Raw genomic sequence first — 144,179 nt, 5'->3', positions numbered from 1 at the left:
CTTACATGCTGTCCCTGAGGTTCTTTTCTCAAAATAGTCATCTACCACTTTAGTCACAGCTCTACTTCCAGGTGTTTTGCTAGTTTGTTGGAGATAAGAGTCTCATGAACTTTCCTGTCCCGACTGGCTTTGAACCATATCCTCAGATCTCAATCATAGAATTATTGAAAGAGCTTAGAATCTCTGGCTTAGATAACTGCAACAAATACCATAGGGTAAATACCTATAGGCTTAGAAATCGAAACTGAAAGATACCAAACACATTCTTGTTTTCATCATTTATAAGTACCTAGTGTACTTCATATGTTGCTGCTACTCTTATTTTGTATCATAAAGAAATGTTTTATTTTTTCATATATTTTTATTGTAATTAATAGAAGGGTTGCATTATATTCACCAGATAGAAGGTGCATTACTTCACAAACATTGATACCCTTTCTCATGTCTTGGTCCCCATTTCCCTCCCCCCACCCCCGCCCCTCATCTTATTTTCCCCCTTCCCTATCCGATTTCAAATAACCAAATAAACACACACACACACATATATATATATATATATAATATATCAGATAACAAAGTGAGATACTGTAACAATATGAGATAACCAAGGGACAGCGAAAGAGATGAGAGATAACATAGTACATTAAGGACAATAATCACTCATTATATGGCTTTCGTTCTATATACTGGAGGTCCTCTCATTTAGCATCATACTATATGGCCTTATGTATCTAGGTTTTGCTCTATTGTAAATCTCTGCCATGACCCAGAAATTCCACTACTTGGCATTTACCCACTCATCCAGAAACGCAGCATACTAAATCCACTAGCACAACGATGTTCATTGCAGCACTATTTACCATAGCAAAGATATGGAACCAACCCAGATGCCCCTCAGTTGATGAGTGGATCAACAATATGTGGTATTTATACACAATGGAATTCTATGCTGCTGTCAGAAAGAATGACATCACCCCAGTTGTAAGGAAATGGAAAGACTTAGAAAAAAATCATACTAAGTGAAGAAAGCTTTTTAAAATAGTAATTTCGCTGGCACTTTTTAAACCAAGGGACTTCACATTTTTATTTTACACTGGGCCCTGCAAATTACACAGCTGGCATTCATGATGGTCATTAGAAACTCACCTATGTGAATGTGGACATTAACATCTTTTTACCAGGGAGGGAACAAAAACATGTTGAGATGTTAAAAGAAATCAGTACCTGGCAGCAGTCCTTTCTGCTTGATTTACAGGAAAGAGGAGGGACAGGTTGGGGGTGTGGCTCCAGTGGAATGAAATACCTAGCTAACAAGTAGGAGATTCTGAGTTCAAACACCAGCACCCTTCTGCAATTTAAAAGAGGGTGGAAGGTGGGTACCAGTGGCTTCCACCTGAAATCCTAGCTCCTTAGAGGGTTGTAATCTGAGAGGATTGAGGTTTGAAGCCAACTGGAACATGGAAATCTGAGAGATTCTTACCTTCAGTTAACCAAAGAAGAATATAAAAGGGGTATGGTTCAAGTAGTAGAACATAACCTTGATTGGAAAAAGTAATTGTGAGAGTGAAAAGTCCTAAGTTCAATCACATTCACATACATACACACACACACACACACACCTTACAAAATCAAAATTGAGAAACCTTATGAATAATAATAAATTAAGTAGTTGAATTGCACATGGAAGAATCTGGCATTACCCTAGCTCCCAAAATTTCATTATAGCTGGGCACTGGTAGCTGGTGCCTGTAACTCTACCTACTCAGGAGGCTGAGAACTGAAGTTTGAGCAGGAAAGTTTGTAAAACTCTTGTCTTTCAATTAACGATCAGAAAACAGGAAGTGGCACTATGGCTCAAAGTGGTAGAGCGCTAGCCTTGAGCATAAACATTTGGGGCAGTGTTTAGTCCCTGAGTTCAAACCCCACAATCAATAACAACAACAACAAAAAGTCTTCAGTGTTTCAGTGTAGGCAATACTAGGGTTAAATACAGAAGGAACTTTTAAAATCAGATTACATAGCATACTAGAGAGGTACATTCTCAAAACAAATGATTGAATACACATTGCACCTAATGCGTGCTCTGAGAAGCAAATGGCCAAGATTTTAAATCAAAAAGGGTTTGTAGAGATGCAATGTGCCCCAGAAGTATTATAGTTAATAACATGATATTGTTAATAATGTTATATTGATTTTTAGATGCTCCTATCACAAAGAAAAAGGTGATTATATGATATGATGGTTATAATAATTTGATTTACTATAATCATTTCACCATGAGTGTACTAAAATATCACATTAATCATCTTAAATATATATAATTACTTTTTTAAAATGAGTTCATAGCCTGGATCTGGTGGCTCATGCCTATAATTCTGAATACTCAGGAGTTTGAGATCTGCTAATCACTGTTCAAAGCCAGCTTGGGCAGGAAAGTCTGAGGGATTCAGGGATTCTTATCTCCAATAAGCTACCAAAAAAGCTTAAAATGGGGCCGGGAGTTTGGCCTAGTGGTAGAGTGCTTGCCTAGCATGCACGAAGACCCAGGTTCAATTCCTTGGTACCACATACTTAGAAAAAGCTGGAAGTGGTGCTGAGGCTCAAGTGGTAGAGCTCTAGCCTTGAGAAAATCGAAGGATAGTGCTCAGGCCCTGAGCTTAAGCCCAGGACTGGCAAAAAAAAAAAAAAAAAAAAAAAAAAAAAAAAAAAAAGCTTAAAGTGGAGGTATGGCTTTAATGGTAGAACATCAGTACTGAGCAAAAGAGCTAAGGGACAATGCCTAGGCTATTGAGCTCAAGCCTCAGGACCAACACACACACACACACACACACACACACACACCCCTCATAAGATCTAAGAATGAGACTGCTTTTTCTAAATGTGGACAAAAAAGAAAGAGAGGAACTAGTAACTCTAGCCTGGCACGGAGAGAAGGAATATAAGCTGGTGTTTTTCTCATATATTAAAATGTTAGGCCACAGTCACTGCTCTCTTGTCATGCCAACATGCAGAACATGTGGTCAGAAGGCAAAGTGGGAGTTATCTTATACTACCCATGATATGGTTTGCCATAGTTCATATGTTGTGAACAACCCAGTGTTTTGGGTGGGAGGGGGGGGAAGGAGTGGGCTTTATCAGCTGATTAGGTCATGGGACTGTGCTCACAGAAAAGAATTAAGTATCACCAGAGTGGGCTCATTATAAAAGTCCTACTCTTAATCATCAAATATAGCACAAAGGCATCCACAGAGGCAGCTCCTCCAGCTTGAACTTCCTAACCCCTAGAGCCACCGGCTTATACATTTCTGTTCTTCAAACCACCCAGGCTCTAGTGTTCTGTTGTAGTAGCACAAATGAAAGAACACAACTACTAATGATGTATATTACACTAGATCAATGTAACCTTGCTAAATCCTAACCCCAAACCAAAGGAACTTACATCACTTTCCTATTTATAAATGTTGGTGGAGGTGGCATGTATAGAATCTCTGAAAAGATACAGAAGTACTAATCAGCCTCTTAAGTTATACATTCCAGTGCTTAGAAGGGCTGTTTTATGGGGAGGGAGGGAGGGAGAGAGGGGGGGAGGGGGAGAGGGGGGAGGGGGAGAGGGAGGGAGGGAGGGAGAGAGGGAGGGAGGGGGAGAGAGAAAGGGAGAGAGAGAGGGAGGGAGGGGGCAGAGAGGGGAAAGAGAGAGAGAAAGAGAGAAAGAGAGAGAGAGAGAGAGAGAGAGAGAGAGAGAGAGAGAGAGAGAGAGAGAGAGAGAGAGAGAGAGGGGGGGAATGGTTTACTTTCAATTGACGGAAGATGGTAATTCATCTCCATAAATATTCCTGAAAATTCACCCATTAAATAATGAGAAGTAAAAAGACAACCATTACTGAGCTGTCCTCCCCAGATCTCTCCCAAGTGCTCATGATAAAGCGCAACAGCACAATTGCAGTTGACCAACAGAAAAGCTCAGTAGTGAACAGAATCTGGTTTCGAGTCCAAAATAAATACCAACGAATTTCCAAATAGCTCCATGATTTTGTAAACAGTAAGATACAAACACGCAAAACTCTCAAAGTTAGTTGTATAAATGCAGATGAACATAGCAAAAAAGGAAACTGAATTTTAAAATTAAAAGTTCCCTTTTCTGTACGTTTGGAATGGTCATATTATGTAACTATATATATATATATATATATTTCTTCAGGAAATCCAATCTCATCATTTGTAAGTCAGACAATAATTTCTTCCCTGCTTTTTATATTGTACTTTAAAAAGATCAAGTCTGAATGCAGCAGGAATCTACACAATGAGATATATTTCTGCTTGTCTTCCCTATATCCACAGGATCAGCAGTTTGTTCTGGAACATGCCAGCAATGGTGACCAGAAAGGAATTTAAAGAATTCTTTATCTAAAGCCACCACTAATTGTTTTTTTTTTAAAAGACTGAATCCCTTTAATGGACTTTGCTAGATAGAAAGCAAAAAATGAACTAAAAATAACAAACCATTGTTGTCTAAACAACTAAATTCTGTTCTCTATAAATCCTTATCTGTCTAGCCAAAAATTAAGAAGTATTACTTTGTATAAATGAAACAGACTTTTAGCAAATACTTGTGAATTGATATATTCTTAAATGCTGCTTTCTTCAACATAATCCCATGTCTTTTTCAAAAAGAACACATTCAGCTCAACATCACGCTGTCCTCTCTTCTTTCTCCTAAATTAAGGACACTTTTAGGTTGGCTTTATGCTTTGTAAACCAGAAAGACATCTTACAGAACTAAGTCTAATCATTAGATCTGAAATGTCTCCCAAATGTCCACGTACTAAAACCTTGGTCCTGAGCCTCCAGCACTATTGGGAGATGGTGGAAACTCAATATATGGAGCCTGGTGGGAAGCTTCCTGTCTTCATAAGTCATTGGGGACATTAGTTAAAAAGAGAATTTGGAAGCTAGGTACTGGTGGCTCACACCTGTAGTCTTAGCTACTCAGGAGTCTGAGATTTGAGGATCACTGTTCAAAGCCAGACTGGGCAGGAAAACGTCTGTAAGATTCTTATCTTTAGAAAACCCAAAGTAGAGCTGTGGCTCAAAATGGTAGGGCACCAGCCTTGACCAAAAAGGGGATAGCACGCAGGTCCTAAGGTATGGCACTACCCACACACACACACTCAGTCCCACAATGTTTCCCTCACTTCCAACACTAATAATAATAAAAAAAAAGTCCCTAGGATGGGAGCATGGCCTAGTGGTAGAGTGATTGCCTAGCATGCAGGATGCTCTGGGTTCTCTTCCTCAGTACCGCATACCGTGAAAAAAGTCAGAAGTAGTGCGGTGGTGCAAGTGGTAGAGTACTGGCCTTGATGAAAGCCCAAGGACAGTGCTCAGGCCCTGAGTTCAAGCCCCAGGATTGGTTTTTAAAAAATCCCAATAAAAGCCACTTAAACATTTAAATAGTAGAGTTCCCATAATCCTCTCTTCAAGTTCAGTAAATTGCTAGAATAGCTAGCAACTCAGGAAAATCCTTTGCATATATTTATTTTAAAGAATACAACTCAGGGACAGCCAAGGAGAAGAAAAGCAGAAGACAAGTCTTGGGAAAGGCCCCGAGCTCCCATGCCCTTTCAGGACTGTCCTCTGTTGTTTAGGAAGGTTCATGGAGCACATATGATTAAAAAATCAATGACCATTGATAACCCAACTAAATCTCTCACCTCAACATGTCTTGGTCATTTTGATAAGTGGCATCTATCATCTACCCATCCATCCATCCATCCATCCATCCATCCATCCATCCATCCAGCTATCTAGTAACTCCAAGCTACCAGCCATCTCACTAGCAAATAAGACAGTACTCAAGAAATTTCAAGGACTTTACATATCACATACTACACAACTACTAAGACAACTTCCAAGTGCCTATTTCTATTTTTCCAGACCTCTTTGATCACACTCTATGATCTCTGGCATCTACATCTTCATTCTCTAATATGTTTTTAACTTTAAATTAGCCTGTATAAAGTAGGGTTAAAAATATTTACCAGGGTCAGGAGTTTGATCTAGTGGTAGAGTGCTTGCCTAGCATGCACAAAGACCAGGTTTGATTCCCTGGTACCACATATATAAAGAAAAAGCCAGAAGTGGTGCTGTGGCTCAAGTGATAGAGCTCTCTAGCCTTGAAAAAGCCCAAGGACAGTGCTCAGGCCCTGAGTTCAACCCCAAGACTGGCAAAAAAAATATTCTAGCCATTGTTTCCCTTCTGCATAGGAATTATGGAACTACCTAAGATATTGAAAGTCCTGTTTTATTTTTAGCTTGTGCCATGTCATCAGACAAAAATGCTGTGGTCTTGTAGTGTCTCTATCAATGTGTGTATGTGAGTGTGTGCGTGTGTGTGTGTGTATGTGTGTGTGTGTCTTTCCTTCCATCACCAAAGATTAAGACCCACCCCATTATCCACTAAGATCAGAAGTTGTTAACAAATAGAATTTTGCGTAGGCTTTACGTCAGTGTGTTAAGTATAAACATTTAAAATAAATGTGGTACTGTTCTGACAGTTCTTCATATTCAAAAACACCAAGTCTTAAAGAAACCAAATTGGCTTGGGCTTTCTCAATCTTTAGCAGGCCCTGATACGATGGAGAACTTTAATTTTCCATTATTTAACCCTGAGTATATTTACTGGAAGCCTAGTTTAATAATGCTTAAGATGGGATAATAATTCCTACACTGCCTATTGTATGACATGGCAAGAAGGACCAAATATAGGAAACTGTTTGGTGTTTTTACAGTAAGATGAAACATGTGGGTCAGACAGAGACCAAGTGCATAGCCGCTGGTCTGATGTATTCAACTCTACAAACAGGATTCACCCAGATGTATTGTTAATCCCTGCCAGCTGTCAGAGTCTGTGATGTGAGAAAACAAGGGATTACTGTCACCACTTCCTTTCAGCTTTGGTAGCTTCTGCCCTGTTTACAGAGAAAATACAAGGCGAATTTGTTTTGTGTGTATGAGTGTGTTTCTCCCAGTCCTGGGGCTTGAACTCGGGGGCTGGGCTCTGTCCTTGAGTTTTCTCAAAGCCAGTGCTCTACCATTTGAGCCATAGCACCACTTCCGGCTTTTTCTGTGTGTGTGTAGTACAGAGGAATCAAACCCAGGGCTTCATGCATGCCAGGTGAGCACTCTACTACTAGACCACACTCCCGGCTGGCAAACTTACTTTAAAGTATTACTTTATTACTGTATTTTAAGAAATTAATAGTTTATAATGACCAGGCATTGGCGTGTCAAGCCTATAAACCTAGCTACTGCCTGAGGATCTGAGGTTCAAAACTAGCCTGGGCAGAAAAGTCTTTGGGAGACTCTTATCTGCAATTAATTATCAAAAATCTGTAAGTAAGGGGCCGGGAGTTTGGCCTAGTGGTAGAGTGCTTGCCTAGCACGCAGGAAGACCCGGGTTCGATTCCTCGGTACCACATACTTAGAAAAAGCCAGAAGTGGTGCTGAGGCTCAAGTGGTAGAACTCTAGCCTTGAGAAAAATCCAAGGACAGTGCTCAGGCCCTGAGCTTAAGCCCAGGACTGGCAAAAAAAAAAAAATCTGTAAGTAAGCAAAACAGAATCCGTCAGTCTTATGATATCTCTACTTACAAAGTCAAACAATTGTTTCAGAAAAAATATATATTATTTCATAATGCAAATTAAAAATTGGTAATTTTTACTTTACAGATGATGTCAAGAACTCCATCATTTTATGTCTCAGGGAAAACAATGAGAATTCTGCCATGTGTTGTTTTAAACATGCCTACACTCCAGAGATATTGATACATGTATATCCACTCTTGTCTGTGCTTCAGACTTTGCAAACAGGTTAGTGAATGAAGCCTCAAGCTCTATTTTAAGTTTCTGAGAAGATATTAAAAATAAACAAACATTTAACCAGGTTTTCTTTAAAAAAATAAAAAAGAAGAAGATTCAGCAACAATGAACATTACTAGTTCTTTCTCCTCTCTTTTTCTCTTTCTCTCCTTAAATACACTGGTCCAATTCATTTATTTCTATTTTCTGCTTGGCCCTGGAGATAGGAGTTTTCCACTCCTTATAAAAGAATTCAGATCCCAAGAATGGAAATGCCTTTTTTTGGACTTCCTTTATTTACAGTAGTGTTTGAAAGGCTTTCCTGTTTCTGAGTTGTCTTGGTTTCAATAGATATGACTAACGTAACACTCATAAAACAGAAGCACAGAGAATCTTTACACATACAAAAGGTAGCATAAATAAAGAGCAGGAAGGCCATAAAGATTTGTAATGGGAAAAAAGAGTATAAATTAACAAAAAAGACAGAAAATACCATCATTAGATTCAAGAAAAGCAGCATCCATTAAAAGTGACTACAGTTTAAGAAAATCTGAATGGGGGCCGGGAGTTTGGCCTAGTGGTTAAAGTGCTTGCCTAGCATGCATGAAGACCCGGGTTCAATTCCTCGGTACCACATACATAGAAAAAAGCCAGAAGTGGTGCTGAGGCTCAAGTGGTAGAGCTCTAGCCTTGAGAAAGTCCAAGGACAGTGCTCAGGCCCTGAGCTCAAGCTCAGGACTGGCAAAAAAAAAAAAAAAAAAGAAAATCTGAATGTCCTTAAGCTTCCAATGTTAAAGAACTATTTTATGGTAATACCTCAAAATACAGTAATTTATATCCATGTGTGCACTCACAAAATTGAATTTCTCCCCAATTAATAAGCAAGCTAAATGCCTGGAAGGTATCTACAAATGCAGACCCTAGCTACAGATCAGGAGTTTCCAAATGTGAGACCACCTAAAGAGTTTTCCAAAATTTATATTATATAAATTCATTCCAAAGATTTAAATCTAGTTGGTATAACATGTAGCCTGGACATTATGATTTTTTTCACAGGTTTAACAGGTGCATCTATAAGATGACAACATTTGGCTTGCTTTCGATGTTGCTCAGGCTATTATGTTTATTAATCATTATTATGGCATTTGTCTCTTTAAAAATTCTATCATCTACATATTCCCATCTCTCTAAAATGTGTCATGTCTTCCCAGATTTAAATGACTAAGGAGGGCAAAGGGCAAACCTTTATCCCAAATTTTGTGTGTATGTATGTATGTGTACTGGTCTAAGGCTTGAACTCAGGGACTGGACACTGTGCCTGAGCTTTTTTGCTCAGGGCTAGCACTCTACCATTTGATCCATAGCTCTACTTTGGGCTTTTTTGGTAGAAAATTCATGTGTCTCACGGGCTTTCCTGCCTAAGCTGGCTTTAGATCCAGATCCTTAGGTTTCAGCCTCCTGAGTACCTTGAATTACAGGTGTGCGTTCCTAGTGTCCAGTGCAATAGTTGTTTCTCGTTTTTTTTTTGTTTGCTGGACCTGGGGCTTGAACTCTGGGCCTGAGTGCTCTCCTTGGGCTTTCTCAAGGCTAGAGCTCTACCACTTGAGCCTCAGCACCACTTACGGCTTTTTTCTATGTATGTGGTACTGAGGAATTGAACCCAGGTCTTCATGCATGGTAGGCAAGCACTCTACCACTAGGCCAAACTCCTGGTCCTGTTTCTTAACTTTTTATAACTCTTTTTTTTTTTTTTTTGGCCCCCTTCTCTTTCTGGCCCCGCTCGCTCCGGCCCCCTCTCGCTCTGGCCCGCTCGCTCCGGCCACCACTCGGTTGGGCTCTGCTCGCTTGCTTTCGCTCTCTGTCGCTCGTTGCAGTCTCATCTCTGCCACTTCCGGCTTGGTTGTGTCTCGTCTCTGCCACTTCCGGCTTGGTTGTGTATGTGGGATACCGAGGAATCGAACCCGGGTCTTTGTGCATGCTAGGCAAGCACTTTAACCGCTAGGCCAAACTCCCGGGCCCCACTTTTTATAACTCTTACTTCAGTATTTTTTACTCAAAACCAAACCAATACTTCTAATATGCACCCCTCTCTTCCCTCACATTAGCCAACACTCTAATTTCTAGATTTTTTTTTTGCCACTCCTGGGCTTGAGCTCAGGGCCTGCCCTGAGGCCAAACTCCCAGCCCTCTAGATTGTTTTATACTGCCTGTGCCAAACCTTTTGATTGGAACCATATCCACTGGTGGTCCCATAAGATTTTGTTTTAACATGTGAATTTGTGTGAATACACTCTGAGGTTCACACGATGATAAAATGAACTGATGTCTCATTTTCAGAGCTCCAACATTAAGTAACTTATTGCTGTAATTTTTCAGTGAATTGTGGTCTTTCTAAATAGACAGGATTATTTGAAAGGAAGATTAAACATGTCATTTATCAACAGTGTTAAAAAGCTTCTTGTTTCTCATACAGTTGAACCTAAAACTATTAACTAGTCATGAATTTTAAACTGATCTCTAGAAAAAGCAGTTGGTTAACAATTGGGGTTGGTTTGTAGATGTAGCATTTTCTACCTTTGAAATGTAAAATAAGCTAGATTTTCTATCTTACTCTTCCATTGCAACTCTAGCAAATTACCAGAAACTTGATGACTCAAACACAAATTTATTGTCTTACAACTTGGTGTGTTAGTAGTCTGAGATGGATCCCAGAGGGTTAGGGTAAGGTGTCAGCAGGCTACATTTCTTCCTAAGGGACTGAGGAAGAATGTATTGCCTTGTCTTTTCCAGATTCTAAACTCTTGGCTCCCTTCATTGGTCTTCAAAGCTAACAAGGTCAAATGGAGTCCAAGCTGCCAACAATCTTGTTCTCTTTTCCATCACAAAAGAAATTGAGTCTCTCTAACTCCTTATTCCATTTTTTTAAAACTTTTGTGATTGCAGTGGACTCACTTTCTCTACTTTCAGGTTAACCATCCACACCCTTAATTCCACCTAGCCCTGTGACCTAACATATACACAGCACTCACAATGTAAAGAGCAGCCAAACTGGACTACTGATTACAGAACAATCGATGAGCATCTTACCTCTAAGTTTAGTCAGGACTGATGCCATCTGAATTCCTGCGATTAAAATGTACACATCCTCCAGGGCCATTATTCTGCCTCCTGAATTGTGAACTCACCTTGAAAAGCTCAGGGTGAATTCATAATGAAGATCATTAACTTGTAAAGCAGTAAAATCAATACAAATACCTCACCAAGTCAGGCACTCAACAGACAGCCACAGTTCCTTTCCTTTGTCCCTGACCCATGTCAGAGATTACTAATCAACCATGCAAAACTGCAGTCTTAAAATCGTCCATAAAGCATATTAGGTTATCACCAGCAAGTACAATCAGTCAAAATTGACATATGATCATTGTAGTATTAAGAAATTTTCTCTTGGGAACATTGTTTTGGAATAAGATAATGAGCTAATATTCTTAAATTGGCATCTAAAGGGACTCTGGAGGATCGTTATTATGCCTAAAATGTTTTATAGCTCATGCCAAAACAGTGGGCTAAAAAGATCATGATGAGACAATAAACAAAATAATTACTTCAGTCCTTGACAGAAATTCGTATTTCCAAATACTTTGTCAATAATAATGTGGCTATGAGAATATTAATTTATTGTTAGCCCAGATATCACAAAGCCTTCTATCAAGTTGTATTATCATTTTTTCTAATACATACCTTTATTTGGATATATGTGTGTGTGCCTTTATTATTCTAAAATAAAATACTTTGGCCTTGTATAAGTACTTTATGAAAGCAATCTATAGTAAAGCTTTTATCCAAAAAAAAAAAACAAAACTTTTAGGGCCGGGAGTTTGGCCTAGTGGTAGAGTGCTTGCCTAGCATGCATGAAGACCCGGGTTGGATTCCTTGGTACCACATGCATAGAAAAAAGCTGGAAGTGGTGATGAGGGTCAAGTGGTAGAGCTCTAACCTTGAGAAAGTCCAAGGACGTTACACAGGCCCTGAGCTCAAGCCCAGGACTGGCAAAAAAAAAAAAAAAAAAAAAACTTTTATGCTAAAATAAAATATTCTGTACAACTACTTTAGGAAAGCAATCCATGATTATGTTGGAGAAATTAGAAAAAACAAAGAAGAAAAACCACACATATTTCTATGTGTTGGAAATAATTTTGGTGCTTTTGTAGCCAGATGTATTAACATTCACTGTATCCATTCAACTTTATCTAATCTCTGTACTAAACATTATTCTAGGCTTTGTAACATGAATAAAATAGACAAAAATCTATGCAAATAGTAAGTTGTTATGCACAAAAATACATTTAAAAAAGTCAAACAAGATAGAATAATTTGCAGATAGTCTGTAGACAGCTATTTCCATGTCTCAGTTTTTTTTTAGTATACACTTAATTTTGTCAAGATTTTGTTTTATTTTTCCTAGTACTTTTGACTATGAGATAAGATGCACATGAGTTGCTATGTAACTGATAGTTCAAAGTGACTTCTCTTTCCCCTCCTTATTGTTTTGTGATCAAAAGAATGTTATATAATCAAAAGATAAAACTCCTTCCCCAAAACTCAGCTTTTAGCTAGTGTGGACACAAAGTTCTACTTAGAAAATTAAAGGGAATTTCATTCTATCTTGTTGCAATTATCTAGTGCTGCATGAAGCACAGTAAAAAAAAAAAGTTAGGAGCTTAAAACCACAATAACCATATTGTTACTTTCAGCATTTTGAAGGTTTTACCTGGCTCAGACGGGCAAAATTTCTTGGAGTTTGATTTTTTTCTTGTGCACTTTGACAATTTTTGGTGCTAGAGGCATCTTGAAGGCTGCCTCATTCACACGTTCCCTTGGTTCTGGCTGTTGACTGGGAAATCAGCCAGTGCTACATTCTAGAACTCCCTACACAGCCTCCATGGGTGGGCTACCTCACAGTGTGGTGGCTGAGTTCCATGACTGGGTATCTGAAAGCACTAAGACAGCTATAGCACCTTTTGATTGACCCTGGAATGCCACATGGGATCACTTTTTACCATAGTTCTACACCTGTCATATTCAAGAGAAAGAATATAATACATTTCACATTTGATAGGGTGAGTATCAGCATTACAGTAAGACTATGCATCGTGGCACCTAATGTGGTAACTGCCTTTGGGCAATACAATCCACCCACATCTCAATTTTCTTACACCTTTAATCTGTGTGGCTAATGTTAGGACTCACAGTTTGTTTCTTTTGTGGTCCTATGGCTTGAACTCAGGGCATGAGCACTGTCTTTGAGTGTCTTTTGCTCAGGGCTAGCTCTCAACCACCTGAGCCATGGCACCAATTCTGGCTTTTTTTGAGTAGTCTGTTGGAGATAAGAGTCTTATAGGCCTTCCTTCCTGGGCTGGTTTAGAACCACAATCCTTGAATTTCAGCCTCCTGAGTAACTAGGATTATAGGCATGAGCCACTGGTGCCCAGAGGAATCTCAATATTTTAAGCCACTGTCAATAAGAGAAAAAAAAATGTCTATTGTTATCAACCCTCAAAGAGAATATTCAGTTTAGTAAATTATAAATAAGGAAAATGAAGCAAAAAGAAAGCCTGATAACCAACCATTTTAATTCATCTAAATTTACCTATGAATTAATACTTACAAGTAATATTTTATGATGATACAACCTGATCAAGCTTTTTTCTCCTTGCTAATTTGCAAAATTCACCTTGAGAAACAATCTCTCCTACATATGAGGAACCATTAGCCAATGTTGGCAATTCAAGGCTATAAAAAATCGCAAGTTAAATAATGTTTCCATGTAATGTTTAAAAAGTGGTCAAATGGTCAAACTGGCCTTGAGATACATGTGGACATTCTAGGTACATAGTTAGGAAGGGTTATACATATTAACTCTTACTAGTTAATCTTACCCCAACCCCCCCCCCCAAAAAAACCCAGACAATAGTATAGAAGATACTGGATACTGGTGGTTTCTTTCTCTAGTCTTAGCTATGTTTCTATATAGCTCTATTACAGGCATAGCTGTGATTAGGATGATAACAGTATGAGGCCAGCCTGAGCAAAAATATTCTGTGAGATTCCCATCTCAATGGAAAAGGCTAGGTATGGCGACACATGTCTGTCATCCAGGTATGAAGAAAAGTCTGTGGTATACTGCGGTTTAGGCATGCTCCTAGGTAGGAAGCAAAGTCTAAGCTCAAAAAATAACCAGTTCTAAACAAAGCCAGAGGTGTGGCTCAGAGGCAGAGGCCTGCCTAGCAAACATGAAACCTTGGGTTCAAAGTATAGCACCATAAAAAAAAGACAGAAACTATTAACAAATACTTGAAAAAATAAATGGATATTTACTATATCCTTTTATTTTGTATTTAATAAGCACTTGGAATATATCTAATTATACTGTATACTACTTAGAATATATATAAAGGATACTTGTACATATAAAAATGTTTATATACATACACATTTGACAATATATGTCTATATCTTCTTTTTCCCAGTTCTGTGGCTTGAATTCAGTGCTTCATGCTCTTGCTTGTCTTACTTGTTCAGCTGGTATTCCACCACTTAAGCCACACTTCCAGCCTGCTAGTTTATTAGAGATTCAATCTCTGTTTAGATTTGCTTTGAACCTCAATCCCCCAGAACTCAGCCTCGTGAGGAGATGATTGTAGGCGTGAGCCACTAACACCCAGGCACACTATGTATGTCCTTTTATTAGCACAAATAAAATACCCTTATAGTTAAAAATATGAAGGATTCAATATAGAAGACATATAAATATCAGTGTCACTGCTCTTATTGATCCAATGGGAGCAACCTTTTCTGTTACGTAGCAAGTACTTTCTCATACCTCTCTTTAAGAAGGGATTATTCTATAGATCCTTACCATTGCTTCCTGTAGAGAGGAAAGTTAAGCAATACAGTAGCAGGGAGTGAGTCACATTTCTTTTGTCCTGATGTGAAAGAACACCTCTTCCAATGATATATAAACTGTAAAAAGAAGGAAACTTTTCCCTCTTTCAGCTTTCAATTTCCTTTTTTCACCACAAAGGGAAAAAATGCCAATTGTCTCAGAACTGTTACTAATCATGCTCCTCCATTAAAATGACATTTCTTCATTTTCTCTTTATATCCATATCCCAAATCTCTCAACTCTTTAGAGAATGTGCTACCACAGTTTCCAACAACATCATGCATTCATTAATTGATAAAAATCAGCCCAAGAAATCTGAGACATCTGTGCTTGACAGTCTCAACTTCGTGAACTTAGTGGGTCATTTCACTGTAACAGGCAAAGAAAGGTAGAACAGATGGGAGAAGACAAACTGACAAAGGGAAGTCCTCTTTCATATGCTATTTGCTTCTTGTTTCTCAGGGTTTGATGAAGCTTGTTGGAGAAGAGAACTGCTTTGCCTTGTATCAGGGACCTGCGTACCCAGGCCGTGAGCCTCTAACAAAAATCCCCTACCCTCCAACATACTTTTCATGCTGGCACCTCCTCAGGAAATTCTGTTTTCTTCATTCAATATTTGACCATGGAGAGAAATGGGTTTTTTTTAAGTTTTCTTCTGAAAACAGACTCATTTCAGAATAGGTCAATATCTAGAGAAATAGATTGATGAACAGGCTTGTGAAGGTCTTCCTTTTTAATACTTTCAACTACTCAAAATATCAAATATCTAGAAAGATAACTCTGATAGCTTGACTTTCAGTCTCATACATAGAGAGTTGTAGGCCTTCTTAGATCAAAGAATTAGAAGCCACTAGCAAAAAGTTAGCTTCTCCTTTCGTTAATATAGAACAATGGAAAAAGGAAAAGTAGTTTATAAATATCTGGTTTATTTCTAGTTTTCCAAATCTGTCCTAACAACTAAGGTTTTATATCATACTCATTAAATACATGGATTTGGCATATCAATGTAAAAAAAAAAGCAAGTTAACCGACATTTTCATATGGACATTATAATCTGTTGCTGAGGCTTGATTTTAGGTTTTCCCTGCTTCCTTCATTCTTCCAATATTTATGAAGTAACTAATACACTTTAAGCTTTCTATATATAGTAAAAACAAGCAAGATAAAGAGTCCTAGTTCTCAAAGAACAAAGTCTAGCTGGGAAACGCAAGCACCATACAATGTATTGGTAAGGATGCATGTAATCACATATTCAAAGAATATTCTAGACATTAAATGAGGTGATGGAGAGGTAGTAAAGAGACTTACTTGTTCCTGTCCCCAGGAAGTTTAATCATTTAATCATGGAAACAGGCATTCACCATGTGACAAAAGATGTAAGTGAATAATTATAATTATTCTAGTAAGTGAATAATTATAATTATAATTAGAACTTTTTCCAAGTAGCCCAAATCACTGCTCCCACTGGAATGAGCCAAAGGAGGGAGGTAAATTTATTGCCTGATGTGGTGAAAAGGCGATGGCAGCATGACTTAACTGTACTGCTCAAATAATGTCACCAGACCTCATGCCTCTCCTTATAGCTCAACTCATCTGTCTTTAGGTGTCATTCCTAAAGGAATGGTCAAAGACAAACAGTACTTCTTTCTTCCTAACTATTCTGGATGTGACATTCATTTAAAATAGGCACATTTCAAAAGAACTACTGGCTGATACCCTGAGGGCCTGGGAGCTGTCCCTCTGGGCTTCTTTTGCTCATGGCTAGTACTACCATTTGAGTCACAACTCCACATCTGACCTTTTGGTACTTTATTGGAGAGCAGAGTCAGGGACTTTCCTACCTGGGCTGGCTTTGAACTATGACCCTCAGATCTCAGCCTCCTGCATAGCTAAGAGTATAGGTGTGAGCCACTGGTACCTGGATTTTGATTATCCAGCTTTACTCTTCACTGGAGTTGGAGTTCAAATCTGTTGGGGGCCGAGTAATGCCATTCTAATAACTTTCTGCTGAGACTTGTAGTAGGGTAAACAAGTGGACCTCTTTATCCTGCCCACCTGTTGTGCTGATAGGCTCCCGCACCCAATATAAGGAGGGGAGTTTTAGAGAGAGAAAGATTCCTGCCTTGATGAAGCTGCGTGGTGTTTCTGTTCGTGCTCTGGAGAAGCAAGGCTGAGTGCTGGAGGATCGTGGGCCCGCTCCTCTCGTGGCTTGGACTGGTTGGGGTGTGTTTTTCCCATCCCTCCTCAAGAGGGACTGGGGATGAAGGACCCCGACATATTGGCGCCCAACGTGGGGCACGAAAGAGGCACGAAATGGGGCATGAAAGGGGCACGACTGTGAGTTGAGCCAAGTGAGAGATACATGGAGGAAAGACTGAAAAACCAGAGAAAACCGGAAAGGCACAAAAAGACTGAACAACCAGGGAAACCTGAAGGGAAAATGCAGGCTGAAATTGCTCACAGGGAAAGAGAAAAAAGACAAAGAAAAAAGACAAAGACAAAACTCCTCAAAGACTAAACCAGCGAATGTGTGTGTGTGTGAAAGGGATTTTAATCAGAAGAGTAAAGGATCCTGCTTAAGCTAGCATTGTGTTGCGTGTCTTCCTTGCGGGACAGGGATAGCGCGTGATACAAATCAATTCCAGGAAAAACAAAAGCAAGAAGGACAGTTCCCAGAAGAAATTTGGAGGCCTTAAAAAATGAAGGGGAATGGACAATGTCTACCAAATACGGCAACTCTCTTTTACAATGCCCTTAGGAATGTTCTCATTCATGGAGCCAAATCCAGCAACCAAAATCCCACTAAAGAAATTACCACCCTTGAGCTGGGCTCGGTGAAGAGATTTTTGTCTTTCATGGTTCCTCTCAAGGACTCTATGACCTATAGATACACATTGATACTCTTTCCCTTTTCTCTTACTCTGATAAGGTCTATAGGTCCTACAATTGTCCAGTATCTTCTTGCATACACCATTACCCAAACCCTCCCCAAATCCCAATCCTAGCTCACATCCCTGCTGCTTTTTTTCTCCCTCTTGTATTGTGTCTCAACTCCTTCTGTCGGAATCCATTTTTCTCTCACCTCTAATAATATGTTATCTTTCCCCAGTTTCTTGAATTACATGTTCCACAAGTTTCCCCTTTATGCTTTCTCCAAATTCGAGAATGCTAAGGCATTTTTTAAAAATGGTAGAAGTGGGAGCAGCCCACAGGCAGAAGACCGGACTATTAAACTAAGATAAAATGCACTTAGAATGTCTTACTTCCATCTCTATTATTCTATTGCACAGTCTGAGTTCAAAAAGAGAATAAGAATCTGAGGTAAGGATGAATGAGGGATCAGAGAACAGGCAATGTTTTAGATTTTTGAATTAAGATATTCAAATGAACGGAAACTAGGTGAGCCAGAAGTGGGAGAAAGAAGAAAAGGCATCCTCAGACAAGATCCTGAGTCTGAGAACAACGGGATCTGAAAAGAAGCAAGTGCACTCTAAGTGAGGGCCCATGCCATGTATACTGCTGTTTAAGGTAACCCTCAAACAGTAGGCACCAAAACAGCAAACACCATCCCACGACGATGACTCTGGCCCCAGTTTGCTTCCTCTCAGGAGGACAAAGAAAAGTTCTTGTCATACTGATTCTGTGTCTTGGTCTTGTACAAGTTCCTTTTTAACACTGCTTTGGTTGGTATATTATAGCAATTGAAATTATGTAAGTACTCTGCAAAAGCAGCAATGGAAAATGCCTTGAGCAGAATGTCTCTTGGCTGAACTTCTTAGACATCTCTCTATGATATGATTAAGTCAGAACAGGAACCACTGCCAAGATTGCTTTACTGTTGTAACCATGATTAGTTCAAATTTCTAACCTTCAGCTGTACAACTTTGTGAGAGAAATTCAATGCAGATAGGAGATCAAAGTTAACTTGTTTACTTGCTTAAGAGTTCAGGCTGTGTTTCTCAGTGTGGTCTAAATCCCCTCCTTGCAGCTTTTTAGTTGACTCATTTGTTTCTGCTGTTGTGACTCATGTTTTTCATATTTTCTGCTTTCTCTTGGATTACTTTTATGATTTGGTTTTCTTCTTTTGATAGCCTTTTAGCTATAATTGTTTTGTCTTAGTGGTTGTTTGATAGCTTATGATATACATCCTTAATTTAGTACAACCTAATGTATAGGGTTTTTTCTGATAGAAGGATTTGAACTCTGATTCTGAGAATTGTCCCTTAGCCTTTTTGTTCAAGGCTAGCTTTCTATCACCTGAGTCACCCCACCATCTCTGGCTTTAGGTTTTTCTTTTTTTGAATACATAGTCTCATGGACTCCCTGTGCTTGTTTCAAACTACAACCCCAGATCTCACCCTTCTGAATAGATAGGATTAAAGGCATAAACCACCAGTGCCTGGCTTATAGCTTCTTGTGCAATTGAAACTTTATAACAGAGGTTTTTTTCTACTTCCAAGCTTTTATGCTACTATAATCATATATCTTACTTTATAAATACCATAAACATTCTATATATATTATAAAAAAGGGATTTCTTGTTAATGACAAATATTACAAATATTTTTAAGTAAGAAAAAAACATTTTATGTTTATCTGTATTTTTATTATGGATTCTGTATCCTTACCATGAACTATGCCCTTCAATCTTTCTTTCTCCTTTTTTTTTGTGATGCCACTATTGTGGCTTGAATTCAGGGATTGGGTGTTGTCCTAAAATATGGTGCTCAAAGCTAGTGATCTACAATTTGAGCCACACTTCTGGCATTTCAGTGGTTAACTGAAAATGTGTCTCATGGACTTTCTTGCCCAGGTTGGCTTTGAACCGCTATCCTCAGATCTCAACCGTCCTGAGTGACTATGATTACAAGTACAAGCCACCAGTGCCCTGTCCAGTTTTCTTTTTATATAATTTTCCATTTGTCTGAAGAACTTATTTTTAACAAGACATCTTTGTTTAAGTCTGCTGAAATGAATTGTTTCAGCTTTTATATACATAAAGAAACTTCACTTTCCTTTTGTGTGTAAGCTATTTTTGCTTGGTTTTTCAATTCAAAGTTGACCAATTTTTTTTTTCTTTCAGGACTTTAAAGACATTCCATTGTCTAGTGGTTTCCATTGTTTCTAACAAGAAGTCTGCCACCATTCTTTTCACCCATTTCTCTGTATAGATTGAAAGATTCTTAAAAGCAACACCACAAAGCCCAACAAAATCAACACCTAGACATGGGTACATGAAAAAAGGGAGCAGGGCCAAGGGGAGAGGAAGAGATGAAAGAATGGGGGGAAAGGGAGAGAATGCAGCCAAGAATTCACTGCATATTACAAGATTAGAAAAATAAGAGAAGGGTTGAAAGGGGGTGAGAACGTTGTAGGGCTGACACTTGCCAAGTTCACTGTATTCATAAACTGCTTTGTTAAATGGCACTTCCTTTGTACAATTACTTGACATTCATAAAAAATGCTAAAGATCTTTCATTAGCACTAATCTTAAATAATTTAACTATGATATGCTTTGGCATAGCTTTCCCATTTCTTGTTCTTGGAGCTTGTTGGTTACAGTTTACATGCCATTTGGAGACTATCTGATCATTATTTCTTTCAATAGTCTTTCTACCTCTATTTTCTTTGGACTTTAAATACCTACATGAGGTTGAACTTTGGGCCTGGGCACTCAGCTCAAGGCTATTGCTCTTCCACCTGAGCCACAGCACCACTTCTGCTTTTCTGGTGGTTAATTGGATATAAGTCTCATGGACTTTAATGGCTTTGAACAATGATCCTCAGATCGCAGCCTCCTGAGTAGCTAGGATTACAGGCATGAACCACTGGCACCAGGTAACATGAGGTATTTTAAGAGCATTTCATAACTCACTAATGCCCTCTTCATTGTTCTACTTTTTGTCATCTGAGTTTTATTTTTCATAGTGTTTGTTGCTATGTCTTTGTTATTTAATATTTTACCCATACATCTTTGTAAATTTTCTTTTGCACTGAAGACACTGCATTTTCATTTCTAGAGCTCAGTTTGGATGTCTTTTATATTTCTCATATGTCTATTTAATGTGCTTAATAATTTCTGTGCTTTACTATACAAACTTGTAGAAAACGGCTATAACTATCTTAATGTCCTTGCTTACAGGTCTACTATATACAATTTTAAGTCTGTTTCTACCTATTCCATTTCCACATTATTATACATTTCATTTCTCTGGTTTTTGTATGTCTAGTGAATTTCTATTCAATGTTAGTCATTATGAACTTTCCTATTCTTGACCTTCATCCTGGGACAGACTTATGACATTTGGAAAAGATTTGACCCTTTCAAGAGTTGCTTCTGCCGGGAGTTTGGCCTAGTGGTAAAGTGCTTGCCTAACATGCATGAAGACCCAGGTTTGATTCCTCTGTACCTGCCGGGGCCAGCCAGCAGCAAACCAGGGTTCGCAGATTGGGGTTCCTGAAATAGGGGGCAAGGACTAGGAAAAAATAGAAGAGAGATAGACACACCGGGTCCGGGATGTCTGCAGCCCAAGTAAAGACTGCCTCGTTTATTGTCAACTCCAGCTTATATCCCTTCTTGAAACCAGGGAACTTCCAACTGTTACATTCATATGGTAAATCTCAGGTAATTTAAACAGAATAAGGCCATAAAATAATAAGACAATAAAGCCATGGTCTGATGCAAATCAAGGTACAATTTGATTCTACTCTGGCTCCCAACATGTACCACATACATAGAAAAAAAAAAGCCAGAAGTGGTGCTGAGGCTCAAGTGGTAGAGTGCTAACCTTGAGAAAGTCCAAGGACAGTGCTCAGGTGCTGAGCCCAAGCCCAGGACTGGCCAAAAAAAAAAAAAAAGAGTTGCTTCTGACCCTTATTAGGATTAAACAACCCTTCAGTCAAAAGATCACTTTATCTTAATATTGAGACAATATCTAGTGAGTACCTTTGCCTCTTGAATCAGAAGATTCATCTGCTCTAGTTGGTAGGAAGAGAAACTATTCCACCATCTTAAGACAATGCCCCCAGTCTCATTTATACTTTCAATACAGTATACAAATAAGTAAACAGTTGTAATATGCTATTATGCCTTATAAATTTTCCAAAAGATAGCTAGACTATGAAGGGTGTTTCAAGCTAATTTAACCAGAGACTAATTTTCTTTTGCAAAAATACCTCAGCAATCTAATGCCACTCTGAAAGCAATTTGGGAAGTACTGGAGTAGATCCTTGGCTTACAAGCTTACTGTTTTCAGGGTTAACTATCAGAAGTTCCATTGCAGAAGAAATTTGTGGTTCTGCTGAGCAAGGCAGTATTAAGGTATGATTCACTCATACCTTAATACTAATGAATAAGCTAATGAATAAGCTCAGTCTTCAGCCCACAATGCATACCCCAGTGTAGCTTTCTAATTTGTTGCGCATCCTACAATCTTTGTAGTGATAAAAATATTTGATTTGAGAAAATAATGTCAGTTATTGATTTTGAGGATGAAAAGGAAGGAGGAGAGGGAGGAGGAGGAGAAGGAAGAGGAGGAGAAGGAAGAGGAGGAGGAGGAAGAGGGGGAGGGGGAGGAGGAAGACAGGAAGGAGGAGGAGGAAGACAGGAAGGAGGAGGAGGAAGAAAAGGAGGAGGAGGAGAAGGAGGAGGAAGAGGAGAGTAGCATTGGGAAGAGGATGAAAAGGAGGAGTGGAGGAAGAGAAGAGGAATAATTAGAGGTTGAGATAAAGAAGCAAGTTATCTGAAAAAATGAGTTCTAATAAGGAAAACAGAAGTTCCAGGGGGGACTCATAAAGGTGTACTTTTAAATTCAGCAGGAGATTAGATCTCTTTGTGAATAATGATACCTTATAGCTTACATGGAAAATAATATGATTCCTGAACGATTTCAGAGAGAGATAAAATTAAACAAAACAGTACATGTGGACTGATAACTGAAATATAATCAAGAGAAAGCCAGGAGCCTGAACAGGTGTTTCTATGTTACAGATGTTTATTTATGTTCATGCTGTGAGTAAAGTTTGTAAATAGAAATAAAGAAAGGCTTTCTTTACATATTCTTATGTTAGTCATGGAAGTGTGCTTTAGGAAATTGGCTCAAGGAAGATTTCCTCCTGAGCTCAGTGCTCCCTGAAGGAAATATCTAAGAAATACATCTGTTTCAGGACATATAGACAGTCCATGTAGAGGGAGAAAGAGTGCAGTGAACCATAATAATTCTTTTACACAAATATAAACCAAGTTCTTTTATTCCATCTTTCATACTCTACCTAAGGATTTCCCTCCTTAAGTGACAAATTTCACTCAACATCTCCTGTGCACCAGATGGTATGACAGTTGCAAGAGCTTAAAGAGGCCAGTGCCCTGCCTGTGAGGGGGCCTTACCAACTCTTGTGCATCAGCCTGTTCTTCCCAGGGGAATGACTGAGAACCACTGTTATCCCTTTAATCTGTCATAGCTGTGATCAAAATGTGCTAAAACATGTATTCAACAAGATGTTGGCTTTGTCTTGCCCACCTTTGTGTTATGAAAACATATACACACTGGTTATGAACATTCTTTTTTTCATATATTTTTATTATAATTAATAGAAAGGTTACATGATATTTGCCAGATAGGAGGCACATTAATTCACATACATTGATACCCTTTCACATGTCTTGATCCCCATTTCCCTCCCCCCACCCTCACCGTATCCCACTTTGTTACCTGATATATCGGATATATTTGTATTTGGTTATTTGAAATTGGATAGGGAAGGGGGGAAAACAACATGAATATTCTTTATAATCTTTGAATGCAGTTTAGACATTGAAATACCAAAGAATGAGTTAACATAATGAAACACCAAGCAGCAATAAAAACAAAAACAAAATAATTGAGGAGAAAAAAAAGGGTATAGCAATTATGCTAGTTATCTAAATTACCCTGAACTTTCACTTCTGTTGGTCTCTGTTCCAACTATTCTCCATACTAAAAAAATGACTTTTCCTTTCCCATATCTACTAATGTCCTCATTCTTTTCTTTCTTTTTTTCCTTTCTTTTTTTTTGGGGGGGGGTGGGTTTAATTACATATAAAAGGTACATATTGAGTATAATTACATATAAAAGATCTTCAAAGTGTATATCATGATTCAGCACTCAAACAGAAAGTGTGGGCCAGGAGTTGGGCCTAGTGGTAGAGTGCTTACCTAGCGTACACAAAGACAGGGGTTCAATTCCTCAGTACCACATGTATAGAAAAGGCTGGAAGTGGTGCTGTGACTCAAGTGGTAGAGCTCTAACCTTGAGAAAGCTCAAGGATAGTGCTTGGGCCCCAAGTTCAAACCCCAGAGCTGGCAAAAAGAAAAAAAAAACAGAAATTGTATATACACATACATGTAGTGGTAGAAATTGAATGATAATGTATTTTTGGTACTAGTGAGACAAAATTTTTAAAGGAATGAATTCAATTGTTTTATTTTGTTTTTATCAAGAAACAACCAAGAACTTTGAGGGACTGAGAGAGAAAAAAGATAGGTGGACATGTGTTACATCGTTACTGCAAGAAGGGTTAACTTCCAAATTACGAAACTGAAAGAAGCAGAAATTGATAGATCCATTTAGGGAGATGAAAGATATTCCAAAGCAGTAATAGGTTGGTGTGTCTAAATTCTAAGTTGCAGTAGTGATGTCCCCACTTTTTAAGGCTCTGTTTACATTCTAAACTCTCCCTGAGGAAGCAAAGCCTCCACACCCCTCTGGCCTTAGAATCAATCTTCTTTAGTTATGTGGCAACTTGCCATCACACAAGCATCAAATTTGGCCTTCAGGATCACAGCAACTGCCAGCAGCAGTTTGTGTTTGACCAAGCATTTCCTCCACACCTAAGCAGAACACTTTGCCCACTTGCTTCAGCAGAACAGAGGTACTGAAAAGTAATTCCCTCCCAAGAGTCCCGGATCCAAAACTGATGAAGGCTGTGAATAAATACTTTACCATTTGAATAGAATAATTCTCATTGAGAGGGGGATTAGACTCAATCAATGAGGCAACTGGTCTACCTTCACTTAACTTCTACTTTTCCCACATCTCTTCCTTCCTACACCTTCCAGAATAATCTGCCTGCTCCATCTGTGTGTCAAAGTTTTCTTCCATTTGAGCACTTGTTCCAGTATTACAGGAATTCTTATGATATATTTACAAGGTTTTATAACTATCCTGGCTCTCCTAAACTGTAAATTCTTTCAGAATAGAAGCCTTCCTAATTCTATCTTTCAAAGACTAACAATGACCTTAGTGCATAGCAGGTACTTAAAAATAAATTTTAGCCAACTAGTCAGTCTATGTCATTTGAGAGTTAAGTCCATTGATGTTAAGGATTAGGATTGAAAAATGCTTGTTAATTCCTGCCATTTATTCTATTTCATTAGGGCCTGTGACTTTGCTATAGTTATTTGGTATACTTTTTAGGTGCCATTTCTCTGTCAATATCATGTTTGTGTTGATTTTCAATAGTGTTGATTTTCAATAGACACATGAAGAAATACTCAATATTTCTGGCCATAAAAGAAATGCAAATCAACTATTCACAATAGCCAAGCAATGAAAACAACCCAAATGCCCCACTGCAGATGAATGTGGTATATATACAATGGAATTCTACATAGCCAACAGATAAGATAAAAAAAATGGCATTCACTGGGAAGTGGATGAAATTAGAGCGAATCATGATGAGTGAGATAAGACCAAAGGAACAAAAGCTGCATGTATGCTTAATATGTGGGTATTAGATCCAAACAGTATAACAGTGATGACTCAATATTTGGGTACCCAAGGTTATGGACATAGTCTTGGATATATAAACATAACTAAATAGACATAAAAATCTATGATGGGCTATATACTCTATGGACATAATGTTTTATTACATATATTAATATGTATCTATGACATATAAACCCTCAGCTTAATTTTAATTATGTTCTAAAATCTATGTCCCAGTAATCGTATATACAGATTTCCTTCTTGACTACTTGTTTGTTAAACATGACATTTGAAATGTGATGTAAAAATCAATGTTAAAAATCTTAAAAAAAAAAAAAAAAAAGAGTCACAGTGTCAGCTCCCGAGTCTGCACTGTGTCCCTGGCCAGTCAGTTCACCATCTACTTCCCCAGTAAATCCACCTTTTTATATGAGACTGTCTCTGTGTGGTGGACTCCGGTGGGACATGGAATCCCCTCCTCCCGACCCCATAACATTTTTGGTGCATGGGCCGGGAATGAGTCCTTAACCACGGGGTGACATGTGGGTTCAAGTCCCACCGGTGGATGTGGAATCTCATCAACAGCGTCAGACCTAAGGGAGTGTCTGATTATCCTTGAGGAAGTCTTACCCATCTTTTGGGGGGAAGTCACCCAGGTGAAAAGTAAAGGCCTCTGGAGATAAGTAGAAGACCGTCGACCGCTCTGGACGTATATCTGGAAAGTGCACTGTGGCCTAAAACAGAGAGGAAAAAGCTGGATGCAGCAAGCTCTCTAAGGCCAGGGTAGTCAAGGGATGCCTTGACCCCCTTGTGAATGTTTCTATTGGGAGGGACATGGAATCCCTTTCCTGGGACCATCAGGTCCTTGGCGGGAGGGATGTGGAATCCCCTTCCTAGGACTGAGATGATACTGAGTCTTGTCAGAAATGAAAAACTGTTGCCTCCCTGATAGCAGTTTTTGCAGGTAGGATGGCCTCGCCAGCCGGCTGCCAAAGAACAGAAGTCTCCACAGGGGAGGCGCCCCCTGAGAATTTTCAGGGCCCCAAGGTGTCTTCCTCACTCTGACTGCTGCCAGGCTTGCCATCAAAATTTGGGGGTACTTAAAGGTCTCTGCTTCTCTGTCTTGTTTTGTTAGGTGTTTTTTTTTGTCTTGTCTGGTTTTGTTTTCGAAACTGGTACCAGTCCTAAATATGAATCCTTGTGATTTTTGTGTGTATGTCATATGTGTATATATATATATATATATATATATATATATACATAAAATGTTTGAACATTTCTGGGTCTCAGGCCTGGTATGGCCATTCCAGCTTGCTGCAGTTGTAACAAGCCCTGGAAAAAGAAATTCCAGCTAAGTTGCCTTGTAAAGCAGTTTTGCTGTAAATATGGTTCTCACCTGCAAGAGTAAAATTGGCAAAACTCTCTTGACACAAACTTCCAGAAAATGTATAGCCAAAATTAATGTTGCGCGCTTTAAGATCTTTGAGTATGAATGTGTGTGTGAATGGGTGTGAGTGAACATGTTCAAGGTTAAATTGTCAGCATGCTGTGTAAAACAATGGATGAATTGGGCAATTGGGTAAATCTAAGTCTAAACTTCAAGAAAATCATTAGGTTTGATTGTTTCTAATGTCTCAAAGGATCATTGCATTGTTTTAAAAAGGGATTTTTCTAAAGATTCTGAAATCTGCATTTAAAAAATATGGTACTGTACTGCATAGAGCTGTTTACATTGTAAACACTGTATCCTGTTTAGCACAGAGGCATTAGGGAATTTGGAATTTATTTCCTTGAGTTAAAATTTGGAGATAAGTATCAGAAATTTAAATGTGAATTTTTTTTTATCAATGTCAGAAACTTTGCCTATCTTTTAAAACTGCTTAGATAATCAAATGACAAGAGAAAGGACAGGAAAATCTTAGAATAGTCCTGTGTGACCATCTTTGGGGGTGAGAGGTGAACTGACAAACGTGCAGCTTTGGGTTCCCATGGTGGAAAAGGCCCTAAGGGAGTCCACGTATGGTGAAAGAAGATAAGCGGGCACAAAGGCTGTTCATCTAAACCTGGTCAGATGGACTGAGTGGACCATCTTTGTCCTTTTTCCTTGCAGACTGACACTGGAAATCTGATGGTAAAATGTGGGTGGTGTGATTAGTATTTCTTAAACTGCTCCCTAAACTGTAGTAAATTGGGAAAAAGGGTTTTAAAAGAAATGTTTAAAGGTTTGTAACAGCAGAAAAAAAAATGATGACTCTTCTAAAAGGAGGCCTGGAGGCAAAAGGGAGTGCCTTGAGCCCTTAAGGGTTCTTCAAATGCAAATAAAGGCTAAAGTGTTAAGTGTTTAAGCAAATATCAGTAAAAGTTTTAAAGAAAATTAGAAATGGGTTTCTGAACAAAATTTGGAAGTGAAGTTGTCCTAAATGTTTGTTTCAAGAAAGAGAACAAAAGGAAAATTAGGTCTACCAAAATGATTGCTTAATTGCTATTTCAGTTTGCTCTTGTAAGTTTCTTTATAGCAATCTCCAGCAGGCCCATGGAGAAGGACAGCTGATCCTTATTCAGATGTAATTTTGGCCCTTACCAAGTTCCAGGTAAGATTCTGCTTAGAGACTATTTCTGTGTTGACCACCTTGTTGCTTTAATTGGAGTAAAGTAGCCTTTTGTAGGACTCATTGATCTGAAAACTGCAGTTCTGAGCCAGCCCGGGCAAAGCAAAGTCCCTGTGAGACTGTGGTGTCTAATCGAGCAGCAGAATACTAGTGAGGCAGAGTTGCTTTAGAGCTCAAAGTGGCAGAGTGCTAGTCTTGACCTGGAGAGCTGAGGGACAGTACACAGGCCCTGCGTTCGAGTCCAGCAACCAATCAAGTGAAAAGCCAATCCCTGTGTGAAGAGACTCTCCTGGGACAAAAGCAATGAAACATCCAGATGAAGTAAGCCACTGCTTGGATGGCAGAGATGGTGTCAGGTCCTAGAGTCACTTGTGCTTGGCCATTCAAAATTAATCAGAGCCAGGAAGTCATAGAATAGTTTGTAAACATGTCTTACTAATGTCCATGTCTACTGGGCAGGAACTTGTCAATCATCTGTAATAGTGGGTAGTTTACAATCCTGACCCCCCGTGTTTGCTCGAAGCCCTAACTGAGTGAATTTTGGGTTGACACCAGCCACAAATTAAGGAGAGAAGTCTGTGGACCTAAGGCTGTGTCCCTATTGATCTGTATATAGGCCTACATAGGTAACTGAGGCATTGTTAGGGTCACAGAGATTAAGTTCCCCAATCAAGAAAATGCCTTTGTAAGTGGGTGCTAAGTAAGCTACACTGTTGTAGCCAAAGAAAAGGTTTGTGCAGTTGTTAAATGTTGCATATGATCTCTAGTTCGGAGCAAAATACTGTTCCTGATATCTAATCCTGGCAACTCCTTGATAGAATAGGCTAAGCTTTTTAGGGTCTCTGGCCAAGTATGGAGACAACGCCCCTGAGTCAGCTTGAAGAAGTTACAGAAGATGGATCTTTGCCCATAAACTCCCCTTAAGATGAAGGGACCAGAGTAATTTTTGGAAAATGAGACTGGAAAATGAGGCAGGAAAATTAAGAGACATGGGAAACAGTAGTAATAAATGTGCAAGAGTGGAGACTGCACTTGTGGAGAATGGTTATAGGTTCAAGTCTTCTATGCCTGCCTAGAAAATCCTAGCTTCATTTAAAGGAAAAGTTGTCACCCTGGTAAATTATTTTGGGGTCTCGCCTTATACTATCCTGAAAACCAATGGGGTGCCAGCCTGCAAAAATGAATGTGCTCAGGTAAAGCAACCAGGAAATCATTGGGAGACTTCATCAAAGTCAGGCCTTAGGGTAAGCTTCTCTAATCAGTCTGTGCAGAAATTTGCAGGTGACCCAGCAGGAGGTATGCCATTCCATTAGAGCTGCTGAGAGACTAGGCTGCTTCTACTCATCCTGTCCTGCCTGATTCCACCACCCTGTAGCTGCTTCATGCATTGCTTTGAAAACTTTGGTGGTGGGGCACTCTATCTGTGCTAAGTTCAAAGACCCCTAAAGAAGTCATGGGAGAGAAAAGCTCAGGTAGAAATTCAGCTCTCTTACAAAGAAATCAATAGTATGATTTCACATGAGTAGCAAATGAAAGAGGCTGCACCTAAGTAACCTTTTGCAGCCATCTTGGTGCCTCTGGCTGGGTGAAGGGAATTTTCCATCCAGTGCTGAACAGCCTAAAGGTCAGAGGTGCTACATATGAATGAGGGCTATGGTCAAATTAAAAATAGAGAAAGGTTAGTAAGGGTTTTGGGAGAGGAGTTAAGAAAAAAAAATGGTTTCTTATGGATAAGAAAGGATCTGAAAAGACAAAAAGGGAGAAAGACAAATCCTAGAGTTCCTGTATCTTAAGAATGGAGCTTACAAGTAGAATTGGTATGTAATTGAATTAGCCATGATACAGGCTGGGTCAAGATTGCTACACTGATGTGGAACTATTCTTTGTGCCCACCTGAGGGATTGTTAAGTTTTGATGCATGCTTCCCAGTTGTGAGGGCTTTCTTGGGTGCAGAACAGGGAGGGCATGCTGTATGCCCCTCCAAACCAAAGAATGCTGTCTTCCTGAGTCTGATAACAATCGTTGGCCCCCCAAGCCATGTGTTATCTCAGCTGGCACTGTTAACCATGATTCAATCCAGTCTTTACAGGCCTTACAAGTTGATCTGGGGACATGTTCATCGTCTGGTTTCCAGTACCCTGGCACTCAAGTGAACCTGCACTGTGATTCCCAGCACTCTAACCTCTGAGAAAGTAGCAGGAAAGAGCTACTGGGTTCATCACTCCTAGGTGAAGACAGTGGGTGAGGATCCTGGACTTTCAGACTCCCAGAGAGATGGATTTTGACATTCTTGGATCCCAAACAGATGCTGACCTAAGACATATATGTAAGTCAATCAACAAGCTCACTGACTTACTGGGGTTCCTAGCTGAAGTTGTCCTCCAGAACAGAAGAGGACTAGATATATTGTTCCTAGAGGCTTGAGAATGTTGCTTTTGGGCAAACCACACTGGAGTAATAAAAGATAGCCCGGCAGCTGTAAAGAGGAGACTAGATGAGAGAGAACAGGAGAGACAGGGGTCCCAAGGATGATATGAGAGGTTGTACAACTGGTCCCCCTGGGCAACTTCCCCAATCCTCAGCCATGATTGGCCCACTGGTGATTATTTTAATGCTACTGATTATTGACCCATGTGTAATTAATGCAATGATGTCCTTAGTAAAAAAGAGGATTAGAGTTATAAAACTGATGATCCTACATACCCGGTATAACCCCATTTGTACTGAGGTAAATGAGTCAAGGATTTAACTAGGCTAAAAGAAAAGGGGGGAGTGTTAATGGGAGCAGGGAGTGTTAAGGGGAGCCTAAGAGTTCCTGCCCCATTGTGGAATGTCAACAATGGTAAAGCAGCCCAGCCACCTTTGCTCTTCTAGGGAAGGGCAACCATATTCCCACCCCCATAAGGAGGGATATCTGTTGGGTGGGGGTGGACCTACTTTGTGTGGAGACCTGCCCAATTTGCACGCCAACTCCAACTAAGGTGCTAGGTAAATTCAAACACTGGGCTGTACCCCTATTGGCTACCTGTGTGTGGCTGGAGCTGGCTATGGTTCTTCTGTGTATGTAACTATCCCATTGGCCACCTGTGTGGCCAGGTTGGACCGCAGGGTTTTTGCCCTTAAAAACCCAGCATGAGAGCTGCTCGGGGTCACAGTGTCAGCTCCCGAGTCTGCACTGTGTCCCTGGCTGGTCAGTTCACCATCTACTTCTCCAATAAATTCACCGTTTTATATGAAAAAAAAAAAAGAAATGCAAGTCAAAACAACTTTGAGATTTCACCTCACTTCAGTTAGAATGGCCATTATCAAGAAATCTAATAACAACAGATGCTGGTGGGGATGTGGCCAGGAGGGATGGTGGGAGTGTAAACTCGTTCCACCACTCTAGAAAGCAGTATGGTGATTCCTCAAAAGACTAAACATAGAGCTCTCCTATGACCCAGCAATCCCACTCCTTGGTATTTACTTAAATGTCCAAAAACAAGGGCATACTAAAGCTACTAGCACAATGATGATCATTGCATCATTATTTACCATTGCTAAGCTATGGAACCAACCCAGATGCCTCTCAGTAGACGAATGGATCAGGAAGATAAGGTACTAATATACAATGGAATTCTATGCTGCCATCAGAAAGAATGATATCACCTTATTCATAAGGAAATGCAAAGTCTTGGAAAAATCATATTAAATGAAGTAAGCCAGGCCCAAAGGAGCATAGTACACACCTAGGAGTCTCCTAGTAGAGGATCACAATGCTCAAAAGCTATGTTCATATGGCAATACAGGATGAGACTAAATGAAATGAACTCTAAGATATGGAAACAAGAGGTTTATCTTTGTGATGGTTGTTTTTAATGTATTAAGTGAAGTTATTTCTTTTCTCTTTTTTTTTCCCACTTATGGTTACTCTCGTGTGGCTACTGTATCTGACTTTGTTTCCTGAAATATTTGTTTATTTGAAATAAGGAAGTGAAGGGGGAAACAAAATGATTGGGAACAGGGAGGGAAAGGGGGACAAAAACATGAGAAGGGGTATCAATGTTCAAAAAGTAATGTACCCATTACCTGACAAATATAACTGTAACCCCTTTATACATTATCTTGACAATAAAATACAATTAAAAATAGATTTATCCAAATTGACAATTTTTAATTGACCATTTTAAAGACAGACTTCCAAGTCTAATATACGATTAATTAACCCATTGCATTTTCTATGGCACTAAGTAAATTGATTTAAGTTAGATTTAAGAGTAACATATATTGATTTAGCAATATGGTGAGCTACTATTCCAACTACAGAATTAAGCAACAGGTAAAATATATTTTAGACTTTTTAGTTGGAATAAAACCCATTTGGGAAATAAGAGGGGACAAAATTGAGTTTGTGTCTCTATTCCTTCTCTTTTCTCTTCCCAGGACTGAACCTAGAACCTTGAACATGTTAGACAAGTGCTCTGTCACTGCCCTATATCCACTACTCTCTGTCTTGTATGCACACAGTCTTGTGCTTCATAGTGACATTTTATACAACAATGGTCAATACATACAATGATACATAACATCATATCATTTAGTGACATTGTAGCCTATTTCAATTCTGTACCACTCAGATGTCCATACAATGAAATTCCCCAGGGACATATTTCTTGTATACTACCCCAGTCACTAAGTGACACATGGTTTATATGTAAAAAAATACTTACAATATGCCTGTCTTTTCTTTTTTTTTTTGCACAGCAATGGAACATGACAGAGCAGACATTACCTACTACTACTAGACATGCTTCCTGAACATGTACTCACTCTTTGAATGCAGATTTCTGCCCTCCAATGACAAAGAAAGCTAAGCCCTTCCAAGATCTCCTGAAAGCTTGAGTTCTATGTGAAATCTAGTTTTGTTTAGAACTGTGTCATCCTCACACTGAGCCCTAGCCTGCCTCCTTAGCTTTGTCACCCTTGTCAAACATTCTAGTATCTACAATGAACAACACTGGTAGATAGCTGTGAATAGTTTCACTGTCCATTAAACACTTAAACATAGTATCATAGAAGTTCTACTTCTAGTGGACTCTGAATTCTAGAACAAAGTAGAACTTTAAGGATACCATCATACTTTGGAAAATTATGCTCAATAAAATTATTCAAGTTTTCCATAGATAGGTAAGGGCAGAAACAAGACCACGTGTGGTCTTCTAATTCTTATTCTATATAAGGAATTCATATAACCCTTATGTCCAAAGAAGAGGTGAGACAAATAGCTGCCTGGATATGCTTCCAAGTTATGCTTTGGTATTTCTGTATTAACATAACATGCTCATCTATCATCACGCAGGAAGGGAAATGTTTTAACAAGTTCACTTCCATTGTGTCAGCCACCTCTCCTCAGCAGGGACCCCATTTCCACACTTTTCCTGTTTGTAGATAAGAGAAATCATTCCATGGTTCCAATGCTCACCTTTGCCTGCCTTAGCATCAGCCTATGACCCAGTGGTCTACTCAGATTACAAAGGCTTATGTTTGATTTTGTTGAAGCTTTCCTCGCCTAAAGCTAGCAACAACTAAGGTCTTCAAGCAATGCTACATTTTGTTTTGTTTTGTTTTGTTTTACTGGTGTGACAGAATCATTGTTCAAAGTAATCACTGGGCCTAACATTTAGATCCAAGACTAAATTTGAGTTCTGATCCTGCCACTTAACTAACTTGGTAGTCTTGAACACGCCACTCAATTTCCATGAATCACTTCTTGGGAGATAAAATAAAGATAATAAGCTTACAAGTCTGCAGTGCAGAGTGGAAAAAAATATATTCCTATAACATTTGGCATGCAAAGCACATCTAATAGTTGTAGTTATTTGGCAAAATATATGTTGTTGATTTAAAGGACAGCCAATGGTCTGTCATTCAGTCTTTCCTTCTATATGACTTTATAGCTATATTTAAATAGAGGATAGACCTAGAGGAGAGTCCAAAACAGAGGACCTAAATGATTTCACAAGTTAATTTTCCAAAAGCTGAACATGTTCTACCAACGTTTTTATGTTAGAATGATAATTCCCAATGAGGTCATGTTGAGAAGTGGGCTTTGCTTTCAAGAACAGTTATACTTCTATCCACAGCAGTAGGTTAGTTGTTAGAATGGGTTCCTGATAAGTTCAAGTTAGGCCACCTTCTGGTCTTTTTCTATCCCCCACGCCCATGTTAACTTGCCTTTCTTTACCAAGAAGGTGTAAGCTCTTTGACTTTCCCAGACTCAAGAACTATGAGAAATAAACCTTAGCTCTTTACAAATTATCCAGTATCAGATTCTTCGATAGTGTCACAAAATAGACAGAGCCAACCCATAATAATACCCACTCACTGAGAGATCAGTGGAACTGGTTCTGCTCAGAGCTCCAGGCTGAGGTGAACACAGGGACAAGTAAATCAAAAGCTGAGTCTTTTAACACAAGGTATTTTTTTTTTCAGTACTGGGTATGGGAACCAAATATTCCCATTATCCTTTTGGAACCCTGTAGGTCAATAATGTTTAAAGTAAAATCCAAGCCTGCAGTCTTTATAAGCATTTAATTATAGAATTTATAGATTTTTTTTTTACAAAAGCATTAACTTTTAAAAATAGTTCAATAGCTTTCTTATGAGGTGAGATCTCTAGCAACATGACAGGTTTTACAAGGAAAGGTTTATTTTACAAATGACTTGTAACCCCATATGTGAGGATTACACACAAAAAAATCTTTGCGGGCATGTGCCATAAGCAATTAAGTACCTATCAATTATAGTACTGTGCATTGTTTCCAAATCTAGTTGATTTTCCTTACATCATTTCCCAGAGAAACACAGACTCACACTCACACATACTGTTTTAAGTGGAAATTTTTATGAGGTTTTCTCTAGAGTTTTGTTCCAAAGATGAAGATCTGGACATATGGAAACCATTAACTACATTTAAAATGAAATGTACACCAAAATGTAATTTTCAAATCCTGAATTCAGAGTGATTTTCTAGCTAGTCTTTTCCTAAAAGGGAGGGGGAAAAAACCAAACTGTTTTAATATTGCATAATCAGAAATATACAAATTCTAAATTTTAAATGTGATAGACAATCTATACTTAACAAAATCTTTTGCAAGAATTTTTTAAACTTTAAAAGAAAGTAGGGCTGGGAATTTGGCCTAGTGGTAGAGTGCTTGTTTAGCATGCACCAAGAACCGGGTTCGATTCCTTGGTACCCTACCCAATGTACTGTTCAAGTACCAGCCAGGGCTAAACAGTGTAGCTTTTGCTCTAACTTCTCTGTGCTCTTTGGCCAGAAGCCATGTGGTCCTTCTTAGGCAGCTTGAGTGCCCTTCTGACACTGAAGCTAGCTTCCCCAAGAGCAAGGGCTGGGGAAGAGAGTAGGAGCAGGGAAGTGAAGAGGTAAAGATGAGGGTAGAGAGAAAGAGGAAGAAGTCACCAAAGCCCTTTTTGACTTTCTTCAATACCATATAAAAGCAAGTTACAAGAGAAAGGGACTGGTTCAATCTAACAGTACAGGAATATGAAAACAGTGTCTGTAGAAACAGTTTTTTTTTATAATTTTATTTTATTTTATTTTTATTTATTGCCAGTTCTGGGCTTGAGCTCAGGGCCTGAGCACTGTCCTTGGACTTTCTCAAGGCTAGAGCTCTACCACTTGCGCCTCGGCACCATTTCCAGCTTTTTTCTATGTATGTGGTACCGAGGGATTGAACCTGGGTCTTTGTGCATGCTAGGCAAGCACTCTACCACTAGGCCAAACTCCCGGCCCCTGTAGATACAGTTTTAAACTACTCCAATCAGTCGAAGAGTCCAAGTTGCAGTATCAGAAAATCCATTACAAGATGAACTCAACTTTCGAAAGTCATTTGTTCCATTAATAAAGATCCTGCAGGGAGCCTTCCTGAGGAGTTTATTCGCAGCTCTGCTTCCATTTCTCTGTGTTCCTTTCCATGTAGAATATCTTTAGTGTGGCTTTGTACTAGTAAAACAGGAACCCTTAAAAGCCTTCCATGGGCACCCTGCATCTTCCAGAACAAATAAACACCTGAATACCACCCTCAGCACTTCACCAGAGCTCACCCCCCTCACCACCCCTGACCCCCAATTCTTCCACCCTAAGCCAGTGGCTGGAATGCCTTGATTGGTTCCAGTGCTCTTCTGCCTCAGACTGAAGCTGTAGAGTCACTTTCCTGAAGCCACAGGGATCTCCAAACAGGAACCCAGACCTCTGGAAAGCCAAGAGGAATGGATGCAGGCCCACAACCACAAATGCCCACTACAGGAATCAGGACATTTTTACCTGCTTTTCAGAACACATGTAGATAGCTTGCTCATTTATTGATTTATTTCAAAAAGAACCATGGCTACAGAATGCCAAAGTAGGATGAGGCACACCTGTAGTCCCATCATTTGAGAAGCTGAAGCAGAAGGCCCATTTATGGATAGGAATTTGAAAATTGCTGGTTTATTTTTGTTTTAAGACAGGGGCTGGAGGCCTATTCCTGCAATTTTAGCTTCTCAGGAGGCTAAGATTGGGGTTCAAAGTCAGCTTTGGCATGAAAACCGGTAATACTCTTATCTATAATTAATCACCAAAAAGCTGGCAATGGAACTGTGGCTCAATGGTCGAGGACTAGCTTTGAGTGAAAAAAAAAAAAAAAGCCCAGAAGACAGTACGTAGGCTCTGAGTTCAAGTCCCAGTACTAGTACAAAAAAATGGTTCCCAAACCCAACAAGAAGAGGTGCTGTGGTGTAGAAAAACCTTGGAGGTAAGAGACAACAGATAGAATCTCCGGATGAAGTGGAAGAGCGACAAGAAAACACTGCCTGGTGCTATAAACATCACTGAAAATGAAGGGCATGTTACCAGTGGAAAATAAGGGAGAAAGCTGAAACCAGATATTGCAGGGGTTAAGATCACTTAGATGCATGAGCTGTCTCAGAGTTTAAAAGTTCATAATATATTTTTATACTGGTAGAGCTGGGGCAAAAAGCACTACAACAAAGAAAGCATAAGCAGAGATAGAAAGTTCTGATCGAAAGCATAAATAACCATGTTATGTATTAAAACGATAATAAGTAGTGAAGTTGCCTACCGAAGAAAAAGGGTTAAGAAACTGAGCCAAGTATGAAGTCAGAGTCTATGCAGAAAAACAAGTATGACAAAAAAACAAAACAAAACAAAAAAAACTTGCTGGGTGCCAGAGGCTCACACTTGTAATCCTAATTAGAAGGCCTAGAAAGACCAAACAGAAAAGTTGGGAAGACTCCATCTCTAATTAATCTGCAAAAAGCCAGCTGGAGATATGGCTCAAGTGGTAAAGAGCGAACTGAGTAAGCCAAGGAAGGCTTGAGGTCCTAAGAAAAAAAAGAAAAACTATAATCTATAAACTATTTTTCAGAATTTAAGCACATGTAACTTACATTGTTTTACTATATCAGAAAAATTCATTACACATTGGGGTTGGGTATAAACAACATTTTTCCCCCTTTTTCTTTCCCTTTTTGGGAGATTGAACTCAGATCCTTGCTCAAGCTTGCTAACATTTCTGCCACAAACTACCCAGCCCTATTTTGCTTTAGTTGTGGTTTTTGTTGTTGTTGTTTCATGTAGGATCATGTAGTTTTTGCCTGGGGCTGACTTTGGGCTTTGATCTTACTATTTCTTCCTTGAAAGTAGCTGAAATTGAGATTACAGAAGTGAACTACCAGGTCGAGCAACAGTATGCAATTTTCATCCCCTGTTACGCTGCTAACTCTTGTGTTGTAGATTAGTAAAGCAGGAATTTCCCTTCTTCCTCTCCACGACTGTTTAAGATGGCCTGTGTTTATATGCATAGTCTGCTGATTCAGAGTATAATAAAGAAACAGTAGCATGACAAAAAGATAACAATTGTATAAATCTAAGATTGGAACATAAATGTATAAATCTAAGCTTGGAACACAAGTCATGTAGAAAAAATAATCATGGTTCAATGTGCCTTTGGACAATAAACTTATCGAGAGGACTATGCTTTAAAAAGTTGGTTAATTGGCTCCAGAAAATGAACTATTAGAAGAATAATGTATATCTTGAGTGGAAGAAGGAAATGTCCTGCAAAACATCTCTAATGTCAGTTTGGCTTCTGACAGGACTGAAGGGGTCAAACAGACAAGAGCCATATGGGGTGAGGAAGGGCTTATTTTTCTCTAGGAGGGAAATTTCTCCCACTAAGAAGGCATACAGATTGCTTTCTCCTTACACACTCGTGATTGTTTTAGAACACTTAATACCTCCTTACTATTACCGCCTTAGCAACATAAATGAGTGATTAACAAAAGTACAATTTCAACTGTTTCTCAAGAGGCAGAAAAGAACATCAAGATATCCTTGTCCAACATAACAACCATCACTGATAATTTGCAGTGTGCTAGGTGCTGTGTTTGACATTTCACAGACATCACATGATTTGAGTTTCCTCACAAGGCAACAAAGGTGCTTCGTTCCCTTGTGCTACCAGATAAGAAACAGGTGCAAAGACATTAGATACTTAGCTCAAAGCTCACAGACCCAAAAGGCGATTGTTCCCTTTCCTTACTGTAATGCTGAGATAAAGCAACTTACATATTGGAAAGGTTTCCTTTGGCATACAGTTTTGGAGGTTTCAGTTCATGACATTGGCTGGGTTGTGTTGTTTCCCGGATGACTCAGCATAGTACTTTGTGTCAGGAACAAGTGATGGAGAAACTTTTTTTTTTCTTTTTCTTTTTGGTCAGTCCTGGGCTTGAGCTCAGGGCCTGAGCACTGTCTTTGAACTTTCTCAAGGCTAGAGCTCTACCACTTGAGCCTCAACACCACTTCCAGCATTTTTCTGTGTATGTGGAATCAAATCCTGGTCTTTGTGCATGCTAGGCAAGCACTCTACCACTAGGCCAAACTCCCGGCCCCATGGAGAAAGTTCTTTTACCTCAAGGTGGCTGGGGTGAAGAAATGAAAGAGACCTAGGTCTGACCACCCCCTCTGAGGATGGGCCTGCTCATAATGGCCTTAGACGGTTCACTTAGATGGCACCTCTTAAATGTTCCCCTCTTTCCCATTACTGCTAGTGGCTGGGGGCCAGACCTTTAGTACATGGGCCTTTTGGAGTGAACTTTCAGATCTAAAGCACAATGGTTACAGGGCTAGATTTTGTAAGCACGTTTGATTCCAAAGCCAGTCTTTCTTAACATCACTGTTTTCAAAAACTTAGAGCAAGTCAGCCAAGAGAGAGAATCCTAAGTTTAAGTTCCAGTGTCAGCAAAACAAACAAAACAATAAATACCTACCTTGAGAATTTTTAGTCCAGTGCCAGTTGGTCTTGCTTGTATTCCTAAACTACTCAGGAAACTTAGATCTGGAAATTTGTAGTTTAAAGCCAGCCTGGGCAGAAAAGTCCTAAAGACTCCACCTCCAATTAACCAGTGATAATCAAGACTAAGTAAGCTGTGTGTCTCAGGTGATAAAACACCAGTGAAGAAAGCAAATTGAGCAAGAGGCCCTGAGTTCACATCCTCCCACTGGGAGATGGAAAACAAAAACAAAAACAAAAAACCTAACACGATCAGCATAATGGTTACTGCAGTAACCTGTCAGGATTAGCTGTCTAATTCTGTTTTGTTTTGTTTTTTTAATACTTAAACTGCTTGACTGCCTGTGTGTGGTTTTCCTTGTGACCACCTGCATGTGGTATTTTCCTGGTGAACAGGACCACCTGCCTGTGGAGCTCTCCTTTAAAAGCTCAGCTCCATGGAAGGTCAGGGCTCTATCAGCCGGAAGGTAGTCCCTGTGCTGTTATTAAACTGACTCCTAGCTCTGTTCACTGAGTGCTGGTGACCCCAAAGTGGCTGGGATATAACAATTACAAATGCAAATACAGATTTAATAAAAGACCAAATATACATCACTTTCATATTCACTGTGGATATTGAGACACGATTACCCACAGAAATAGAGAAGAAAAGTCCTTGTCTGAAATAAGCTCAGCTCCAAGGAAGGGAACAACAACAACAAAAAAAAGCAGCTAAGCTAAAGCAAATGAAGGGTTAGGGTGTACATACAGACTGGCTTGTGGATCACCACCTACGCCAGCTGATACACAATTAAGGATTTCTTCTGTTTGGGCAAACTCCCAGCAGACCCCAGTACCTCAGGCTTCTGCCATATTATAAGAAGATGCCAGTCACAAACGTGTGATTTTTGTTCAGTGCAACACAGCAGACAGAATAAGACTACTATAATGAATTCCTTCTGGATTGGCTCCAGAATACAATGAAAAACAATACTGTACGACTACTTAAACCAGTCGTGTACCTTGTCAAATAGATATACACCAGAACCATGGTTCACAACCATTGCATCCTGCCCTCCTCCCAAGGGAATATTTAGTAATATATGATGACACTTTTGGTCGTCACACACCCCTAAAGGCACCCATTGGCATCTAGGGGTAACTACAATACAGACAGACAGACAGACAGACAGACAGACACACACACACACACACACACACACACACTTTTCCAGCCCGGATGTCAGTGGTATGGAGCTGTGTGGGACCAGAAGAGGTGACTGATGTGTGACACCAGGAGTTAGTTTGTCCATGATGTATATATTGGGGCTCCCCACTCCCCCTAAGATTGTCAGGGATTATTAATGACAGGACAAGAGGGGCAGGTCACAAGAAGGCCTGGGATGTGAGCCAGATGGGATGGAGTTATTTTTCCTTTCACTCTACCACAATGAATCACCCTGAAATTCAGGTTTTTCGGTGTCTTCCTTCGTCAGTGGTCAGCCCCTGACTTTTCTGACATCAGCAAATGGAAACCAGGAGCCCTTTGGCGCCAGGGTTTGGGTGGGAGGAGGAGAAGGGTGGGTTTCATTCCCCCGGCCCCACGCCTGCGCGGTGGGAAGAGAAAACACCGGAGGAGCGAGGCGTTTCCTAACGTCATTTATTTAGTCTGGGCGAGCAATTGTGCTCTTTAATAACAGGAAAGCCGCAGGTTCCCAGAAGGTGAAGATCCCACCCCAGCTCTCGCGCAGCCAGTGGGGAAGTTAATCGCGCCCCCGTTCACTTCCAAGGCACCGAAGGGTCCCCGGGTTCGGAGAGGAGCGGGGCGGGCGGGAAGCGGCAGGAAGAGGCGGGATTCCTGCCTTTTGTCTCCGGTCCCTGGAGCGGGTGGTAGACAGCTGCCGCCAGTGGCCGGGCGCTGGGACTCCGCGGGGCGGGGCGCGGGGGGCGTGGCCTGTCTCGACCACGCCCCCCACGCAGGGGACTTTAAAAGGCTCCCGCGAGCGGCCGCGGGGCTCCGGGAGTCTGTGCGCGCTCTGGCCGCCGGTCCAGCTCTGTCCAGCTCCGCCGGCAGTGTGACTCGAGTAAGTGCGTGTGCTGCTGGGGAGGAAGAGGCGTGGGGGAGGCTGAGAGGGGGGACACGTCTGCATTCCCCAGCTCACTTTGCAGGATAGGGGTGACGGTCCTGCGGGCTCCGGGGTCCTCGCCGTCCTGCTGGTAGCCTTCGGTGCCCCCTCACCCCTACAATCTGCATTTCCCTCCCCCCTCCCCATTTTGTTCCCACCCATCCTCCCTCCTAGAGTCCCAGAACCTCCCCCCACCCCCACTCCCGACGTCCCAAGACACCTGCCCCACTCCCCTCGGCCTGCCCGCATGGCAGGTAAGGGATCCCGCCTGACCTTTCATTTCTCACACCGGTTCGTCCAGGGAGAGGCGGGGCCGCGAGGGGCTCCTGCCTGCTAATCCGCGGTTCTGCGGCTTCCCCCCCCCACCCCACCGCACCCCACTCCTCATGGGGTGGGTGCTCTCGGGCTGAGGCAGGGGGGCTGCGAAACTCCCACCGAAGCCGACCCGAGCACGGGCTGGATCCCTGCCCTGAAGATGGGGGGTGGGGGGGCCTTGCCCCAGCCCCTTCCCCCGCCGAGCTCCAGTCATCCCCATTGTTCGGTCTCTGCCCACCCTGCCTCAAACCGCCGTGAAACGTCAGTGGATCGCCTCTCGCTTTGGCCAGAACTTTACCACCATTCAGGTACACACTCAAGGACGCAAGAGTATGTGGTTATGAAAGTCGGCAACAGGTTCTGAAAGTTGTTGCCTGGGTTCTGGAGTTCCACGTAGGTACCTCTCCTACCCCCCCACCCCACCCCAAGAGGGGGGAGAGCGAGGGGAGGAGAGAGGGAAGAGGGGGGCCAGAGGTTCCTCTCCTCTTTAGAAGCCAGTACTTCGTTTAAATATCCACTCAAAAGTTTATTTGGGGTAACCACTTATTTCATTTGTAGACGCGCGCATCTTTGTAAATATTTTCTCATGAATGTATTCTGAGAGGTAATCTTTTAATTTAGGTAGTGAAAATAGTATTGTGAGGGGCTTTCCTACCCCGTTTCAAAGCTCTCCTTACAAAACAAACAAAAACAAATAACAGCTATCAAGAATAGTGTCAAGAAGAATTCAAAACGAGTTCAACTACAACATGTACTTTGGCCTAAATTTCTCAAGGGAAAAAATTGAGTGATAAATTTTAAAAAGGAGAATCACATAATCTCAGAGCTACACACCAATGTATAAACAATTCTACATGTATAAACAATTTTATAAAGTACTCCCTAGCCTTCACCATTGTCAGTGATGATGGTCACTGATGTTTTCATCAGCATCTTGTACAGTTCTTTGCATTCTAGTCATCTCTACTATCATAAGGGTATTGCATTCCCTGGCTTTTGCTTGGTTGCCTTGAATGCGGTTGAACCACACTTGTTAATCGAATGAAAGAATGAGTTGAGAAAATAGGACATAATTATGGATAATAAAGATTTGACTCCAGCAATTGATTTTTTTTAGCAGTTAAGATCCAGAATTTATATTGTAAATTCTCAATGGCTTCCTCTTAATGCATCCAAAGGATTTGATCAGTGTTGCTATATACTAGGTACCATTAGGTGACATTGGGTTGGGGGAAAACTGTATTTCATCTGCAATCAACAGGAATGTTTGTATAGAGAAAGTGAAAACCTGTAAATGAGCTTTCAAAGATGAATCTAAATGAATGGAGAGGAGAGAGAGCCCTCTAAAGAGAGAAGGCATAGAATGGCAGGAATGGACCCCGTAGATATCCTAGCTCCAGCCCCCATTGGTTTGGTGCCCTTAGGCAGGTTCATGTTACCTGTGTACTCAGTTATTCCCCTTGCTAGGATGAGTGATCTAGAAGACACTCAGGAAGCTGGGTGATGTCGTAGATACCAGCCAGTCTCTAGGAGAGATCTGACTCCGTCTTGAACAATAGCTTCCAAACGTTGCCTTAAGGACTGCTTTCCCCATGCAGACATTCACAGGTTTTTCTGCTAGCACTGTCATTACTGGGCTGGAGTTTGCAGTTCTTACTGGGCAAGGATTGCAAGCTTCCTTTGGGGCCTTGATCGCCTGGATGGAGATTTCTGTTTGTATTGCAGATCTCTCATTGTGAAGCCCTTGGATTCCTTCTCAAAAGTTCTCCCTCCTCTGTTCAGTTCTTGGAATCAAACTTATGGCCTCGTGTGTACCAGGCAAGGTATCTACCACCTGAGCTACCTCCCCAACCCAGTTCATGTTTCCTTTTGAGATGAGGTCTTGCAAATTTTCCCAGGCTGGCCTCAAACTTGTGCTGAGTCATTTGCAAAGTATGTCAGGACCCTCATGTTTCTGTTTCTGTTTTGATGCTACCACTGCTAATTGTCTTTCACTAATAAGTAAAGGATAGACTATATGTGATACTTTAGGGCCAAGGGACTTTTAAAGTTCACTATAGTAAAGGTTTTGTGGTGGTATCAAAAGAGAAAGACAGAGAGTTGAATCCTTGTCAAGCACATAGCAGTGTAGGAAATAAGCAACTTTAAAAAACTACTTCAGGTGACATTGTCCCCCAAAGAAGTGTACTTACTACTTCTGTAACTGTAACCCCTCTCTATCAATTTTAAAAAGACCTGTGTCAGAGGAAAGGATACACTGATTTCCTCTTAACAAAACATCTACCAGATAACTTTGAGTTTGAATTTTATTGGTATTTTTAAAGTTGACTCGCAGCTATGAAATGGTTAAAATCTATGCCTCAGGTTCTCTGTTCATAATATGAGAATAATAATGCCTTCTCTTAGCCCTCTTAGCTCATGCCTCTAATTGTCACTATTCAGGAGGTTTAGATCTGAGGATCATGGTTTGAAGCCAGCCTGGGCAAGAAAGTTCATGAAACTCTGATCTCTAACCACTAAAAGCCAGAAGCAGAGCTGTGGCTCAAGTGGTAGAGCACAAGATGTTCAAGGACTGTGCCCAGGTCCTAAGTTCAAGTTCTGGGACTAGCACCAACAACAAATAATGGCCTTCTCTGTTGTTAAGAGAATTAAATTAATAAGAAAACTATTTAATGGGCCAGGAGTGTAGCCTAGTGGTAGAGTGCTTGCCTAGCATGCATGAAGACCTAGGATCCATTCCTTGGTACCACATACATAGAAGAAGCCAAATATGGTGCTGTGGCTCAAGTGGTAGAGAGCTACCCTTGAGCAGAGAGGGGGGGGAGAGGGGGAGGAAGGGGGGAGAGGGGAGGGAGGGATAGAGAGAAAGAGAAAAGAAAAAAAAAAGAAAACTACATTTAACAAAAATAAGGATATAAACTGATAGAATTTACAGTTATTACCACCTGTCAGGCAAACACTATATTCTAAATGGCTACTTCATAAATAATCAATTTTTGTTTTTAAAATAAAAAGTAGTAGATCAAATAACGAGCCTATGATCAGTTGGCAAGTGGAGAGGAGTCTTGGCATTTGAATTGAGATCTGGCTCTGTAAAATCACACATATGTGACATGGCTCGAATAACTGGGTATCTTATAGTTTGCACAGATTGTGAATTGCTGTGGCAGGTGTGAGAGGCCAGGACTGCCAAGTTCATAGTATAGTTGCATTTTCATGTCAATATGTGCTCTGGTAGGACGTGATCCCAATCTGTGTCAAGGACTTTGCTAGAACCCAAGCCGAAGACCTAAGTGGTAACATATAGAATTAGTTAAAATGGTGAGCCTGAGGGACAGTTCACTGGATGGGAGATTGTCTTCTATAGTGGAGGCAGTCGTCACAGAGGGCAATGGTAAAGACATTTCTGGGGGGATTGGCTAGTTTAGGTCTCTTGCTAACCACTTGGTTGGATAAATGAAGACTAGAGCGAAAAGAAGGCATTCTCACCCCTTGTTTTCTTGCAGAAAAATCAGATGTGGTATTGTGGTTTGGGAATCACAACAGGAACATGGTTTTCTGCTTTGAAGTCCAGTGAACTCAATGTATCTATCACCTAACATGTGAAGTTGGAGCCGTGTTTGGCCCAGCAGTGTGTCCTGAACAAAAAGGAAGCCAGCATTGTAGAGTACTGGCATTTTCCCAGGTACTTTACAAATGCTGTCCCATGAAATCCTTTACTGTGAAACAGTTTTCATCCTTTTCTAAATTACCGCTTAGGAAATGAGGGTCCAGAGGTTAAGGAGCACTTGGCCAGGATGGCAGAAGTGATAACTGTCTTTGAAACTGAAATGTGTCTAGTTCCAAGTTCCACACTCATTGCCGTTTCCATGGCAGACATTATTAATCACAATAATCTTCAGTGTAGAACCTGGAATGGAACTTTAAAATCTCAATGTAGTTCCAGGAATCCACTGCCAGTAGTTCTGCAAGATGATCTGTTTTGCCATTCCTATAATATTTAAATCATGTGGATTGAAAAGCCCTCCTATATGCCTCCTTAATATTGTTGGTTATTTTGTATTGCCCTTACTTGTTTCCATACTTTTACCTCCAAAGTACAGCTCTCTGGAAAAGAGACCCTTTTCTATAATCCTTTTCTCCTATACCCTTTTTTATTGTGGGGTGCTAGAGATCAAATCCTGGACTCCTACATGCTAGGCAAGCACTGAGCTACATCTCTAGCCCCAGGAGATAGTGGTTGAATTACATTTATATGTGAGGGTATTTGTATGCTGCCCCAAGAAGAAGAATTCAGAAATGCTCAGGAGTTGTCTGAGTGAGGAAGGAAGGTTCAGTGAGGTGCCTGGCTGGAGAGGAGAATGGGAGAATGATATGTTGTATGAGATGGAGAAAGGAAAGGAGTATTTGATTGTAGGTTGAATGTTGCAAAATATTGATGAAAAATGATATCATTTAATAAGGGTCGGCTGTGTAAGCATCTCACCCAATTCTTGTAACTCTCTAAAGAAGGTATTACTGTCTGGTTTTACAGAGGATTGACCATCTGTTGACTGCAGAATTATGCTCCAACTTTGCTTTTGAACTGATCTGTCTTAAAGACCAGGATACTGATTGAGCTCCAGAAGAAGGAACCAGATTGAACTAGCAGATCACCAAACGACACCAGGACTCCCCCATTGGTTCTGTACTAGTCACTTGCTAAGGGAGATACTATAAGTAGTCAGTTAGGGTAAAGGAAGAAAGGCTTTAGAACAAGCCATCATGTAAAGCTTAATTCCTAATAATTACAACACTCAAATACCTGCTGTGCTAAAATAATCGTAATTAGGGACAATGAAATTTGTTTATATTCTTTAACAAGTTCCTGTTTCCTGGATGTAATTGAAGATGAGACTGGTTTATAAGTGTTCTCTTTTGAGAAACTGACTATAGCCAGGCTCTGATCTGATATAACAGGGTCATACAAAGTCAAAATTTCTGGAAGCATTGAAACTCTGGGTGTATGGACTTGCTCGTTTATTGGATTTGCTTCAAACCTTTAGCATCTGACCAGGTAACTAAGTGGCTACATGAGATTTGAAGCTTCAGGCCATGTGAGGATGACCCCAGGGTCATTTTGTAGCGTGCAGTAATCCAGAGAATGGTAACTTGACCGCAAGATAGGTCAGAATTTACACAGAAGGCCCAGTAATTTCCCTGCAGAGTAGGTCTTATGACTTTGGGGTTGCAATGTAGATAGGGGAGACTGGGGAAGGAGAGACTGAATGTAAAAAGCAAGCTTTGTAATCCAGTACAGTGGCTGAATGCACATCCTACAGCTCTGTTAGACACTGGAAACCAAGGGAACCAGGATTTAAGAAAGAATAAGCCTGCAACCAGCCTGTGTTGCAAGATGGGTGTAAAGTGGGATTTTATTTCTGCTGTTCCCATTCTGGAAAAGACTGCATCGGATTTAGGAAAGGCATGCAGCCCAGACTGTTCTGTGTAGAGCCAGTCTGCTGTGATTAATGACAGCTGTTGTGGAATGGCGCCGCCAAAGGCTTGTAAGAAAAATGAAGCCTTACATATATATATATATATATATATTCATATTCATACATCAGCGCCGAGAGTGACAGAAATGGATTATCATCATATCCTCCTGCCAAATTCAGGGGTTCAGAGTGAAAGTATAAATTTGAACTTCATCTCTTAGTTACCCCTGTAAGTAGAGCTATTGTTATTCTTGCACTAATGAGCTAAGGTTTTATCTTGTTTGTGGCTTAACAACTTTGTTCCTCTGCTGGTTTTCCTGCTGAAGTATTATTTTATTTCCTGAATCTCTATAAGCAAGATCTGCCATTCTCCACTTACAAGAAAACTGAACCCAAGGTTGTACTATCCCTATAATAGTCGTTAACCTAAATCTGGCTAAGCCTTTTTGCTTGCCTGCCTGCCTGCCTGCCTGCCTGCCTGCCTTTTTTCTTTTCTTCCTCCCTCCCTCCCTCCCTCTCTCTCCTTTCCTTCCTTCCCTGTTTTACTGTCCATCATATTTAAGAACACACAAATCCAGCTCAAGCTTTCTGAAGATGCTCTTTCTATCACATAGACTAACATCATGGAAAACTCTTAGGAAAACGCTTAAACTGGATGGGCTGGCCAAGTCTGGCTGCACTGCCTATAATATTAGCTACTCTGGAGGTAGAGATGAGGAATCTTTCAGCCTCAAGAAATCCTAGACAAAAATGTTAGATCACATCTCAATAAACTAGGCAAGGTGGTGATGTCTGTTTTCTCAAATATAAGAGGCATATGTAGGAATCTAAAATTGGCCTTGGGTAAAAGAAGCAAAAAAGGGGTAGGTATATGGAAGATCTCCTGCCTAGCAATTTTGAGGCCAGAGTTCAAACCTCAGAACTACCAAATATGTGTGTGTGTTTATGCATATGTGTATAGAATATCTATATATATACATTTTCAGAATAAACATAGGTTGTCTTTGAGAAACATTGAAAATATAGGTATGTGTAGATATATACACACATATCTATAGAATATGAATATATAATATACATATATACATACCTATATATATTTTTCAACATTTTTCAAAGACAATTTAATTTTAGTCTTGATGGGAATTGGTTCATTATTGGCGACTGCTCTAAAATAAATATATGTGGAAATGAGTCATAGCAGATTGATATTAAACAGTTCACTTTAAGAAGTGGCCTCAAAAATTGCCCAGTATATTTAAGGGCTGGCTAATACTGGGATCCAAAACAAGTAATTGTAGTGTCATTATCGAAAGTCCTGGATTTGACCTTAGTTTCTTAAGACTGGTGAGGGAATGCCCAGCAGATGTCAATGTCCACAAGCTGTGGGAACATGGGTAGGTTTTGAGGGAAGGGCAAAGGCAGTATGACTAGTTGCACCCTGAACTCAAGCCAGAACAGGCTGTTGCTATTGGAGCAGGCAGGACTTTGATATTGTGGGTTTTACAGTGGGGCTCAAGTTTCATGCAGCTTCAGGAAACAATGGAACACCTGTCTCCAGGAAGGGGGAATAAAAGATTAACACAACAACAAAAGGAAAGCCTGCAAATATGTCCTGTCATGGTAAAAAGTGACCCTATGTGGATGCCTTCACAGTGAGCCTGCTAATGTTTTGGGTTCTTGGAAAGAACTTTGTTTCTGGGTAAGAAAAGTAAGCGTTTTGCAAGTTGATTTCACCAGTTGAGTGGTAACTAGTTATACCATTCAGGTCTTGGAGGTGGGGAGAAGGGGGAGGTGTTGGTGTTTGATCCAGAGTAGAAGTTCCAGTTCCAAATGGCATAAAAAGGGAATTTATTGGCTTATATAGCTGAAGGGGGTGCTAGATGAGGTACTGCTTAATCAGGGGTCTACATGTCTGTTGTTTCCTCTGTCTGATCCTTTAGGTTATTTTCTTACGGTGGCCAGACACACATCTTCACCTTCATAGTCACCGGTCCAAATCACAGGCCTGGGTTTTACTTCTGCTGAATGGGAATTGGGTTATGTTCCTAAGCTGGTAACTGTGGCAATAAACAGAAATGCAGTCACATTTGACTATGACCGAACCACATGGCCAACTCCAGATCCAGGCGTTGCTATGGCTTTGTCTTCTCCAAAGCTTAGGTTGAAACTTAATCCAAATCAATGTCGATGTTGGGAGGAGGGGCCTTGTAGAAGGAATTTACCAATGGTGGAGAACTTGTAACACTCTAAAAGAGCTTGTGGGAGTGGGTTCTCTGTCTGTCTATGCCTCTTGCTCTCTCCCCCTCTCTCTCACTCCTTCTCCCTCCCCCCATCTACCCTTCTCCTGCATTTGGGGACACGTTGTTTCTGTGAGATCAGCAATCATAACATCATCTTTGAAGTAGAGACCAGGCCCTTACCAGACACCAAACCCACTGGTGCCTTGATCTGGGGTCTTTCCTACTTCCAGAATTGTGAGAAATAAATTTCTGTTCTCTATCAATAATCCAATCTCAGTTATTCTGTTGGAGCATCAAAAAACCGGGCTAAGGTAAGGGTCGAGCCAGTACCAGCTCAACAGGTGTTTTTGAGCTCCTTGCAGTGTATATCAACCGACAGTCTTATCAAAGACTTTAACATAGCTGGGTTGACCTGACATCCAATCTGATTTTCAACTAACATTAGACATGAATAGTGTGAGAGAAAGGCCAGATTCATTCTGCTGGCTACAACCCACTTTTGTCTAGTTTGGCATAAAAATACCTGCTTCTTGTCTTGGGTTTTGAGGACTCTTATTTCTGTGGCTGCTCAAGAACTGTTTCTATCCTTAAGACCCCACTTGTATTTTATGCAACTCTAGACTTGTCTGCCTCTGTCTCAGCCTCTTGCTCTTCCATCTTTGATGGCAGGTTGTGTTTTGTTGTTTTGATTTTGTTCCAAGGCTTGAACTCAAAGCCTGGCACCGGCCCTGTGCTTTTATGCCATAGCTCTACTTCTATTTTTTTGGGTGGCTAATTGTAGGGAAGGGTCTCGCAGACTGTCTTGTCTAGATTGACTTTGAACCATGGCCCTCAAATTTCACTCACCATTCTGAAACAAGGTTGTGCTTTGTTTTGCTACTTCTTTTTTTTTGCCAGTCCTGGGCTTGATCTCAGGGACTGAGCACTAACCTTGGACTTTCTCAAGGCTAGAGCTCTACCACTTGAGCCTCAGCACCACTTCCTATTTTTTTCTATGTATGTGGTTCTGAGGAATCAAACCTGGGTCTTGGTGCATGCTAGGCAAGCATTCTACCACTAGGCCAAACACCCGGCCCCTGTTTTGTTACTTCTAAGTACAGAATGACTCTCAATCCAACAAGATGAATTGGTGTTGAGGTATAAAATGATATAGAAGTTTTGTCTTAGTCCATTTTCTTTTATTTCAACAGAGTACCTGAGACCAGGTTAATTTATAAAGAAAAGATATTGGTTTTGCTAACAGTTTGAGAGGCTTGGAAATTTTTAAATTTGAATTTACTTTATTGTATTTGTTGCCAGGGTAACGTATAGAGGGGTTACATTACATCGTCAGGTGGCGGGTGCATCCATTATCTCTCAAACCTTTATTTTAAGATTGGGTGCCAACATCTGCTTGGCTTCTGATGGCTATATGTTCTTCATGCATGGTGGAAAGGGGAAGGACACATACGTGTGTTCAAACAGGTGAGATAAGGTGAGCTGAGTGCTTTATGATAGCCCTCCATTGTGACAGCTAACCTACTCTCAAAGGAACTACAGTGAGCTTATGGAAGAGGAGCCTCATTGAGGAATTAAGCTTCCAACATGCATTGTTGAGGACAAGTAATATTTAAACCCTAGGTTCTTAACTGCTTGCCTGAATTTTGGTTCAGATTACTATGCTTTAAGAGCAATTATGGCATACCGTCCCTGGTATTGTAAGTATTTCTAAACCCTCTGAACTAGGAGAGATAGCTGTCATCCAAGGAAGAAAGCCTTGGGAAGGTATTACCATGTGTGGTTAGTTCTGTAAATGTTGTGTTTGGAATGGCCTCATCTTACTGTTGAGGAAATTGTTGGGTTCCAGGTCATCTTAATGGGCTAGAATGGAAATTCACTGTGCTTTCTGCTAGCAAGAACTGACGATTCTTAAACCTCTTCTGCTTAGTAGCATTTATTCCCCAGGGTCGCATTAGTCAGTTGTGTGTTGTTTTAACCAGCTGTTTCCTAGACAGACATGCAGTGCATCCAAAAATGACAACTACCACTCACAGCATGTCAGTCTGTAAAGGAATTGATTCATTCTTTGTACATCAGCCTGGCAGGTCAGGCACAGTGCTTTAACAACAGCAATTATTTGAGCTGCCACTGATAGCCAAGGATGCTGGCATTCACAGTCAAGTATTAAAACTGTCCTAGAAGGCCAATTTGGTAAAGGAGGCTATTCTGACATAGTTTTACCGTTATTTTGGGGAAAGGGACTATGACTTAACAGACCCATGGAACTTAAAAACAACTGTTGGCTGAACCAGAGGGCCTTGGGATTAGGATGCATGGAAGTAGAAACCCTAGCTATGTGAGTGGGAAGGTGTGAGGTGGCAAGGGTGAGGCACCGTAGATGTAGTTATTTGTAGTCAAAGACTCAGCTGTGCATGCTTGTGATGTGGAGAACGCCTCCAGGCAAATGTAGAACATGATCTTGTGAGATGACATGCTTTCTCCCTACAAAGTGTCAATTTGTGTGTGCTAAATGTTGAGAATTCAGTGATGTTCCAGCCAATGTGTATAGTTAAACCAACCAACCAACAAACCTCCCCTAGTATAGATATCTCCAGCTAATTTTTTTTTTTTTTTAATGGTTGTGGGGCTTGGACTCTGGGCCTGGGCACTGTCCCTGAGCCCCTCAGCTCAAGGATACCACCCTATCCCTGGAGCCACAGCGCCACTTCCGGGTTTTCTAGTGGTTAATGGGAGGTAAGAGTCTCATAGTCTTTAGTGCCTGGCCTGCCTTTGAACTTGGATCCTCGGATTTCAGCCTCCTGAGTAGCTAGGATTATAGGCAGGAGTGAGTCACTGTGCCTGGCTCTCCAGCTAATTTTTTTTTTTATTTAAATGGTCATTAAAGACTGGAGGTGTTTGGGAAGGCATAGGGGCTGTTTGCCTTTCCATTCCCCACACTTTTTTTTTTTTTTTTTTTTTTAACTCCGATGGGTTCTAATGGCATCCTTTGCTTTGTGCTTGGCCATCTTAACTGTTCTGTTACATGTCAGTCCTTTTTGTCTTTTATGGGGAAAGAAGCCTTTGCAGAGCAAGGCAGTTTCCTAATGAAAGAGCTGCCACTGAGAAGAAAAGTGGGGGTTATTTTGGGGAGACACTGGCCTTTGGAAGATAAGAGTTTGAGTGATTCATAAAGGAACACGATTTGCAGATGCTTCCTGGGTTAAAACAGCCCTCTGGTGAGCTTGTAAAACAAGCATAGGAGACTTGCTAAGGGATTCTTTGTTCCTGCAGAATGCCTGTCTGGGGAGGTGGAAATAAGTGCGGGGCATGCGGACGGACTGTGTACCATGCAGAAGAGGTGCAGTGCGACGGGCGGAGCTTCCACCGCTGCTGCTTCCTGTGCAGTGAGTACTGCCTCGGCCCCGGCTAGGCTGGTGCCCAAATTTAACGTGCACAAAGCTGTAACTCGCCTTATTGATTTCCTTTTTCTGACAGTCCTAGGGCTTTAACTTGGGGGGTTCCGAGCTTTTTGTTCTTTACCACTAGAGCCATAGTTCCACTTTGAGCTTAGGGTCACACATTTTTTAACTATGATCCTGAGATTTCAGACTCCTGCAGAGCTAGGATTACAGGCATGAGCTACAGGCACTTGGCCCTATTTATTCCTTTTTTTTTGTCTCAGATTTTGTTAAACTGTGAAATACATTTTGCAACGTAACTTGCAGAGTAATTCCTATTAGGAATTTTAGGAGTGAGAGACTTTTAGGAGTGATTTCTGTTTGCTTGTTTTGCTTTTTTTTTTTTAAGGAATCTTGTTCAGCAGAATTGGAACCTAGAAAGTATGGAAACAACCAGAAATGAAGATAGTTTGGAAATAATTCTGGTTTTCATGTAATTTAATTTCATGATGGCTGCACCATACCGAAGTTGGTGAATCTTAGACCTTAGGCTCTTTACTTTTACTACTACTTCCTATTACTTGGCTTTGCTGACTTGAATCTTTGTAAGTAGCTTACACATCTATGAAAATTTACTTCAGAAAACCGGAATGAGGACTGGGGAAATAGGGATTTTAGGAAAGTTTCCTGTTTCTACATGTTCCCATAATACAAGTTTTTTTTTTTGTTGTTGTTGTTGTTGTTTTTGGTTGATGGACTTGAACTCTGGGCCTGGGCACTGTCCCTGAGCTCTTCAGCTACTGCCCTACCTCTTGAGCTCGAGCGCCACTTCCCATTTTCTGGTGGTTAATTGAAGATAAAAGTGTCTCACAGACTTTAGTGCCCAGGCTGACTTTGAACCGTGATCCTCAGATCTCAGCCTCCCAAGTAGCTAGGATTAGAGACATGGTGCCACCACACCCAACTCAATCCACGTTTTTGAAAAGTGTTTTCTTTAGAGGATTTGCTCATTAGTAGTACGTGGTTCTGAGGTCACCATCTTTAAGCAACTTATTTCAGTACTTGAACCTCAGTGGTTGGCTTGTCAGTAGATGTCATTTTATTCTTTTTTGCCAGTCCTAGGTACTGAACTCAGGGCCTGGGCACTGCCTTTGGGCTTTCCTCAAGGTTAGTGCTCTACCACTTGAGCCACAGCACCAGTTCTGGCTTTTCTATATATGTGGTACTAAGGAATTGAACCTGGGTCTTCATGCATGCTAGGCAAGCACTCTACCACTAGGCCAAACTCCTGGCAGATGTCATTTTATTCTATTAGAGAAGATTTTAAAACAGTAGAAACTCCTTAATTCTACCAGCCACCTGGTCATCTGCCTACCCCATTTCCATTTTTAAGTTTTTCTCCTGCTTTCTACACTTTCTTTTCCTACTATACTAATCTTTACTTTCCAGCTGCCTGATTGCACTATACCAGTGGGTTTCCCTCACAATGCACTTTTTTTTTCTTTCTTTTTTCTTTTTGCCAGTCCTGGGGCTTGAGCACTGTCCTTAGGCTTTTTTCTCAAGGCTACAAGCTCTACCACTTGTATATGGTACCAAGGACTTGAACATGGGTCTTCATGCTTGTTAGGCAAGCACTTTATCACTAGGCCAAACTCCCAACTCCAAGCCTAATTGAAGTTTTAGAAAGTGAAATAATGTCTAGATAAAATATGATGACATTTGGCAGTTTTATGAAGTGGGATATGTGGAAATGTCTTGTGGCAAGAAATTCACCAAGAAGGAATGCATTCCCTTTTGAGAGAGAGGGAAAACAAATGCAGACTTCAAGCTTCTTAATGATTTTCAGACACACACAGCACTGCTGGAGAAGCTGGAGGGGAGGATTAATCCTTTTCCATGGAACTACTAGTGATGAAAACTAGAATTTAGTTCTAACTACTTTCATCCCAGGGAACACTTTTTTAAAGAAGAGCTGCAGCCAGCTAACTCCCCATAGTGCTCACCTTTTTTTTCTTCATCAGGTTGTGACGTAACAATACTTGTTATGAAAGGCCTACAAAAATAGGGTTAAAGGTTGAGAGCAAGGGCTTGAGAAATACATGTTGCTAATTTCAGTCTTTCTTGCATGTAATTATAGACATCTCCATACTGTCTTTTTTTTCTTACCAAGGAGGGAGATCATTTGGAAAAGTTTAAAACTTTGATGTTAAGATGATGAACTTTGTTTTTGAAACAGCTGTTATAACAATGAAAATAAATAAGTCTCGGGAATAGCTGGTGAGCTGAGATATGGTCTCATGGCTTCTGAGAAACTATAGGCCAAACTATGAAGGAAGTGTTGGGGGCTACATTGTCTCCACCATTACTGGATTGTGTCTTAACCTTCTTTCTATTTCAGTGGTTTGCAGGAAAAATCTAGATAGCACAACAGTGGCAATTCATGATGAAGAGATCTACTGCAAATCCTGCTATGGAAAAAAGTATGGGCCAAAAGGTTATGGATATGGCCAAGGTGCTGGCACACTCAATATGGACCGTGGTGAGAGGCTAGGCATAAAGCCAGAGAGGTAAGACAGGGAAACATTATCTTCCAAAATTAGTTATAATGAATAATGTTGCTTGGTGGACAGGAATCTTGGTTTCTAGAATTTTAGCCTAAAGTAAGCAACAAAATATGACTCGGTAAAATGTAAACTGCTGTTCTAACAAAGTTCTTACGAATTAGTTCAGGGGTTTTAGTCCTGCATTTGTAGATTTCAAGATAGATTGGGCGTCAGGATAATCTGAAAAGCACTCAATTTAAATGTACTTGTCTTTTGTACGTTGGGAACAAGATACTGTTCAATTAGAGGAGACATGTATCTGAGTCATGAAGCAATTAGTCAGTGAAAATTTCTCATCCTTTCTATGTCAGAATCATTCAAGAAACTATTTTCTCAAGCTTAAAACCTGAAATTATGTTGATTTTTTTTAAGCGATAAATTTAAAACTTTAAAGGCTCCATTACCAAAGGTTCTGGGTATCAAATCTGTACATACTCAGTATTTCATGTTTTGGCTAATTAATTTCTCCATTTTGAATTCCCATTTTTATATTCATTCAATATCCATTTTATATCCATTCAAGAAAGCAGGTGTATAATTCTCAAAGGAAGTGTCTTTCCTTGGACAAGGCTATGAATCTACATGAGACACCAAGCATTGTCAGCTTGTTAGTAACTCTTGTAATCACTACAGTCCTACAGGGCTGGGTTTCCTGTTTTGAAATTCGAGAATAAACTGAGAAAATAAGAATTAGATAATTTGCCCTGGAGTTGCGGCTAATTATAGAACCTGGACCTTAACCTTCCTAAAGCTCGTGATGTGCAGTGCAGCTGAAGTAATTACTGGTATAGGGAATCCCCATTGGAACAACGCTTCTTTATTCTATAGGGGTTGTCACTATTCTCTGCTTGTTTTACAGATGGAGACACTAAGAATCAAGTCAGCAGAGGGAACCAAATTTGTATTGTCTTTTTCGTTCCAAACTTTGGGTTCTCTGCATTGTAATACATGTTATGTGAAGGCTTGCCTGCCTTCTTTCAGAACCTTTTCTTCCCACAAGGTCATAGTGCCTTATTGTCACGTTGTACATGTGCCAATCCATTCTCTGTAGCTCTGTTCTTTACAGGAACAACGTACCTTCTCTTGCGTTGAAATGTATTTCTGCTCTCCTTTTCCAACTTGCTAAAATTCATTCTTGTTTCCAAAAGTTGCACTCAAATTTTTCAAACTACATGTATCTGTGTACTCTTTCTTCAACCAAAGCTAAATTCACCCCTGACCCCAAAGTCACTGATCGTGGCCAAAATTGAGTCACAAAGAGCTTCTTTACTCCTCTTCTTCAATAACTAGCAAGCCTGTGTCCCTGTGTAACTGTGACCTTCTTAGACCCTAGGCTCCTCCATCAGGAGCCTTTCTTAATGACTATGAACAACCATGTGGTACATAACTGTACTTATGAAGAGTAAAATGTTTTCAAGATCTGGAGAGGCAGCACTGAGTGTGGACATTTTCATTCAGGCTCACAACTTTTACTAGTTATCTAGCCCTTTGTAAATTATTGAACATCTGAATTTGCATTTCTTAATCTATAGTAAGAGGTTAACAGTTACCTATAATCAATAAAGTTGTTAGAATACAGATGAGAAATAATACTATGTGACGTTCTTGAAAATTTTGGGCAGACTAATGACTACAGAGGTTGTACATCACTGAACAATATTGGGCTATGGAGATTTCTGCTAGGAACATTTTCAAGGAACATACTGTTAATACTTTGAATTGGCAACAAATGATTCAAGTACTGTATATTCATGGGTATGAAAAACTATTAAGTTGCAAAAACTGGAGATGAAGATAAATGAGGATGCTTGAAAAGGCATTAATTCTAAATTAAGACTTTCATCTTTACACATGTATGTTAATACCAGAAAACTTTGTTGTTCAAATAGGAAGTCTTGATACTGGTCTTGACTTGTGCGATACTGTCAATATGGTTAATAACCTCAAAACCCATATTCATATGCTATAAGTATACCTGTTTACTGCCTGGGAAAATAAATGCCTGCTAAAATAGGGTTGATCCTATTTTATCCTGAAGGTTAAAATGGGGGTTTATCTTATTTGTCACAAATAGTGACAAATATTCTATCTCAAAAAAAAAAAAAAAAAGCAGGGCAAACAGGGCATATAGTAAAATTTCTTCCCATGAACACAAGTTTATTCACCCCTTAACCTAACAAAGATATATTGGGAAACTAAATCTGTAAGACATGTAGACTCCTAAATAACCTGATCTGGTTGTAGAGTTTTTAAACTACAGGACCGCTTAACACAAATTTTTCTCCCATCTGTGATTCCAGGGATATAAAGGATATGAAGTTGGTGTAGAAGTAATTGTTGAGTGGGTGGGCCACTAGTGGGGAGTAAACATTTTTGGTAAAAAACAAAAACAGGTTAAGTAACTATGGGAAGGACATGAGAATAATTTAATATTATTTCCCCTATTGAAGCCTCAAAAACCTCTATTGTTGGTGAAGGATAGCAGTTGAATCCTAGAGTTCCAGCATTCTGGCACATGGGCTTCAATGGGGCCTTGTGAGAAATCGTGCCTCATGTTTTCCTTCTCCTTTCCACAAGTGCTCAGCCTCACAGACCTACAACAAATCCAAACACTTCTAAATTTGCTCAGAAATTTGGAGGTGCTGAAAAATGTTCCAGATGTGGGGATTCTGTGTATGCAGCTGAGAAGATAATTGGAGCTGGAAAGGTATACTATTTTGAATAAGTGAATGACTCCTATCCATGCCCTTTCTTCTCTAACCTCTGTACCCATTCAGGCACAGTCCTTTATGTTGAACTAATTCTTTAACTGAATTCTCATCAGAATCACTTATGAAAGTGAGGCCTATATTTGTTTTGTTTTTTTTTTAATTTTTTTATTGTAATTAATAAAAGGGTTACATGATATATGCCAGATAGAAGGTGCATTAGTTCACATACGTTGATACCCTTTCACATGTCTTAGTCCCCAGTACCCTCTCCTCCACCCCCCATCTTGGTTTTCCCCCATTCCCTATCCAATTTCAAATAACCAAATACAAATATATCCAATATTATCAGATAACAAAGTGAGATACTGTAACAATATGATATAACCAAGGGACAGCAAAAGAGATGAGAGATAACATAGTACACTAAGGACAAGAATCATTCATTATATGGCTTTTGTTTCAATATCCTGGAGTTCCTTTCAATTAGCTTCATACTATATGGCCTTATGTATCAAGGTTTTGCTCTATTGCAAATCTCTCCTAGTAAAGCCCAAGGTTTCTACTGATTATGACAAATGAGGGAAACCATTGAGCCTATCTTCCTTTGAGTCTGGCTTACTTAATATGATTTTTTCTTAAGTCTTTCCATTTCCTAACAAATGGGGCGATGTCATTTTTTCTGACAGCAGCATAGAATTCCATTGTGTACAAATACCACATCTTGTTGATCCACTCATCAACTGAGGGACATCTAGATTGGTTCCATATCTTTGCTATGGTGAATAATGCTGCAATGAACATTGTTGTGCTAGTGGATTTAGTATGCCCTAGTTTCTGGGTGGTTGGGTAAATGCCAAGTAGTGGAATTGCTGGGTCATAGGGGAGCTCTATGTTTAGCCTTTTGAGGCACTGAGAGGCCTATATTTGATAATTTTTTTTTTTTTTTTTTTGCCAGTCCTGGGCTTGAGCTCAGGGCCTGAGCACTGTCCTTGGACTTTCTCAAGGTTAGAGCTCTACCACTTGAGCCTCAGCACCACTTCCAGCTTTTTTTTTCTATGTATGTGGTACCGAGGAATCGAACCCAGGTCTTCGTGCATGCTAGGCAAGCACTCTACCACTAGGCCAAACTCCCGGCCCATAAGTAATTTTTAAACAAAGAATCAGCAGCTCATGACTATTGAAGAGGTTGAGGTCAAGAGGATTATAGTTCAAGACTAGCCTGGGCATAAAAGTCCATGAAAACCCATCTACAAAATAACCAGCAAAAGGCCAGGCTAAAGGCATGGCTAAAATGATAGAATGTAAAGTGAGCAACCAAAGCGAGCATGAAGTCTTGATTTCAACCCTCCACCCTCCTTATAGGCAAAAGGCAAGAACTCATTTTCATAAGGATGTTCCTGAAGGTTAATTTTAAAGGCCATGCTGTTTAAAAACAACAACAAAAAGAAACACCTGGAATCTACGGGTTATTCAATATACTCAAGATCAGGAAAGCAGTGTAACTGGGTGAAATAGGAAAAATTTACCAGTAGTATCATCTCTGCATGCTTAGTTTTTGACATGATTTGTGTGTAGCAAGGGCAGAGCCTGTTCTTAAGGGACCAGCCTTCCATGGTAGAGCTCCCAAGCAAGGTCTTGTCCAAATGGAGTTTGAAGACGGCCTTTTGTGGCTTTCCAGAATACAAGAGGGCCAGCTACCTTGTTTTAATTGAGTCAAATTAGTATCATGTTCTTGCTGTAGATCGATCTTCCCTAATTATGTTCTTGGCCCATCATACTGTAGGAAACAAGCCTCTTGAACCTGCTAACACATTTGTCTCTTCTAGCCCTGGCACAAAAACTGTTTCCGATGTGCTAAGTGTGGCAAGAGTCTTGAGTCAACAACTTTGACTGAGAAAGAAGGTGAAATCTATTGTAAAGGTAAAGCTGATTTCTTATACTATGCATGTGGGTATCTCAGACCATTAGAGAAAGTGACACCATTTAAAAAAAAAGTACTCTGCAAACAGAAAAGTAGACATAGTATCATTACCTGAAAATGAGATCCAGAGTCAAAAATGTTTACAAATGAGCAGAAATCTTAAATTCCTGTCCATTTAAAAAACTTCCTACAGAGCTGCAATCTGTAGCTTAGTGCCAAGTAATTTTATGAAACCCTGGGCTTAATCTTTAGTACTACAAGAACAAGAAAAACAAAAGCTTGAAAACCTCCCACTAATAAACATGCCACACAGTTCTTCTGACTCTGTGTTTTTAAAAAGAGCCTAACAACATGCAAGGGTAATCGATAAAATACACACCTTAGCTGCTTAACTTTCATGTTTTTAACTCAGTGGGACCATGAGCCGACCAAAGGAAGAAGAATGACTGGGACATACCTTCACCACATGAGGATATTCACAAGCACAGTGAATCTTAAAATTAATTTAGAACTCCTTTATCATAGTCAGTGGTTTTCCTAGTTTATGAGGATTTGTCTGAAGCAGAGCTAACAGCCTGGTGATCGATTTTTATATTGTTCTCCTTTTTCTTTTGTAGGATGCTATGCAAAGAACTTTGGACCCAAAGGATTTGGCTATGGTCAAGGAGCAGGAGCCCTTGTTCATGCTCAGTAAAGGTGTAAACCCAGAATAAAGCATCACACACCAAGAATCCCTTCATAATCTAGACATAATCTGATCACACCAAACTACTGTGAAATTCTACCAGCCTTACGTACCATATATTACCCTGTACATATAGGTTGGCTAACTTGTATTTTTGATTTCAACTTTTTGAGAACCATTTCTTTTACATTTAAAATAAAATTCAGCTTGATTTGTTTCTCAATTTTTTTTTTTTGAGAAATTGCTGTGGTTTCTGTTCACGGAAAATCATTTTGTTAGTAGAATTCAGCCCCAATACCCAGTCGACCCACTATGTGAATGTTTGCATTACAGGTGATGATAGATCCCTGTCAAACAGTCAAGTGTGCCTCAAGTGGGGGTTACTAGGCAACAGCATTATTTCATCTCCTCAGAGCTGGCATTCAGCAACACAACATCTCATCCTTTCCTGCCCCATTATGTATTATAGTCTGGTTATCCTTCTCTGTTGTAGTCTGCATTCACATCACCTACAAGTACTAACTAAAAAGCAAATCTAAAAGCCCAATTTAACCCTATCACTGCAGAATCTCTAGAGGTAGGTCAGTCACAGAAACTTGTTTAATAAGTTTCTCAGAAACAGGCAGTGACCCAGAGATGGAACATTGTTATAACGAAACAAAAACCTTCAAGTTTTTATCTATATTTTAACATCATCACAGGATCTACAGAATCTGAGGTTTAACAGGGCTTTTTAGACCCTCCACTTAACTATATATAGGTAGACGACATGCTGAAAAACTGAGGTGCTTCAATTCTATTTCATGCTTCATTTCTGTGCAAGCACCAAACAATCTTGCATTGTCTAGACTGAAACATTCAGTCTGGGATGAATACAAAGTGGGTATAAAGGAGACAGCAAAGTACCTGAAAACTGATGGCCTTGTAGGACTTGTAAGTCCTACAAAATTTGAGACTTGAGCTCTGGACAGCATGGGAGGTATTTTTTTTTCCAATTTAGTTATAAATTGAGAATTAGTCCACTCTGAAAATAATCTTGTTCAATACTACTGGTCCTCAAACTGAATAAACACATGAACAATGGGAAAGAATCCCTTAAAAATTCTTTTTTTAGATTCTTTTAATTTCGATTGCTTTGTTATGTAATATTTTAGTATTCTGCATTTTGACTTAAACTTAAAACTCAGGTTCCCTGAGAATCCTAAGTAACTCCAAAATTTATTAACTCCAGAATTCACAAAGAAAAAATTACTTTTATTAAAACATCACATACTTGCATATACATAGAATTAAAAATTCCAGAATTGGGAATTTTCAGAATATGTCCTAGTTTATATATTTATACCCTAGTTTAATAGGATATAAATATATGGGATTATAAATAATATAGATACCACAACCATGGTGTGTCTCAAGTGAACTGAAATTATAAACAAGCACACGCTTAAGAGTCAATATTTATTCTGATTAATATTTTACAAAATTTTGACAATTTATATAAGGAGAACTAATTTATTAAACACTTTACAGGTTTTCCTTTCCACAAAGTAACACAGTAAGTAGCAAAATAATACTTGGCACAGTTATAAATAAACACAAATTAAAAACATCCATAGCTTAAGTATGATGCCGTTTTATGTCTGTTAATATTTCAAATTAATTCCTACAACAAAATGAAGTGATTGTTTATAGCCGAAAATTAAGTTCTTATTTCCTGCAAGAATCCAATTAATTTATTCAACTATTTCCAAAAGGTTCACCTCATAGACAGCGTAAGAGCTAGGTTAAACTGGCTCCACACAGGAGGACCTACAAAACAACTAAGCAGATAGCATACTGCTGCAAAGCTGGCTCCTGGCCACATGACAATTCAGAGTTGTAGATTCACTGCTGCCATGAAATGGTTAGTACTAAGAGGATTCTCCTTGCAAGTATTCAAGTTATATGCAATTAGAGGATTTTTTTTTCCTGTTTAACTGAGAGGCATCATTTTTGTACTGAAAAGAATATTGTACCACAAAGAAAGCACATGGTAACAGCATTCTTACTATAATTCTGAGAAATTTATCAGTCTTTTAACTGTTGATAAAAATGTATTTGATAAAAATTACAACTGAGTCTTCATGTGAATGATCAAAATACAAAAAATTAAAACAAATCCTAGTATTTTATAAATAACTTTGAATTAAAAAATTATCTAAAATTTCCCCCAATTATTAATCAAAACTATCAGAAACATTTATACAGTTAACCAATTTTTTTACATCCTATGACAAAATGCCACGATGCTATTGCCACCCCACACCCATCTCTTCCCTTTTCAAAAATAAAGTACATATGCCAATTTTCTAATATTAAAACACTCAGGTACACTAAGGGTCATCTTTCTGATGTCTGACTGTGGTCAAAGAAATTACTATATAAAAATGGTAGTACTTGGAAATACTGAACATCAACTATGTACATTTTCACTGCTCCTCTTACTAAGGCAAGGGGCGGGTATACCACTAGATTGCTTTAATTCCTGTACTTTTTGTATTTTACAGGGAATACTAATTTTACCAAGCATCAGGCATGCAGTGAACTTGCAGAGTATAATGCCTATTAACAGCAATATTGAACATCACTGGAAGCTCATTATTAATATCTCCCTTTTTTGGTTGGAAAAAAATGAGATGAGCAGCATTAAAAACACAAATACACAGACACAAAAAGAAAACTACTTGATAAATTATTTATATACAGATACACATTCTTTACACTGGTATAGCATCTGTCATCAGTCTGACCTCCCTCCCTTCTCCCTCCCCCTACCCTCTCACAGGTTTCCCACAGGTTGCTGGAACCACTTTGCTACAGCATTTAAAGAGGACTAAACCAAGTCTCACTCTGTAAACAATATTCATGAAGCAGTGACTAGTAAGTAGTTTACCATGAGGATATGGAAATGCTGCAACAAAAACTGATCAGTGCATCACATTTAACAGCAACAAAAAATCTTCCTGAAATTGTTTCAGACAGCATTAACAAACTTCAGAACATTCAATACTGGAAAGAAAATTGAAATGATTTGGGGGATTAAGTTCTACTTTCTCTTGAGTTATTTTAAAACACAGGAATATACCGTTAGCTTTTCTTTTATTCACGTGTGCTATGTACAGAGGTCATGCTCCATCTTTATCTTAAACTGTTGTTTTTTTTCTACAAGTTGTTTTTCAGCTTGCAGCTCAGAATTTTAAAAGTATAACCATCTATCTCTATTACTAAGAATTTTGCACGAGCTTATTTATTTTGCCTTTTGTTGGAAATCCCAACTCTTAAAAATTGGAAGGTTTGCACATGAAAATAAATTGTAATTTATGCTTTACTGGATATTATCTGCTAATATACAATCTATGCAGTGTATCATGCACTTAGTAGGGCTTTTAAATTTCAACAAAATATGACTTAGTATACTCATGCAAGTGCTTTTATTATCAGACCATAAAACCTCAGAGCAAGGTTACTACAAATTATTTCACTGAACTAGAAATAGGCCAGCATTGCAACAGCTGATGGAAACAAAATAGCACATTTCTTTGTGAACATTATTTCCTGTCTTTGAAGACACATTACAGTAGATCCCTAATAAGACCACATGATTCTCATCACAGTATTCACATGTACATTCTAAAATGTACACAATGCTAGTCAATCACTTAAGACAATTTTCCTGGAATTAGATGAAATACTCCCTAGTATTACATCATAAAGTTTATCCACATAACATAAATTTAGTTTTGGTTAGAATGGAACATTTCTGACAGTATGCCATGTTTGTCAGTTCACTCTTCATGAAAAATGTTATGAGAACAAAAACCAAAAGGTTGAGTATGTTGTGAATTCCCCACATTAAGAACCATTAAAATTATTTTTATGATCTTTATTCTTTCCAGAAGTGGCAGTGTGTTCTGTCCATGTTTACTTTTATTAATAAAAGTGTTGAAAAAAAAAAAGAACACTGTAAAGTTCACTGTTAGCTCTACACATAGCATGCTATTGTTCCAAGGATGTGGATTTGAGTGTGAGAGACACAGACAGACAAAATTTTCAGGCACCACTCAGCAATATGCTTCAGAGGATAAAGATGTTGCTACACAAGTTGGTACCCAGATCCTGATATTTGGTCATATTCTATCGTATATTGTCTGGTCCAGTCCACGATAACAGGACGAAAGAGGCCACAGCATCGAAATTCAAAGAAGTCTATAACATTCCTTATACATCCATGGCTAAAAATAGTCCCCAATGGAAAAAAAATTAATTAGTACAAATACTTTAATTCAAATTCAATATAAAAATAATTTCAATATAATTTATGCTATTTTTTTCTTCTAAATTTAGAAACTCAATGTCTCTAAACTTGAGAAAGAAAATGTAAGACAAAATAAACACAACATGAACTGAGCAGTGGATCTGAGGGTAACAATTTAAGGTATCAAGCAATCAGTTTTACACCTTTTATAATTATTGTACCTGCAAGAGAATTGTTTTTATGAAAAGATTTGCTAGCTTCCAAAAAGTATGCAATAATTCATACTACAAAAGCCTGAGAATAAAGAATATTAGTATTTCATATAATTAGGACACTTATTTGTAAGCATCAAACTAAAATTGAATTTCCAAAATATACATGAAAATGTGTGTAGTTAATGAGATAAATTCTGTGTTAGAAACCAATTGTACTGCAGAAATCTGAAATTCAGTAACTTTTTTGTTGGGGGAAGGGGGACTGGTGCTGGTCCTGGGGCTTGAACTCTGAGCATGGGCACAAACTCCTGAAAATCCTTTTCTCAAAGCTAGTACTCTGCCACTTGAGCCACAGCCCCATTTCTGGCTTTTTCTAAGTAATTTATTGGAGCTAAGAGTCTCACAGACTTCTTGCCTGGGCTGGCTTCAAACCTCAACCCTTAGATCTCCTGACTGCAAATCCCCTCAAGCAAGAAGTTACTGAAGCTGGGCTCTGGTAGCTCCTGCCTGTAATCCTAGCTACTAGTAAGGCACTAAGACAGAAGCTCACTTTTTTGCCTGGGTTGGCCTGTACCCAATCCTTCTACTTGTACGTCCCCTAGAGTCATAGGGATGACTGGTGTGCCAACAATGCTCAGCTTTTATTGGTTGAGATTGGGGGTTCTTGTGAAATTTCTGCTCGAGCTTACCTTGAACCATGTTCCTCCAACCTAAACCATCTAGGTAGTTAAGATTATAGGCATGAGGTACCACACTCTGCCTTAAGTCCAGTAATGTTTAAATGCTAGTATACATATAGCTAGATGAAAGAAATATTCTTACTTCACATCCTATTGCTATCCCTAAAGAAAACACTATTCTCTGATGTATTCACTGGACAATTACTGAATTTGCTTCCTAAGACCATTTCTGTGACAAGGGAAAAAATTAAATTTATAAACATGTACATACTTGAATGGGCTTTCAATAGATGTTGTTGTAACTTTAAAGTGCTTGTATCTTCTGGCATTCATTCTTTCATTTGTTGTAATGCCTAGACATGATATCTACAAAGAAAAAAAGAGAAATTCATTACTTTGTTTTCATATTTAATGTAAAAAAGTTAATTCTCAAGAGAACTAACATTGTAGTTTTCCATCAGAGCCATCAAGCTAGTCTACATATCATTGACACTGTGAAAATAAGTCAATATGAAAAATATTTTAAACAAGTAACCAGTATTTATGTACCTCTACCAATAGATACTGTGCCTACACAGACAAAATCTCCCTCAGCCTTCTTTTATAATGAACAATTTAGGTGGACACCTATAATCTTAGCTACTCAGGAGGCTACGATCTGAGAATCACAGTGCAAAGTCACCTATAGAGACAAACTTCCAAGACTAACTTCCAGTAGCCAGCAACAACGCAGACCTGGAGAAGTAGCTTAAGTGGGTAGAGTACCATCTATGATGGAAAAGGCTGAGCAGAAGAGCAAGGCCCTAGAGTCTTGCCCAAGAAAAAAAAAATCTGCAGTTCAGCCAGGCATGCGGGCACACTAAGTAGTTCAGGGGGAGTTCGGGCAATGCAGAGTTTCAAAAAACAAAACTGAAAACAAAAGATCTATGAGTAAATAATTATAGTACATCAAAGTGAACATAAAATGGCATCATTAAGCTTTACAAATGTCCAACTGTATGTATCTAAATTGGAAGTAATAAAATTTTCCACTGAAAGCAGTACAAATCAGAAATTCATAATATGAGAAAGGAGGAAAAGAGAAAGGTAAAAAGGAAAAACAATTTGAAAAGAAAATTAGTATTTAAAAGGCCAGAGAAGTTAAAAGATAGTATTTTTATGGTTGCCTAGGCAGGGAAGAAATTTTTAAAGGATTTTAGAAACAAAGAAAGTACTTGCACATACCTGGTACATCTGACACATGAGTAACACAGCCACCCACATGAAATGAAAAACACTATTCAGAAACATCCAAAACATCCAAGGTGAACACGTAGCAATCTGAGTAATATATGTCCAAAATCCATCCTTGGTGTAAGTGGTCTCACAGTGAAGTCCCCAGTCTAAAGCCAGAAGACAAGTGATTGATTAACTCAATAATCATCCAACCATCTTGGGTGCTGGTACCACACTTAGCAAAATCTTACAAGTCTATATTTAACTGATAACACATAAGAACAAATGGTTTTATGCTAATATCTATTAGCAAAAAAAATCAAAGAAATAGAAAAGCAGCAATCTTAAAAAATGTGCCACATATTAAGAACAAACTAATTGCTAATTGCTGTAATATCATAGCTATGTAATACTTAAGATATGAAGATAAAAGTGAAAACGTTGTTGAGGACCTCTAACAGGATCACCTAAGGTGGAATTTTCCTCACACAAAACCTGTTCCTTAGCTAGGCACTGGTACTCAGCTACCTAGTTATTGTAATTCTAGCTACCTAGCTATTATAATCCTAGCTACTCAGGAGGCTGAGATCTGAGGCTCACAGTTTGAAGCCAGCCCAGGCAGGAAATTCAGTAAGACTCTTTACCTCCAATAAAATACTCAAAAAAGCTGGAAGGGGCACTATGGCTCAAGTGGTAGTGTGCTTATTACTACAAGCAAAACAAGCTCAGAGATAGCATCCACGCTCAGAGTTCAAGTGCCAGGATTGGCAAAAAACAAAAACAAAAACAAAAGAAGTACTTTTTATTGGCAGCTAGTGTTTATTTCTCATATGTTGTAGCAAAATATTTTAGTGCGTAGGAACCATCCTTTTCAAATCTTATTTTTAAGCCAGGATGTAGTACATCTGAACAGTTAACTTCCCAAGTCCTAAAGCATAGTTACCATCATGTTCATTTAAACTCCTGTCTAGCCTGGGTTCTCAATGCAACAAAACCCCATTTTTCCATACGATACTACACTCATTATCAAGAGTAACAATTTAAGAAGGTAACTTCTAAGTATAAGGCAATAATTATACCTTACTTCTCAGAACATCACATGTACTGTATAGTTTTATTTTCCCAAATGTCTGGTTACAAAAAAAAAGGAACCATCTCTGTGTCTACGTGTTACTGGAGTCATACAAGCACATGTAGTGAAATGTTGGTTTATTTTTCCCACAAACTTTTCAAAGCCAACAGAAGATACACACACTGAGAAGTGTTTATACTACATGTTGAATATATTCAATTAATCTATCCTATATTTTTTTTTATTTGCCAGGTGCCCAACCACATATGTGTATATGTATATGTATATGTGCGTGTGTGTGTGTGTGTGTGTGTGTGTGTGTGTGTGTGTGTGTGTGTGTGTGTAGATATTTTTTTCTTTTTCCTGATGGTCCTAGGGCTTCAAATCTGGGCCTGGGTGCTGTTCCTGACACTAGCACTCTACCATTTAAGCCATAGCTCTACTTCTGGCTTTATTTTTTTTTTCGTGCAAACCATATTTTTTTTTTTTGCTAAAGATTTTTTATCATTCCATTGATCAGTTAAGTCTGATCTCAGTATGCAAACATTAGTTTTAAGAAAGAAAAAAAAACTAATTGTACTCACAAGAAATACAACCATAAATCATCCAGCAGATCATAAAAAGCAAGAAGAACAGGTAGCCCATAAAGTATCTATGGTTGCCTGCACCTGAAGAACACAGAAGCACTCTTTTTTCAACTAAGAAAAAACTGGTAATACACATTTGAGGGGTATGCTACAAAAGGTGTGATACAATTTAGACAATAATAGATAAATCATTTTAAAGCTAGTTTTCAGAAAATAAATGTTTTACAAAGTCTTAAAACTGCTTACAATAACACACAAATACGTGGTGACTGCAATTATGTTTGTTCCAAAGGCAAGAAGCCCAAAGAATCTGAGTAACAGTTTTGACTTTAAATCCAAGTCTCTCTTTATTTCCATTTTGAGAGATTCAAAATAACCTTACAATACTTCTACTACATTACAACCAACTCTTCAGAGATTTCTCTCCAGTCAAAGCTCTTATAATGATTCCGTTTTAGGGCCTCATATAATTTCTAAGGCCATCTCACAGATAACTTCATTGTCTCTTCAGATTACAATGAAGAATGATTACTCTTGAACATTGAAGTGTGCAGAATTTTTACCTTTCATCTCTGTCATTTCAAATATTATTACTTTACTTTCTGTAGTTTTAATGTAAAACAAAACATTTGCCTCTTTATCAGGTAAGTGTCATTGTTACCCAATGGAGAAAGCAGAATAAAGAAGGTACCAGAGAGAACTGTAACACCTGTGTGCACACCCCCATTCCCATCTGTCTCTGTCTCTCCCTCTCTCTGTGCTAGTCCTGAGCTTGAACTCGGGTCTCAGGCACTGTTCCTGAACTTCTTTTGCTAAAGGATAGCACTTTACCACTTGAGCCATGGCCTACTTCCAGCTTTTTCTGTGTATGTAGCACTGAGGAATCAAACCTAGGGCATCATTCATGCTAGGCAAGCACTCTACCACTAAGCCACATTCTCAGCCCCCATCAATCCTTTCAGACACTGATTTTCTAACTTTTTTTTTTCCCTCTCCCAACTGAGTTGCTGTTTTAGGGCAATGAGGAGGCAGAAGAATCAACTTCTTACTACTTATTCATAATCAAGTAATTTAAACGAATAATATACTTAGAAATTACTACTTACCTACACAGTTACCCACCCACGGGCAATGGTGATCAAATTTTGCTATACAACGGTTGCACACACCACAGTGTTTGGACCTCACTGGTTTCCGAATCTGTTAACAGGCACAGTAAGGGTACTTTAATTTTCTTAAAGCACAATTATGAAAAAATAAAGTATGTTTTAACTAGTTACAATATTGTCTCCAAATCAACAAAATCAAACAAAAACCATTATTTTAATTAAGAACAACTACAACACAGACTTTAAAAAGATCTTAAAAGACCAATCTGATTCCCAATGAATGATACTATATATAATTCTCTCTGTCAAACCTCTGATAAAGACAAAACAAAACAAAACAAAAAACACGCTGAAAGCTCATTAATGACCATGACACTGGTTACTCTTACAAAGTAAAACTATTCTTTCGGGGGAAAAAAGACTAGTGAATGAAAGCAACTTTTAAAATTCAAAATTATTAATAAAACTGCTTTACTATAATTAGTCCTATATATCTACATTAATTTCGCCTTAACTTCCTCCTGAGATTTTAAAGTTCATTATGTTCTCTTCTCAGAATTTACTTTTTCTTGCAATTGAAAAAATGTAAAATCCCTTAATTCAGTTTTGGACAGACAACAAAACACTGCCCTTTTGAAGTGTCTTGAAATTATTTTTACCGTTTGTACAAAATCAGACAAGAAAATACAAAAACTCATTGGTGATTTTCAAAGGGCTACAGTCCTAATACAAACTATATGACAAGAACTAGAGTTTTTAACCCATGACAGAAAAAAAGGTTTTTCTAAAATCCTTCACCACTTATATTGGGGTCATTTTCTACCACTCAGTAAAAGGTTACACCCTATTCTGAGGTACCAGAAAAGGCATAGGTAGTTCTTATACCTATAAAAAACATTTGTGGATCAAAGGTAAAGTTGAGCTCTTATTCATCATCACAGATTTGAGGTTAAACCTATTTGAAAGAAATGTGAACACTCACTTTCAACCTCATCTATATATTTCCCTTTGGGAAACACCAGCCAAAAGTAAGCAATAGATTAACTGGTGAAGAGGTGACTTGGTCTCTAGGTTCTTGAACATAATAGTACCCTTAGCTCACTAACATTCAATGCATTTTTAGCAAACTGACCAATGTATTTTCTTAGGGATCTGCCTATCAAAGTGAAGATACCCATGTAATGACAACTACTTTAAATCATAGAGAATATGCTCTTTACAAGATATTAGCAATCCAAAAGAATATGACTTGGTTTAAAATATATAATAAAAAGTTTGTTATAAAGACAAAATATCTTGATCTTGTCATCAAATATATATTTAATATTAAACTGCTACCTTAGCTGGGTACCAGTGGCTTACACCTGCAATCCTAATTACTCAGGAAGCTGAAATCTGAGGACTGCAGTTCAAAGCCAGCCTAGAAAGGAAGTCTATGAGACTCTCATCTCTAATTAACCAGCAAAAAGACCTAAGTGACATTGTGGCTCTAAGATAGCCCTGGTTCAAGCACTGGTATCAGCCAGAAAACAAGAATCCCCACTGCTACCTTTATTAAATGACTTTATATAATGTATCATCATACATTGTCAAAGAGAGTACTTCATGGAACAGCAATATATGGAAACATACTGAGTATTGAGCTCATAAATTACACATTGTGAAACAAATGCCTGAAAACCAATCTGTATCTAGTCAGTGCCTTTAAAAATGCTTACAAAACCAAGACGGGTGGGGGGGAGGGTAATGGGTACCAAGACATGTGAAAGGGTATCAATGTATGTGAATTAATGCACCTTCTATCTGGCAAATATCATGTAACCCTTTTATTAATTACAATAAAAAATTTTAAAAAATGCTTACAAAAGTAAAGCACTGTTTATTCTGAGGACGCAGTATCTGAATTGATCTAAGAACCATAAAGTAACCACCTAGGAAATTAGGGTTCTGCTACCAAAGACTATTCCCAAGTTTTGAACTAAGTTTACCACTTTTTTCTTTTGCCAGTCCTGGGTCTTGAACTCAGGGCCTGACCACTGCCCTTGGGTTTTCTCAAGGCTAGAGCTCTACCACTTGAACCACAGCACCATTTCCGGCCTTTTCTATGTATGTGGTACTGAGGAAACAAACCCAGGTCTTTGTGCATGAGAGGCAAGCATTCTACCACTAGGCCAAATTCTCGGCCCTGACTACTTTATTTTTAACCAACACTAAGATATTAGTTACTTATACTTCTGAGTATAATTCAAAGGTATAATTTATTGTATAACTTTGAAGTACATATATAACCTGGGGATAGTTCACACACATTTGGGGATATTTTCATGGCAAAAATGATTTAATACTGGGCCTCAGTGGCTCAATCCTATAATCCTAGCTACCTGGGAGGCTGAGATCTGAGAGTCATGGTTCAAAGCAATATCCACAAGAATCATCTCCAATCAACCACCAGGAAACTATAGAGGTGGCCCTGTGGCCCACTTGGTAGAGTGCAAGCCTTGAGTGGAAAAAGCTCAAGGATATTGCCTAGGCACTGAATTCAAGGGGGGAGGAAGGAGAAGATTAAAACATTGTAACAATGCATCTATGACATATAAGCCCTCAGCCTAACTGTTCTAAAATCTAAGTGCCAGTGATTGTATATAGAGATTCCCTTCTTGAATACTTACTTATTAAATATGTCATTTGAAATATGATATAAAAATCAATGTTAATAAATTCTTTAATAAAAATAAAAAAAGAAGTAATACTGTTCTTATTGGTTTGAAGTGATAGGTAAATTGATACAAATGGGTTGTAAGAATGAAGGTAATTATTTGAAAATACTTATAAGAATCCCACAAGGTCGTGGTTGGCTGGGTGTGGTGGCTCTCGCCAGTAATCTTAGCTAGATCTGAGGATTAAGCAGCCTGACATCAAAGAATCTGAGACTCTTCTCTCCAAATAACCTCTAGAAAACGGGGAAGTGAGGCTTAGCTCAAGGGTAGAGGGATATCCTTGAGCAGAAGAGCTCAAGGACAATACTGAGGCCAAGTTCATGCCCCATGACCCACCAAAAAAAAAAAAAAGAAAAGAAAAAGAATTGCTGCAATAATCTTATTTTTCCCAAAAACTTATAAAAATTAAGTAAAAAGGTACTATTTGATTAAAAAACCTGATATCTACAACACAATAAACTATTAATATTACTAAAATTAACTATAATGCAAATATTACTCAATTTTAATTATTTCAATTTTATATGACCTATTAAAGATGATTGTTTTTAGAATCAGTAAAAAAATAATGTTCAAATTTACACAAATAGTACTGAAATTGAACTTGATGGAAAGCTATCTGTCTGAAAGGTGATCTGATGATTTTTCACTGTTTTAAATTCAAAAATTCTTAAAATGTAGTAAAAAATGTAATTTTTTGTTTTGTTTTTGTGGGTCATGGGGCTTGAACTCTGCTGGGTGCTGAACTCAAGGCTACTACCCTACCCTTGGGCCTGATTGTTGTCTCTGAGCTCTTCAGCTCAAGGCTACCACACAACCCTTGACCCAAGCCCCACTTTCCATTTTCTAGAGGTTAGTTGGAGATAAGAATCACATTCTTTAGTGCCCGGGCTGGCTTTGAAGATAAGAATCTCACATTCTTTAGTGCCCAGGCTGGCTTTGAACCTTGATCCTCAGATCTCAGCCTCCTGAGTAGCTAGGATTACAGGCGTGAGCCAGCATGCCTGGCTAAAGAATGTAATTTTTTATTTGAAGTATTTTATCATTAATTTTCAAGTTTACTGAGTTATAGTTTAAGAGACTAGAAAGAAAATATGAATGCAAAATAGTACTGAATGACAAATGTCAGATCTACTAATAAGGCATAAGCACACTGGAAAGAAGAAATACTCTTATACCATGTTTCTCCTCTTAAACCATGGATTAACAGGTATTGTAAAGGGGGTGAGGAGGTATAAAACACTTTCCTTGCTCCTCATACCTTGTGCACTAAAATACTATTGGGAGGAAGGAAAGAAAAACAGAAAAGACAATATTACCAAACAGGTGCTACAGAATATACTGAGGTCCAGACTTCCTGTTTCTGCAAGTTCAACTATTGTCTGTGAATTAAAAAAAATATATTTTATTCAAAACTGAGTATGTTCACCAACTCTTATGCCATCACTACAAATCACTTCCATGCATTCAACACAATGCTTATCTTTACATTCCCTTTATTTTCACCTCAAAAAAAAGGAAGACTTTTGCTTACAATTCCATTACAATATGAATACAAACAGAGTAGTAAATTCAAGTAGCCCAGAAAAAAAGGAGATTAAACCATAAAAATTTGTTACTGCCCGTTCATTCTGGACAGGATTTGCTTAGTCTTTAGATGCTGGTTAGAAAAAAGCTCTTTGGTTAGAAAATAGCTCATAACATAAAACGGTTTTAGTTCCATTCTCTATAAGATGTATTTTGTGAATCTAGTCTCAAGCATATGGGTTATAGAAAATATGTCTTGGTAAGGGAAAAACGAGATGAGTGGGAGGGAAGAAAGTGGGAGAAATATATGAGAAGGGTAACAATGCTCAAGAAGTAATGTACCTACTCCCTGATGAATGTAACCGTAACCCCTTTGTACATCACCCCAATAATAAAATTAAAAAAAAAAGAAATTATGTCTTTGATCACACATACAAATATTTTATCTACTGGGATGGGATTTCTAACTATTAGTTTGGTGGCCAGTTTACAAAGCTACTCAATAATCATTTACTGAATGCAGTCTTTGCTGAAGATTTACAAAGATTTTTTTTTTTACAAAGATAACAACAATGCGCCTAACTATTCAATCTCTGTATTTCAACCCCTAGCAGTGAAAAAAAAATACACCACAATAGTATTAAATGAAAATAAACTTATAAATTATCATAAAAATGTGAGAGGTATTCCAAGATTCACCAAAGCTAGTCACAAATAAATTATGCATAATCTTAATTTGATATGAAACTTCTTTATTTGTAAAAGACAGATTCTTAACTATATACTATATACATCTGCTATAAATACTGTAAGCTGTACCTTTTTCTTTTGCTCTTCTGTAGCTTTAATAATCCCTGGATCTGATTTCCAAGATTTTCCAAAATTGTAGAAAAGTGCAACACTATTGGCAAGGAATGGAAGATGAATAGATAAAAAGTTAAGATGTACCTAAAGTTAAGGAATTTAAAGAAGCAATGATAAGTTATATATAATTTTAATTCATAAGATTTTACCACAAAATATTTGTTATGCATTACAAGTTTTGTCAGATAGCGGTGGATTACGACTATTATCTTAGCTACTCAGGAGGCTGAGATCTGAGGATTGTGGTTCGAAGCCAGCGTGACCAGGTAAGTCTGTTGACTCTTGGATAAAACTCAATTAGATTTTCAAAGTCATAAAGAACATGCATTTATAAAACTACATGTCAGGTATGTCCTGAAGAATTGAGCTCAAGAACTTGAAACAGTACTACTAATATCTTTACTTTAGAAAGCAAGTGTAAACAGAGTATTTTAATACTACAATTTTTATTTGGAAGACAGAACAAGCAAATGTATTCAATGCATTAAAAATACATGCTAATTGACCTTAAAGGCAGAATTACTTGAATTGGGTAATTTAAGTAAGATTTGATTCTTTCTTTCCTTCAAAATTTAACTTTTAATTCTCAGTTCTCTAGCTTAGGAACTTACATATGTTATAGTATCTCTAAACAAAACAAAGAAAAACATTCAAACAATACCATGTAATATTTTTCAAATGCTGACTTTCATTATTTCGTAATTTGCTACTTTTCCAGTCTAACTCTACTTATATTTAACAGATTACAAGTACAAGAACAAAAGTTGTGGGTTTATTGTTGTTTTGTTTTGGATCTTTTTCCTTGAATGTAAACTGAATTTCCAATGTATGAAACACAATGCTAGGAAATATGTTCAGCAAACTAAGTCATTTTAGAAGTCAGTGAATTTTCAATTTTAAGATAGATGAGGTAATGAAAAACAAGACTTCTGTTATTCCTATTATATATGTTCAAAAGACATAACACTAAGAATTATTTTAAAAGTGCAAAGAAGGGCCCGGAGTGTGGCCTAGTGGTAGCATACTTGCCTAGCATGCACAAAGCCCTAGGTTGGATTCCTCAGGACCACAAATACAGAAAAAGCTAGAAGTGGTACTGTGGCTCAATAGTAAAGTGTTAGCCTTGAGAAAGCCCAAGGACAGTGCCCAGGACTAGCAACAACAACAACAAAAAAAGTACAAAGAATTGTGCTTTGTAAAAATAATCACAGACTTAAAAATGAGGAGAACTCCAAGTGTGGCCATGATTTTTTCAACTAAAACACAAGGCTACTCAATAAAAAGTATATTATACAATATCAGTAACAGTGGGTATTTTCTATTATTGTAGCATAATTTACAATAAGTTACTGAAAATTGTCACCTAAAATATCAATTATGACATGGTAACCCCTCTGTCCAATACTTTAATAACAATGAAATTGTTTTTCCAATCTTATGTACTTTTTATAGTAATGTTTTGAAAAAGAAATAAACATCCATGAATCAGGTGCCTTCAGTAATAAATCTATGTGGAAATACCAAATATGGGCTTTATTCTTTGATATGTATATACACAATTCTAAATCATATGGTTTAAAAAAGTACATTACACTAACAGCTTGATGGCATTAACAAATTCTTGAAGATACATTATACAGATCTTTTAATGCAGCAAAAGATGAAGTCTCTAGAAAAGATTACATCTAAAATGGAACTGTGGTTCAACTGGTAGGGCAAAATCCTGAGAGAAAAATGCCAAGGGAAAAAGCAAATGCACAGCCTTGAGTACAAGTTCCAATATCAGCCTTCCCCCAAACCCCTCAAAAATAGACCATTATATATCATCTGCCAAAGTTAAACAAACTGTGACATTAAGAAAATCTGGGGCCAGGAATGGGGCCTAGTGGTAGAATGCTTGCCTGGCTTGAATGAAGCCTGGGTTAGATTCCTTGGTACCACATACATAGATAGACAAAGGCTAGAAATGGCGATGTGGCTCAATTGGTAGAGCGCTAGCCTTGAGAAGGATCAAGGACAGTGCCCAGGCCCTGAGTTCAAACCCCAGGACTGGCAGAAAAAAAAAAAAAGAGAAAAAAAATTCAGTTTGAAAGAACATTTAAAAACATGTTAAAAGGGCCAGGTTGAGTGCTTGAGCCTAGCATGCACGAAGACCGGGGTTGGCTTTTTCTATACCACATACATAGTAAAAGCCAGAAGTGGTATTGTGGCTCAAGTGGTAGAGCTCTAGCCTTGAGAAAGCCCAAGGACAGTGTCCTAAGTTCAAGCCCTGGCAAAAAAAAAAAAAGCTAAAAGTTAGAAATGGTAGTCGGGTGCTAGTGGCTCATGCCTATAGTCCTAGCTATTCAGGAGGCTGAGAGCTGAGAATCAAGGTTCAAAGCCAGCCCAGCCCAGCCCAGGCACTAAAATCCATGTGTCTTATCTCCAATTAATCACCAGAAAACAGGAAGTGGCACTGTGGCACAAGGAGTAGAGCGCTAGCCTTGAGCTGAAGAGCTCAGGAACACTGCCTAGAACCAGAGTTCAGGCCCCACAATGGAGACCCCTCAAAAAAAAAAAAAAAATTAGAAATGGTTCAATCTCAGCTTAACCAGAGTACAGGTATTTAACTTTGGACTATTTAAACCTAAAATTTTCCCTCAATAAAATGGAGGCAATAATACTAACATAAAATGTGAGCAAATAGGGGCCCCAAGAGCATGGTATAGTGGTAGAATGCTTGCCTAGCATGCACAAAGACCCAGATTCAATTCCTCTGTACCATACACACAGAAAAGGCCAGAAGTGGTGCTGTGGCTCAGGAATGTCCAAGGACAGTGCTCAGGCCCTTAAGGACTGGCAAAAAAAATCAATCAATCAATCAATCAATAAGTAAACTATTCTTAAACTCAGTAAAGAATGTTATTCTTATCATTTAAGGTTGTCAAAGCAGCTTTCAAAAAGCAACCTAATAAATATGAAACATTGAAAAACATTATTTGTATTAGTTCACTCTTACTCTGTTGTAGCAAATCATGAACTATGTCATGTAGTTTAGCCCTAAAGCAAATTATTAATACTGTGCTTAAGTAATAAAATATGTCCTAAATGTATACTCTTTATAACCAAAGGATATCATTCCAAAACCAAAAGAACCATGTCACATACATCCAGAATTTGGTTGCCAAATATATTCCAAGGGGTAATGCACTATGCATTGAATGATCAAAAAAAGACCTGTAAAACACAAATTTTATCAAATATGAGTCCTGTATTTCCCTATAAAGTGAACATTTAATTAAAATTATACAAATTATGTGTAGAAAGCATCAGCTTAACATGATTCTGAAATTCCTTCTAATTTATCAAGAATTAAAATTAAGCTGGGCACTGTGGCTCACACCTGTAAATTTAACTTCTTGAGAGGCTATAATTGGGAGGACCGTGATTCAAAGCCTAAACTTAGGCAGAAATGTTTGTTAGACTCCTTCTCAACTGAAAGCTAGACACAGTGGCGCAAGTCTGTTATTCTAGCTTGATGATCTGAAAAACAGTCAGTATGCACGTGCATGCATGCGCAAATGCACTTGTGCGTGACGCGCGCGCACACACACACACACACACACACACGCGCGCGCATGCGTGCGTGCACACACACACACAGACACACACACAGACACACACACACAGCCAGACCTTGGCTTAGCAACTACAAGGCCTGAGTCTAAATCTCACTGCTGCATACACTCAACATATCCATGTACAGTTTACATTCAAGATTTTAGTGTAGTCCAATTTCTTTAAGCCAATAATTCATTTTAAATATGTAGCAACATAATCATCTATCATGTTATTCAAATATGTATTACAATTTCAATGAATGAGTAGAAAACAATGCTCAACTTTATCTCTTTTTCATAACTTCTAGCCCATCTTTCCAAATAGAATGATTGATTTAGTGGAAATTCATGTTTACATTACTTAGAATTTAGAACGAAGTGTTAAGAAATGTTATTAAATGTAATTAGAATCATATGGATGGGAATTTTCCATTCAAAATGTTGAGGCTCCTACAATTTAACCCTTTGAGAGTTCAGACATCTAGTGTATTTCTAGTTATTCCCTGTCCTATTTGAACTATTTTTATGTCTTCTAAAAATGGCAAAATACATTGGGTGAACATAAGACACTCAAGGAATAGAAATTAAGCCCAAAGTTCTGGACCACAGACACCATCCTAGGTTTACTGAATAGGAAAAATTTTAGGGATTTGGGACCTATGGGTAAGTAGAAAAGAAAATAGCACTAATGTTTAAAGGAAAGGAAGTATTCTTGCTTCCTAATTATGACAAGTAAAATCAAATCTTTTCTTGCTTTCTGCTTATGACCAAAGTCAATATAATACCTATGGAAAAGGGAGCTCAAGTATCACAATTACTTAGAAGCAAATATTGTGTATATCGAATTTACAGTTCAATGAACAAGTTTAATTCTACTGAAATATTTTAAATACTTCTAAAATTGTTAGTTTAGCTTTAAAATTACATGATACTTTTCTCAGACCTCCAGAATTATGTGATAACAATAGAAAAATTTAAGATTTCACATAAAACATACTCATTTATCCAACTTATGAGAGGGTAGGCCCACTGTACAACACCTTAACAATAACAATAGAAGTATTTTTAAAAGATTTCGCACGTTAACTTATCCAAGAATTTAAGTAAAAACTTAAGCTATATAAAGACAATTTTCTAAACATATAGAACATTATTTTTTCATTGCAGCATAATTATATTCTTTCATTTACAGTTAAATATATAGTTAAAAACAACACACTTACTTTGAAAGAAATTGTACTGTAGCCCAAACGCCACCATACATTAGCCCTTTAATGAGCCAAGAATCAATATTTAGGTCTGCTATAAACCCAACCAGCCAAATAACTAGGAAAGGAGTTCCTAGCATTACTTTCTGCCGGAATTCCTGTACAGAAACAAACAATTAGAAAGCTTTTGTATGTTTCAAGTAATCTTAACCTGAACCATGGCTATTTTGTGAAAGCATTCAACTGAGGGTAAAATTGATTCATTTATTCAAACATGCCTTCTTGTGCAGATACTATTCAAAATGCTGGGTCTCTGGAGCCATAAAAAACAATTCAAAAGGACTTTGTTATGACTGTAGTAAAAACTGACAAGTTATGAATTGGGTCTATAAAGTCAGGTATAGAAGACAGCAGTACCCCATGCAAACACACAGACTATCTAGAAGATGGTTCATGACAAATACTTTAGGCATTGTTATCTAGAGACAAAGAATGAGAATGACTATGTATGATTCAAGAACTATATCAGATAAGGAAAAGCTGAGGATACTAATATAGAAAAGGCATTCCACATGGATTATCTTAACAGTATATTAAAATTTTAAAACCAGATACAAAATAAAATCAAATAATCTATGGAGTCCTAGAGCCTGGAGATATGTACTGATAAGTACCTATCAAACTTCAGAGGTAGTTAGCTCCAATTCACTTTTGTGCTGGTTGTAGAAAATCACTACTTATAAACATAAAACATATATTTCCTTGTAATATCTACAAGTACATCTTCAATGCAGTAACAAAGTATTCTTGTCTCTTTCTCACAAGAACCTTCCATAAATTTATCAGCTATAGAGTCTCTCCTGCATCACCTTAGGTGACCAAGCTCAGGTTTTTTCATTTGGGGTCTAACAAAGCTCAAAGTATGAGTAGTGCTTCTTTAAATATTTATCTTTCTAATAACTAAAGATTATATTATACCTTTTTAGTACCTAGTTTGTATTGCTGGCTTCTACTGAAATATTTTTTCATAAAAATATCCATGATAAAAAAAATGCATGATTTTCCCAACTAAGTCTAATAGTTTATATGCTAAGTTTTAAAAGCCTAATTTTGTTATAGTACAATAACTAATCAGCTTTGTCTTAGTGTATGTGAGCTTAGAGAAGATTTATAATTTAGAGGAGGGAGCATATATAAGTTATATAAGTATTAGAGAGGTAGAGAAATAGTACAATCTGAAACAATACTTTCTAAAATTACTTTGAACTTGGTTTTAGTTAAGGCACTTGTTTATCAGAATTTATCACAATTTTTCCTTTTTAATAATTAAGATGCAAAGTATTTTCACCATTCTTGGTGTGTATAATTCCCAAAATTTTGATTAAGTATAGTCTTATAACCTGCATCAAAATCAAAGTACTATACAATTCTATCAAGCTGCAAAATTCCCCTCATCTGCTGGTTTTAGATCAATATAACTATGAATCCAATTTCCACACCTGTAAGATTTTTTTTTTGCAGGCATGAGATATAATGAATGTAGACTTGTAAGTTTGGTATTTGCCACTTAGTCTGTCACAAAAAGAATGCACTTGCCATTTATTTATGTTGTTATGTATCAATCACTTTCATTTTTTAGTACTGAGCAGAATTTTATTTACACAAAGCCACCTGTAATCCTAACTATTCAAGAAGATCACAGTTTGAGTTCAGTCCAAGCAACAAGTCTGAGATCCCATCTCAACCAATAAAAAAAACTGCCGCCAATTAAAAAAAAAACAAAACACAACAACTTGTTATGGTGACATCCCAACTACTTGGGGTCATAGGCAGAAAGATTTTAGTCCAGGCTAGGAATAAATACAAAACCCTATTTCAAAAAATAAACAAAGTAAAGTGGGGAGTGTAGGTGGAATGGCAAAATACCAGTGCAAAGTCCTGAGTACAAATTCCGATATGATCACTAACACCCCATCAAAAAAAAAAAAGACAAAAAAAATAATTCTATTACATAGATATACTATATTTATCCATGCCTCGTAACAGATCAGAACTGTTTCTAATGGGGGAGAACTATCAATAAAGCCATCACAATCACATCGCAATCAAAGGTTTTTGCATGAAGATAGGTTTATCTTATTTTCTATATGAGTTTTAAGTCAGATTCAATCTTCAAAAAATTTCAATCTGGGGCCTGGAGTTTGGCCTACTGGCTTGCCTAGCATGCATGAAGACCCAGGTTTGATTCCTCATTTCCTAGAAAAAGCCAGAAATGCTGCTGTAGCTCAAGTGGTAGAGCTGTAGCCTTGAGAAAGCCCAAGGACAGTGCTCAGGCCCTGAATTCAAGGCCCAGTACTGGCAAAAAAATAAGAAATAAAAAAAATTTAAATCTATCATTTACTATATATACACTAACATTATAAAGATGTCTTAGTAATGGATACCCAAGATTCTACATCTAAGTAACCAATTTTCTTTTTTTTTGGGGGGGGGAGGGTGCTGGTTCTGGGGGTTTGATCTCAGAAACTAGGTGTTACTGCTGAGGTATTTTTGCTTAAGGCTAATGTTCTAGCACTTGAGCTACAGCTCCACTTTTGGATTTTTGGTGGTTAAATGGAGGTAAGAGTCTTTCCTGCCCAGTCTGGCCTCAAACTGTGATCCTCAGATGTCAGTATCCTGAGTAGCTAGGATTTTAGGTGTGAGCCACTGGCACCCAACTCAGTAACCTATTTTTAAATCTATCTTCCATTTGAAAAACAGATCCATACAGAGCTATGATAAAGTTATCACAACCAGAACATTAACCTTGATATAGTCAAGATATAGAATATTCTATCACTACAAATAGTTTCTAGTACCTCCTTGACCTGGAAACCACTGATATGTAAGCTTTCCATTCCTATTACATAAATGAAACCACACCACATGTAACCTCTGACACTAGCTTTTTCATGCATATGCTCTGATATGCATCCAAATTACTATATTTTATCATCATCAGTTGTCTGTAACTTGGGGCTACTATAAACATGTTATAAATGTTAGTGTATAGGTTGTTTGGTGGTTTTGCTGGTCCTGGGGCTTGAACTCAGGGCCTGGGCACTGTCTCTGAGCTTCTTTTACTCAAGGCTAGCATTCTATTATTGTTTGAGCCACAGTGCTACTTCTGGCTTTTTCTGTTCATGTGGTACTGAGGAGTTGTAACCAGGGCTTCATACACGCTAGGCAAGTACTCTACCACTATGCCACATTCCCAGCCCAGTGGATAGGTTATTGTGTGAAGGTTTTTCAATTTTTTCTGGAATGTATAGCAATTGTGTTTGGTTTTCTGTTTACTCTTACATTCCCATCAATAATGTCTAAGTCCTTTACAGAGTCTCTGCTTCCTCACTGACATTTGTTGTTGCTAACTTAATTTTGTGTGTGTGAGTGTGAGTGGTACCAGGAGCTAAATACTGGCTCTTGCAAGTGTTCTACCACTTCAGTGTCCCTAGTCATACAGCTACTGTTTTATTTTGCTTTTGTTTTTGTTTTCCCCAGTTACTAAGTATCATACACTTGATAAGCAAGTGCTCTACCACTGAGCCATCTCAATAGCTCTTGGTGTTTTGACATAAGGTCTTAACATACAGTTCCAGCTGCTTTGAACTCCCTATGCAATCAAGCTGGCCTTGATCACAAGGCTCTTCCAAGTGCTGAGATTACAGCCTCCAGATTGCTAGGCACCCACTTCTAAAGCTCTTAACAAGGTCTTCAATAGAGAAAAAAGTTTTAAATTTCCATTAAGGCTAGTTTATCACTGTTTTTCTTTTATGAATTGTGCTATAAATTTAAACTTTACACATTAATACAACATTTAGAATTTAAAAGTAATTTTGATCCATGTATATTAAAGTAAAAGTCTACAATATTTATATTTAAAAAGGAAATATAAAAAATACAGGATACTTCCAGAGTAACATTCTCATTTCTAGCCTACTTATAAAACATTAGCCATTTTTTAAACACTGCTTAACTAACTGCTCTAAAGTCTGGATGACAGAACAAAATAAAAATCATTTGCTATGTCATTTCTAATAGTTAACTGAACAGATTATACAGCATTCAAGAACTCCTCATTATTCTCAGGCTTTGAAAACAGGGCAAGTTTATTAACTCTATTCTGAAAAAGAAGCCAGTCAACTAACTTTTCTTTTAGTAGACATATTTTATTTTGAGAAACCTAGACTCTGCTCTTTGGGAAATGTTTTAAGTTTTGAAACTGCATTACTATAGACAGCTGAGCCAACAGCCATAGTGTTTAAAACTAAAGGTATGGGAGACTTTCCATAGTCAAAAACTAATTGTTCTCCCTAAAAAATTGATAGCATATCACAAGAATATTAAAGACTCATATTAACTGGAGCTAGAGTTGTTATTTCCAAAAAGGATATACATTAGGACTGAAACAGTTCACACACTTTACTACTACACTAAAAAAAAAAAAAAACACATATATGGGGACAATCTTTATTTTTATTTTATCCATCTATCTATTTAGAGCATTTGTTTTGTGGTCCTAGGGGCTGAACTTCGGACTTGGTGCTTACTAGATCAGTGCTCTACCCGCTGATCTAGTTCTTCACATTGTTCTGCCTGGGTCAGCCTGGTCCAACCAAGATCCTGATTTATGTTTTCCATGTAGTAGGCTGACAAGCACATGCTACCACCTCCAACTATTAGGTGAGATGGAAATCATGCTATAACTTCTTGATTAGGCTTGCCTAAAACCACAATCATCCTGGTCACTTTCCAAGTAGCTAGGATTTCTCACATGTGTGCACCACTGTGCACAGCTGACAACCATTATTTTAACTATTATTTAACAAAAGCCAGGTAACTCTTAATTATTAAATAATTAAAATAGACCACAAGCCAAATAAACTTAGAAAAAAATATTATTTACCCTGACTTTATTCTGTTTGAAATTATATTTTAAAAATTATGTTGGGAAATTTCAACGTTTCCGAAGTATGTGAATATAATGCACATCTTACTTGAAAGGTTACAGACTGAAAATTTTCAGTGGTAAGTTTACCTTGTCAGCTTTTAGCTTTCTGAGGAAAGATGGATTGTCATATCCTTTTGCTTGCCTTGCCTCTTGCAAATGGTTGATCATCCACACATTTTTTCTCTGCTTTGCCAAATCAAGTGCTGATTCACCCTGATAATATAAGCAGACAAAATTCACATTAAAAATAAAACAAATTTAGTAACTTTTAAAGAACTTCTTTAAAACTAAGCTGACATTAATTTATTTATATTGTTTTGACACTGAATAAAATAAATGTAAAGAATCTATATCAAAACCTATTCATTACCATTTCTCAGCCAAAGCACAATACAAAATTTTTTCAGCTAGCTATGTAGTTACATTTTTCCTAGCATTTTGACATATTAGAGAGCAAATCAAAAAGTAGGTATTTCGGCACCTGCTGGATCAGAGGTTATCACTAAGTGTATGAGTCATTTTATATTCTTTACTAATTTCAGTAGTAATGCCTATTGCTGAAAACCACCCTGCAGTAAATCAGGTTGTAAAAAAATCTCTCAGCTTTATTTTAATGATGAGAAGAGCCTTATGAAGAGAATATGGAAGAAAACGAGTCAATTTCTACTAATCTACTAACATTCTTGACATATTGTAAATTCATTCACTCAAATAGAAAACTTGCAAAGAGAAAAAAGAAGTAATAGTAGTTTAGTTCGAGATACCAAAAGGTCCCTTTAATACCAGGAAAAAGAACACCAGTGAGTATGTTAGAAAATGAGAAATATCAAGTAAGCATTCCCAACCCTATATCTATGCTTCATTTTTCTTTTATTAATTTAATGTCACTACTGCTCCTTTTGCAAATTAGTCATATCTACATTTTGATTTTACTATTTAGTGTCCTCCATTTTTATTTACTATAAGTAGAAAATTAAAATTAAAATTGCTTAAATTTTGAAGAATGTTAGATGATATTCAAATTACTTTAAAAATTAAAATTTTATTTCAACATACTGGATAAAAAAGGAATGTAAGATTAAGAGATCTTAATATACCTTATCTAAGAGGAATGACTATTATCAAGTATGAAGTACAGTTTACTTAAAAAAAAAAAGACACCAAAAAATAAAATAAAAATATAACCACCACCACCACCAATGACAACAGCTATTACAAAACAAAAATAACAACAAGAGCTCAACCAGTATTTTAACTAGAAAAACTAGTAGTACTTAATAAAGAATGGGCTAATCTAAGTGAGGCTTCTAGAAATAGGGATATTTATTTTCAGTATTTCCTTGCTTATTCCAGAATTTCATCACCTAACTTGTCAGAACCAGCTAAATTAATCCAAACTATAAATATTACCTGAATAATAGCAATCCCTTGGGTAACAACTCCCAGAGAATATCCTGCAGTTGCCTCGGTCCAGCTGAGCATCCCTTCCACTAGAGGGCCATGTGACACCTAAGGATAGCCTAGACAAAAAGATTGAGGGAGCTTTAAAAAAATCTTTCAACTACTCCTCTAGTCATCTGGCTGTTGTTGTTGTTGTTTAAATAAACAAGCAGTTAAGGAATTATACTAAAACCGGGGTTCTGATTCAAGTCTATATTTGATCACTCCATGTCCTAGTCAAAGTAAGTACTAACAACAATAACATCAGTAAAAATCTACATGGAGTATTTATAGACTATGTTACTGGTAAAATAAATTCTTCAAGGGTTTTGATCAGATCACCATCATAACCATGGTGGAAGATTATTCAAAATTTTGTCTGAGATTGAATTTCATTGTCAAAACTAAGGAAAATTGATTAAAGACCATCTAGGTCAGGTATTTAAGAGGTAATAAAAAAACTATTTTTGTAATGATATTGCTTACCTCCTTTCAAGAAACCATGAGATCATTCAATACACTAATTAACAGAGCTCCATAATTTGTATTATACACAAGCCAAAATTTATGCCCTTTTGGTGATTTTAGAAGAAAAAGAAAAGAGCTTGGGAAATTCCTAGAGATTAATGGTTATCTCCAAACTCAATTCATCTAAATTTACTTTATATGACCAAAATCATATGGTACAGGATAAAATATTATCTTTTGGAAATTCACAAGTAAGGTATCACAAAAAGATAGTCTATAAAGCATAGTCTATAATTTTATTTTTTATTCTTTGTATATCAAATAATTTTCCCCCTATTATTACTGAACAAGATTCAAATTTATGCTATGTTAACTACTATCTAGGGCCATAGTTCACATATTCTTCTGAAGTGTATCTGGTAAAAGCCGATAATCCTAACTACAGAAAAATACAAGGTGTCCATGGCTCACCCCACCTAAAGGCAGAATCAAGAGTGACACTCTCTAACTAGGGTTTTGTAGCTATTCCTGATCCTCCCCCAAGGACCACACCAGCTATTGTATATTGACTATCATTTTAATATTTGTTGTCTTCAAAATTAGCTACTATATTCTGAGTAAAGATTCTTTGTTTATATACAAAAATGGAATTCCCTACACAGAAACTAATTTGCAGGGGTAAGTAGTTAATATAAAGAAAGATTTTGAAGAAACTTAAAAATCTTATTAAACATCTTTACTAAGAAAAAAGTGCCATGGTTCACACCTGTAATCCTAGCTACTCAGGAGGCTGAGATCTAAGGATTGTGATTCAAAGCCAGGTTGGGCAGGAAAGTTTGTGTGACTCTTTCCTCCAATTAAACACCAAAAAACCTCAAGTGACAGACCGCTAGTCTTGACCACAAAAGCTCTGAGATAGTGGCTGGTCCCACATTAAAACTCCAAGACTGAGGTGCGTGCACACGCACACGCGCGTGCGTGCATGCACACGTGCACACACACACACACACACACACACACACAATCATTTCAGAAGAAATAGAAGTTGAGCACCTGTGGTTCATGCCTGTAATCCTAGCTACTTAATTTGACGAATATAACTTTTTATAAAGTACTGAAATCCAATCCAGATTTGCAGTCTAGATTACAGTTCAAGCTCTAGGGCTTGAACTCAGTGACTTAAGTTCTGGCTCAGATTGCTTGTTCACGGTTTGCTCTTTACAACTAGAACTAGGCTTGCCTCCAGTCCAGTATCTTGTTGGTTAAATGGAGATGGGAATCTTGAGGACCTTTCTGCCAGGCCTGGCTTTGAAACAGCTTCCTTCAGGTCTCAGCCACTGAGTAGCTGGGATTACAGGCCTGAGCTACCAATGCTATATTACCATTTTTAATGACAATAAAGACTTTCTTTCCTAAAAGTTTAAATAATTAATTTTAAAGTGAAACATTTTAAAATATAAGTATACTTTAATTTTATGAAGACTGTGTCTTTTTTTAAATACAATTGCTTTCTTTCAAAATCTGCTGTAATCTTAATTTACATCTCTAGTTTAAAATAATGTTTATTTTTTTAAAAAAGCACTTTATAGAGATCCCCTTCTTGAATACTTGTTTGTTAAATATGCCATTTGAAATATGTTGTAAAAACCAATGTTAATAAATTCTTTAATAAAAAAAGCACTTCAAATTAAATATTACCAAAACAAAACCAATTCCTATCATCTTTACTCCCAAATAATATTTCTCCTTCAGTATTCACAACCTCAGCATATATCAAAACAATCAATAAAAATTAAATCTACATCATCAGTGGCACTTTCTTTTATATCAAAGTAAAGTAAATCTTTTCAGTCTACTCAAGAAAATCTATTTCTAGGTCTACTCTTGACTCCTAGGGCAAGCTAACACATCATTTACCTAACTTAATACAAAAGCCTGATTGTCTGACCTCTCCATTCTCTTAATTCTTCAATGCATTCTTCATTATAACAAAGTTGTATTTTTAAAATGTCTTTCAAACAAAAAAAATGCTTTTCAAACAAAAAAGGATACCTTATAGCCATCCTGTATATCTCACTACTTAAAAATATAATGAAACCTTGTATTGTAGCATTGCCTGATAGTTACCTGCTTTAAGTAACTTACCTCCCTGCTCACTGGCTAAACTGTACTTATTTCTACTTTTCACATGGCATATACCTTATTCCACTTAGAAGTGGATACTTGACTATACTTTTTTCTTTACAGGAAATTTTTTGCCATGTAAATTTCAAAGCATTATCCATAATTTTCAAAGCAAATGTCATCTCCTCAGAGGCATTCTCAAATCATGCTCACTTCCTATAGTATTCAGCCCTGAGAGTCAATCATCTATTTAAAAACAACAAAAAAAGTTATTTGTCTATTTCCTCAATAGACTATAATTTCTAAGAGCACTAGGACCTTACCTGCTTTGAACATTGTCATTACCCACAATAAACAGAATTTGCAGAATGAAGAAAAATATGGCTTTTTTTAGAAGATGGTGACTACACTTAACTATACTGGAAATGCTTGATTTCAGAAGAAAAGTATGTAATACTTACTTCATCCTTCCAACTACATAAAAAGTATATTTTAAAACAAAAGTCTACCTATCAGCAAAGTAGATGAAAGATGATTTCCCCAAGAAAATATACATACTGCCTGAGGAAATACTTCCCTGGAATTCCTGTTCTTTGGAAGTCAAGTCACTCCAGAAATTATCAAATTACATTTAAAAAACCAAACAAACCCTACTGGGCGCTGGTGGCTCACTTCTGCAATCCTAGCTACTCAGGAGGCTGAGATCTGTGGATCTCAGTTCAAAGCTAGCCTCAGCACTAACGTCTGTGAGACTCTTATCTCCATTGTGGCACTATGTACCACTGTGGCTCAAAGTGGTAGAGCACTAACCTTGAGCTAAAAAGCAGGGAGACAGCACCCAAGAAAAGCCCCATGAACAACAAAAAATGCTATGAGTGAATGGCTCAAGTCCTGCCTAGTAAGATCCTGCATTCAATCCCCAGTATTACCAAAAGGAAAAAAAGGGGTGGTGGTGGAGGAAGGGGTATCCCACCCTACCCTTTCTCTGAAACATCCTCAGACTCTAACTTTCAAAATTAAAATGTATATTAAAAAATAATAACAAGCTGGGTATGGTGACTCATGCCTGTAATCCTAGCTACTCAAGAGGCTGAGATCTGAGGACTGAGATTCAAACCCAGCCTGAGCATGAAAGTCCATGAGACTCTTGTCTTCAATTAATCACCAGAAAACCAGTGGCTCTGTGGCTCGAGGAGTAGGGCTTGAGCTGGAGAGCTAAGGGTCAGCACCCAGGCCCAGAGTTCAAAGCCCTATGACCAACCAAAAAAAAAAAAAAAACAACAAAAAAAAAACAAAAACAAACAAAAAACATTTTCTGTTAATAGCCAAATATATACTTATGAGATAATTAAACAATGAAAAGAATGTGTGCACAAGAATCATGAATTAAAAGATGTATAAGCATAATTATGATTTCAACTACTGGACAGAGTAGACCCAACCAAGCATTCTGGTCTTGGACCATATAAATAATGTGTCTAAACCTAAAAGACATGTTTTAAACAGGTACAAAAAGCATTTAGTCAATGTTAATAAATTCTTTAATTAAAAAAAGCATTTAGACTAGTTCAAGTATCTTATTTTTACTATTATCTTTCCGCTGAAATTAAGTATGGATTAACTCACTAACATTAAAAACCTATGCCATGGTTTATGAGGTTCATTCTCCATTATTTATTTGAAAAGATATCAAATTTATAAACTACATTATAAATTCTTAAAGTGTACACGTAGGTTTTCTATAGATTAAAAATATACTACTGGGCCGGGAGTTTGGCCTAGTGGTTAAAGTGCTTGCCTAGCATGCATGAAGACCCGGGTTCGATTCCTTGGTACCACATACATAGACAAAAGCCGGAAATGGTGCTGAGGCTCAAGTGGTAGAGCTCTAGTCTTGAGAAAGTCCAAGGACAATGCTCAGGCCCTGAGCTCAAGCCCAGGACTGGCAAAAAAAAAAAAAAAAAAAAAAAAAAAAAAAATATATATATATATATATATATATATATATATATATATATATATACTACTAGCTGGGCACAGTGGCTCACTCCTGTAATCCCAGCTACTCAGAAGGCTATGATCTAAGGATCAAGGTTCAAAGCCAGCCCAGGCACTAAAGTCCATGAGACTTTTATCTCCAATTAACCACTAGAAAACTGGAAGTGGTGCTGTGCAACAATGGGCAGGGTGCTATCCTTGAGCTGAAAAGCTCAAGCCCCATGACCAACAACAACAACAACAAAAAACACGAATTTCAAATCACAGAATTCAATTACTGTCATAATTCTTGGTATTCCCTTTATTTTAATATATTGATATGGCTACTGATAGAAATTATAGACTATTTGCCATACTGATGATATTCGTTTTTTTTCTTTTGCTTCAGCAAGGCAAAATTTACTTCAATACAGAATAGCGTACCATTGGCAAACTAGCACAAAATTGGTTCTATTTTTTAAATAATGTAATAACAAATACCTTAAATACATTTTTGACATATGATCGCTTTAGGAATGTTTATCTGACAGCAAAGGAAAAAAATAACACTACAAAGTAAAGAAAATGGTGGAACATGTCAAATCTCCCTAAATTTTTCTTATGTGAATACTGATCAGGTTACTCAAAGTTCTCCCTTATTGGGGCCAGGAGTTTGGCCTACTGGTAAAGCGCTTGTCTAGCATGCACAAAGACTCAGGTTTGGTTCCTCAGTGGCTCAAGTGGTAGAGCTCTAGTCTTGAGAAAGCTCAAGGACAGTGCTTAGGCACTGAGCACAAACCCCACAACTGGCAAAAAAAAAAGTTCATTTTTCCCTATTTTGTCATTTTGGCCTGAGGTCAGCCTAATTTACTAATTCCATTTTACAAAGTGATCCAAAGTCTACTATACAAAATTGTTTGGAAATGCAAACATCTTTCTAAAAATATACAACATAGCAGTAAAGTAGACTGGCAGTCATGACAGCTAGCTTAGATAAATTCAAGACTGCAAAAAATCTTCATTCAGACAAAAGTGCCAGGCACTATGATACACTGACTTTTCTTTTCCTGTATTTAGTGGCAAATAGTGGACCATTTTGATCACTTTGGGTAGGACAAGAAGATTTGAAGTTTTAAAAAGAAAATATATGATTTGTATCAATTTCTTAATTTCCCATTTCATTTTTTAAAGAATCATTCTAGAAATCACACTATAAATAATCAAATATTAGTCTAGGTTATTGCATTGTGTATCTTAACCTCTTCTTAATGAAACCAAATTAAAGAATTAACCATTAGAGATAAAGTAATGCCCTGATCCAGCAAGAGATACCTACTTTTTGATTGGCCATTTCGGACTAGTTTGTAGCTTCAATTCCTTCCTGTATTAACTAGCACATGCTTTAGACATTTATGAAACATGCTCACAAAGTATTATGAATTATAGCCAAAATTTTAAAAAATTACACAGTTTTATTTTATACCAGTGTTCAAAATCATTTCATAGATGTAGTCTTGTTAAAGACATAGTGACTGGCATTCACTGGGAAGTGGATGAAACTAGAGCAAATCATGTTGAGTGAGGTAAGTCCAGACCAAAGGAACAAAAGGCAAATGGGTCTCCTTGATATGTGGATATTAGATCCAAACAGTACAAGAGTCCTAACTCTTGTACTGTCTGTCATTAACATGACCTTAGAGATATAACTACATAGATATAAAAATCCATAATGGGATATATACTCCCTAAACATGTTATATTATATAGATGGATATGTATCTATGACATATAAACTCTCAGCTTAATTTTAATTTTTTCCCTAAATTTATGTGCCAGTGAATGCACATTGAATACTTATTTGTTAAATTTGACATCTGAAATATGTAAAAAAAAAAAAAGTTAATAAAATCTGTAAATAAAGATGTAGTGGATTCTCAAACTTTAAGAATAATGATTAATCAAAATGTTGAGACTACCAATAGAATTATCTTGCATGTATTCATAAAATGCCTATATATTTCTAAATACCCAGAGATTAAATATTAATTGTGCTTCTCTCTTAGATAATTTATTACACTTATCCTGGGTTAGTTCATCACTTGGGTGGGGTAAGGGGTTCTCTTACAAACATCATAAAGGTATTTATCAAAGTCTTAATCTTTAAAAAAAAAAAAAGACAATAAAAGGACTAAGTTAAAATGATTACTAAAATATAAGTTATATGGTTTAACTACAAATTACTTATTTCCTGTAATGATCTTCTAAAACTAGAAGCCTATTTTACTTCATCTACAAAAAATACAATTATATAATTTCTAAAATCTCATACAAATTAATGAAAAGGCCACTGACAAATATTACTAAAATATTGTAAGATGAAAGCAAGTGACCAGTCTTTCAACAATCATTACATGGAAGTAAAGAATAGCACTAATTAGTTTTCCCAACTTTCACAGTTTTAGAAAAGCCTGTTTCATTGAGGAATTGCTATAATAGCCACATTTTATAGCAACATCAACATAGGATATTTTTACCTTTATATTTTGGGCATCAACGTTAGCTCCAGCTTCCAGAAGAAGACTAATGACTGTGGTATTCCCTGCTAGTACTGCCCAGTGCAGAGCAGTGTTTTTGTGATACTTGTCACCAAGGTTAACTGAAACATTGAATGTTAAAAGCAATCTAGTTGGATCCACACTGAAAGGAAAAAAACAAACAAACAAACAACAAACAACAACCCTAATTTCAATTATCGAAATCATTACAAGTACTAATGTGATGTGGGTGCATTCTCATTCCATCTTGGAACACTTTCAGTCTAATCTACTCAAATGAGACAATATTCTAATATGAAGCATTAAGAATGCATGACCACAAATAAAGTAATATGGTTCCAAGGGATAGCATTGCTACTGACATTTTTTTTACTTTTAATTTAAGAATTGATACCATGAATATTTATATAAAGAATTTAAAATTTTTTCATTTCAATTTGGACTGTTCCAAAAACGATATAACACAATTTACAAACATATTAAATTTGCCAATTTGTAAATCACATAAAAATTCTTTTTTAAAAGAAGATAATCTCCAGTCTTAGAAATTTTTTTAAGAGGAATAAAGAAGGTATAATTACTGAAGTACTGGTAAGTATAGATACTGAAACATTCTTATATAATATTCACCATAAAACTTGCAAATATTAGTAAGCTTAACATTTACTGCTTTCTCTAACCATTGTTTTACAATGTATTATGCTGGAATAATCTGAGTATTTTATAATGGTTACATACCTATGTGTTCTATAAGCTGCCCACATTAAAGGTGTCATTCCATTCTGATCCATCATATCTACATCCTGATAAAGTCAAACAGTAAGATTTTTAAGATCCTAACCAAAATTATTTGGAAGCATCTAATTTATATATCATAGGAGAAGCTAATATAATACTTCTCAATCAAGGATAACTTGTAAAGCTTTTCCTTAACTTTAAAACAAAACTAAGTCTTGCCACTGCATATTCTAATTGATTTACATATTATTATAGTTTATAGTTGTCCTTTTCAAGATGCAGTATTTTTCATTTAAAGACCTTAACCTATTCTGTTCCTTCTGCCACACAGGGAAGTTAAATTAAGCAAAGGGAAGGAAAAGCTTGTTTATATTAATGTGATCTAGAGAAATAAAAACACTGTATATCCATAGGCATTTCCAAACAAAAAGACAACACCTTTCTAACTGACCCAAAACTATTCACTGGATTTCTTTTGTTTTATATTTTATTGCTTCACTAGTACATTTTTAGAGTTAAATAATTCTGAAAAGTTTGTAAGACAAAAACAAAACAAAAACCCTACTTTAATCCTTTGCTGTACATTCCACCAATTTCTACTTTTTCTTAGCTTATTATTTCCAAAATATAAATAAAATCTTTAAAGATCTTTTGATTTTTCAATATTGAGTATTTTCTTCTGTTCAGAGTATTAAGTAAGAATTTCTCAGAGATTTAAGGGTACCACTCTGCCGTACAGAACCTTCTTGGCAAGCTGAGATTCAGTTCACACAACAGTATTGCTGGGCAAGGGGAGCTCATACCCTAGCTATGCAGGAGGCTAAGATCTAGGAATGGTGGTTCAAAGCCAGCCTGGGCAGGAAAATTCATGAGACTCATCTCCAATTAACCACCAAAAGGTGTAGCTCAAGTGGAGCTGTGGCTCACATAGCAGTGTGTAATGCTGAGCAAAAAAACCCCTCAGGGACTATATCCAGTCCCTGACAGTCTATGCTTAGGGAGAGAATAGACTTTAGAGTGAGGCAAATATAGTCTATAGAGTTTCTGATTCAATCATTAAATCACTATGAGATTGTAAGAAAATTAACTCTGAGCTTCAGTGTCTTTATCAAAAATTTGTACACAAATTATTTCCTAAGTATCCTACCATGATTAAATAGAATAATGTGTGCTGTGTAATGATATACACCTTAATCCCAGGACTCAAAAAACTAAGGTAGGAACAATAAGGTTAAATAACTTAATCTGGGGCTGGAAGTGTGACCTAGTGGTAGAATGCTTACCTAGCATGCACAAAGCCCTTGGGTTTGATTCCTTGGTACCATACACATAGAAAAAGCCAGAAGTGGTGCTGTGGCTCAAGTGATATAGAACTAGCCTTGAGAAAGCTCAAGGATAGTGCCCAGGCCCTGAGTTCAAGCCCCAGGACTGACAACAGCAACAATAACAAAAAGCCCTGTGCATTTTATAATCGATAACATAAGACATTTGATAAATATTACTCTTCTTCCCCATATCCTAGATGGCAGTTTTAATCACAGCTGTATTGCTTATCATTCATTAGGAAGATAACATAAGATGAATAAGCACACCGTAAGTAGAACCCTGTATGCCTTCATGGAGCAGTTCTCTGAAACACCACACTTAAACATCTCAAATGTTACTCAAGTAAACTACACAGAAAAAGAAATTGAAAAACAAATGTCTCTTGTGATGCCATTACTCTTCACCATGAATATTGCAATACACAAGTTCTGTGCCTAATACAAAACTGTATTTATAAAGGATAACTCATCTTAACCTAACAGTGTTCCCAGGAGGAAGAGTTACAATATAAAAGTTTATTGTTCTTTAATGATCATGTAAACTTAAGAAGTATTTTCTGAAAAAAAAACTTTTGTTTTTTACATGAAAATTATCTCATTTTATTCCTATTATATTAATTTCAAGAAAATGCAGCCAAATTAGACAGCTCAAGGCACTTTTGTTCTCAAAGTATTTTGGGGGTGGCAGGGTTAGGCAGGATTGAAGCCCAGGACTTCATTCATACATGCCAAGGAAGTGCTCTATCTACTACTGAACTATAATCGTAGCCCCTAAACTTGAAAATTCTTATGTTTGAGTTTCTTCTTTTTAGTTACAATTCTTTCTATATTTATTCTTTCTTTCTATATTCTTTTCAAAATAAAGGAGCTTAAAATATCAACAAATAAAGCCCACCGCAGTGGCTTACGGATGTAAGTAATCCTAGCTACTCAGGAGGCTGAGATCTGAGGCTCAAGGTTCAAAGCCAGCCTGGGTATACAAGACTCTTATCTCCAATTAAGCACTAGAAAACAGGAAATGCACTGTGGCTCCAGGGGTAGAGCAATAACCTTGAGCTGAAGAGCTCAGAGACAATGCCCAGGCCCAGAGTTCAAACCCCACCACCACACACAAAAAAAAGAAAAGAAAAAACATCAACAAATAGACAATAAAACCTCTTAAAGTGGTATAAGAAGACAGAGAGGGATGAGAAAAAGTGGTGAGAGTACTGATGGAATATATTGTACACATGTGTGAAAACATCAATGACATTCCCCCTTGTTTAGCTAATATATGCTAAGTTAAAATTATAGCACATCTGTAGAGTAGTATAAAAAAATGAAATTCAGGGGCCGGGAGTTTGGCCTAGTGGTAGAGTGCTTGCCTAGCATGCACGAAAACCCAGGTTCGATTCCTCAGTACCACATACAGAGAAAGAAAAAAAAAAAGCCAGAAATGGTGCTAAGGCTCAAGTGGTAGAGCTCTAGCCTTGAGAAAGTCCAAGGATACTGCTCAGGCCCTGAGCTCAAGCCCAGGACTGGCAAAAAAAAAAAAATTGAAATTCAATCTTTCTTTCTTTGGGTTGGAGCTTAAAATTCTGCATTTCTTTTCCAACTTCAGCCTGGATATATGTGTATTCTTTATCACACAGAATTAGTAAGCCCAAATCAAAACCATTATGGGAAATCCATGATCAAAACATACTCCCCTTGGGGCCGGGAGTTTGGCCTAGTGGTTAAAGTGCTTGCCTAGCATGCATGAAGACCCAGGTTCGATTCCTCGGTACCATATATAGAAAAAAGCCGGAAGTGGTGCTGAGGCTCAAGTGGTAGAGCTCTAGCCTTGAGAAAGTCCAAGGACAGAGCTCAGACCCTGAGCTCAAGCCCAGACTGGCAAAAAAACAAACAAACAAACAAAAAAAAACATACTCCCCTTTCACCTAAAACTATGCAGAAGAATTGGTAGTGAGCAATGAATATGTAGGTAACAAAACAATACAACACAGTGTCAAAACTTAGTGGAAACGTTAACATACTCTAAAAACAGAAATGGATACAACTAACCAAAACATGAGTAAAAAGTGTGTATGGGGGGGGGAATGCTATACAAATAGCTAAGAGTTAAAGGACATTATCTAAAGCTAGAAAAACCAAGATATAAATATAATTACATTTATCACAAGGCAACATTAAGAAAAAAATAATGCTGACTCCAGTGAGTGATAGAAAAGAATTAAAAACACTGATCTTATTACTTATAATTAGGAACTAACAAATAGCAGGGCAGAGACTATAACCACACTAAGAGGAAAGGATATCCTAACAGTAGGCAATCCACAAACAAAAAGGCCCTGAGGCAACAGCAAGTCAGAGCCGCTTCAGGAATCAAAAGAAACGCATGTGGTTGAAGCAGAGTGCCAAGAAAAGATGACAGTAGGAAATCTGAAAATATCTACTGGCTACACCTACCAACTACCCTGTAAGGCAGAGAACTTTGACCCCATTTCAAGTACAGTCTAACACACATTACTAGAGTGCCTTTGACAAAGTGCCAGTGTATACATGGAAGACATCTGAAAATATATTCAGTTGACAAAGGAAGTGATTTCAGTATGGGGTAGAAAGGTGAAGAGGATTTTATCTGCTACATATTCTTCCATTAACCCTACATGTTTTATAATAAGATGTTGTTTTTGTTCAAATCCAAGTTTTCCATTTTTATAAAGGGAACTGACACAATGAGGTTTGCAGTGATCCACCAACGGTAGTACATCTTTTTTTTTTTTTTTTTTTTTTTGGCCAGTCTCGGGGCTTAAACTCTTGGCCTAGGTACTGTCCTTAGGCTTTCTCAAGGCTAGTGCTCTACTACTTGAGAGCCACAGTACCACCTGCAGCTTTTTCTGTGTATGTGGTACTGAGGAATCAAACCCAGGGCTTTGTGCATGCTAGGCAAGCATTCTACCAATAGGCCACACTCCTGACCCAAGTATGTTATTTGGATGTAGAAAAAAATTACTTATGGGGGGGAGGGAACCTATCTGGCAGATGTATCATTATCATAATATAATTCTTATACAAACATTATACACGTAGAAATTCTTCCCTTTGGTATTTTTATAGCCCTCCAAAATCTGAAATCAATTGTTTTAACAAAAAAAAACAATGAAGATTCAAAAGTGTTTCTTTCCCAATTAAAAGATGAAAAAACTGAAATTTTCAACCCTTGGTCTACAAAAAAAAAAAGCTGTAAGAGAGTAGGAGGACTACCATTTTTCCATTTTTGTGGTAGATGGTGTCTAAAGATGATCTCTCTCAAAAGACCTACACAGCTTTCACATTCTTGCGCTGACACTTCTTTACCCTGAATAGGAGCTGGACCTGGACCAGCTATGCCAGTTGCTAAGACTTAAATATGTATAGAACAGAGTATGCCTTTATTCAATGAGGTAGAATGTACTACCAGCTCAGCTAACAGTCTTCTAAACATTTCTATCCAAACAGTTTTCTGACTATTTCTTCTTCTTACAAAACATGTACAAGTGAGAACCTTTCAGGCCAGTCAAGTTCTCAGATCTCTCCCATCATCTCAGATCTCTCCCATCATCACAAAGAAAAGAATCATCCACCCAAGCCCAAAGAAATTCTATTTTACAAAGAAATGTAAGATGTAATGAACATTTGGTACTGTCTAAAAAGTGCTTTCCACTTTCTAGACAGGCACTTTACCACTTGAGCCATAGTCCCAAGGCCTTTTGCTGTTAGTTGGTTGTCAAATAGAGCTTCTCTCTAACTCTCTCTTTCAACCTTTGCCTCCAAGGAGTTGTGTACCTACATGACCTGCTTGTTTTTGAGGGATGGCCTCACTATTTGTGATACGTCCTGTCTTGCTTTCATAATAGCTAGGATTTACAAATGCATAACACCACATTTAATCATTTGATTTTGTGATTAGTTTGTTAATATGATCATTGATAATAAACTCTCTTCCAGCAATTAACTTAATCAATCTATGCCTCTTTTCCTAAGCTTATATGTACAATACACAATTGCTATTCCTTGACAATTAAAAACTCAAAGAAAAATTACTCAAACTCTAAATCAGTATAAAACTTTAAATTAGAATAACAAAAAGTGTGTTGTTATCAATGAATTACTCATTTTTATTAGTTTTTCTTGTGGTAAAGTCTCATTAAAGAAAAACTGGACTAATACTCTGAATAAAATACAATTATTAAAACATAGTAATATAAACCAATAATATTGATCATGGTCACTGTAGCACATTCAGGAAAAGTCAACAACTACTTCAAGAATTTTATACAACAATGAGAAATCATATCAAAGACATTCTACTCAAGAGGTATTAAAATATTCTATTAAAATAGAATATAACCAATAAATAACTTCAAAAGCCATAGCTGAATTCATGTAATATATTCAAAAAAATAGATAAGGGAAAATAGGTATTTAAGTTTATCCCTTACCTTCTAGAGTTTATTTCTATCACATATAACTTTGTGAAACACTGTCTGATTCATGCTTACACTTTTTCTTATGATGAGAGTATTAATCAGACAAGTATCCGTGGCTAAATACCTGTAATCCTAGCTACTCAATAGGCTGAGAACTGAGGATCAAGGTTCAAAGCCAGCCTGGGCACAAAAAGTCTGTGAGACTTTTATCTCCAATTAACTACCAGAAAACTGGAAGTGGCACTGTGACTCAAGTGATAGAGCACTAGCCTTGAGCTGAGGAGCTCAGGGACAGCGCCCAGGCCCTGAGTTCAAGCCCTACAACAGTAAAAAAAAAAAAAAAAAGAGCATTAATCAAATTTATCCATAATAAAGTACCACACCAGACTGTTACAAATGTAACTCTAAGAATATGTAAGCCATGAAGAATATCTCTGTCATTTTTTTTTACCTGTCCTTTTGCGATGAGATAAGCAACAATTGAGGTATGCCCAAACTGAGCAGCCAAGTGAATACAGCTACATCCTTCCCCATCAATTAATGAAGGATCTGCACCGTATTTCATTAGCTGCACAACCATGGATAAATGGCCTTGTCTAAAACATTAAAAAAAAAAAAAGAGTAAATACTTACATACGTAGTTACTTCCAACAAGATCTTCTAAAAAAGTAAGCAAGATGATGATGATGATAAGATAGCATACATTATTCTAATTGTTACTTAATACATTGTTATAAAACAAGGTATATATCAAGGCAGAATTTTCTGGTCCTTGAAAGTGAAGTAAAATGCCTCTTTGATAACTTGGTTGCTCTATCAAATATGATCTTAATAATCTCAACAACTGAGCCAGTTCTGAAATTAACTAGATTAGCACAGTTAATTAACTAAGGACATGTTGGATAGCACCACACTGGCATAGTAATAGTATTAATTATTGACATACTATGTTACTCCATTTTAGCATAGTATTAAAAAAAAAAAAGATAAACCAAAGATAAAAAATAATTCAAAGCAAATTTAAACCTTGTGGCCCAGTGCAATGGAGTCGAATTTAGGTCTCCTCCAAGTTGATCCACAATAGCACCTTTAGAAATATAGTACCTATAAGACAAAATTTGTAGTTTTTTAGCTAGCTTTCATTTTCAATTTTAAGAATTTTATTTAAAAAGAATACCACTTTAGATCTTGATTCAATTAATGGCCTTGTATATAAAAATTTTTGATACTTTAAGAAACATATTTACTAGAAATGAGTATCTTATATCAAATATACCATATTCTAGAAGAGAAAATCATTTTTCAAAAGAGTCTATAGACATAATGTTTTATTTCTTAATGTTTCTATGACATACAAACCCTTAGCCTAATTTTGATTAAGTTCTAAATACTAAGTCCCAGTGATTGTAAATAGAGATTCCCTCCTTGAACACTTGTTAAACTTGTCATTTAAAATATGATGTAAAAATCAACATTAATAAATTCTTTAAAAAAATGAATTAAAAAAATAGAAATGTCAAATAATTGTGTTAAAAGGAAGGTGGGCTGGAGACTGTTGACTCACAACTGTAATCCTACCTACTGAGGAGGCTGAGATGTGAGGATCACAGTTCAAAGCCTGCTGGAGCAGGAAAGTCTGGGAGACTCTTATCTCCAATTAACTACCTGAAAACCAGATATGGAGCTCTGGCTCAAAGCGGTAAAGCACTAGCCTTGAGCAGAAAGCTCAGAGACAGAGCCCCGATCCTGAGTTCAAGTCTCATGACTGACAAATACATACATACATACATATAGACAAATATAAATAAAAGGAAGGTGGTTAGATTATCAAAAGATTTAAATCAGAACTAACAGACTCTTGGAATCAGGACAGTTACAGAATAGATAATATAGGGGAACTTTTTAAGCTTTGAAATATCTTTTTCTCCTAAGATTACTGAATATAAGATATATAAAAGAATTTTATGAACTGTGTGTTATAACATAAAGATCCTTTATTATGCCTTCGACTTGTTATGCCTTTAAAAGCATGTTCTATAAAGGAAAATCAACTATGTTGCCTAATATATTAATACCATAACATCTTGGTATTCTCTGAAACGAACATCATCTAATACTTACTACAATGATTTCTTTGGGACAGATCACAGCAATGACTCTTACATGATTTTAAGGCATCTAAAGTCAAACATGGATTTGAGGCTCTCAAGCTGTTCTAAATAGTGAATGCTTTTTATAGTTCAAATCATGTAATAAAATCATCTTTAAGACAGAAATTTCCTGTTTTTCATATAGGTACTTGTTAAATTAGTGCTTGAAAAGCATTATACAATGAAGGAACCCCTACTGAAGTGTGTCATGCAAAACACTTCAAACTAACTTTAAAAGTATTTTTAGTTTGGGCATCGGTGGCTCATATATGTAATCCTAGTTACTCAGAAGGCTAAAATTTAAAATTTTTCTTTTTATTGGGGGTAGGGGTGCTGATCCTGGGACTTGAACTCAGGACCTGGGTGCTACCTCTGAGCCTTTGTGTTCAAGCACAGTGCTTTGCCACTTCCAGCTTTTTGCTGGTTAGCTGGAGATTAAGACTCAGAGGTAAAAGCCTGAAAACAGTAAAACAGTGAAATAAACTTCTCTCAAGAAAGACAAAATGAAAACATATCAAAAACAAATCTGGTCTAAGATCCATGCTGAAAGCAGTATGCAACACCTTCTCTGAAATAAAACATACTGGCATGGAATGTAATTCTTTAGTTATTATTCGGTTAATAATTGCTTAGGATTTTAAGGACAAGTTCCTTTACCTGTCATTGGTACCCTACTTCCTCCCTTTCCACTGCAGGCTGTGCTTAACTGTTTATCTGCAAACAGTCTAGTCTTTATCTGAAAAATCTGCCAAGTATCAGACTACCAAAGATGGCTATGAAAGACTTTCTAGTCATAGAAAGGAATAAAAAACATTTCATATTGAACATATGAAGCATTTGCTCTGTACAGTGGTATATTACTGTCTCAACTTTTGGTTTTACACTTCTGATGTTTTGTCTGAAAAAAAATCCACATTTAGAGTAAAATTAAATTTTGGCTTTACACTTCTGATGTTTTGTCTGGAAAAAAAATCCACATTTGGAGTAAAATTAAATTGCCCAAATTTAATTTCAACTTTTATTAAACTTTTTATTGTGTTTGTCATTAGTAACCAATTTGTTTGTTTGTTTGCTAGTGGTAATGTGGCTTTGTAAATTTTTCATTATTGTATATTAACTGCAAAAACAGGTTTCATGGTGCTATTTCCATAAGTTCATGTAATCCATTTTGATCGATTTCATGTTTCCCATCACTCTTCACCTCTTGCAAACAATTTTTAATGAATTTCATTATGGGCAGCATATAATCTCTATACTTCAGTTTCCTCATCAGCAAAATAGAAGTAACTGTTATATTTCATGCAGATTTTTTAAAAGTTACATGAGGGGGCCAGGAGTTTGGCCTAGTGGTAGAGTGCTTGCCTAGCATGCACGAAGACCCAGGTTCAATTCCTCGGTACCACATGCATAGAAAAAAGCTGGAAGTGGTGCTGGGGCTCAAGTGGTAGAGCTTTAGCCTTGAGAAAGTGCAAGGACAGTGCTCAGGCCCTGAGCTCAAGCCCAGGACTGGCAAAAAAAAAAAAAAAAAAAAAAAAAAAAGTTACATGAGAAATCACACAGTACAGTACCTAGTCCACAGAAGCTGCCAACATGTTAAAAGCATTTTTTCCAAGAGAAAAAGATACACAAAATACACAGTTTGAAGTGTGTTATTATTTTTATGACCAGCAGCCTCAATAATTTTAAGATAAAACCAACTACTAAGTAGTCACAAACATAGAGCACACCTACTTGACTAAATCTATTCTGTTATTGATGGCAGCCCAATGAAGAAGTGTTACATTTTCTTTGTCTGGCTGCCGTACATCATAACCTGCTTCTACCAATTCCCGGCAGCGTTCATATATTCCATATCTTGAAAAGAGAAAAAAAGTAGTTACCATTTAAAAGCACATTTAATGCTAAAAACAACATTTTCAGAAGAAAATAATGTTCCACTTCCATATTTAGACATTAAAATGTATTTCAAATCACAAACCATTTCTTCGAAAATACCAGTAGTTCAGTACCTTTCATTGATCTATTTTAAAGGGTGTTATGTGTCTATAAAACAGTATGGAGGGTCTCAAAAGACTAAGCAGCTCCTTAATGATCCAACAATCCCACTCCTGGACATTTACCCAAATGACTACAAACAATGCAATGCTCAAACTACCAGCACAACCTTGTCCACTGAAAAGTTATTTACCAAAGCTAAGATATGGAACCAACCCAGATGCCCCTCAGTAGTTGAATGAATCAAGAAAATGTGGTACATATATACACAATGGACTTCTATGTTTCCACCAGAAAGAACGACATTGCCCCACTTGTAAGGAAATGAAAAGATCTGGAAAAAAAAAATTAAGTGAAGCTAGCCAGGCTGATTGCATGATTTCCCTCATTTGTATTAACTAGACTATTTCTATGATATTCTTAACAAAGGATCAAAATAGCCCAATTGCTAGGTGCATATGACCATACATACTGAAACATATAAATATGAACTACAAGAATTTATGTTCTGTTTGCAGTTATTCCTGTTTTTTGTTTTAGTTTTTTGTACCTTTTATCTTGTATATAAGTTTATCTGATCAGCGGAAAGGAAAGGGAATCAAGAAAACAGCTAAGACAAAGGATAAATTAATTTGATAGCCACTAGAAACTATTTTTGAAATGAACTTTACAACTTGGGGAGAGAAAAAAGGGGAGAAGAAAATGGGAGAAAATGAGAGGTAACAGTGTTCAAAAAGAAATATACTCATTATGTTACTTACGTAACTATAATCCCTCGTTTATGCCCTTTATTAAATAAATAAAGTGTGTGTGTGTGTATGTGCTCTTGAGTTCTGGTGATGGAACTCAGGACCTTGGCACTGTTCCTGAGCTTCTTTTGCTTAAAATTAGTGTGCTACCTTTTGAGCTTTTTTTTTTTTTCTCTTTTGATGCTTATTTGAAGATTCTCACGAACTTTCCTACCCAGGCTAATTTCAAGCTGCATTGGTGGCTCATCCTACTCAAGAGACTGAGATCTGAGCACAGAGATGTCCATGAAAACTTTTATCAGCAAACTTTTAATCAGCAAAAATCCAGAGGTGGCAGCCGGTATGGTGGCTCACGCCTGTAATCCTAGCTACTTGGAAGCTGAAATCTGAGGATCAAGGTTCAAAGCCAGCCCAGGCACAAAAGGACCAGAGACGCTTATCTCCAATTAACCTCTAGAAAACGGGAAGTGGGGCTTGGCTCAAGGGTAGGGTGGTAGCCTTGAGTTGAAGAGCTCAGGGGCAGTGCCCAAGTTCAAGCCCACCAAAAAAAAAATCCAGAAGTGGAGCTGTGGCTCATGTGGCAACATGCTAATCCTGAACAAAAAGCTAAGAGAAAGCACCCAGGTCCTGAGTTCAAGCCTCAGAACAGTGAATGCATGTACGCCCACAAGCATGCACGCACACACGCGCACACACACACTCACACACACAATTTCATTTGCAAGAATGCAAAATCTCATGAGGTAGCAGTAAAAAGCATACCATAAATAAAATTTCAATGTTGTTCATTTTCCTCTATCACCACTTATTCTACAAAACACTGGAGGCAGGTTATAAAAATATACACCACTAAAAATATCATATACATAAAAATAAGTAACAAAAACATTTAAGTGATCAGAAGAACATCAAGAAACAGCGTGTTATTAAATCCTATGATTCTCTGAAGGTAAATAAAAACAGGTATTTGGGGGAAAAGAGTACATGTTCACATCTGCTAAAGGAGAGGCACTTACAGAGTCTCATTCTTGCTTCTGAGTTTTATATCACTGTATAAGATTTTTGTAACTTAATTATGAAAATTTTCAAGTATAAAGAGGTATAAGGAACAGCACAAAATTTATTTTTAAGTTGAGTCTGTCCAGTGTGATGAACAGAAAGATGAAAATAAAATAGTTTCAGAGCTATAGATATTATACATGATGTCAAATATAATAGTAATTTCAACTTGGGAGAGGGACAGAAAAAAATATATGAAGACTATTTGAAGTGACCCCCAAACTCCCCAATTTCGATAAAAATCCAAGGTTTAATTATCTGCCTGTAAAATTTATGTATAGTACATCCAATAAGCTCAATAAATTCCAAGTAGAATAAACAAAAAGACATCGTAAGAGACATCATAGCCAAAACTATCAAAACACAAAAACAAAATTAATATTTCAAAAGAAAGTCCTTAGCACTGAGTATACACTATATACTAAGCATACTAACCTTTTTATGCACTAGCTATTTTATATTGTATGACACAAATTATAATATTTTTAGGGAACAGTAATAAACTAGGAAGATTACCAACTACTAAAAGCAAGCAGACATATTAAATAAATTGATGAGGAAAATGATAATTTAACTGAGATGTTGACATTTTTCTCAAGGTAACAGTAACTTGAGATGCATATTTCACTTTAAAAAAGATGCCAAAGAAGAAAGTAATTACAACATAATCCTTACTGTGTAGCCTTGACAATATCCCATGTACTATAATCATCAATATGAGTTTTCCGTCCAAGAGGCTCACCATATCCATGGTTATAATGACTTTGGGGTTTGATTTCCTGTTTAAAGAGAAAAAACACACAAAAAGAAATGAAAAATTAAGTACAAAAAATTTCAATATTTTTATTTCTGTGCTAGTTGGAATAATGCTTATTATTCAAATGAATAAGTGTTACCTTATTCTGAAATGTGCATTCTAGAGGAAAAATCACAATCAAACAGACCTATCTATCCCTGGTCGACATTCCTAAAGTTAAATGCTAAGATGAGAAATTAGTGATAATTTAGCACCTGAAATTCATCTTTAATGCTACAAAACTTCGCAAGAAATCAACTTATTCTTTCAGATGTATTTTTCTTTTCTTTTTTTTTCCCAGATCCATTTTTCTGTTACTGTGCCTGTGTAATGATCCCCAGGTTGTAAGATTCTAACCTACTTTCCAAATAAACATCCTAACAAAGGAAAAGAATTCCTGTGGTCTTACAGAAGAACAGAACATGTAAAAATATTTCTCTTCTATTATTATCACATATTATGCTTACGTTTAATGGCTGCTGCTAAAAGGAATCAATACCCAAGTCCTGTAATTCTAGCTATCCGCTGACATTGAAGGATCACAATTTGAAGCCAGTCCAAGAGACTATTTTCTCCAAATAACCAGAAAAAAAGCTGGAAGAGGAGCTGTGTCTCAAATGGTAGAGCACCAACCTCAAGCAAGAAAAGGCAAAAGTGTGAGGCTCTCAGTTCAAACACACACACACAAACACACACACATGCACGCACACACAAACACACACACACACACAGAAATCAATCAATATTTTATGACCCAACTCAAACTCTCAAACTTACAGAGCAGGTATGGAGCCAGTGCTGGTTTATATGTCAAGATGATTCTACAATCTTTATTCACATGCCCTAGTAGAATTACACAGTATCTTCACCCTCTACACAGTGGTACCATCTAAGAGTCTTCACCCACAAATGGATGCCTAAAATAGCAGATAATAACAAACTACATGTATATATTTTTTTCACCTGAACACATACATACACAAATTTAATGGCTTTTCCATCTTGACTAAGAACTCACATACAGCAATTTTAACTGTTATCATCTAAGGTGCAACAGCATAACTAGCACCAATTTCCATTTCCTTCTTCAAATTCACGATGGAATACTCTTTCTTACCATATATTTTAACAATCTCAGCATACAATCTTCCTGCCCTTAAGAAGTTTTACCTTTTCCTTTATTTATTGCATCTCTTATAACTCTTGTTCTTTGGGGCAATTATTAACTAAAGCAAGGGTACTCTGGACACAAGCACTTTGAGACACTTGATCTAGTAACTGACACAGCTATCAAGGGACCAAAAGGCCACACTGCATATAAAGCATGTATATGCTAGACAAAGGGAGGACATATATATATGTGTGTGTGTGTATATATACATAGTATATGTATATATATATAGTACATATATATACACACATATATATAGTCCTACCCATAATGGAGCTAGATGATATAGATTTCATCATGCTACTTAGAACACAACACAATATAAAACTCATTTATTTCCAATAAATTATCAAGTAAGCCAGAAATGAAGCTGTGGCTGAAGTGATAATGCACTAACCTTGAGCAAAAAGAAGCCAAGGGACAGTGTCCAGGACCTGAGTTCAAGCCTCAGGACTAGCACCAAAACAAAACAAAACAAAAAAACCAAAGCCTCAAGTGGCATTGCCCAGGCCCTGAGTTCAAGCCTAAGGAAGGATTTTATATTCATAGATATGAATATAAATAGCAAATGAATAGCAAGGACATTTGCTTAGTAGACATTGCAACTAAGATATTTTTTAAAAAATCAAAATGCAATTTTAAAATTTCCTTTCCTTTAAAATGCAATTCATTTACTGTGTCAACAGACGGCACTATTTTCATGTCAAAAACTTTCATTAACCCTCTTTAATATACTTCAGGGACAATAAAAAAAATGCCTCCATTAATTATAAATGTATAATGGAAAGATTTCAAATCAATGTTTTCAGACAAAACTAAGCTCCTATGTTCTTATTGTAATGTCATTCTTTCAGTAAGAGTTTTGGGTAGTTGATTTTAATAAAGTCAAATTTATGATACTCGTTCTCTTTATTGCCTCAATTTAAATTAACAATATCAAATTAACAAAAATATTTGGCATGGTGATAATAAATGAAAATTTTGCACTAGGAAAATGTTCATCAGTCTCTAGCTTCTCAGCAGGGTGTCTGTGCTCACACCTGTAACCCTAGCTGCTCAACATGCTGAGCCTGAGGACTGTGGTTTGAAGCCATTCTAAGAAGAAAGTTTGAGACTTATCTCTAATTAACCAACAAAAAGCCAGAGTAGGACTTTAAGTCAAGTGGCATAGTGCCAGCCTTGAGTGCAAAAGCTAAGGGACCAGCAACCCAAACTCATGTTTGGACACATTTCCAATTAGGCTCCAGAAAGCTGAAGCAGACAAAAATAATTCTGGCCAGGTGTGATGGCTCACTTCTGTAATCCTAGCTACTCAGGAGGCTGAGATCTGAGGATCTGGGTTCAAAGCCAGCCTGGCACTACAAAACCCAAAGCCCAGGAGACATCTCCAATTAATCATCAGAAAACTGGCTCAAGGGGTAGAGTAGTAGCCTTGAGCTGAAGAGCTCAGGGACAGAGTTCAAGCCCCGTGACCGACAAAAAAATATAATAATTTTGGAAAACTGTGAGGGAGCACCTTTGAAACAGTGTTTGAAACATGCACATGTAAATTATTTAAATTTAGTTACCAAAAGCATGGCCAGGAGTGTGGCCTGGTGCTAGAGTGCTTGTCTAGCATGCATTAAGCCCTGTGTTAGATTCCTTGGTACCACATATACAGAAAATGCTGGAAGTGATACTGTGGTTCAAGTGGTAGAGAGCTAGCCTTGAGAAAGCTTAAGGACACTGCCCAGGCCCTGAGTTCAAGCCCCACAACGGACCCCCCCCCCAAAAAAGTAAACAAATGGGGCTGAAAAATCCTAAAAGACAATGGGAGTCTGTGCAATTTCTTAGAATGCAAAAAATCCTACCTTCAAGTGAGAATAAACACACTCTCATTCAGTAGGTTAGAAATCAGTGAGGTTTTTGTTCTTTTCTGTTTTGTTCTGCTTTTGGTGCCAGTACTGGGGGACTTGTGGCCTGGGCACTGTTCCTTAGCTTTTTCACTCAAGGCTAGCACTCTGTCACTTGAGACTGGCTCCATTTCTGGTTTTTGCTGGTCAGTTAGAGATAAGATTATCATGGGACTTTCCTGTGAAGCCTGGCTTCTAATGACAATCCTCAAATCTGTCTCTTAAGTAGCTAGGATTTACAGGTGGGAGCCACCTATGGCCAAGTGATCAGGGAGTTTTAAGTAAGGAAATAACAGGATTAGATACACAATAGATACACATTTTTTTTTTTTTGCCAGTCCTGGGCTTGAGCTCAAGGCTGAGCACTGTCCTTGGACTTTTCTCAAGGCTAGAGCTCTACCACTTGAGCCTCAGCACCACTTCAGGCTTTTCTCTATGTATATGGTACCGAGGACTTGATCCCTGGTCTTCGTGCATGCTAGGCAAGCACTCTACCACTAGGCCAAAATCCTGGCCCTAGATTTACAATTTTAAAGATCACCTAGGAGTCTCACTCTCATTTTCTGTGTAGGGAACAGGAATTATTTTTTTCTATTTCTCCTATACTATAACCCTGCTATACAAAAAGACTTGCTGAAAACTTTTTAAATTACCTAATGATTTTTATTTTCTCAACACTTTCAAAACCTATTGTTTCTCTATTCTATTTTTTTTTAAGTCAGGCATGGTGCCAGGAATTGAACCTAAAACATGTTTAGCAAGCATTCTAGTTTAGCAAGCACTCTACCATTGAGTCCGTGTCCTGTTTATCAAAAGGCATTTATATCCCAGTAATATGGTGGCACATGTCTGAAAGTCCTGCAAATAAGGAAGCAGATACAGGAATTCTAAACCAGCACCAGCAACATAGGAGTTCCAGGCCAGCCTGCTATACTGAGTCTCTGTCTCAATTTTTTATTATTCAAGCTAGAAAAATTTTTTCAACCTTGACCTTTACCTCAAACCTCAGGTGCAATTATTTACAAATGCCCGCTATATTTTTTTTTTTCTGAAAACAACTGGCCCCCTTCTCTCTACTGCCCTGTTAGTATCCTTTCAAGTAGTTTGTCCATATTACTGTCCCTTACTGAATATCACATATATAGGAAAAAGAGACTACTGTAGCAGTAATTCAAAAGCGAGGTGACTCAGGCCTGTAATCCTAGCTACTCAGGAGGCTAAGATTTGAAGATCAAGGTTCAAAGTCAGCCCAGGCACAAAGGAACCTGAGACTCTTTTGTCCAATTAACCTCTAGAAAATGGGAATTGGGGCTTGGTTCAAGGGTAAGGCAGTAGCCTTGAGCTGTAGAGCTCAGGGACAGCACCCAGTCTGAGTTTAAGCCCTATGAGCTTTTATGAATCTGTCTTAATTTACCTTTTCCAGCTTTAGTATCCACCATTCTCTTTACAAATTGAAAAGTGAAGCACTTTTAAAACCTCAGTATTGGGGCCAGGAGTTTGGCCTAGTGGTAAAGTGCTTGCCTAACATGTATGAAGACCACGATTCAATTCCTTGGTACCACATACATGGAAAAGGCTGCAAGTGGTGCTGAGGCTCAAGTGGTAGAGCTCTAGCCTTGAGAAAGTTACATATACCACATCTCAAGCTTAGGCTAGCTTTTTATAAATTCTTAGATTCACAATTTAAATTTCACCAAAGCCTTTCTTGATTCCTTCAAGAAATCTAAACCACTGTTACAAACAAGTCATTATAGTATTGTGTGAATGCCTGTGTGTTAATTTATCATCAATGTCACAAACTTAATAGTTGAAACCAACACAAATTTATTATCTCACAGCTCTGAAGGTTAGAAGCCCAAATCCACTACCACTGACTGAAGTCAAGATAATGTCTCCATCTTGTAAGCCCTTTAGCATCATGGAAGAATTGACTGGATTAGACAGTTTATCTACTGTAAAGTAAAATAATACTTTAACCTATAACTTTATATAGTAGATGAATATGCATTTGACAATCAGAGTTTAGGTTCTAAGACAAATTCTGCCAACTTTCAAGATATGAACCTGAGCAATTTACTTCACCTCTGAGTCCATTTCTTAATTGGTAAACAGTTTAATACAATGTACCTACTATGCAAAACTACAGTGAAAAGTAAAAAGCAGGGGCGAGGAGTTTGGCCTAGTGGTAGAGTGCTTGCTAGCATGCATGAAGACCTCGGTACCACATACATGGAGAAGTCAGAAATGCTGCTGCAGGTCAGCTCAAAAACAGTGCTCAGGCCCTGAGTTCAAGCCCCAGAACTGGCAAAAAAAAAAAAAGTAAGTATGAAACAAAACAACAAAGCTCAGAAGCAACAAAGTGACTTCAGTAGATGAATGGCTAAATAAAGTGTGGGACATTCAATGAAATATTAGTGTTTTTAAAAAAGAATTGGGCTATTAGGCCAGGAGTGCAGCTTAGTTGTAGAGTGAGTACTCGCCTGGAATGCAGGAAGTCCTGAGTTCAATTCTTCGGTACCACATACTCAGAAAAAGCCAGAAATGATGCTGTTCATCAAGTGGCAGGGTGCTAGCCTTGAGCAGAAAGTGACCAGGGATAGTGCCCAGGCCCTAAAGTTCAAGCCCCAGAATTGGCAAAAAAAAAAAAAAAAAGAACCGGGCTATCAAGACATAAATGACATGAATGAAACAGAAAAAAAGTATTACACCTAAGAAGCCAATATGAAAAGCTACATGTTGTAGCAGTCTCTATAACATACAGGTAAAGCCAAAAGTATAGAGTGAACAAATCAATGGTTAGCTGGCAATAGTGGTGTACACTTGTACTACAAGCTAACTTGAAGGAGGATGGAGCTGAAGGCCAGCCAGGACAAAGTCAGGCCCCCTCTTAAAACAGAAACAAAATAGTAGCTGGCTACTGGTGGCTCACACTTGTAATCCTGGCTACTCAAGAGGCTGAGATCTAAGGACTATAGTTCCTGGGGCAGGAAAGTCCTTTAGACACTTACCTCTAATTAGCCCAAAAAGCCTGATGTAGAGCTATGATTTAAGTGGCGGGGATTTAGCCTTCAGCACAAAAAGCTCAGGGACTGCACCTGGCCCTGATTTCAAGCCCCCCCCCCCCCAGGCAGGTATGCACATACGTGTGCGCGCGCGCGCACACACACACACACGCACGCACGCACGCACGCACACACACACACACACAGTATGAGGATTTAAAAAAATGTTGGATATGGGCAGGGACTTTGGTCTAGTGGTAGAGTGCTGGCCTAGCATGCACGAAGACTCAAGTTCGATTCCTTGGTACCACATACGTAGAAAAAGCTGGAAGTGGTGCTATGGCTCAAGTGGTAGAGCTCTAACCTTGAGAAAGCCCAAGGACAGTGCCTAAGCCCTGAGTTCAAGCCCCAGACCTGGCAAAAAAGAAAAAGAAAAGAAAAAAAAAAGAATAGACCTAAACTATATTGTAGGTTAGATGAAGTAAATGCATTTTTAACATATCGACCTGTATATTGTCATACAGAATAGTTTCATTGCCCTAAAAATTCTCTAAACTGTCCATTTTTTGTCCTGATTCCCTAAACCATGTTAAGCACTGATGAATTTATTTATTTATTTGTTTGTTTATTTATTTATTGTGGGTCATGGGGCTTGAACTCGGCCTGGGCACTGTCCCTGAGCTCTTCAGCTTAAGGCTACCTATCACCCTACTCTTGAGCCAAGCCCTTTTAACCATTTTCTAGAGGTTAATTGGAGATAACAGTCTCGGGTCCCAAGGACTTGAACCCAGAGCTTTGTGCATTCTAGATGGGTGCTCTACCACTAGGCCACACTCCCAGCCCAGGTTAGGTATAGTTGTATGATTATACTGCTGAGAGTTGTGGCCTTCTGCCTAACACAGCATTATAAAAAAGTATCTGCATACTACCACTTCAGAAAAACATGTAAATTCGTAATTATGAAGTCTGGTTTCTTTTCTGTGTGTGGTAAATAGAAACATTTTAAGTAGGGGATTTGTAATGCTGAGAATATATTGTTATATATTCACTCAAATTCATAGATAATGTAAAGTATGAACCTTCAATGACAGTGCTGCATCATGAAAATCTATTCTAACCAATGTATAATCCTGCTACTGAACACTGACAGTGGAGGATCACATTGCATTAGTAGTACATAGGACTCCTTGTACAACTTTGGAGAATAAAACTTAAAATTCCTCTAAAAATTAAGTCTATAAAAAAACATTTAAAATCATACCTAGTAGTGCCTTCCAAATAATAATCAACTCTATATCATAAATAGTATTAAATCTCTATCATATTGTACTGTGCTACTAAGAACAGGTAATCTACAGTTCTACCACTTACAACAAAGTTGTTTGACCTCTCAATGCTTCAAGTCCCTCAACTGCCAGACAGATGTAGAAAGTTTTGAGTGAGTGAGAGAAAGGGGGGAGGGAGGAAGGGAGAGAGAGTGTGCGTTTGGATGCCTAGCTCAGAGTTATAATTTGGTAAGTGCTAACATTATTAGTATCTGTTATACAGAGGAGACAACCATTAAAAACACTCCACATACAGCTGGGCGCTGCTGACTCACACCTGTAATCCTAGCTACTCAGGAGGCTAAGATCTCAGGATGACGGTTCAAAGCCAGCTCAGGCACGAATGAGACTCTCATCTCCAATTAACTACCAAAAAATCAGAAATGGCACTGTGGCTCAAGTGGGAGAGGGCTAACCTGGAGCTGAAGAGCTCAGGGACAGCACCCAGTCTCAGAGTTCAAGCCCTATGACAGGAAAAAAACAAAACAAAACCTTCATACAAACCAGTGCTGGTTGTTCCCGCCTATAATCCTAGCTACCCAGAAGACCTAGATCTGATGATCAAGGTTTGAAGCCAGCAGGAGCAGGAAAGTTCGTGAGTCTCTTATCTCCAATTAACAAAGAGATGGAAATGAACCTGTGGCACAAATTGATGCAATGCCAGTCTTGAGCAAAATACACATACACACAAATATTTCTGTATACATAATAGAACAAAAAGTAGTAATGGAAAAACAAAGTAACTGCCACTAGAGACAAGCCCCCCAAAGTAGATTTTAGTCTAGTAACACTTCAATATTAAGGCAAGAAAAATTTGTGAGACAATAATATGGATAAAATGAATAGGAAATAAAATGTGTTATTATGTAAATAAAGTACGGGGGTAGTTAGGGGGAAAAAGGTAAAAGTTTTGAAATTGAGGAAAAAAAGCAAGCAAGAGATGAGGGCTCCAGATAATTTAAGCAATCTAGTTCAAAGCTATGAGTCACATCTTTCTGAAACACAGAACTCCTACAATTCTGTGGCAGAAGGGGTACTGTGATCTCATTCTATAAAGAGCTGAGAGGCCTTACTGAGGATGTGCTAGAGGTCAAAGAAGACTAATGACAGCTAGTCTACTGGACTGTAAACCACCATATGGTCCCTGTCCCTACACTAAAACCTTTCTTCTAGCCATTCTAAACGATAGCAATGAGACAAGCTTATAGGCAACATTATTTAATTCAGCATTTGTTTGGATTCTGACAAAGTGTCATTTGCATGGATGCTCCCTTAGGTTATCTTCTGGAAAACATACCCTATCCTTTTCATTCTATTGTAACCCACATCATCAAGCACAATGCTATGAATGTAGTAATTAGATGTTCAAGTTGATTATCTTGCTAGATTACCATTTTCAACCAGAACATTAGGATTTGAAGGCATCTTAAGGGATCATTTGATCTAGCATCTTGATCTTAGAAGCAAAGAAACTAAGAGCAGTTAAGTACCTACTAGTTCAAGGTTACAGAGAACTAGCACCCTAATCCTCTGACATCCTCTGTTCATCATTTTCCAAATAGCCTTTAATTTCTCCATATGAACAATCACTATTTCATTAGAAAACAAAGCAAAAGGAAGTTCTCTTTCACTATTCACCATAGACTTTAAAAGATCTGATTTACCTGCAGCCTAGATAGATGATGGTTGTTTTATTTTTTATTTATTTTTTTAAATTATTCATTTATTTTTATTTTAATTACAAATAGGTTTCAATTCAAGGTGTCAATTTATTAATACAATGCATCTTTTATTTTGTCAGTCTTGGGGCATGAACTCAGGGACTGGGTGCTGTCTTTGGGCTTTTTTTTTTTTGCCAGTCCTGGCCTTGAGCTCAGGGCCTGAGCACTGTCCTTGGATTTTCTCAAGGCTAGAGCTCTACCACTTGAGCCTCAGCACCATTTCTGGCTTTTTTCTATGTATGTGGTACCGAGGAATGGAACCCGGTTCTTCATGCATGCTAGGCAAGCACTTTAACCACTAGGCCAAACTCCCAGCCATAATGGTTGTTTTATAAACTATCTTTTTTTTGCCAGTCAGGGGCTTGAACTCAGGGCACTGTCCCTGAGCTTCTTTTGCTCAAGGTTAACACTCTACCACTTTGAGCCATGGTGTCACTTCTGGCTTTTTCTGTTTATGTGGTTCTGAGGAATGTTGCTAAGGGCTTCATGCATGCTAAGCAAGCACTTTAACATTAACCACACTCCTAGCGCAAGTCAGCTTTCTTTTTTTTTTTTTTTTTTGGTGAGCCATGGGGATTGAACTTGGCCTGGGCAGTCCCTGAGCTTTTCAGCTCAAGGCTACTGCCCTACCCCTGAGCCTGGGTGTTGTCCCTGAGATCTACAGCTCCAGGCTACCACCCTACTCTTTTTTTTTTTTTTTTTTTTGCCAGTCTTGGGCTTGGGCTCAGGGCCTAAGCACTGTCCTTGGACTTTCTCAAGGCTAGAGCTCTACCACTTGAGCCTCAGCACCACTTCCAGCTTTTTTCTATGAATGTGGTACCGAGGAATCGAACCCGGGTATTCGTGCATGCTAGGCAAGCACTCTACCACTAGGCCAAACTCCCGGCCCCCCAAGTTAGCTTTCTTAATACAATAATTTCACAATGTAGGCAGGAAAATGTAATCTGATTATGCGAGTAAATGACAAAACCCAGATTCTCCATTTCCAACTGGAAAAAAGTTGGGTCTTACTGGTATTCTATATTGCCCCTTATGAACTTTACTATAAAAATTTTCAAATCCTACACAGAGCCCCATACAATACCTTATAAACAAATGTTTACATGACTCACTAAATGGATTATTTCATTAAAAAGTACTCTTACTCCAGATGCCTCTAAAAAGGCTACATCGTTCATCTAATTGCATAACCCTCTCCAAAAAACTTTTAATAGTAGCAGGCAATTGGCAAAAGAACAGATTAAGTAATAGCTAATTTCAAAAAAAAAAAAAAAGGCCAGGCTAGCCTTAAATTTGGGATCTTCCTGCCTCAACTCCCAAGTGCTGAGTTTACAGATGTAATCCTCCGTAGATTACATACCTGCCAATGTCTAATTTCTTTATCCTCCATATATGTCATCTGTTTTACAACTACTTAATGAGAAATTAGTTTTATGACATGTAAACTGAAGACTAAAAGCAAGCGAAATAGTTCTATAAGATTCTACAAAAGTTAAAACTCAAATTTCAAAATCAGACACCAAAACTAAGGTGAGCAACATTAACTGAGCATCTACAGTGTGTCCAATTATGAACCTTGACATAGATTCACCTCAAAGACAAGCAAATTAAGCAACACTGTATTTCCTAATAAACACGTGAGGCTTAAAAGAAATCAAGTTCTACTTATTGAAGATTTAAAATAAGAATCTGCTGGAAATAGGTTTCTTTTCAAGGTGCACTAATTTTTATTACCATCCCACTATTATAAACATAAAACTAAAACTCAGAGAAGTAGCATGCCCAAGAACACCACAGGTAGGAAGCCGCAGCGCAATGCCAGATTTTATGCCAAGTTCAAGAAACTAATCATCAGAAAAATGAACAGAGACTGGAGACATGGCTAAAGCACCTGTTAAAAAAGCTCCAAGTCCTGAGTTCAAAACCAGTACCACTACAAACAACAACACAACACTCAGTCCACATAGTTCTAGAGCTTAAGACACAAAGCATTTAAACCGATTCGACTATGTGCTTTGAGGTGAGTACACCTGAGTACAGAGACATAAAGAATGCCTTGGCAATATTTTAAAGAGGCATCTCCCACACCGGTACTGAGTACCAGTACCACTTCTGTTTAAAAAAAAAAAAGTTTGTTCTTACTGCATTAGAAATCCAAAGTAGCCTCTCTTACTGAGACCCGCTCCAATTTATTATATATCCGTAAGAAACGGTAACATCTGCTTTTGATAAAAGGAAAAGGTTATTTAGTATCAACATATAACAGCTGTACTTACATTTCACTTAAAAAAAAGTAAGCTACCAAGTACAGAAATAAATAACTACTATCCTATGCAAAGTAACCGGGTAGACTTCCATGTCCATTCATCTTCTAATGGTTTTGTCTTCATCTCTCAACCTCAGAAACTACCTGAAGCCCGACGCCAGTGGCTCACGCCTGTAATCCCGAATGAGAGTGGGATGTGAGGATCACTGTTCCAAGACAAATCCAGGCAGGGAAAACCCAGAGAAACTACCCTCTCCAATTAACCAGCCCCAAACCCGAAATGGCTAGTGACAGAGCTCTATCCCTGAGCGGAAGAACCTGAGGGGCAGTGCCCAGACCCTGAGTTCAACCCCCCGTACCAACACACACACACACACACTGAATACTTGAGGACGATGTTATCACAGCACACACACACACCCCCCTCAACCACTGTGAATCATTAAAACCCAGAGTCCAGAACAGAATCGCTTCTGCGTCTGAATCAGCACAAGATTCAGAGGTAAACAAGTTTAGGATGCGTCTGACTGCTCCTGCAGCAGAGAACGCACAGAAACGGCGGTTTTTACTTGCAAGGAGAGATGGTTCAGATTGTGATGGGAAACCTGCGGCGCCGTCCTCGCCTGGTCCTTTGAAAAATAACAACAACAATAACAGTAACCGTGTGACGAGCTAACGAGAGCCCCGAGCCTCCGCCTCCAAGTTCTGACCTCTCTTGTCAATCGCTTAAGGACAAATGCTCTCTCAGCAGAGCACCTGACAACAAGGAGTTTTCTACCTACGGCACAGCCTGGAAGGTCATCCATCTCTTTGTCCAAGAAACTGTCTCCTCCCCCCTCCCCACTCCTCCTCGCACCTAGCTTCAATGGAAGGGGACGGTGTCATTCGTCCTAAGCCAAAAGAGAGGAAAATTTAAAGAAACGACAAGAAAATCGACCCCCGACGCACTTGGTGCCCTCCCGGGGAGGCCCGGGGCCGGACTCGGGGCTTTCAAGCTCGGCTTCCCAAGCCAGTCCAAGGCCCCCGGGGGCCTGCGTACCCGCCGGCCGCGGCCCCACCTCCGTCCTCCGGGCCGCGCCGGGGACCGCGGCTCCAAGCCCGCGCCGGCCGGGCCCGCCCCGCTATCTCCTCCCCGTTATCCGCCGCCGCCGCCGCCGGCGCGCTCGGGCCTGGACTCGCCTCCCCACCCTCCCCAAGTTCCGCTCGTCCCACTACTTCCCGCACGCACACACACACACACACACACACACGCACACGCACACGCGCACTCCGGCCGCCGCCCTCGGCGAGGCTCCGGGAGAAGAGCCGCGGGGTGGTAGCAGCGGCGGAAGGCGCCGGGCGCCGTCCCTCACCTCGGGATGAAGAAGGGGCACGCAGCCCGCCTCGGTATCGTACTCATCCGGGCCGTCCGCCATCTTGGTGTTAAATCCCTCCTCCCGCTGCATGCCGGGAGAAAGCGTTTCACCCTCGCGGGGCTCCGGCGAGGCGGAGGGGCGAGCGGGAGGGTGAGCGCGAGCCCCGCCGGAGGCGACGCGGCCTCCCTCAGCCCCCGTGACGCCCCCCCACCCCACCCCTTCTCCACCGCGCTCCCTCCCGCTCGTCTCCGCGGGAGGACGCACGCGCGTGTGCACGCGCGCCGAGCTCAGGCCGGCGGCTCGGGCCGGGAGCGCGCTCTGCGGCACTGCGCTGAGGCGGTGGCCTCGGGGCGGGGCGGAGTCGAGGGCGGAGCCGGGGCCTGGGGCGGACGGGCGCCGGGGGCTCTCCGGGGAAAGGGATGCGCGCGCGCGCGCGTGGGGCTGTGGGCCGCCGCGGCCCGAGCTTCCCGCTGCCCTCTCCGGGGATCCCCCTCATCCCGGCGAACCATCACCCCGGGGGTCCCGAGGAAGGACGGGTTCGAGCTCCCAGGCCGGGGAGGCAGCGGCTCCGGGGGCGGATTGGGGGAGTGGGGGGGAGATCATTTGGAAGTATTGAAATCCAGCTGCCATTCGAGAACAAAACTTGGGGGTTTTCAGGGGTGGAGAGAGAAAAGAAAGTGAAGTCACCTCCCCACTTTGCTGGCGTGGGATGGGGCTGTCATCCCTAAAACTTGGGGGCCCTTCTTTGGCCTTGTATTACTGAACCCATAAAAAGAAGGGGGGAAAAACTGACTTCGAAGCCTCCACGTCCCCATCAGCTACACGTCAGTAGAACCCTGGCATCCAGAACTCAAGCCATTTGGAAACCGGATTCACTGAAAGTTGACCCAAATTACATAACTCGAGCTGTGGGGTGGAGAGGAAAGGATAGCTTCCTAGAAATGGGCGGGTGGAATAATTTTAGGAAGCATCTCTTGTTAGCATTAGAGATGGTGAATCGGAACAGGTCAGAGGTGGATTTAGGCATGGCTGTGAAAACAGATCACTTAGGAAAGGTCTGCCATGTACGAAGACTAGCCGAAGGAATCCTGAAGCCCCACCAACTTGTAAGTCCGGAGAAGAGAGATCTCCAGCGAAAAGAGAAGAGCAGACCTGTAAAGGCTTAGAGTTCCTGCTACTGGGGGTCTGAGCGGAATTTAGGGAAAGAGTTGATTCGGTTAGCTTGCACTTGGGCATAATTTCGATACTCTCACGATGGGATAGATCGAATAATTAATGAAAATAGCAAAATGAGACCAGGGGCCCGGTAGGTAAGAGGATGGCAATCACTGAGTGAGAAGTGGATGTGGTCTTCAGTTGCTTCACAGGGGGGGTAGGAAAGAAGATTCTGGCTTCATTTGTGCTTTCTCTCCTTTGGATATTCATGCTTTTAGTCCTGTCAGGAACCGTGCAAAATGTAACAGAATTAGAATTTTACCTTTGGAATACGAGATTGCTTTGAGACACGTGTTAACAAGGACAGAAGTCATTTTCACTACGAAATTTCCATTTTTATCTAGTTCCTCCTTACCCTTAGGCCAAGTATACACTACAAATAGAGGAAAGAAGGAAGGGAGAATAGAAATAGAAGTTTCATAGAGGAAAGAAGGAAGGGAGAATAGAAATAGAAGTTGCAGCATAGAGATAGACATTACTGAAAGTAGAGTGAAGAAACTGGGTGTGGAGGACATGAGAGAAAATGTATCATAGGGACTAGGAGAAAAAATGTATCATAGGAGTCACATATTAGGAATATTGGAATGTTTTGGGGAGATATCTATAAAAGGTTGATGTTCAGCTTCACCAAGTTCACCTACGGCCTGAATGGAATGATTAAGCCAAATTCAACCAGGAGGGGGAGGGAGGGAGAGGAGAAGGAGGAGGAAGAGGAAGGAAGGAAGGAAGGAAGGAAGGAAGGAAGGAAAGAAGGAAGGAAGGAAGACAGGCAGGTAGGCCGACTGTCATTTTTAGCTTGGTGCTGGTGGCTCACACCTGTTAAAGAAGACTGAGATGAATTTTTAAAGCCAGACCAAGCAGGAAAGGTCATGAAACTCTGATCTTCAGTTAATCACCAAAAAGCTGGAGGGGGAGCTGTGGCTCAAATGGCAGAGTGTTAGCTTTGAGAAAAAAAAAAAATCTCAGGGACAATGCCCATGACCTGAGTTCAAGTCACAGGGCTGATAAAAAGAAAAAAAAAGTTGCATATGTGTGTGTAATTTTTTTTTTTTTGCCAGTCCTGGGCTTGAGCTCAGGGCCTGAGCACTGTCCTTGTACTTTCTCAAGGCTAGAGCTCTACCACTTGAGCCTCAGCACCACTTCTGGCTTTTTTCTATATGTGGTACCGAGGAATCGAACCTGTGTCTTCATGCATGCTAGGCAAGCTCTTTAACCACTAGGCCAAACTTCCGGCCCCAGTGTAATTTTTTAAAATGAGTTTTAATTCCAGATTTCAACAAATGAGGCAGTCTACATTAAAATCTAAATTTCTGCATCTTCAGGAAAATATGAGGAACACCTGGCCTTCTTCAACCTCTACTGGGTCTAAAACCGGTTGTCTTTATTCATTTTTATTACCTGGATGGCTTCTGAAGACTTTTTTTATTTGTGGCTTCTGGGAACTCTACAACTTAAATATAAAGTAAATACCAAAGGTAGCTGAAGGAAGAGAAGGGAAAAAAACAAGCTGATTGGGAGGGGATGGGGAGAGGGAAAATGGGAGAAAATCAATGGGTATCAGTGTTCAAGAAGTAATGTTCCACTACCTGACAAATGTAACTTGAACCCCTCTATATGTCACCCCAACAATATTTTATTGTATTTTACAATTTTAAAAAAGTAGCTGAAAAGAAGATCAAACAAGTCAGTTTAGGGTCCTGGTCTGCCCTGATCATACTGTAAGATGGAAACAGTTACTGAATGAAAAACTGGAAAAAGAAACCAAGAATAAGAGCATCCATTCTTGGCCAGATATGGTGGCATTTGCCTCTAGTCCCAGCCTTTGGGAGACAGAGTCAGAGGGTTGGGATTTCATGGCCATCTTGACCCTGTCTCAAAAATTAAACAACTGGCCAAGAGTGGTGACTCACACCTATAAAAAGTCATTCTAGAGGTAGAGACCGAAGAATCTTAAGGACCTGAGTCCAAAGTCAGCCTGCGTAAAGTTAATTTGAGCCCCTATCTGAAACACAAATCAAGAGCAGAATGCTAAGCTCTGAATGCAATCCCCAGGACTGCAAGAAAAGAGAAAAAGAGAGAAAGCAAAGATATTTGGAAAACATGTTATATTGAGCTGCATATAGACAAAAACAAACCTGTTAGACATAATCAGAGGCTATATGAATAATTATAGAAGTCTTATCTACAGAGGCCATATTCCAGACAATGTTTTCAGGGAAATATAATGATAGCTCTGGTTGAATAGACAGAAAGAATGACATAGAATTATGTAGAAATGCTAAACAGTAAAGCTAAAAGGGAGTAAGACCCTAAGATAATAACTCTTGTTAAAGAATAATCGTGAAATGGGTTTAGAGACTAAGTGGGAGAAATGTGGTATCGTTGAATAAATATGAGTTCATAGGTAACATTGAAGACCACTGAAGCCCAGAAGGGCCTTAGTGATCATCTAGGTCCAATTCTATTATTTCACTATTCTAGGAATAAGTGCCACGGTAGGAAATGATACTACATTTCATTCTTTGACTTTTGACCTTCACTCTGAAATGTTTCAAGGCCTTTGTAAATCCAAACAAATCAAACCATGGAGTTTCTGTAAGGGAGAAGATGGGCATGTTCTTTCTTCTGAGAAATGATCCACTAATTTTTTCTTTTCTTTTCTTTTCTTTTTTTGGCAGACCTGGGCTTGAGCTCAGGGCCTGAACACTGTCCTTGGACTTTCTCAAGGCTAGAGCTGTACCACTTGAGCCTCAGCACCACTTCCAGCTTTTTCCTATGTATGTGGTACCAAGGAATCGAACCTGGGTCTTTGTGCATGCTAGGCAAGCACTCTTACCACTAAGCCAAACTGCCAGCCCACAGATCCACTAATTTTAAGACCCTGCTCTCATGTCAACTGAGACAGTGATGAGTGAAAGCCCTTATCTGCATGAACACATTTTTTTTCCTAGAGAGTCTATAGCTTTTATCAGATTTTTCCAAACATATATATACCTAAATTTGTAATATATATTCAGGGATTCAAGAGCTCTTTTAGCATGTCTTATGGGCCCTACATAATTGTGATAACATGTAGCTTCGGTTAACTAATGTAGTTAACTTATAAAAGACTTTGGGAAGTGATCTAACTTTACCTTGCTATCCTCAGATGAAATAATTCTCAGCAAATGTAATGAAGACGCAAAACTATTGTAAGCTAGTGCTGGTTTGTTCCCAGAAGAATTCCAAAGAAGTTGTTATCACTTCATTATTGGAACATAACAGGAACAGGGTGGTCCCCAGAGGTTTGGGTTGCTTTGCCTGGTTGAGGGGTAATTGATCTTCCTTCTATACAAGGTGCTGATGAGTGAATCTTCTCTTTCCTGGAACCCAAGGTGATTGCAAAATTGACTGCAGTAGAGAATAGCTTAAATCAAGGGCACAGATGCAAAGTTGGGGGACTTCTAGTTAATTTACAAGGCCCAGCAATACAAAGTTGCCTCTCCCAGTATGATTCTTCTCATTCCACCAATTTCTCAGTCCTAGTTTTGTCATTTGTAAAATAAAAGGCTTGAAATAAGTGTTTTCCAAGGTTTCTTTCATCTCCAAGAGTCTAATAATAGCAATATCATCTCAGACTGATAATAGTTTTCTTTTGAACTGCCATAATGAAAATTCCACACTTTCATTAATCAACCTCATCTCTGTTCTGACATAGTTTTTACTATTACATTGTTTTCCTGATTTTTTTTTTTTTTTGCCAGTCCTGGGCTTGAGCTCAAGGCCTGAGCACTGTCCTTGGACTTTCTCAAGGCTAGAGTTCTACTACTTGAGCCTCAGCACCACTTCCGGCTTTTTTCTATGAATGTGGTACTGAGCTATCAAACCTGGTCTTCGTGCATGCTAGGCAAGCACTCAACCATTAGGCCAAACTCCTGGCCCATTTTCCTGATTTTTTTAAAAATCCTAAACCCTCATTTTATAGGTCTTTTTCTTTCCATTTTTCTATTCTATTTTCTATATTCTATTTCTTTACTACACCTTTCTCTGTCAAGTTAAGGCTTACTAATTAAAACTAAAGAACTTCATGAAAACTCTCCTTTCACATTGTGAATCATTAATGCGCATGGGAAATGAGCCAAGAAACAGAAGTAACACCCAAATGTAGTCTATTAGCTATTCTGACTCTTAGAAAGATAAGAGAGCTAACTTGTTGTAGCAGCAGTATCTGGTATTCCCTGCTTTTCTATTCTAGTTATACCTTTCTAAGCTTCACTCAGAGGAAAGGTGGCATGGCCACCTTAATGTCACGACCTAAGAACAATAAACATGAAATCATTTCTCTGAGTATTCCATTCTAGGCATCAGTGTTAAGTGGCCCAGAATCCTATTCCAATTACCTGTCCATAGAGGAAGACAACAATTTTTCTTCTTTTAAATTCCAGAATAATTACATGTACTTTAAGTCCATTAAAGAATTATGTAAGAATACAGTTACTTAAATCTCATTTCCTTCCTCAAGCATCCCAACAACATTTCCAGGATTAGTCATGGTCAGTTATAATCTTTTTAAGATCTTAAGGCCTATATAGCTTTGTAAAAACATAATGACATTTTAGTCATTGATGGACCACAAATATGGCAATGGTTCCATAAGATTATAATAGCACTGAAAGTTTCTGATTAGAATTATAGGCATGAGCCATCAGCGTCTGCCTAGTTCTATACTTTTTATTATTCTTTTAGAATATATTCCTTGTATCGTGTGTGTGTGTGTGTGTGTGTGTGTGTGTGTGTGTGTGTGTGGACACTGTCCCAGAATGAAAACTTCACTTTCAGCTTTTTGATGGATTTTACTGCCTATGCTAGCTTCAAACTATGATCCTCAGATCTCAGCCTCTTAAGTAGCTATAATTGCAGGCATGAGTCACAAGAACCATCCTAGTACTTTGTTTTTAAGATTTACTGCTACACTATGCAAAGTAGCTGCCTCATATTCTTGTATTCCTTGCATTTTTGACTGCCCAATTTTTCTTGAGTATCATTTAATCTCAAGTTATTTCATTCATAATGGCTCTAGGAATAAGAAGCTATACTACATAGTGTAATAAGCTACTCTATTCAGGTTTGTGTAAGTATATTTTTACCATGTTCACACAATAATGAAATTACTGATGTACTTTTCAGTTTGAGAAATGCACACACACACACACACACATCACACATCACACATATCCTTAAAACAGGACATCTTTATTTTTCTAGCCCTGAGGCTTGAACTCAGGGCCTGAGCACTACCCATGAGCTTCTTTTGTTCCAGGCTAGCTAGCACTCTACCACTTGAACCATAGCACCACTTCTGGCTTTTCTGTTTATGTGGTACTGAGGAATCAAATCCAGGGCTTCATGCATGCCAGGCAGGCACTCTACCACTAAGCCACATTCCCAGATGCAAAACATGACCTCTTAATTGTGCAAAATGTTCCACCTTTTTTAAAAAAAATTATCTTAGAATATCTCAGATATCTTTCCAAGGCAGCTTTTCTAATGACTTACATAATATTCTACTGTGTCCTTTATATCATTTATTATATTTTTGCTTTAAATAACAGAAAACTTGACTAAGGTGGCTTACATAATAACGAGTTCTTACAACAAAAAGTCAAGAGTTAGCTTAATTCAAGTATAAGTGTCATAAAGATTCAAGGATTTTGCAGGGAAACTCAGCAGTTAGTAATGTCATGAAGAGCCTCTCAGATTCCTTTTCCTGCTTTGTTATTCTCAGAGACAACAAACTTCATGTTCTCATGAAGTTGCTGGTTGCAGCAACTATAGGTAATATTCATCACATGGCAGTGTCAGAGATAATTCAAAGACTGTTCTTCCTAATGTACCTTCTTTAGCCTTGTGGAATGATCAGATATCATCTTTGCTCAACTGGCAGCTATGAATATGAAATGGTCATGAGATGTTGACTTACTCCAAGTATATTTTATGTAGCTGTGTAGCTAGCTATGTAGCTAATATACTAGCATGTAGCTAATTACTAGTAGCTTTCAGCACTCTGTCACAAGATCTTCAAGGTATTAGCTAACAACAATCCCTTCAAGAATTCATAGAGAAGTGCTAAATAAACATGGACAGTCTTCATTGCTATAATTGTACTCAAGATCCTAATTAGGATTCGTCCTCTCTCTCCCTCTGCCTCTGCCTCTGCCTCTGCCTCTCCCTCTCCCTCTGCCTCTCCCTCTCCCTCTCCCTCTCCCTCTCCCTCTCCCTCTCCCTCTCCCTCTCCCTCTCCCTCTCCCTCTCCTTCTCCCTCTCCCTCTCTCTCTCTCTCTCTCTCTCTCTCTCTCTTTCTCCCTCTCCCTTCTGCTACTACCTGGTCTAAGCTGTTTGCCTGGGAGATTGCCAGTTCTTGATCTTGCAGTGTCTCAAGCACTTAGTTTCTTTAGCTTTGTTGGGTTAATAAAATTGTTGCATTTGCCCATCTATGGTTATCGTTAGGGGAAGGAATGAGCTAAGAAGTCCAGTTTGCACAATGTCTTTGATGCATGATATTGTCAAGTTGGTCCATGTCCTGTGAACTATTTATATTATAACATACAGAAGGGAATTTTTCATAGTTTTGCAGCAAGAGTGTGTGCGAACTGCTCTTCCTTCTTCATAAAAGGCAACAGGTTTTGCTTATCTTTACCAAAGAGGAATTGAAAAGAATCTATTCACTTGGGCAATAAAAATATACCAGGGCCTAAGGTGTATGTTATTATGCGTACATGCATATTATGTATATCTACCATATTTGGCATAGCAGCCGAACTTGAGATTATTCTTCAATTAAGTTTGCCATCATTCACCATCATTTACTTTGATGGGTCTGGTTTCTTCAGGTTTGGGCAGAGGCTTGAACAAGTATGTGATGGATACCCATACATTCGCATCCTGTAAGTCTTCAGTATTCCTCTCAGGATGTTGTATCACTTCTGGTGTATTATCTTAGCCAGTGAGTGTGTGCAATTTCAGGGGTTTCCATTGGTCCTTCCTGCCACAATCATTCACTCTTTGTACATAATCCAGGAAATCAACATGTAGTTTCTACCAGTCACTACCTAGGCATATTTCAGTTATTGACAGAGGCTGACTCTACCGGACTACTACATGATAAACCAAGGTCTTCCAGTCACTGTGAACTTCTATGTGAAGACTATGATAATGCTTCCAGCTTCTGGGTATTAGCATCAGCTCATACTCTGTATTCAACAAGGATTAGAATGTTTTAGTGTCCTTGTTTCCTCCATGTACATTTTCTTCATTTTGGAGAATTATTTGAATTATAAGGTTGTGTTAATATTACAAGGTTTTTAAGTTTCCCTTCAGATGATGAGCTCTAGGTTTGAGACCTGTAAATGAGGTGAGGGGTTGCAGTTTTCTATTGAGACAGCTGACATCAGCCTGCTGCTCACCAGCTGGCCACTTTTTTTTCCCCCTAGTTATACATCGAGGTCAAGTAACATCCTAGTGGATGCTCATTTAACTTGCCCCAATGAACACTATGGTTTATTAGTCATTATCATATTGCTTTGTAAGAGAGTTCCTGCTTAGTACTCTGGCCTGATAGCCCATTATCATAGTTATGAATGAATACACACACACACACACACACACACACACACACACACACACATATATGTACACCCTCCTTCTATCAGTCAAGTCCCACCATCTGGCCTCTGCTACTTTGGAAGCTTATTGTTTCAGTTATATTAAAAAGTCCAGTTCATAGCAGCACCGCTTACTATTGACAATAAATAGCCACCATTGAGCATCTAAAGATGCCAATATGTGTCCACTATGTGTCTAGTGGATTTCTGCCCTAAAGATGAGTGTGGCTTGTGGGTTTTTACAAGGAACTTAGATGATATTACACCTTTTCTCTGACATTCTAATGTGCCTTATCTTCGGACACCTTCCTTACATCAAGGCACTTCTACAATCTTTCCTTAACCTTCTGCTTCATCCCATCCAAGCTTCAGAACTGTGTTAGAATGAACTCCATTTTCCCTTTCCATGTCATTAACCACAGGTTGCCAATGTCAATTTGTGTCCCCCCTCCCTTTTTTTTTCTTCTGTGTATGTGGTACTGAGGAATCTAACCCAGGGCCTCATGCATGCTTGGCAAGCACTCTACCACTAGGCCATGTCCCCAGTCCCTGTGTCCCTTTTTGTATCCTTTACTTCCTGACCTGACATTGTCAAGATCCACTCCCATACTTGTATATTCTGTTTCTTCAAGTAAACATGAACCACATCTTGTCCTTTGCTATGTATACAGTATTGCCTCATATGAATTGTTTTGTATTTTTTTTTTTTTGGCAAGGGTGCCTAGGCAAAGGAGGCTAACCTCTTCAGGCTAAACAAAGGATTGAGGAATGTAGGAGTGGAAATTTCTCAGGCTTGTCCACTTGAATAGCCATGACAGGTTTCGAGATTCCATTCTTCCCCTACCATCACCTTGCCTTTGACATAGAAGACTTGTCAAGACAGTACACTCATTTTCCTTTGTAGTGCTGGTACATAGAGCTCAATCATGGGGATGATTCAGTGGAGACAGAGGATAAGAATTTCTTGAAATGCTGGGTTAGAGATTGTTTCTCAAAGCTTGCCTTGAATTAAAAGATGGTATCATGAGTCTTATTTTTTTCCTCTAATCTAGAATGCTCCCTTGACAAAGGTGAACAATCCACAGGTCTTACAATGATCATGGTCTTCAAATTGTTTAGTAGCCATCCCTGTTCTCCATATCCACCAGCAGAGCCCTTCCTTAAGTAGGGACATGGATATCTGCTTTCTAAGCTATCCCTGATATGAACTATATTATGATTCCAAAGGACAATCTGAAACAAGGGCTGGGATGCAGGTGGTTTATTCTGGAAAATTATTCCAGGGAACAGAAATGCAGGGGAAATGACAAATGGAAGGAAAGAAAGTCCATATCAAGGATAGGTTTCCAAACTGGTGTTCATACTTGGCGCCTGAAACTTGATCCTGCTGGGAGCCCTTGGAGAGCTCTGCAAGTCTCAGAGTTATCAAAATTGTATGGCATAGAAGACTCAGTTGTTTTAGGGATTCTACCCAATGGTGATGAAAGGTAATACAGTGAATGTCGACTCCTCCACTCCTCCTAGTCTCTGCATATGCTGAAATAACTCGACAAGCTTCTTTAGATTTTCTTTGTGGCAGTGGCAAAGAAACATCACTACAAAAAGAAGAGATACTTAGGGAAGCAAGGCAGTGTGAGAGCACAATTGGCTGTAGCAGCAAAGGTCTGAACAAAAGGGAAGCCAAGAGAGTATGAGGAAAAAATAAAGGCTGTCAGACACATGTGTATGCCTCTCATTGCACTAATCAGACCACATCACATTCACTGCTCTGTGTGCCTGTCATTTCTCCTAGAAACTCAGCGCTTTAAAAATAGGAACATGGGATAAATCACATCAGAAGCCTCCTGAAGTGATTCACTGAGAAGACAACACATTTTCCTGCCAAAAGCCACATCCTGAATCTAGTCATGAAGAAAGATCTGACAAATTCAAATTAAAGGACATTTTATAAAATGTATAACTTGTGTTCTGAAAAAGTATGAATGTCATGAAAGACAAAAAAGAAAAAAAGAAAAGACAAAGGAATTATTCCAAGCTACATAAAAATCGAATGCAATATCTGAGCCAGAATTTTATGTTGTTGAAACAGACATTATTGGAACAATCGGCAAACTTTCAATATTATTTGGAAGTTCAATAGTTTTGCACCAGTGTTTATTTTGATTACTGGTTTTGATTATTATACTTGGTGGTTAAAGAATAACTTTGTTGACTGCCCAGTGGCTCACGCCTGTAATCCTAGCTACTCAGAAGGCTGAGATCTGAGGATCACAGTTCAAAGCCAGCCTGGGAACTAACGTCCTTGAGACTCATCTCCAATTAACCATTACAAGACTGGAGGTGGTACTGTAGCTCCACAGTGGAGCCACACAGTGGTACTACTGTGGTAGCCTTGAGCTAAAGAGCCCAGGCCCAGAGTTCAAGCCCCATGACCTCCCCCCACCAAAAAAAAAAGAGAATAGCTTTGTTTTTAGAAAATATATGATGAAGTACTTTAAAGATAATGGTGCATTTTCTTTTAAAAAGAAAATGATAATAAAATGGTACTATTTAAGGAAACTGAAGGAATTTGACAGTGTGAATGATATATATATATATAATTATGTCCAAATGAAAGTTTTTAGTTTTAACTGAAATGATATATATATATACATACACATAAATATGTGCATATGTGTATATACATAAGCATATTGTTAGATCCACCTGTATGGAATCTGTCCACAACATGAATCTTTATCGATCTGTATAAATGACTATTCAGAATACTTACTGTCATACAGTAGATATTAAGCAAATGTTTAAGACAACAGGAGAAGAGAACTCTGAAACAAACCAAGGCTAAAGTGTAGGTGATCTACACTTTCCTTTGCTTTGATGGTTAATTCATGACTCCATGCTTAGAATATGAGCTCTTTATTGTATATTTTCCAAAGGAAAATTATAATTTGAAAATGTATATTGAACCAAAAAACAACTTTGCAGCTATTAATAACACACACACACACACACACACACACACACACATCACATTCTTAAGTACAAATGAAAAGTGATGAGGGAGAAATAAGCTGGGATTTACTACAATTCTTACATCCAGAAAGAGATGGAAAATGGGCCAAGAAAAATAGTTTAGGTAATGGTGATGGAATTCTACAATCCTGCGGAAATAGAATTAATATGTTTTTATTAAGTGAAAAATGAATACAGATGGTATGCTTTTTACAAGTATGTATTCACAGCATTTAGAAAGTCACCTAGATTTATTTATTGCTTCAAAATAAGATCCACTTCTACCATGTAGGGAGAGCTCCTCACAGAAGGAAGTTTCCATCGGAAAAAAAAGCAGGTAAAAGCTGGAGGACATAGGAGACCCCTGAAAAATCAATCATGGGTTTATTGTTCCTTGAAAATGGTTAATCCCAGCCTTCTTTTACATAAACTAGTTAATTCTATTTTAGTCTGAGTTAGTTTGAGTCAGGATCTTACATTTGTATCCACAAATGACTACCAACAATATGAAAAGGAAAACCATTGGTCTATCCTACTCAAGAGTTTCTCTGTCTTAGATAAGTAAGTATCTTAAATAGGCTAAATAGAACCTTGAATTAAACTTTGTGTAACATCCCAGTATTCAAACTTTCCCTACACACATAGAGAAATGGCATGTAACTATTGCCTTTTGTTTCTGTCACAGCTGCATTTGAGTTCTGGGCCAATCCCAGTTTTTTAGTTTTACATATGGCATAATCATTTTGTGCTTTACTTCTTTCTTATGTAACCTCTCATACATAAGTGGTTTTCTGTGTTGTTGGCACTGGGCCAACCATCCTCTATGGTTTCTATATTTTGAGCCCTGGGGCTACATTAAACCATATTGTTTTGCAGCTTTTTAAAGAGGGTGTGAATCTTCTGCTTCAGTTCCCAGATATTAAGAATGACAACACAGATACAAGGGAACTACAGCTTTGTGTACAGCTTTTGTGGGAAAGAAGAGGATCCAAGCAGACTAATATAAACTGTGTAGCGTTCCCTCTTTTTTTTTTTGGTCATGAGGCTTGAACTCTGGGCCTGGGTACTGGCCCTGAACTCTTCGGCTCAAGGCTGCCACTCTACTCCTTGAGCCACATGGTGAATTCCAGTTTTCTGGTAGTTAATTGGAGATAAGTGTCTCACGGACTTTCATGCCTGGGCTGGCTTTGAACTGTGATCCTCAGATCTCAGCTTCCTGAGTAGGTAGGATTACAGGCATGAGTCATCAGTGATTGCTCTCCCCCCCCCACCTGTTTTTTTCTTTTTTTAACCAGTCCTGGGCTTCAGATTTTATGCTCAAGGCTAGCATTCTAGCACTTGAGCCACAATTCCACTGGTGGCTTTTTGCTGGTCAACTACTTCCTGAGTTTAGGATTATAGGCATGAGCAACCAGCACTTGGCTGAATGTCTTTTCTTTTCTTTTCTTTTTTTTTTTTTTTGCCAGTCCTGGGCTTGAGCTCAGGGCCTGAGCACTATCCTTGGACTTTCTCAAGGCTAGAGCTCTATCACTTGAGCCTCAACACCATTTCCGTCTTTTTTTTATGTATGTGGTACCAAGGAATGGAACCCGGGTCTTCATGCATGCTAGGCAAGCACTCTACCAGTAGGCCAAACTCCCTGTCCCTTAATGTCTTTTCTTATATAGAAGAAATCTATTATATATTACCCTATTTTCAATCTAATTCTAAATTCAATGATATGCTTTAAAATTTGCACGAGTATTAATGTGAAATCCAAATTGTTAAAACTAAATCATTCCACAAAAAAAATATGATTCAGAGAAAAGGAAAGATAAGTGGTTGAAGGAGGAAAGATAAGAGTGATAGCCTTGAGTTGGGGACAGTGCCAAGGCCCATAATTCAAGCACCACTACTGAGGAGGAGGAGGAGGAGGAGGAGAAGAAGAAGAAAAGAAGGAGGAGGAGGAGGAAGAGGAGGAGGAAGAGGAGAGAAAAGAAAAGTAAGATAAGTGGTTGTTAAGTATATGTGCATGTACTACATGTAATTAATGATTAAAGAAATACACACTAAGTAATAATGCTGCACAGTGTTTCATTACCAGATTGGCAAAGTTAGGAACAAACCTCTAAGCCTCATGCTGCTGATGACAACACAGGTTGGCCCAGGCTGTTTGGCTGCCATTGTCTTTGTATTCATTCAAGATATGAAAGCATCTATGCCTTGGCCCAACAATTCTATTTCTGGAAATGTACCCTAGAGATTTATCACATTAGCATGCTAAAAACTTTATTACAAAGATACTTATTATAGGGGCCAGGAGTTTGGTCTAGTGGTACAGTGCTTGCCTAGCATGGATGAAGGCGTGGGTTTAATTCCCCAGTACCACATGCATAGAAAAAAGTTGGAAGTGGTGCTGAGGCTCCAGTGGTAGAGCTCTAACCTTGAGAAAGCCCAAGGACAGTGTTCAGGCCCTGAGCACAAGCCCAGGACTGGCAAAAATAAATAAATAAATAAATAAATAAGAAAGATATTTATTATAGCACTATTTGTCAAGTAAAAAATCTAAAATCTTTCTCATTGTGCTTCAATAAAGAAACAGTTAAATGCTTTAGTGCATTGGTATTATGACATCTTCATGGAATGGACCAATCATTAAGTAGAAAATATTAATCAATGCATATGTATAACACAAACTCATTTGTAAGGAATATTTGTATAGGGTTAAATACCTGGAATGACACATTTAAAATGGTTTTGACTTTTGGGGAGTTAAGTTTAAATGAGAATAATGAACAAGATAAATTCTTTTTTCCTTAACTGTTTAGCTATTGCTCCTTTTACACACGTTTACTATCACTCTTTAAATACTTTTTTGTTTTACAGTATTAGGATTTAAACTCAGAGCTTCATGCTTCCTAGACAGATATTTTACTGCTTGACCCATGCCTCCAATCCTAAAATATGCTTTTAAATTCAGTCTTAATTGTGCACTATTGTACAATCCTTGAAACAATAGAAAACATAATTGAGCTCCACTATGAAACCAATCAGTATTAGAGTGTATAAACCACTGTTACAGTAACTGGATAATACTTTAAGATGTTAATAAATTGAAATATAACAGCAACTTAGCCAGTCGTGTATTACAGTGAAATTTAAAGTGACCTTTCAGTCTACATAGATACTAGAAATACTAATCTAAATAAACTATTGAATTTCAAATTCATTTGATGAAGTTCATTGTATGGAATTAATGTAGTTTTCCATTCGTGCTCAGCTTGTTTTGCTCATGGCTGGTGCTTTATTACATGAGCCAATGCCTCCAGTCCAGCATTTTGGTGGTTCATTAGAGATGGAGTCTCAAGGATTTTTCTTCCCTGGACTAACTTTAAACCATAATCACATCTCAGATCTCAGCCCCCTGAGTAGGTAGGTAGATTACAGGTGTAAGTCGATGGTGCCCAGCTTTAGAACCATATTTTTAATAGCAATATAAAGTGATTTCAGAATCTTGTCTTCAAGCAGTAATTTTGCCTGGTGCCCTTCTGCTCCATCCTTTGTAGGTCACTGGGAACTATTTTACTGGATCTGAGTTATGTACATTTCCCATTCTTACCTTATAGGAAGCTGGCTCACTTGGGGTAATAGCCCCACAATACCACATTGCTAAAACTTAGAGAACTCTCATCCAGAAACATGAGCTTTAAGTCAAATTCATCAACATTTAGAAAACTCTGAAATGACAGAGCTATTGATTCCTCAATAGTGACCTCAGTGAAACTTTTCAAGACTAAGTGACTAATTTTATTAACACATAGAAGCAGTCTACTTTTATTAAACATCTTCCTCATTTATGTGTGATAACAAAAGTTATCAGATAGGTATACCATTTTAGTCTTACTGAAAGGCTAAGGTTGGTCAAAAGCAACAAAGTATATGAACTTATTTCTGTACATCCTTGATTTTATGGTAACAAATACTATAGTCAGGACACCCTACCCCTTATCCCACTAATTTTGTTGCATAATTTTTTCTAAAAAGCATTTGAAAGAATGTAGAGTATGTATTCACTATAAAAGGAGGGGTTAGTCATTTTGTAAGATGTTTTAAAAAAAAGTCATTTTATTTTTAGAATGTTCCCTTTTGTCGCTGACATCTTAATGTACTGTAATTTGAAGGTTTTGCATGTTGAGTGAACAGAGCACACAACTGAGAATAATTGCTACTTTAAATGTGCATTGTGCAAGGATGCACTATAATGGCTAAAAGCATTTTCTGCCCCTTAACAGTAATGAAAGGTATTTTTTAAAAACCAAGAATCTGCTGAACAGAATATTCATTTTAGGTATATTTTCTATTTTTTAATTCATTAATTTGACATTCTAAACAATAAAACTTGCAATTTTAAGGATTTTTAGAGAATCTCAAAGAAGATATACTTTCATATGTACAAGTACAAAGCAAAATTTAAAAGCAAAATAACCATATGGTTCCCAAATTTAAAAATTTAAATCTCTGCATGTCTTTAACGATAACAATTTTATGCACAGTTGAACCCTTCCAAATCTAATGAGTAAGTACTAAAACACTACAAGTTTGGAGTTTTTTTTTTCTTTTTTTTTTAATACAAAAAGCATTTTCGTGGTACCTGAAGCCTTAAGTTCCAAAAACTAGATGTGAGAAATAAGTATTAGATCAGGTTATTTTTTCCTTGATTTTTTTAATCAAAAGGGTAGTAGCTGAAGTTAAGAAAATGTTTAAAATAAGTAATTTTTCTCCCTTTAGGATAAGCTTGCTTGCTTTCCTTTCTCTCTCTCTCTCTCTCTCTCTCTCTCTCTCTCTCTCTCTCTCTCTCTCTCTCTCTCTCTCTCTTTCTCTCTTTCTTTCTTTCTTCGTTCTTTTTTTTTTTTTGCCAGTCCTGGGCTTGAGCTCAGGGCCTGCGCACTGTCTTTGGACTTTCTCATGGCTAGAGCTCTACCACTTGAGCCTCAGCACCATTTCCAGCTTTTTTCTATATATGTGGTACTGAGGAATAGAATCCTGTATTTATGCATGCTAGGCAAACACTCTACCACTAGACCAAACTCCCAGCCCCAAGATGAACTTTCTTTTGACAATCTTTTGGAATCCTGTGTAACAGACCATAATGAAATAAATATATGCTTTTTTGGCATAAAAAATTAAGGAGAGGTTAATATAGATAATGAAAAAATTTTAGTATCTTGCAGGTAATCTCTGTGGCTAACCAAGAAAAAAATCTTCACTGGCCTTCATACTACTTTTTTGGTCAATGGCTCAGTGAAATCAGTCTCCAGTCTCTTTGCTGCTCTGAGACACATGTCATAATGTTTTCCCTCCTAGGAACAAAATAGCTCCTTCAGATCAAATCATCCCCATCTCAGTAACAAAAAGCCAAAAAAGAAAGTAAGACAGAAGGCTGAAAGCTTCTCCTCATAGATGTCTTCTTATTTATTTATTTTTAACCAGGAAGGAAAATATTTTCCAGAAATACCCTGACTGTGGCTTCTCTTTTTCTTTGTGTCTCAGTGCCCTCAGCTATGGGTCAGCCATCTCCCCTGAACCAATCACGACAAAAGCGGAATACAAAAATGTAACCCAGATTCCTTGAGTATATTGGCCCTCAATCTTTGAATGATATTGAATTTATGTAGAAAGAAATAAGGGCAAAGTAGCTGTTTGGTCAGTAACTAATAATGCCTATTACACCACATACCCTGGTGTCCATATCTGAATGCCCATTTAGACATTTGCACTAAAAGGTGTTATTGCCAAAAGAATTGGCACTAGTGTCCTCTAATCAACAAATTCACTCCTTTATTCCTTTAAGAGCAGTTCAGTTATAATGAGAAAGCTGCCAGGTGATCCAAAAGTCAGGCCTAGGGAAGGAATTATTGCTCAGTGCTCCAGTTATCTTTTCTGCCAGTAGCACCTTTGTCTTTAACACCCACATGAAATTTAACTTTAAACAGCATCTGCCTCTACCTTTCCTTTGCCCGTGACCTTCTTCCCCATCGGAACCTCCTACCCCAAAGTGGTATCACTCGCTTGTATGCTGGTACGATAGCACACTGTGCAATGGTATCATTGCTTCTTCTCTATTATATTGCATTTATCCTATCTGAATCTTAGGTCCTGTAGTCTACTATGTTTAGGGGTAGAAACGGCACTACTTTAAGTGGCGGATGCAGGACTCTGAGTATGAATACCAACAAATAGACAATTGTGGTAGGCAGAAGAATGGGTCTTGACAAAGAAGACCACATTTTACACCTTAATCCTTGAACATCCCTGTTGGGATGTTCATTTTATGCCTCAAGTTGTACACTGTTTTGGATGAGATTAACATTTAAGTAAGTGGACAGAGAATAACACAGACTGCCCTTCAGTGGGGCTAAATCACTCAGTTGAAGGCCTGAACCAAATGAAAACATTGGTTTCCATAAACAAGAACAAATTCCCTATCTGGCTTTGGAATTCATCATTACTATTTTACTCTTGGCTCTTCTGAGTTTCTGCCTATTGGCCTTTAGAATGGTACCTTCAGTTCTCCTGGTGTAGTCTGCCTACCCTCTAGATAAATTTTGCACTTGTCAGCCTCCTTAACTACAATAGCCAATTTCTTATGCTAATTTTCTTTGTCTTCCTACCCAAGCAGATAGAGACAGGCAGAAAGACATATAAAGACAGATAGACAAAGACAGACAGACAGACAGACAGACAGACAGACAGACAAATGGACAGATGTTATTTCAGGTTTGTTTGTTTGGTTTTTGTTTGTGAGACAGAATCTTGCCCAGGCTGACATCAAATACCTGATCTTTCTGCTTAAGCCTCCCGAATACTGGATTATGAGCTTGTGTCACCATACTTACCACACTAATAAGATATATATATATATATATATATATATATGGTATTGGTTTTGTTTCTCTTGAGGCCTATTCCTGTGAATATACTCAGTAACTAAATGGAGACAATTATAATTAAGAATATTGAAATAAGATAATTGCTTAGGGTTTTTTGCAAATACAAAGTAATTATGAACATTCTTCTTTTTAGAAATATGAGAATCAAAGGATATATGAAGCAAGAGTCCAAATGATGTGATTGCTAGTTGAAGACTATAAATAAAGGCAGTAGACAACTACAATCCGGCTTGCTTTTAACTCACTAAGATTCATTTCAGATTTCTGACTATCAGAACACAGTATGTTTTAATACAGTATGTTTTTGGTCATTTGTTGTAGCAGCAATAGGAAACACAAGCAATAGAATGCTCAAGAAATATTTTATTAGTTAATGAACTTCTTTAAGTGTTAAATGATTCAAACCTTTGATTAAGGTATTATACCAAGTTACAAATGAGCAAACTGACATTCAGAAAGATTTTATGTCTGTACCACACAATTGACTGATGTGGCAAGAATTGGAAAACAAGGTATAATTTTGGTGGGCCCCAAATATTGTAAAAGGAAGCTTTACAATACAAGAATAGTCCATGGTAGTATGAAAGAGCTTGAGAGCCCTTTAGCTTCTCCCAGTGTCTTTGACCACCCCTAAAATAACCTAAGTATCCATGATATGGAAGGAAAATAGTTTGCTTATTTTATGATAGGATCCTAGCTCCTCATTATGAGAAGGATTGGCTCCCCTAAGTCTCTCCCTTATTAACTACAGATTGAGTCTTTGTGCGCGGACTTCCAGTTTCCATAGACTGAGACAATACTGAGCTCCAGGTACTATTTATCATTGCATATTTGCATGTTTATTAATTCCTATCTTCTGAAAATATTAGCGTAATTAATTAGACCAGAGCCAAGCTTCTTCAGATGATATGCTAAACTTGTAAGGATGACTTCGCATATCTATAAGAGCATTTCTTTCTGGGCCTGGGACCTGTCCCTGAGCTTTTCAGCTCAAGGCTAGTGCTCTACCTTTTGAGCCACAGCACCACTTCTGGTTTTCTCATGCCTGGGCTAGCTGAGCCTACTAAGCCAGGATTGCAGGCATGAGCCACTGGCACCTGGCATTTATTTCGTATAGATTTTTATAAACTTATGATTAGTACACCACTTTCTTTCCAAATGTAGCTTCACTTTACTACTTTCCTAACACACACCCTATATACTAATACATAAATGTCTCAAGGCTTATTTAGAAAAATATTTTTAATGAATAAAGACTTACAAAGTCATTGCATTAATAAACACTAGTTAAGATATTTAATAAATTATACTTCTCAGAATGTAGCTTCTAAATTTTTTTAATAAACATGTGCTGGTGTGGAATGCACAATGAGAAATATTTAACACTATGATGGCAATCACTTTGCTATGCTTATATTTAAAATTTTTTTCTTTGCTTTGATTTTTTTTAATTTTAGAGACTAAATTGCTTTATGGCTGACATTTGAAAAAACATAGCTGAATGGATTATTTGTCTAATGAAGGCGCTTTTTTAGAAATGATAATTAGAAAATACATGGATAGAATTTGTGATACGGCTAGAATTTGTGTAAAACCAGTGTATGGACTCTTAGTACTCGCATGAATTCATGTTTAGTTCACTATCCACTTACAGAATTCACTTAATGGACACATGGAAAGTATCTCTGTTCTTCCTGGTCTTTGTTGTTAAATAAACCAACTTTAAGATCTGATGGGGAGACATAGTCTGCTTTGTTCTGCCTTAATTGGAAATGTATGAAAATAAACTGTGGCCATCTGTAGCAGCGTGCTACAGTTATAGGGCCTAGCAACTGAGAATACCTGTGTCACCATGACTTGATTACTTGTTCCATGAAAAGTTGCCCAGAGACTAGGAGACCATATGCCAATAAATAACTTTACTGTTCACTTCCAGAAATTCCTGCAAGTCAGATTGTCTAATACACTAGTCTTCTTACTTGTATAAAATTCCTCTGGCTTATTTATTACCATGCACTTTAAGATGCTCACCTCTGTATGTCAATCAACATTAAACTATTTTTTAAAAATTTATTCAGTGCTGGTCTGGAGTGTGGCCTAGTGGTAAAGTGCTTGCTTAGCATGCATGAAATCCTGGGTTCAATTCCTTGACACCACATGGAAGTGGTGCTGTGGCTCAAGTAAATCTCAAGGACAGTGCCCAGGCCCTGAATTCAAGTCCCAGGACTGGTTAAAAATATATATCCAATTTCAATCTCTTTTCCACCTTGAAACAACTACCAAAAATCCCTGAAGTTCAAACTCCAATAATCAATAGGCAGGAGGAAGGGAGGGAAAGAGAGAGAAAGAGAAGGAGAGGGGGAGGGAGGGAGTAAAGGGGAAAGAGGGAGAGAGGAAAGGAGGGAGGGAGGGAAGAGGGAAAGAAGGAAGGAAGGAAGAAAGGAAGGAAGAAAGGAAGGAAGGAAGGAAGGAAGGAAGGAAGGAAGAAAGGAAGGGAGTTACAAGTAAAACACAAGTAGAACTATGACAAACTAAACTGCAAGGCAGTGAACACCATGAAGGAAAGTTTATAAGAAAGGGTGTGCAATGGAGAACTGTGAAAGGTAAGGGTGGAAACAAACAGAATAGGTTCAACTTAAAGAACCTCCTAAACTGTATTAGAGGCTTCGCTGTTTATTCTATAAGTAGTGTTGATTCTTGCAGTGCTCTGCAATAGACTCTGAGACCCAAACTTGTATGCAGAAGTGGTCTCTCCCAGGGAGTGGACTTGGGACATACATCTATGAGAAAGGCTTTACTGGGCAGAGGGAGAAGTTGACCTTCAACTAAAAGGAGACATGGAGCGAGAATTCCCTTCTGAGTGGTCCCAGATGGAGGCAAGGAGGCAGAGCTTAATACTTTTGCATCAGCCACTCATTTATCTTTGACTTCTATGTGAGAGGAAGCTGCACAATAGGCAAAGGCAATGATCAAGGTTATATTCCATAGTTACCAGCAAATAGTTGCTGATACTCCAACATTTGCTTGATTAGGTAGTTTTGTGTCTACAGCTATGCATAAAAATACATTACAGGGGGCCGGGAGTTTGGCCTAGTGGTAGAGTACTTGCCTGGCATGCATGAAGACCCTGGTTCAATTCCTCGGTACCATATATATATATATATATATATATATATATATATATATATATATATGCATCAACTTTTTTAGTCTTTACCACAAAGCTAGGAAAAAATACTTTCACTAACTTTGCTTTATTTAAGAATATTTAAACATCTTTATTTATTTACAAGGATTAAACTTACAGTCTCTTCCATGCTGGGCATGATATTTTATATTTTATATTTTAATCATTAGGGATGCTTGTAATTTTTTAAATGAATGCTTTGGTAGATCCTTGTTCAAAAGTATGTGATCATACCTTGTTTATATTTTAAAACTAGATTTCTGGAAGGGAAATTAATGGAAATAGGGTATGAATATTTACAGAATTCTACTAAATCAATAATTTTACAGGACAATTTTTCCATTTACATTTCTATTAGAATTTTATGAATATTTTCCTGTATCCTAATAAGCACCAAACATTATCAATTATGAATAATTATGCAACACAGTCACATCATGTTAATTAAAATAGGATAAGTTCTCATGTGATACACTTTGACTAAACTGACTTTCTTCTGGGAGAAGACAACAGTGAATCCTACAGCGAATTCTACCACTAAACAGACTGCCTAAAGCAATGTTACAGGACTAACCTGAAACTGAGATAAAAAATTTTTCTTAGCTTTATGAAAATTTTAGGTTTTAGAATATTCAGATATACAATGAAATAGTGTGTCTGTTTAAATCATATATTTTTAATTAGTTGTGCAAAGGAGTTTCAATCAAACAAATCTTAAATTATAATTAAACAAAAAATATCTCACAAAAGGTCACTTGAACAAAAAATGTTAAAACTAAGTACAATCTTGAGTAGGATGTATATGCTCACAATATGAATTACGTAAATATTTTCACATTTGATTAGAAAATAGTCACTTCATGCCACGATGCTTTAATGCACAGAAAAAGAAGAGAAAACATTGCTTTCCTATTGGTTCTATCATGGTCTGTTCTTGTGCCAGATTCTTTCTATCTATAATCCTCAGAGAACTCTGCAAGGAAGATTTAGGCAGTTTTCCTGTTTTTAAAGCAAGCAAATAGGCTAAGAGAAGTAAGAAATTTGGCACAAGACATCTCAGTAAGAGGTAGATGACCCCGATCCTAGTCTGATGGCAGAAACAGTTGTTGGCACAAATCCATCAACCTTTCTTCCTGGTAGCCAAAAGTGAAAATATAAACAAAACATTTCTTGTTATTTTTTTCACTATGAGTTAATATGTTTGGATGTATATAATCAACATTGGAATGTTTTCATTTACTATTAAACTGCAAGGTGACAAGAAAAAGAAAAAGGAGCAAGGGGAAAGGAGAAATGAATAAGGATGATGAGGAGGGTATCAGAAGCAGCTTTGTGGGATCAAAATGACCACTTAGAGAATAGCAAGGATCTGAGGTTGGGAGGGCAACTTTAAGGACAGCCAAGGGGAGGTTGGAAAGCAGAAGGCTGGGTGATTTAGAATCCGGCTGAGGCAGGGGAGTTACTAGGATGTCTTGAAGAATAGGTGGGGGCTCTGAAGCAGCTCTTTCTCCATTCTACTACCTGTCCCCACCACAGGGATGTTAAAACTCCCAAGGAAGGCGGTCACATTTAGAGATCAAGACATCCCTCTCTCCAATGGGCACCTGCTTAAGTGTTTTTTCCTCTTTCCAGCCTTCATGCTGCACTCACTGCCACCTCCTGGACTCCCCTTGAAGTATTAGCAGTCCTTATTCATGTATGGCTGATTGGAGGCTAGCCTCTCTGGGTAGACCGGTGTGCTGCATGGGGAAAATGCTTCCCTCTGAGGATGTAACAGTGAACACGTCTGATTATTTTTTAGTGGGGCACATAGACTTTAAGCACAGTATTCACCCTTATAGGTATTAATAATAATGAAGGGGCTGGGAATGAGGCTTAGTGGTAGAGTGCTTGCCTAGCATGCATGAAACCCTGGGTTTGATTCTTCAGCATTACATAAACAAAAAAGGCTGGAAGTGGCTCTGTGACTCAAGAGCTAGAGTACTAGCCTTGAGCAAAAAAAAGAAGCTCAGGGACAGTGCCCAGATCTGAGTCCAATCCCCAGCACTGGCAAAAAAGAAGGAGGAGGAGGAAGAGGAGGAGGAGGAGGAGGAAGAGGAGGAGGAAGAAGAGGAGGAGGAAGAGGAGGGGGAGGAGGAAAAATCAGGGCAGGTATAGGGATAAGGACAAGACAGCGAATAATATTCTAAATGGGTAGTTAGAAAAGACTTCACAGAAAAAATGATGTTTGAGTGGAGGCATTAAAAAAAATGAACAAATCTGGGCTCGGAGTTTGGCCTAGTGGTAGAGTGTTTGCCTAGCATGAACGAAGACCTGGCTTCGATTACCTGGTACCACATTCATAGAAAAAAAAAGCCAGAAATGGTGCTGTGGCTCAACTGGTAAAGCTCTACCCGAGAGAAAGCCTAAGCACAGCACCCAGACCCTGAATTCAAGGCAAAGGATTGGCAAAACATAAATAAATAATAATAGTTGAACCAATCATAGATTCAGGGTGTAGGAAGAGTAGAACATGGCTGGAGGTGCAAGTTGCATGGTAGACCTCCCAGCAGCATGAGGCCTGAAGCTCAAACACCAGGACTGTCCCACCCAAAAGAAGAACAGATTAAAAAAGTC

The 144,179-nt window shown here is 38.2% G+C and overlaps 2 protein-coding genes and 1 long non-coding RNA gene across 4 annotated transcripts; 1 reads left to right on the top strand and 2 right to left on the bottom strand.

The window, feature by feature from the left end:
- Positions 1-41,145: 41,145 nt before the first annotated feature.
- On the bottom strand, positions 41,146-42,113 carry LOC150067276 (uncharacterized). The gene is made up of 2 exons (XR_016534602.1): positions 41,902-42,113; positions 41,146-41,583 (listed from the first exon to the last, which is right to left on the bottom strand). It is a non-coding gene; the product is annotated as an uncharacterized LOC150067276 (long non-coding RNA).
- On the top strand, positions 41,501-61,161 carry Csrp2 (cysteine and glycine rich protein 2). The gene is made up of 6 exons (XM_090328292.1): positions 41,501-41,570; positions 52,918-53,030; positions 55,423-55,591; positions 58,205-58,334; positions 60,165-60,258; positions 60,877-61,161. The coding sequence occupies exons 2-6, from the start codon at positions 52,919-52,921 to the stop codon at positions 60,951-60,953; spliced, it is 582 nt and encodes a 193-aa protein (XP_090184418.1). The 5' UTR covers positions 41,501-41,570; position 52,918; the 3' UTR covers positions 60,954-61,161.
- A 1,222-nt stretch (positions 61,162-62,383) lies between these two features.
- Positions 62,384-119,734, bottom strand: Zdhhc17 (zDHHC palmitoyltransferase 17). Of its 2 annotated transcripts, XM_090328290.1 has the most exons (17): positions 119,578-119,734; positions 106,728-106,831; positions 103,981-104,103; positions 101,126-101,203; positions 100,551-100,695; positions 94,324-94,388; positions 93,565-93,727; positions 85,109-85,234; positions 80,047-80,189; positions 78,340-78,440; positions 75,180-75,304; positions 74,153-74,215; positions 70,114-70,207; positions 69,005-69,088; positions 67,358-67,515; positions 66,405-66,499; positions 62,384-65,215 (listed from the first exon to the last, which is right to left on the bottom strand). In XM_090328290.1, the coding sequence occupies exons 1-17, from the start codon at positions 119,668-119,670 to the stop codon at positions 65,077-65,079; spliced, it is 1,899 nt and encodes a 632-aa protein (XP_090184416.1). In that variant the 5' UTR covers positions 119,671-119,734; the 3' UTR covers positions 62,384-65,076. The 2 variants fall into 2 exon arrangements, with proteins under 2 accessions (XP_090184416.1, XP_090184417.1); XM_090328291.1 differs by lacking the exons at positions 94,324-94,388; positions 100,551-100,695; positions 101,126-101,203; ... (1 more) ...; positions 106,728-106,831; positions 119,578-119,734 and adding an exon at positions 86,432-86,541 and having other exon boundaries at positions 93,565-93,651.
- Between the last annotated feature and the right edge of the window lie 24,445 nt (positions 119,735-144,179).

Source organism: Megascapheus bottae, chromosome 2 (genome assembly GCF_031878675.1).
Source record: "Megascapheus bottae isolate mThoBot1 chromosome 2, mThoBot2.hap1, whole genome shotgun sequence".
NCBI classification, from domain to species: Eukaryota; Metazoa; Chordata; class Mammalia; order Rodentia; family Geomyidae; genus Megascapheus; species Megascapheus bottae.
The sequence above is the reverse complement of the archived record's forward strand: the minus strand, read 5'-3'. Positions and strand labels throughout refer to the sequence as shown.

Excerpts from the sequence above, each read along its gene's own strand:
- Csrp2 (XM_090328292.1), top strand. The coding sequence starts at position 52,919 with ATGCCTGTCTGGGGAGGTGGAAATAAGTGCGGGGCATGCGGACGGACT. Across the intron at positions 53,031-55,422 it reads CCGCTGCTGCTTCCTGTGCA|TGGTTTGCAGGAAAAATCTA; the intron begins GTGAGTACTGCC and ends TTTCTATTTCAG. Across the intron at positions 60,259-60,876 it reads AGGTGAAATCTATTGTAAAG|GATGCTATGCAAAGAACTTT; the intron begins GTAAAGCTGATT and ends TTTCTTTTGTAG.
- Zdhhc17 (XM_090328290.1), bottom strand. The coding sequence starts at position 119,670 with ATGCAGCGGGAGGAGGGATTTAACACCAAGATGGCGGACGGCCCGGAT. Across the intron at positions 75,305-78,339 it reads GTTCTTTTGGTTTTGGAATG|ATCTTAACTTTTTATCTATT; the intron begins ATATCCTTTGGT and ends AACTTTAGGTAC. Across the intron at positions 65,216-66,404 it reads TCTATTGAAAGCCCATTCAA|CCATGGATGTATAAGGAATG; the intron begins GTATGTACATGT and ends GACTATTTTTAG.